This window comes from Drosophila hydei, unplaced genomic scaffold (genome assembly GCF_003285905.1).
Source record: "Drosophila hydei strain 15085-1641.00,03,60 unplaced genomic scaffold, DhydRS2 tig00000384-arrow-arrow-pilon, whole genome shotgun sequence".
Classification (NCBI taxonomy): Eukaryota; Metazoa; Arthropoda; class Insecta; order Diptera; family Drosophilidae; genus Drosophila; species Drosophila hydei.
Window position 1 is genome coordinate 234,049 of NW_022045722.1, and position 144,179 is coordinate 378,227.

Consider the following 144,179-nt stretch of genomic DNA (forward strand, 5'->3'; position numbering starts at 1 on the left):
TTTGTAAAATCTCTTGCCTGTAAATGAAAATCATGTGATAATAAAATAATCTCCACAATTTTTAAATAGTTAAACTATGCAATTCAAAGCAATATTCATAATACCATGCAAGAATTTCAAGCATCAATTGAACAAATATTTATATTTCAAATAAGAAGTTCTTAAAACTAAAAAACTAATACAGTTTTTTCGATCTTAATAAAATATGTAAAGTTTAAAATATTTAAGCTAAGAAAAAGTTATACCTTTATTTTTTCGAATTTAATAACTGCAAAATCTTCTAACAGCTATAATAAAAAATTCAAATCAAACTAGATTCGGTCTTTAAATTTTCTGAATTATATCTCTCGGAATACTTTAAAAATGGACTTTTAGTTACACAAATGTATTCATCAAGGTAAAGTTTCACAGATTTTAAAAATGTTATGCTTTTTTTTCTAGGAAATATTAATGTTAACCACAAACAGTAGTTTGTATTTGTTCCAGTTTTCCAACATATATTTAAGATTTTTATGATCATATTTTAAAAAATTTTCCATATTTTTATGCTCATTTCCAAAGTGAAAAAATATGTACGTTGTGCGCAATGTCCGCCTTGCAACAGTTTTATAGCGCACGGCGGTCCTGCATCGTCATCCTTCTGATGAAAATGCAAAATAATGGCGAAGGTTACGAGATCCTTGTGCCAGACAATATTTTGGCGCACATCGAATGTGACAAACAGCTACCAACTCGAAGAAGATCCAGTCCTCTATCAACCGCGATATCAAGAGAATAGTGGTGGAAAACACATTTTTGGATACAACTGAGCTCTTTGAACAAGACGACATAATAAGTACGATCTGAACTTGTGAACGAAACTATGTACTTAAATGAAAATTAAATATCACTATGCTCAGCTGAAAATAACATCTGATGACTCATTTCCCGTCAACAAATGAGGATTTTAAAGAACTGAATCTGATAGGTAGGAAGTTAGATCTTCTTTTCTAGCAATTAGATCACCAAATAATTCAGGGATTAAATATTGGAACTTGCATTCTCGGTAGTCCAGGACAATTATCTACCTTCTCTTGGATTTTTGGTTGAATTGCAGTAATTGTTTTTTGTTTCTAAAGTGTTGATGGTATTCTGAACGTCAAATTCTACTTTATTTACTTCTTCGTCAAACATTTTGTTTGAAATATATGTGCTTTTTAGCTCCTAAACTATTTTCGAAATTCTGTTCAATAAGAATATTAGTTTATATTTTTGTCGAAAAATTCTAAATTTGCTTTGGCAATGTCCTAATATCCTCTTAGCTGTTTAACCTTGTCTTCGAATTCTGCTTTTTTTTTATTTTTCATAAAACGTTACTGTTCTAATATGCTCTAACTCTTCTATTATTTCTTTTTTTCACCATTTATTTCTTATTCTATATTTTTTATGAGTTTCACCGCTTATCAAATTCTTTATTGTAAAAGTATGTATGGGCTATTAGTCCAACTTTTAACAATAAGGTATGATAACTCTCTAATTACTCTCCTACTTCTAATTCTTTCAATATGGATACTAAGTCTCATTGAACTAGAGAGTTGAAATTTTTGTAAGATTTTTCAAATTTTGTATTTAAATTTATATATATTTTATGCAATAGATACATGTTCCAAATTTCCACAAATTCTTAAGATTTAAGTTCATTTGGAAATAGGGCCACAATGTGGAGGCGTTTGCATCTCAACCAAGCCAATAGAATATGATCATATGCTGAAAATTTTAGTAAAATCTATTAAGTAAAACAGAAGTTATTCAAAAAACGTTTGGCCAATTTGCAAAAGCACATGCCAAGCATGTTTAAAGTTTGAGCCTGGCGGCGAATGAACATTTTTTATTTTTTAATTATTTAGTGGCGGTGTTAGTAGAGCTGATGCGCGTTGCGTAGAAATCGTGGGTTCGAATCTGGATGTTGCAATGTCGATTTTTATTTGATTTATTTTTTTAATACTCGATAAAAACTATGTTCTGTAGTTTGGTAAACTCCCGTTTTAGCGAGCTACAGCATCTATAAGAGCTAGTTTTTTTTGTAGGTCCGTGTGTAGCACGCGAGTTACCTTATCAGTCACACCACCAGCAAAACAACTAAGGCCAAATAAAACATAGACGGGACGACATGTATAAGAATATACCTGCATACGTAGTTACATACATATATACACGTATACACATAAAAAATATACATACATATATGCGTACATACAGTTTGACACGAAAGTGTTTTCACATGGGAAAAAATTATATTTTTGTTCTTTAACATAAAAAAAATATACTAAGTGTGAGATTTCAATATTTTTTTAAATTATATTATGTTTTTTCAAATTATTGTCTTACAAAAATAATTAATAAAAATTAAAAAACTATTAACAAAGGCATAAAAAACAATAACAACTAAAAACATATTCAAATTCAAGTGACACGAAAGTGTTTGCACACATGCACAGCTGTGGCTGATGCTATGTTCTTAAGAATTTCGTCATACTTTTTAAGAATCGATACACATTCATTACGTTCACATTCAATAGCAGAAATGTTTATAATATCGAAGAGGACCGTTTACAATATTTTAAGCCGGGCAGAGAACGATGAAACACTGGAGCCAAAGCGTTCTTCTGGACGACCTCGGGCGTTAACAGATAAAGTTAATGAAACCCCAACAATTTCGACCAGAACGCTTGCCAGGGAGCTGCAGGAAGAGTGTCGTATTGACATATCCCGCGAAAGTGTCCACCGAACCCTAAAAAGGAACGAGTTTGCATCCCGAGTTGCGTGGAAAAAAACCATTATTGTTGTCTAATCATGAAATCACATTCGCCAGGATGCATGTGGGACATGTGGAATCTTATTGGGATGAAACCATATTTTGCGACGAGACTAAGATGATGTTGTACTACAACGATGGACCCAGCCGTGTGTGGCGAAAGCCGTTGAAAGCCTTGAACGGAAAAATATAATTCCTACTGTAAAGTTCGGAAAACTTTCAGTGATGGTCTGGGGGTGTATTTCTAGTAAAGGAGTTGGAGAACTATGTTTTATAGAAAATACAATGGATGCCAAACAGTATTTGGAGATTTTGCGTACGCATCTAGTGTCCAGTGCCCGAAAGTTTGCATTTTTTAGGGATGGTAAACCAACATTCAGATTTTACCAAGACAATGATCCCAAACATAAAGCCAAAACAGTCAGGTGTTGGCTTCTTTACAATTGTGCAAAGGTGTTGGATATTCCTGCACAAAGCCCCGACCATAATCCCATAGAGAATCTGTGGGCTGATCTTAAAAAAAGGACAGCCAAGCGAGGTCCAATAAATAAAAGGGATTTTAAGTCTTATATATTGGAGGAATGGGAGAAGACACCAGTGGAATATGTTCAAAACGTAATATATTCCATGAATAGACGGTTGGAAGCGGTCATTGAAAATACTAATTTGAATAGTTAATTAAGTTAATATTGCCTTTTTTTTGAAAAGTATTTCTGTGAAAGCACTTTCGTGACACTTGAATTTGAATACGTTTTTAGTTGCTGTTGTTTTTTTATGCCTTTGTTAATAGTTTTTTAATTTTTAATAATTATTTTTGTAAGACAATAATTTGAAAAAACATAATATAATTTAAAAAAAATTCGAAATCTCATACTTAGTATATTTTTTTTATGTTAAAGAACAAAAATATAATTTTTTTCCCATGTGAAAACACTTTTGTGTCAAACTGTACATATGGACGTACACATATACGTGCGACACAACTTTGTCGTCGAGCCTAAACGGGACTTTCCCAAATCTACAAACAAAAAACCAGATCGAAGAGGAAAAATAGCGGATAGGATATTTCTCCGTATTGCGAAATATTCAAGCGAGCAGCAAAACACACGGACGTCGCCGTCTACAGTCGCAACTACAAAACGACAAATTACGCACCAGGCAAGATACTAGACCGACTCTCGGTTAATAAACACTTCATATTGAGCTTTGAAACAATGCCGACGTGCCTTTTCATTTTTAAACATTAAAAAATCGTAATTGTCTTCAGCGACATTGGGATGTTTGACTACTTCTAACTGATAACTGGCGCAACCGCATACTTCGAAGGACAAGAAAAATTTCCTTAGAACTAACCTATACCCATATTAGAAATATTTATACTCCTGTAAGTTTTTTTTCTCTTGTGTAAGTCAGTGAGTTGTGGAATAAAGTTATTGTAAAATTATTTGAACACTACAATACAGAAAAATTATTAAATACAAACCGCACTAATTTTCTCCAACTTTGGGATTCTTACGAGACCCTCAAAGTAAAAGGCGCAAGCAAACATTTGGTTTTTACAATTTTTTTACAATTTTTTTACAATTCAACAACACATACGATGTTGTAAACAACACATAAGATGATGTAAGCAATACATAAGATGTTGCTATTGCAAATACTAATCGTGTGAGAAGGCTTCACTGTGACACAGGTTTGTGCATAAGTGTAGCCTGAACCTGCTGTATCGGTCAGAGCGAAAAGTTATGCAAAACAATAAGAATTCTATAAACAATAAAATAGAGAAAATTAACAACACATAAGATGTTGTAAGCAATACATAAGATGTTGCTATTGTAAATACTAATCGTGCAAGAGTGCTTCCCTGTGACACAAGTTTTTTCTTTTTTTGAACAACAAAGAGAAAAACTAATCAAAATACTTATTTTACAGAAAAACCATTTCATCACTGTTGAGCGAAGAATCAATGACAACGTATTAGAAAAATTAAGATAAATATTAAGCAAACATAAAAAAAATGTATATACATATTAAGTTAAAATATAAGATTCGTAAATGTCAACAGCAAAAACAAAAAAAGACAAAAAGCAGTTGTTTTGACAGGTACTAGGATTACAAATAATGTGTCAGACACTAGGGAAATATGCATCAATTTAAGTATGCCATTAGAAGAGGAGACTCCCCCAGCACCCCAGAAGACTCCCCCCCCCCCTTTTTTCAAATGCAGGACTTGGCAGGTACTTTCAAAATTTCAAATATGAAGGTAACAGTGATAGACTAAGAGAGTTCATTACGAACGTAGAGGAAATCTTGTTGCTCATTAAAGGAGCAGACCAAACTCCGACAGGATTAATTTTAAGGGTAATCAGAAACAAAATACAGCACATGCAATTTTATATCAGTCAGGAGTTAAACTAAATTGGGAGGATATAAAAACCACCCTCAACAAATATTTCGCTGACAAGAGAACCAAGTACAACCTTATTGCCGAACTTGGCATTTTGACACTCATCCAGTGGAAGTGCTATATGAAAAGGTCACGAGAATTCGAAGAGTCCTTCCAAACACAATCTATCAAAAGGAAACTAACCCCACAATAATAGAAACTAAAAGAGATTTATTTATCAACCACTGTTTGACCACGTTTCTAAAAGGTCTCCGCGGTCCCTTAGAATCAACTGTTCTGGGCAGAGACCGCACTGACATGGTAACAGCGTTTGAAATAGCTATTGCGGAAAAAGAAATTTACAATAACCAAAGGCACACTAGACGACTTGACCAGAATTTAAAAAGGACAAACAAACGATACGTTAAACAGTCAGAACCAAAAGAATCACGTTACCAACAAAAAAGGGAAAGAAAAACAGAAAAGAATCACAGGAAAAGACTAACAATAATTCTTATGGCTACAGGAAACCTTATAAACAAGAAAATAACTATCAATTTAAACAAAAGAACAAAGGAAGTTATAGCTCCCAAGCTAGAAATACAAATTTTTCTCAGCAGTCATTTAAATCCTCAAATACAAGTGATAGGTCTCAACAACTGCAGAATAAAGAAGAAGCTCACAACATTAATGATGACCAAACTTTTTGGTTTGTGGCCTCAACTTGCAGTCAGGATATATAACTAAAGATAGACATGGAGATGTCTTACCATACATCCAAATTCAGTCACCATATGGACGGCAGTTAAACTTTTTGATAGAGCTACAGTGTCTAATCGACCCAAAATTTGTAATACATGAGCACCACGTTCAATTAATGAAAAAAAATTATAACAACTATAACTAATAAACTTGCATTACATTTATCAACTTCTATGAAAATGTTCAAAGAATTCAAACAAGTTGGCTCAATGAACCTCTTGTTATTCAAATTTCATTCTTATTTTGATGGACTAATAGGAATCGATTTATTAAAACAACTAAAGGCGAAGGTAGACTTAGAAAAATTCGTGTTAAAAACACACAATGCATAAATCTCGATAATAACAAAAAACATATCTGGAGAAAAAATCACCAATGGCCAAGCCTCTAGAAAAATAATTAAAATTCTGGTGAATCAAGAAGAAGGAACATTTTTTTGAGATGAAGTTAAACTAGACGAAGATTTATTTATTTCAAACGGCTTATATTCATCAAAAAATAATTACAGCTTAGTTGAAATAACTAATTATTCAAATGAGAAAAGAAATATTTATTTTGATCAACCACTACAAGTGGAGAGTTATGTGAAAAACCAATACATTGAACTTAATTTTGCATTTCAGAACGACAATAAACCTCTAACAAACTCATGTAGAATTCGCTCAAATATTTTATGACAATAGAACCCAACTATCGTTTACAAACAAGGTAAAGCGCAAAATAAGAACCACTGATGAGGTGCTTTCAGGAAAGAATTTAAATAAAAGAACAACTGAACAAATTGCTTGTTAATGAAATTATTAGACACAGCCATTCTCCTTGGAGTACACGTGTTTGGCTTGTATCAAAAAAATCAGATGCATTCGGAGAAAGGAAATGGAGGTTGGTCGTAGATTTTAGGAAACTAAATGAAAAAAACCATTAAAGACAAATTTCCTATGCCCATTATTTCCGACGTGTTAGATAGAATCGGCAAAGCAAAATATTTTTCTATATTATACTTAGCAAGTGGATATCATCAAGTTGAAATAGAGGAAAATGACATACAAAAAACTGCATTTTCAGCAGGAGGACATTTTGAGTTTGTCAGAATGTTATTTGGAATAACCAACGCACCCGCAACATTCCAAAGAGTTTTGGACTCTTTATTTGGAAGCCTATTTGGAATATGTTGTCTTGCATACATGTACGATGTCATCGTATTCTCAGCATCCTTACAGGATCATATGAAACACCTAAGAAAGGTCTTCGAAATAATAAGAAAAGCTAACCTTAAATTACAAATAGTCAAGTCCGAATTATAAAAAAAAGAAATTGAATATTTTGGCCACATAGTTATGTCCGCGGGAGTAAAACCAAACCCAATAAAATCGAAACCATAAACAAGTTTTCTATACCGAAAACACAAAAACAAATTAAATCATTTTTAGGCCTTTGGGTTATTATAGAAACTTTATTAAATAATAATATAATAACAAACCCTCTGAACAAACAATGAAAAATCAAAACAAAATCAGTCAGTATTAATGACGATTTTAAAAATGCCTTTAAACAATTGAAAACACTTCTCTGCAACGAACCAATATTGATGTATCCGGACTTTAGTAAACCCTTCATTTTAACCACAGACGCGAGTAATGTTGACCAGGGAGCCGTCCTATCCCAAGGAAAACTAGGATCCGACAAACCAGTGTCATTTGCTAGTAGAACACTAACAGACACCGAAGCAAATTATTCTACGGTCGAAAAGGAAATGCTCGCTATAATATGGGCAATAATGTAATGAGCTTCAAAGAACCAAATTCAAAATTGGTTCGGTGGAAACTCAGGCTATTGAAATACGACTACGAAGTAGTCTATAAAAAGGGTTCATAAAATGTCATAGCAGATACATTAAGCAGAACCACTTAAGATGTAAACAAAAACGATAAAGAATCAGTTGAAGGAACACGTGGACACACATCACATTCTGCTCTAAAAAATATGGTACAATTTATCTCAATTTCTGAGAAAGCTCTGGATGATTTTAATATTCCAATTATTTTTGAACAAAACCCAAACGCAAACATAAAAATTGAAATCCCTTTCAAGAACAGAGTAAGGCGCATAGTTACAGAACCCGATGTTAGTGAAAGCTGTGTGACCAAAATTTTGAAAAATATTTTAAAACCAAATAAAACATGTGCGATATTTACAACTGACTCAATTTTTAAGGTAGTGCTCTCCAAATATTTTGCGAACAGCCAACTTTATAAACTTGTTGGATGTATGGAAATTTTAAACAAACAACAAGCTGAACACAAAAACAAAATCAGAAACTACCAGTACAAAAGTAATCACAGAGGAATTGACGAGACTCTTTCACACTTAAAAAGAACAATGTATTTTCCCCAAACGAAACAAAAAATTGCTAAAACTAAAACTATTAACAACTGTGACATTTGTCAAACTCTTAAGTATGATAGACAACCGCAAAAAGTGCCTTATAAAGAAAAGGAGGTTCCAAAGTTACCTTTAGATATTTTGCACATAGACCTGTACACTATTTTAGACCGTACATGTGTATACATGGCATACCAAAGAAAATGGAATGTGAGCAAGGAGTGGAATTCGCAGACAATTTGTTTAGTGATTTTTGCACTCAATATGACATCATTAGACATGTCACTTCATTTCAATAGTCGTCAAGTAATGCCCCAGTAGAAAGACTTGATTCAACCTAAACTGAGATATATAGATTAATTATGGATAAATGAAATAAGTCTAACGCCCCCATGCTCACATGACGATTCTTTAGAGGAAGTTTTAGTTACTTACAATAATTCAATACACTCTGCTACCAACTTTACACCTTTTGAACTATTTTCGGGTAGAACTCATATGTTCCAAAAATCAATCAAATTCTCTAAGGAACACGATTATTTACCAGAACTTAACCTTTATCAGCAAAAATTATACCCTCAAGTTACACAAGAATTAGGTTACCAAATTAAAAAGCGTACATCAAATTTGAATAGAAAAAGAAAGGAACCAGAACTAGAAGTAGACGAATTGATTTTTAGAAAGGAAAAGTCCGAATTATAAAAAAAAGAAATTGAATATTTTGGCCACATAGTTATGTCCGCGGGAGTAAAACCAAACCCAATAAAATCGAAACCATAAACAAGTTTTCTATACCGAAAACACAAAAACAAATTAAATCATTTTTAGGCCTTTTGGGTTATTATAGAAACTTTATTAAATAATAATATAATAACAAACCCTCTGAACAAACAATGAAAAATCAAAACAAAATCAGTCAGTATTAATGACGATTTTAAAAATGCCTTTAAACAATTGAAAACACTTCTCTGCAACGAACCAATATTGATGTATCCGGACTTTAGTAAACCCTTCATTTTAACCACAGACGCGAGTAATGTTGACCAGGGAGCCGTCCTATCCCAAGGAAAACTAGGATCCGACAAACCAGTGTCATTTGCTAGTAGAACACTAACAGACACCGAAGCAAATTATTCTACGGTCGAAAAGGAAATGCTCGCTATAATATGGGCAATAAAGTAATGAGCTTCAAAGAACCAAATTCAAAATTGGTTCGGTGGAAACTCAGGCTATTGAAATACGACTACGAAGTAGTCTATAAAAAGGGTTCATAAAATGTCATAGCAGATACATTAAGCAGAACCACTTAAGATGTAAACAAAAACGATAAAGAATCAGTTGAAGGAACACGTGGAGACACGACACATTCTGCTCTAAAAAATATGGTACAATTTATCTCAATTTCTGAGAAAGCTCTGGATGATTTTAATATTCCAATTATTTTTGAACAAAACCCAAACGCAAACATAAAAATTGAAATCCCTTTCAAGAACAGAGTAAGGCGCATAGTTACAGAACCCGATGTTAGTGAAAGCTGTGTGACCAAAATTTTGAAAAATATTTTAAAACCAAATAAAACATGTGCGATATTTACAACTGACTCAATTTTTAAGGTAGTGCTCTCCAAATATTTTGCGAACAGCCAACTTTATAAACTTGTTGGATGTATGGAAATTTTAAACAAACAACAAGCTGAACACAAAAACAAAATCAGAAACTACCAGTACAAAAGTAATCACAGAGGAATTGACGAGACTCTTTCACACTTAAAAAGAACAATGTATTTTCCCCAAACGAAACAAAAAATTGCTAAAACTAAAACTATTAACAACTGTGACATTTGTCAAACTCTTAAGTATGATAGACAACCGCAAAAAGTGCCTTATAAAGAAAAGGAGGTTCCAAAGTTACCTTTAGATATTTTGCACATAGACCTGTACACTATTTTAGACCGTACATGTGTATACATGGCATACCAAAGAAAATGGAATGTGAGCAAGGAGTGGAATTCGCAGACAATTTGTTTAGTGATTTTTGCACTCAATATGACATCATTAGACATGTCACTTCATTTCAATAGTCGTCAAGTAATGCCCCAGTAGAAAGACTTGATTCAACCTAAACTGAGATATATAGATTAATTATGGATAAAAGAAATAAGTCTAACGCCCCCATGCTCACATGACGATTCTTTAGAGGAAGTTTTAGTTACTTACAATAATTCAATACACTCTGCTACCAACTATACACCTTTTGAACTATTTTCGGGTAGAACTCATATGTTCCAAAAATCAATCAAATTCTCTAAGGAACACGATTATTTACCAGAACTTAACCTTTATCAGCAAAAATTATACCCTCAAGTTACACAGGAATTAGGTTACCAAATTAAAAAGCGTACATCAAATTTGAATAGAAAAAGAAAGGAACCAGAACTAGAAGTAGACGAATTGATTTTTAGAAAGGAAAACAGAAGAAAAAACTGAACGCTCGTTTTTCTAAGCATAGGATTGCTGAGCACAAGGGAGTCTCTTGCATTACGTTAAGAAATCAGAAACTCCATAAATAAAAAAAAAGACGTTCGACAAGAAAGCCAAACGAAAATAACAACTGAAATAAAAACAATAATTAAAAATAACAAGTAAGAAAGCTCTAGTCGGGGTGCCCGACTAGGAGATACCCTGATCCCTGTCCCCTGAGTTTTTTTAATATTTTCCGTAGTTCATATCGGGTATTCAAAAAAAAAGAAAACAAATAAAAAACGACATTGCACGACCTGGCTTCGAACCCGGACTGTTTGCGCAACGTGCACCAACTCTACCAACACCGCCACTTCATAATTAAAATAAAAAAAAAACAATAAAAAAGTTTCGTCGTTGAACTCGAGACTAAACGCTAACGAGCGCCGCCTCTACCAACGCAGCCACTGCACCTCTTGCAAGAAGAGTTGCAAATTTGAAGTTTATTAGCAACCAATTATTCAGCACAATTCAATCGCAATTTCGATTCTTAGAATAGAAAAGAATGCACGCATTTGAATGTATGTGTGCCCACGCATAGGAAAAATGCGTGCGCGTGGCGCTGCTGATATGTGCTTTTGCAAATTGGCCAAAAGTTTTGTTTAATAACTTCTGTTTCACTTAAGGGACTTTAATGAAATTTTCAGCATATGATCTACATATCCTATTAGCTTGGCTGAGATGCAAACGCCTTCACAAAATGGTCCTAGTTCCAACTAAACTTAAATTTTATGAATTTGGGGGAATTCGGAGCCGGTATCCAAAATCCAACAAAAATCAAAATTGCATAAAATATACATAAAACTAATAACAAGGCTCTAGCTCTCAAGACGTTCGAGATATAATTTATTTACTGCATTTCAAAATTGTTTTTATTCGATAACAATTAAAGGCGAATAGTTATCGAATATTTGAAACAAACTTGACCTGTGCGTGCTATACACGGACCTACAAAAAAATTTCTCTAGCTCTTATAGATGCTGAGATCGGACGGACGGATAGACGGACAAACGGACAGGGCTCAATCGACTCGGCTTGTCGTCCTGATCAAGAATATATATATTTTATGGGGTCTGCCACGCCTCCTTCTGCCTGTTACATACATTTGCACAAAACCATTAAACCCTGATTTCCCATTTTCAATGGGTTAAGGGTATAAAAAATTACAAAAACTTAAAGAACATAAAAAAACAAGTATTGCAAGATATTACTAGAATATAAAATCAATGTAAATAATATAATATAATAATATAAAATAATATATTAAAAATTAGTTTAATGACTAAAAATAAACATAAGTCCTAAAATCATACTATCCGCAGACTGCACTGATAATTGACAAATTACTAACAAAGCAAACATCATGGCAACGTCTCAAGAACACTCATAGAGTATATACATATGTACATATTCTAAAATTGCACACGTGCCAATATGTATATCTGTAAGCCGACGACTGTCAAAGCCCGAACGGGAGACACAAATTCTTTAAAATGGAATCTTAGACCGAAAAACAGCAACCTGTAATGTGGTGGTGTGGAACCATAGGAAGGATGACCTGATATTAAATAAAAGCAACATTAAAGTCAATCCCAGAGTCGATATACAGCATTTGAAATACGTAGCTCAACACTAATCACTTAAGGATACGTAAAATGGACACGTTTTATGACAAAGGAGCGACATTACTTGACGACTGTTGAAATGGGGCATTACTTGACGACTGTTGAAATGATGTGACATGTCTAATGATGTCATATTGAGTGCAAAAATCACTAAACAAATTGTCTGCGAATTCCACTTCTTGGTCACATTCCATTTTCTTTAGTATGCCATGTATACACATGTAGGGTCTAAAAGATTTTATAATGCTTAAATAATTTTTAGCTGGTATAGTATATGCTGCTACATATCTTGAAAATTTGTCTAGTATTGTTAATACATTTGGATTGTTAATAGTGTACAGGTCTATGTGCAAAATATCTCAAGGTAACTTGTTGACCTCCTTTTCTTTATAAGGCACTTTTTGCAGTTGTCTATCATACTTAAGAGTTTGACAAATGTCACAGTTGTTAATAGTTTTAGTTTTAGCAATTTTTTGTTTCGTTTGGGAAAAAGTTGGCTGTTCGCAAAATATTTGGAGAGCACTACCTTAAAAATTGAGTCAGTTGTAAATATCGCACATGTTTTATTTGGTTTTAAAATATTTTTCAAAATTTTGGTCACACAGCTTTCACTAACATCGGGTTCTGTAACTATGCGCCTTACTCTGTTCTTGAAAGGGATTTCAATTTTTATGTTTGCGTTTGGGTTTTGTTCAAAAATAATTGGAATATTAAAATCATCCAGAGCTTTCTCAGAAATTGAGATAAATTGTACCATATTTTTTAGAGCAGAATGTGTCGTGTCTCCACGTGTTCCTTCAACTGATTCTTTATCGTTTTTGTTTACATCTTAAGTGGTTCTGCTTAATGTATCTGCTATGACATTTTATGAACCCTTTTTATAGACTACTTCGTAGTCGTATTTCAATAGCCTGAGTTTCCACCGAACCAATTTTGAATTTGGTTCTTTGAAGCTCATTACTTTATTGCCCATATTATAGCGAGCATTTCCTTTTCGACCGTAGAATAATTTGCTTCGGTGTCTGTTAGTGTTCTACTAGCAAATGACACTGGTTTGTCGGATCCTAGTTTTCCTTGGGATAGGACGGCTCCCTGGTCAACATTACTCGCGTCTGTGGTTAAAATGAAGGGTTTACTAAAGTCCGGATACATCAATATTGGTTCGTTGCAGAGAAGTGTTTTCAATTGTTTAAAGGCATTTTTAAAATCGTCATTAATACTGACTGATTTTGTTTTGATTTTTCATTGTTTGTTCAGAGGGTTTGTTATTATATTATTATTTAATAAAGTTTCTATAATAACCCAAAAGGCCTAAAAATGATTTAATTTGTTTTTGTGTTTTCGGTATAGAAAACTTGTTTATGGTTTCGATTTTATTGGGTTTGGTTTTACTCCCGCGGACATAACTATGTGGCCAAAATATTCAATTTCTTTTTTTTATAATTCGGACTTGACTATTTGTAATTTAAGGTTAGCTTTTCTTATTATTTCGAAGACCTTTCTTAGGTGTTTCATATGATCCTGTAAGGATGCTGAGAATACGATGACATCGTCCATGTATGCAAGACAACATATTCCAAATAGGCTTCCAAATAAAGAGTCCATAACTCTTTGGAATGTTGCGGGTGCGTTGGTTATTCCAAATAACATTCTGACAAACTCAAAATGTCCTCCTGCTGAAAATGCAGTTTTTTGTATGTCATTTTCCTCTATTTCAACTTGATGATATCCACTTGCTAAGTATAATATAGAAAAATATTTTGCTTTGCCGATTCTATCTAACACGTCGGAAATAATGGGCATAGGAAATTTGTCTTTAATGGTTTTTTTCATTTAGTCTCCTAAAATCTACGACCAACCTCCATTTCCTTTCTCCGAATGCATCTGATTTTTTTGATACAAGCCAAACACGTGTACTCCAAGGAGAATGGCTGTGTCTAATAATTTCATTAACAAGCAATTTGTTCAGTTGTTCTTTTATTTAAATTCTTTCCTGAAAGCACCTCATCAGTGGTTCTTATTTTGCGCTTTACCTTGTTTGTAAACGATAGTTGGGTTCTATTGTCATAAAATATTTGAGCGAATTCTACATGAGTTTGTTAGAGGTTTATTGTCGTTCTGAAATGCAAAATTAAGTTCAATGTATTGGTTTTTCACATAACTCTCCACTTGTAGTGGTTGATCAAAATAAATATTTCTTTTCTCATTTGAATAATTAGTTATTTCAACTAAGCTGTAATTATTTTTTGATGAATATAAGCCGTTTGAAATAAATAAATCTTCGTCTAGTTTAACTTCATCTCAAAAAAATGTTCCTTCTTCTTGATTCACCAGAATTTTAATTATTTTTCTAGAGGCTTGGCCAATGGTGATTTTTTCTCCAGTTATGTTTTTTTGTTATTATCGAGATTTCTGCATTGTGTGTTTTTAACACGAATTTTTCTAAGTCTACCTTCGCCTTTAGTTGTTTTAATAAATCGATTCCTATTAGTCCATCAAAATAAGAATGAAATTTGAATAACAAGAGGTTCATTGAGCCAACTTGTTTGAATTCTTTGAACATTTTCATAGAAGTTGATAAATGTAATGCAAGTTTATTAGTTATAGTTGTTATAATTTTTTTTCATTAATTGAACGTGGTGCTCATGTATTACAAATTTTGGGTCGATTAGACACTGTAGCTCTATCAAAAAGTTTAACTGCCGTCCATATGGTGACTGAATTTGGATGTATGGTAAGACATCTCCATGTCTATCTTTAGTTATATATCCTGACTGCAAGTTGAGGCTACAAACCAAAAAGTTTGGTCATCATTAATGTTGTGAGCTTCTTCTTTATTCTGCAGTTGTTGAGACCTATCACTTGTATTTGAGGATTTAAATGACTGCTGAGAAAAATTTGTATTTCTAGCTTGGGAGCTATAACTTCCTTTGTTCTTTTGTTTAAATTGATAGTTATTTTCTTGTTTATAAGGTTTCCTGTAGCCATAAGAATTATTGTTAGTCTTTTCCTGTGACTCTTTTCTGTTTTTCTTTCCCTTTTTTGTTGGTAACGTGATTCTTTTGGTTCTGACTGTTTAACGTATCGTTTGTTTGTCCTTTTTAAATTCTGGTCAAGTCGTCTAGTGTGCCTTTGGTTATTGTAAATTTCTTTTTCCGCAATAGCTATTTCAAACGCTGTTACCATGTCAGTGCGGTCTCTGCCCAGAACAGTTGATTCTAAGGGACCGCGGAGACCTTTTAGAAACGTGGTCAAACAGTGGTTGATAAATAAATCTCTTTTAGTTTCTATTATTGTGGGGTTAGTTTCCTTTTGATAGATTGTGTTTGGAAGGACTCTTCGAATTCTCGTGACCTTTTCATATAGCACTTCCACTGGATGAGTGTCAAAATGCCAAGTTCGGCAATAAGGTTGTACTTGGTTCTCTTGTCAGCGAAATATTTGTTGAGGGTGGTTTTTATATCCTCCCAATTTAGTTTAACTCCTGACTGATATAAAATTGCATGTGCTGTATTTTGTTTCTGATTACCCTTAAAATTAATCCTGTCGGAGTTTGGTCTGCTCCTTTAATGAGCAACAAGATTTCCTCTAAGTTCGTAATGAACTCTCTTAGTCTATCACTGTTACCTTCATATTTGAAATTTTGAAAGTACCTGCCAAGTCCTGCATTTGAAAAAGGGGGGGGGGGAGTCTTCTGGGGTGCTGGGGGAGTCTCCTCTTCTAATGGCATACTTAAATTGATGCATATTTCCCTAGTGTCTGACACATTATTTGTAATCCTAGTACCTGTCAAAACAACTGCTTTTTGTCTTTTTTTGTTTTTGCTGTTGACATTTACGAATCTTATATTTTAACTTAATATGTATATACATTTTTTTTATGTTTGCTTAATATTTATCTTAATTTTTCTAATACGTTGTCATTGATTCTTCGCTCAACAGTGATGAAATGGTTTTTCTGTAAAATAAGTATTTTGATTAGTTTTTCTCTTTGTTGTTCAAAAAAAGAAAAAACTTGTGTCACAGGGAAGCACTCTTGCACGATTAGTATTTACAATAGCAACATCTTATGTATTGCTTACAAAATCTTATGTGTTGTTAATTTTCTCTATTTTATTGTTTATAGAATTCTTATTGTTTTGCATAACTTTTCGCTCTGACCGATACAGCAGGTTCAGGCTACACTTATGCACAAACCTGTGTCACAGTGTGTTGTTTACAACATCTTATGTGTTACACATCATCTTATGTGTTACATACATCTTATGTGTTGTTGAATTGTATTGTTTTATATTTGATTTGTAAAAACCAAATGTTTGCTTGCTCCTTTTACTTTGGAGGGTCTCGTGAGAATCACAAAGTTGGAGAAAATTATAGTATTTGCCTGGTACGTAATTTGTCGTTTTGTAGTTGCGACTGTCTAGACATTTTGCTGCTCGCTTGGGTATTTCGCAATACGGAGAAATATCCTATCCGCTTCTTTTGCTGTTCGATCTCGACGACAAAGTTGCACGTATATGTGTACGTCCATATGTATGTATGTATGTATGTACGCACATATGTATGTATATTTTTATGTGCATACATGTCCCGTTTATGTTTTATTTTTCCTATAGTGGTTTTGCTGGTGGGGTGACTGAGAAGGTAACTGATAAGGTAACGATCACTACCGCAAACAGTAGCAGGGACGGCAGCTGCAGTTTTACAGATATGGGCTGCGGAGGCAGAAGCAGATACGCCATGAGGCAAGCCCTGTATGTGAGAGGATAAAATTCATCAAAATATGGAAGGAAAAGAAAACAATGGAAAATCTTCACCTACAGCGCACACAGTTTCCATGAGCAATCACGATCAGCAGGAAACGTAGCGGATACGTTTGCTCTCATGACAAACTGTGCTGCGGCCAATGGGAGGAGGCAAGACATGACAGAGAAGCAATCGCAGGCTCAACTGTTATTTTCAGTTTGACGGCCATAGAAGCAGAATAATAAGAGCACAGTCAGTCATTGATACAACGGTAGTCAGCGAAGAAGAATAGAAAAATTTGTTTTATGCTTGCCATAAGTGGAGGAAGTAAAATAACCCTGGAACAAAATATGTCGAAAAAGGAAAAAATACACATACAAAAAAACTCACCTGATCACTGATAACTAATCACACATCTGTTAAGTGGCTTCTGTGAAGTATTACTGGTTGCATTCAGATAAAAATGCAGAGTCCGCCTAGCGTCCAGAGGCAAGCCGTGCAAGCAATGGATCGGAAAATTGAGAAGCAGTTGAAAGCTAAGTATGATGGTTTCGTGTTATAGCCGATATATTTATGCGATAGCCATATAACAAGAAAACGTAGTTTCGTTAGACTTAGATCTTACGCTTATACCTTAGGGCCCATCAGTAACTGTTAAGAGCCTCTACAGATATTTAAACAAATTATATGTCTAGGCTCATAAGATGGTTTTCTACAGATACAGATATATTTTTAACACTTGTTCAGGCATAAACGCAGTATATTCAAGAATTCTAAGCATACTGTCTCCGCACTCAAGCAATCGAAAATTTATGACAAGATCCGGCAGAGCATAACGATGCGTTATCCGTCATTGATAAATTGGCAGAAGAGTTTACTGCTAATTATCTAACGCTGATCAATTTATATGTCGTCGACCATGAATATTTTAAGGAGAAAATATATGATGGCAGAATGGAAAACATCAGGAACTACGAAGAGTTTCTAATGAAAGTCGAAGTCCAAGGCACATACACAGGCATCAGGAAATAATATTTTCCCAAAGAAGCTCGAGCCCAATGTATGTGATGGTAGATCTTGTGGACAGACGTGCTCTAAGAGTAAGGCAATGCAAATCTATAGCTCAGCATCCATGAAGAAATCCTTGAATATAAAGGCAAGTTGATTTTCTGTGGAACAAAATCCAGTCAACACTCATAGATTTAGACGCAAAATATGAGAAATTGGACATCGATCAGATCGATGTGTTGGAATGCAATGTCAGCATACTTACAGGAAAACTAAGCAGAAGTGTAGTTGACTTGCAAAATATAAAAGAAAACGTTCCAGAGCTACCGACAGTGGATCTTCCTCACTTTAATGGAAGTCCCAAAAGTGACCAACGTTCTTCGAACTATTGTCCGAGGTGATACACAACAGAAAAGATATCAGCGAAACAAGGAAGCTGAACTACATAAAATCCTGCCTCACAGAAGAAGCCAAAATGGTCGTAGGCCATCTATTAATTGGCTCGTCGGCTAGCTACAATTCAGCGTGAAAACTAAAATGCAAGCGCTACGAAAATTAGCGGAAAATAACGCCATCAACCAGCTAGTGGACATGGAACTGCTGAAGAACAATGATGAAAGCAGTATCCGCAAGTTTTTTGACATTATCAAAGAAAAAGGTCAACTTGGTAATGAAACTGACGTTATTTTCGCTCAGATTCTGTTGCGACAATTCTCTCCTACATCGTTACGAGCAACAAGTAAAGAAGGTTAGAGAAATTCAGTCTTTGGACAATGTACTGGAGTTTATTGAGCAACTATATAACTCAATAGACTCAGTACAAAAGAGTGCCTTCCATATGTCAATGGAAGCAAAGACAACGAGCTAAAAAACATATGCCGTTTTTGCCAATTAACTGGCCATAAGATAACCAGGTGTCAGAGACTTAGAACTGAGCGTGTTAAAAAACGCAAGGAGTTTGTGTATAACAACACGCTGTGCTTTAAATCTCTCATCCAGATTAAAAATAAGCCTGGAAAATACGAGCAGCTAAAGGCTCTTATAGATGGAGGCTCGGTAGAAACCTTAATATCTGAAGAAGCCGCACAACCGTGGAAACTGCGTCGAACCAAACGGAACGTGGAAGCTCAGGGAATTTTGCAAAATGTGGAAATTTTTAAAAATAGTGTTTGCTTAAAATTTGTCTTCATAACGTATGCACTTGTATTGACAAAATTTCAGAGAGCTTTACCGAGAAAGACAATTGACAAGGATGTCAATAAGGATTGGAATGGCTGCGAGCTAGCAGACCCAGATTTTAACGAGCCTAGCCAAATTGATGTTGTTATTGTCGTTGGTTTACTTCCCCTAATAATGTTGGGAAAAGGGAAGAATATCAACAAAACACTGGGACAAAACACTAAACTTGGATGGATTGTCACCGGCAATATAGCTGGGCACATTAACAACTATGTGCCTAGACGTCCCAGACAACTCTGGGAAGCATCGAAAAATTGGGATGCTATACAGACGGAGACACAGGCAACGGATTAAGAGAAGAAGCCATGGGTTGCAATATATGACCCCCCGCAGAATGTTCAGGCATACCGTCTTCGCACTCAACCCCTTTCAGTGCATTAAGAATAGATCAAATTCCATGCTTAGATTCTAAAATTACACATACCAACGCTGAGCCTTTATGAGATGAAATAAGCTTGAGTCATGGTATAAGAACTCTAGTTCAGATGAATATAGATCATTACATAACTGAATGCCACCACAGTCAAGTGTATTCACAACACTTTTGGTGGTAGAGATGTGGAACGTAAGTTAACGAATGCCCCTCTCGTGCAGTGTTTTGACACTGTTGCCATGCGCCCATGATTCTAACATAGCGGATTGTTGGTGCCATTAGCGTTCCTACCGCGATCGTCAGTGTTGGTAATCTGAGTCCTTGCCTATGTCACAAGAGCGACATTCCGACTGTTGCAGACCTTTACTGATTATAGAACTATGCAATAAGGGCCAGCAGTTGTAATGTTAGTTCTTGAGGTTAGCTTGAGGTTGAGCTTTGTTCAGGGAAGAATAAAATATACTTACTTCTGCACAAGCCGTAACATAAGTATTTCATTATTGATTTTGCACTGCTGAGCCACACGACCAGTAATTAGAGAGTGAAAGCGAAACCTCCCCAACCTAATCTTTATAAGAAGACAATATTCCTGTTCACCTGTACACCACCTGGACAGCAATATAATTTATATACTCTAGTCAACAATTGAGAATAAAAAAATATTTTATTTATATATTATGCGTCTACAGAGTGCGTGTCAAATCGGGAAAATGTTTTGTTGAGTTATTCACTTTCTCTATTGATGCAATAACAAACCATCTACGCATCTGAATTGTCCACATAGCTGGACCCTTAGCGTCAAAATTGACCAAAAAATATCTTTTTATTAATATATAATATATTTATTGCTAAATATGAATAACGAAAATAATACAAAAATATTTTATATTCATGACTAATATGACTGTAAACTAAAGTACATGTCCCATAAAAAAGACAAAATTGAGGTAGACATCATTTTTTTATTTTGGAGAAAAAATAAAAATATTTTATTGGTGAATGTCCATGCAAACGTTTTACTTTCTTCTATTTATCAAAATAAATTGAACGCAGTAACGTAAAGTAGCTCATTGATGTACTTAGTATCTGAAAATATTCGTATATGATACATAAGCTTTTAAATATTAATAACATATTTACCGCAGTAAAGCTTTGAAGAGATAATGTTGAAAATTTAAAAGCTGTTATCCTCACAGGTCGCTGACTACAAAGTATCATATATTTCAAATTAATTAGAAATTCTTTGTTGTATGAAATTTCCTCCCATTTGCAATTGTATAAATGCCATGCTGTAATTGTAGACTGCGAAAGATAGTATAAAACAAGTTAGAAAGCTCTAGTCGGGGTGCCCGACTAGGAGATACCCTGATCCCAGTCCTCTGAGTTTTTTAATATTTTCCGTAGTTCATATCGAGTATTCAAAAAAAAAGAAAACAAATAAAAAACGACATTGCACGACCATGCTTCGAACCCGGACTGTTTGCGCAACGTGCAACAACTCTACCAACACCGCCACCTCATAATTAAAAAATAAATAAAACAATAAAAAATATCTCGTCGTTGAACCCGAGACTAAACGCTAACGAGCGCCGCCTCTACCAGCACAACCACTGCACTGCTTACTCGAGCAGTTGCAAATTTTAAGTTAAGTAGGAGCTAATAATTCAGCACAATTCAATCGCAATTTCGATTCCTCGAATAGAAAAGAATACACGCATTTGAATGTATGTGTGCACACGTAAGCGTGCACGTGGCGCTGATGACATGTGCTTTTGCAAATTGGCCAAAGGTTTTGTTTAATAACTTCTGTTTTACTTAATGGATTTTAATGAAATTTTCAGCATATGCTCTACATATTCTATTGTCTTGGGAGATATACAAACGCCGTCACATAGCGGCTCTAGTTCCAACTAAACTTAAAATTTAAGAATTTGGGGAAATTTGGAGCCGGTATCCAAAATCCAACAAAAATCAAAATTACATAAAATATACATAAATCTAAATACTAAATAAAAATTGGTGGCTCTAGCTCTTAAGACGTCCGACGAGACGAGATATAATTTATTAACTGCATTTCAATCATGTTTTTATTCGATAACAATTAAATGCGAATAATTATCGAATATTTCAAACAAACTTGACCTGCGCGTGCTATACACGGACCTACAAAAAAATTCAAGTCTCTAGCTCTTATAGATGCTGAGATCGACGTGTTCACACATACGAACAGACGGACAGGACTCGATCGGCTCTGCTTGTCGTCCTGATCAAGAATATATAAATTATGTAATTGTGTCGATATAATAAACTTCGGTTATGAAGATTATGTTGGGGAGTTGACTTCCTCCCTTGACCTACTGGCCTTTGGGTACAGTGGTCTTATAAAAAGATAAAAGCAATTGTCTTAACGGCTTGTGCCGGAGCAAATACGATTTATTCCAATGAGTATCAACGTAAAACTAAAACTTAAACTCAAAGTCAAAGCTAAAGCTAGAAGCAAAAACGACCAGAGTCATAGCCGGCAGTGCCGACTCAGCATAAGACTCAGCACAAAAGCTCAATAGAATTGTTAACATTCAACGCGCGGTTTGCGCAAGTATCATGTTTACCGTTCCTATTCAGCAGCGGGGGCATTGCACTGATTTGTCAGCGGAATGCGAGTGCGAGAGTAGCTTAATATTAAAGGGCCTAGCGTGCGATGGTTACTTGTTAACTATTCCCCCACCAAGTTCGTGAGTGTCCTCGGTCACGTTGTATTTGCTGATGGCTTTTTGTAGCTCCTTCGATGATTGTCTTCGCTTAAAAATATGTTAGATGATGATAAAACAATTGCATGCGATGCTCAAGATGATGCCAATGGTTAGCCAGCTGCATATGTACCGGTCGACTCCAATTCTTCCTTAAAGTTCTGGATGGTTTGTAAGTTCTTGTTATTCATCATGTGGAGTTTGTGGCATGCTTAATATTGTGTCATGGCTGATGATGTTTAGAAGAGGTGACCCAGCAATGCCTGGCGTCTTATTCACCATCTCGCGCCGGTTGACATATTTAGTGCCATTGACGACTGCAGAGAGCTGGAAAATGACGATATGTGTCCCATTTGTTGCGATTTCTGGGCCGTCGTCTGTAATGACTTTAGCTGAGCTCTCGTTGATAATAATGATGCCTTCATCCACTTCTATGATGGGCTTCAAATGGCTTGGCTGTGCGCGGCAAAACGCTTGTGTGGCTAGTTTGCATATCGCAGTGTAGCTGGTTGTGACGCATTCGTTGACTGCTAATACGTCGTCGTTGCATTCGGCAATGGTATCCTCTTCTAGTTGTATTGCGACGTGTTGATGTGGGACAGGGAATATTGTGATCTTCTTGCAGAAGGACTTGATTCTAGGGTGTGCTATTAGTATGTTTTCGGACTGAAGGATTTTAGTTTTTGCCGCTTCGCTTAGGCTGACTATGGGTATTTCTATAGGATGTTCATCTAAAATTGTCTTTAAATCGTTATGATCGAAAATGATAGGATTTATAATATCAGATTTAGCCAGTGTTATTGTAAGTATCAAATTTTGGATTTGGGTTATTAACATTCTGTTTCGTGCTAACAACGCCTCATATAAATGCGGGGTGTCGACAAATTCCTTCTTTTTAGTCTTAATTATTTCGTTTACCGTCGCTGTGATTTTATTAATCTGTTTCTGAGTTTCTGTGTTTATCTCTATCTGTTAGTTATTTGCATTAGCCAGTTGTGCTTCAGACCATTTAATTTTTTCGTAATCGGACGCATCTGGAGTACCAGCTATTACTTTGAGCGCAGTGCCTAAAAAATCTAAGCTTCTCGCCATTCTGTGGTGTATTTTTATTACGGACAACAAATTTTTATATGTTCTATGTCTATGTCTAAAAGCTTTCGCATATGCGATTGGGGAAACAATTTTGACAATTTTGCTGTCTCATCTGCTATATTCGTAAACTCGGTTAAGTTACAGGAGTGCCTGAGGAAATCTCGTTACTCCCATACCAACACCTTTCCATCTTCTATTGGTATGTAGCTAGAATGGGAATAGTCGATGATCCGACTATGTGCTGTCCCTAATAATAAGAGGATCGTAAGGCTAATCCTGTAAGAGGAGCGGAAAGAAAAACGGGAGGTGAAAAAGAATAGTAGAGCATTTTATTTCTATTTTTAGCTTATGTTGAAAAGTGTGGATAATTCTTACTTGAGATTGTCCTTGTGGACCTGCCTCCCCTTAATGAGAACTTAGGTTCCCAAGTCTGCTTCTATTACGTCCTCCGTGAATAATGGGGTCAACTTGTTGCCTAGCCTTCTGTTATTTTTTACGATAACTTTTTCGCCTACCTCAAAGATTCTGTTTTGTCTATCCGGGTTACACCTTGCAAGATTGTCTTGCTGCGCTTTGGTGATTTTGTCTTTGATGGTTTGCCTAAATTCGCTAGGTGCTGCATATATAACCTCTATAGGCTTTTGGTTTGTGACTGAATGTATGGTTCGATTGTATGCTACCGTTGCCCTCATAATAAGTTCTGTCGAGTCGGAGGACATCTTGTCCATTCTAAAAGCCATCGCAATGTCACCTAGAGTGCTGTGGAAACGATCCACTTGCCCATTCGAGCTGCTGTGTAGTGGGGGTGCATTGACAACATCTATGTTATAGCCATTTTTAAGAAGTGATGTGATAGTTTCCGAGTTAAACGAAGCTTCGTTGTCACAATATATTGTTTTCACTTCTGGGAAAAAATTTATCAGTTGGATACAGATACAGAGTGCGTGTCAAATCGGGAAAATGTTTTGTTGAGTTATTCACTTTCTCTATTGATGCAATAACAAACCATCTACGCATCTGAATTGTCCACATAGCTGGACCCTTAGCGTCAAAATTGACCAAAAAATATCTTTTTATTAATATATAATATATTTATTGCTAAATATGAATAACGAAAATAATACAAAAATATTTTATATTCATGACTAATATGACTGTAAACTAAAGTACATGTCCCATAAAAAAGACAAAATTGAGGTAGACATCATTTTTTTATTTTGGAGAAAAAATAAAAATATTTTATTGGTGAATGTCCATGCAAACGTTTTACTTTCTTCTATTTATCAAAATAAATTGAACGCAGTAACGTAAAGTAGCTCATTGATGTACTTAGTATCTGAAAATATTCGTATATGATACATAAGCTTTTAAATATTAATAACATATTTACCGCAGTAAAGCTTTGAAGAGATAATGTTGAAAATTTAAAAGCTGTTATCCTCACAGGTCGCTGACTACAAAGTATCATATATTTCAAATTAATTAGAAATTCTTTGTTGTATGAAATTTCCTCCCATTTGCAATTGTATAAATGCCATGCTGTAATTGTAGACTGCGAAAGATAGTATAAAACAAGTTAGAAAGCTCTAGTCGGGGTGCCCGACTAGGAGATACCCTGATCCCAGTCCTCTGAGTTTTTTAATATTTTCCGTAGTTCATATCGAGTATTCAAAAAAAAAGAAAACAAATAAAAAACGACATTGCACGACCATGCTTCGAACCCGGACTGTTTGCGCAACGTGCAACAACTCTACCAACACCGCCACCTCATAATTAAAAAATAAATAAAACAATAAAAAATATCTCGTCGTTGAACCCGAGACTAAACGCTAACGAGCGCCGCCTCTACCAGCACAACCACTGCACTGCTTACTCGAGCAGTTGCAAATTTTAAGTTAAGTAGGAGCTAATAATTCAGCACAATTCAATCGCAATTTCGATTCCTCGAATAGAAAAGAATACACGCATTTGAATGTATGTGTGCACACGTAAGCGTGCACGTGGCGCTGATGACATGTGCTTTTGCAAATTGGCCAAAGGTTTTGTTTAATAACTTCTGTTTTACTTAATGGATTTTAATGAAATTTTCAGCATATGCTCTACATATTCTATTGTCTTGGGAGATATACAAACGCCGTCACATAGCGGCTCTAGTTCCAACTAAACTTAAAATTTAAGAATTTGGGGAAATTTGGAGCCGGTATCCAAAATCCAACAAAAATCAAAATTACATAAAATATACATAAATCTAAATACTAAATAAAAATTGGTGGCTCTAGCTCTTAAGACGTCCGACGAGACGAGATATAATTTATTAACTGCATTTCAATCATGTTTTTATTCGATAACAATTAAATGCGAATAATTATCGAATATTTCAAACAAACTTGACCTGCGCGTGCTATACACGGACCTACAAAAAAATTCAAGTCTCTAGCTCTTATAGATGCTGAGATCGACGTGTTCACACATACGAACAGACGGACAGGACTCGATCGGCTCTGCTTGTCGTCCTGATCAAGAATATATAAATTATGTAGTTGTGTCGATATAATAAACTTCGGTTATGAAGATTATGTTGGGGAGTTGACTTCCTCCCTTGACCTACTGGCCTTTGGGTACAGTGGTCTTATAAAAAGATAAAAGCAATTGTCTTAACGGCTTGTGCCGGAGCAAATACGATTTATTCCAATGAGTATCAACGTAAAACTAAAACTTAAACTCAAAGTCAAAGCTAAAGCTAGAAGCAAAAACGACCAGAGTCATAGCCGGCAGTGCCGACTCAGCATAAGACTCAGCACAAAAGCTCAATAGAATTGTTAACATTCAACGCGCGGTTTGCGCAAGTATCATGTTTACCGTTCCTATTCAGCAGCGGGGGCATTGCACTGATTTGTCAGCGGAATGCGAGTGCGAGAGTAGCTTAATATTAAAGGGCCTAGCGTGCGATGGTTACTTGTTAACTATTCCCCCACCAAGTTCGTGAGTGTCCTCGGTCACGTTGTATTTGCTGATGGCTTTTTGTAGCTCCTTCGATGATTGTCTTCGCTTAAAAATATGTTAGATGATGATAAAACAATTGCATGCGATGCTCAAGATGATGCCAATGGTTAGCCAGCTGCATATGTACCGGTCGACTCCAATTCTTCCTTAAAGTTCTGGATGGTTTGTAAGTTCTTGTTATTCATCATGTGGAGTTTGTGGCATGCTTAATATTGTGTCATGGCTGATGATGTTTAGAAGAGGTGACCCAGCAATGCCTGGCGTCTTATTCACCATCTCGCGCCGGTTGACATATTTAGTGCCATTGACGACTGCAGAGAGCTGGAAAATGACGATATGTGTCCCATTTGTTGCGATTTCTGGGCCGTCGTCTGTAATGACTTTAGCTGAGCTCTCGTTGATAATAATGATGCCTTCATCCACTTCTATGATGGGCTTCAAATGGCTTGGCTGTGCGCGGCAAAACGCTTGTGTGGCTAGTTTGCATATCGCAGTGTAGCTGGTTGTGACGCATTCGTTGACTGCTAATACGTCGTCGTTGCATTCGGCAATGGTATCCTCTTCTAGTTGTATTGCGACGTGTTGATGTGGGACAGGGAATATTGTGATCTTCTTGCAGAAGGACTTGATTCTAGGGTGTGCTATTAGTATGTTTTCGGACTGAAGGATTTTAGTTTTTGCCGCTTCGCTTAGGCTGACTATGGGTATTTCTATAGGATGTTCATCTAAAATTGTCTTTAAATCGTTATGATCGAAAATGATAGGATTTATAATATCAGATTTAGCCAGTGTTATTGTAAGTATCAAATTTTGGATTTGGGTTATTAACATTCTGTTTCGTGCTAACAACGCCTCATATAAATGCGGGGTGTCGACAAATTCCTTCTTTTTAGTCTTAATTATTTCGTTTACCGTCGCTGTGATTTTATTAATCTGTTTCTGAGTTTCTGTGTTTATCTCTATCTGTTAGTTATTTGCATTAGCCAGTTGTGCTTCAGACCATTTAATTTTTTCGTAATCGGACGCATCTGGAGTACCAGCTATTACTTTGAGCGCAGTGCCTAAAAAATCTAAGCTTCTCGCCATTCTGTGGTGTATTTTTATTACGGACAACAAATTTTTATATGTTCTATGTCTATGTCTAAAAGCTTTCGCATATGCGATTGGGGAAACAATTTTGACAATTTTGCTGTCTCATCTGCTATATTCGTAAACTCGGTTAAGTTACAGGAGTGCCTGAGGAAATCTCGTTACTCCCATACCAACACCTTTCCATCTTCTATTGGTATGTAGCTAGAATGGGAATAGTCGATGATCCGACTATGTGCTGTCCCTAATAATAAGAGGATCGTAAGGCTAATCCTGTAAGAGGAGCGGAAAGAAAAACGGGAGGTGAAAAAGAATAGTAGAGCATTTTATTTCTATTTTTAGCTTATGTTGAAAAGTGTGGATAATTCTTACTTGAGATTGTCCTTGTGGACCTGCCTCCCCTTAATGAGAACTTAGGTTCCCAAGTCTGCTTCTATTACGTCCTCCGTGAATAATGGGGTCAACTTGTTGCCTAGCCTTCTGTTATTTTTTACGATAACTTTTTCGCCTACCTCAAAGATTCTGTTTTGTCTATCCGGGTTACACCTTGCAAGATTGTCTTGCTGCGCTTTGGTGATTTTGTCTTTGATGGTTTGCCTAAATTCGCTAGGTGCTGCATATATAACCTCTATAGGCTTTTGGTTTGTGACTGAATGTATGGTTCGATTGTATGCTACCGTTGCCCTCATAATAAGTTCTGTCGAGTCGGAGGACATCTTGTCCATTCTAAAAGCCATCGCAATGTCACCTAGAGTGCTGTGGAAACGATCCACTTGCCCATTCGAGCTGCTGTGTAGTGGGGGTGCATTGACAACATCTATGTTATAGCCATTTTTAAGAAGTGATGTGATAGTTTCCGAGTTAAACGAAGCTTCGTTGTCACAATATATTGTTTTCACTTCTGGGAAAAAATTTATCAGTTGGATAATGGGTATTTTTATGTCCACTATTGTGCGGGACGACAGTGGTTGTACCACGGCAAATTTTGAAAAATTGTCGACACAGGTAAGGAAAAGTTTCTTGTCTGTGGAGTATATGTCTATATGTAGCATTTCGCCAGCATATGACGGTATTGGGGTCACCCCCATTTCCTGTTTTTGTGGGTGCCTGTTATACTTTGTTCTGGTGCATGCTTTGCAGTTTATGACGGCCTCATTTGTCATTTTAGACATATTCGGAAAGTAATATTCACGGAGAATTTGTTTTACATTTTATTGTGCTGCCCTGTGGGCTCTGTTGTGTTCGACTGCGATTATTTCTAACTGGTCATTTTTGTTAGTAATGTCTTCCACCATGTTCTTACAGTGCCAGAATTTTGTAGCAGGGTAATTTAATACCAAGTCGTGTTGGACACAGGCTAAAGTCGGCAAATCACAATGTATTGCATTTTCAGCGTCTGCGACAATGAGTGGTTTCAAATTTTTTGAAAAGACTATTCTTATCTGTGAAGTGAATAATGTGACGGATCTTTTTACCAAAAAGTAAAATGTCTTGTTTCCATTCGAACCGTGCTTCTTCTAAAACAATTTGGTTTTTGAAGCAGTTAAGTGTTTTTTTCGGTTGTCTCGACCGTGTAGGTCAGTGAAAGTTCGCTATGAACAGTAGCAGCGTTAGAATGGGGTTCATTTTCTAAGGCATTCACGTTTTGCCTTGATAGGGCATCCGCAACTAAATTTTCCTTCCCTGGTTTGTAGAGCACTTTCGCATTGTGTTCGTCAATAAAGGATTTCCATCTTTTGATCTTGGCGTTAGTATTTCTGTCCGAGACAGAGAAGGTAAGGGGTTGGTGATCAGTGAAGATGTTAATCTCCCTTGTGCCATATAGATAGTTATGTAACTTGCCTAATGCCCATACGATGGCCAATAGCTCTCTTTCGTTAGTGGCATAGTGTGCCTCGCTTTGTTTTAAAGCTCGTGAAATCATGGTGATCGGTCTACCCCTTTGGGATAGAACCGCGTCGATGCCATCGATTGAGGCATCAGTGGTCAGGTCAAAAGGCTGTTTGAAATCTGGATACATGAGCATGACATCTTCTGATGAATTCAATTTCGACTTTTTTGGATCTGTGTTTGCTGACAGAGCCATTTTCTCCTTTAAGGATGTTAGTTAAGGGCCTTGCTATTGATGCGAAATTCCTGATAAACCCTCTATAGTAACTAGCGAGGCCGAGAAATGGCCGGAGACTAAACAAATTTTTTGGCTCGGGGTACTCTTTGAAGAATTTCGTTTTTTCCTGAGCTACTCTCATGTTGGCTTCACACAGGCATTTTAATACCGTGTCGATATGGCGAACATGATCGGCTTCATTTTCGGAAAATATTATTACATAGTCTACATATACATAACATATTTTTCTTATTTGTTCCCTCAAAACATCGTCAATGGCTCTGTGAAAGATGCTTCCTGCATTTTTTAAGCCGAAGGGCAATCGGCAGAATTTGTACTTGCCACCATTTATTGAAAATGAGGTTTTTTCGCGGTCTTGCTCCGCTAAGTAGATCTGGTGGTACCCTGTCCTTAAGTCTAGGGTCGTGAAAAATTTTGCCTTACCTAGATTCGCTAGAATCATCGGAATAATCGGCATGGGATATCTGTTGGCAATAGTTCGCTCGTTTAGCTTTCTAAAGTCGATCACCAGTCTCTTTTTCTTGTTCCCATTGGCGTCTGCCCCTTTTTTGTCAACAACCCATACAGGGCTGTTATACGGGGATCTTGATGGTTGTATGATGCCATCTTTGAGTAGTTGCTTGATTTTATCGTTTTCAAAGTCAGCAACTCCCATAGGGTATGGGTACAGTTTGGAATATGTTGGTTCGTTATCTATGGTACGGATGGTAGCCACAATTGAGGTATTAAATGGCAGCGCCTCGTTAGAGGTTGAGAATGCCTTTGTTATTTTTAATATCATATCCTTGAACTCCTTTTTAATGGAGAGGGGTACGATTATGTCGTTGACGTTTGTAAAGTTTACATTGTCACCAATGTGGTATTGAAGTGTCTCAGTTTTATTTTTATAACTGATCGTATTATTTTGCAAATTTAGCGCCAACTCCGCCTGCGTTAGCAGATCGAAGCCTATGATGGCGTCAAATAAGCTAAGTGTGTCTAACACAAAAAAGGAGGACACCTGCCCGAAAATTTTCATAAGGCACTTGTCTTTGATTTTACTGGAGCCGTGCACTGAGCTCAGTGTGAAAGGGGTTTCGACGGGCGTTACATTTGGGAGCTCCTTTACGGGCCTTATGTAATTTTTCGCCGCCCCGGTATCTATAAAAATTTTCAATACTCTCCCAGCCAGCTGTCGTTTGATATACGGCAGCTGGGAGTGTTCCCTAAAAAATTTAATGAGTCACTGTTATCTATTGATTCATTATCATCGTCTATGTCAGCTACAATGGCTGTTGCTGCGTTGTTGTAATTTTGTTCCTGTTCGTTAGCGGCTTCTTGAACGACATTATTCAAGCGTTGACGCCTTTGGTCTGTGGCCCGATCAGAAGTATTAGATCTTTTTGAGGTCTGCTCGTTATTTGTTTGGGGTCTTGCATAAGCAGTGGGCTGTCTATGTCTGGATATGGATGGATCAAACTCCATTGGCTCCGGGGCTTGACCTTGATTATCTCTTTTATTCTTGTCCTGCCTATCGTTGTTGGAGTTTTGCTTTTTAAAAAAATGTGGGTTTTTTTCGTGGCCCCGTTCATCCCTGTTATTGTTATTTTGTCTGGTGTGACGGTTTTTATTAGTCTCACCTGTTTGAGCCCTTTCTTTTAAAGCCTTGGCATAAGAGCCCGAGGAAATACTTCTTGCTTGCCTCCGCCTCCCTGGCCAAAGCCAAGGCGGATGGCAAGTCCCTGGGTTGTGCTGGGAACACAACGGATCGTAACGATTTTTTAAGACCTGATAAGAATGCATGTAGTGCGTCTGATCTAATCTCTTCATTGATTATGGTAGCTTGGTTTGCCTCGTGGGTCATAACCACTTTGTTGGTTACAAGAGTCAGTTTTCGTTCGACCTCGTCGTAGTACTCCATGAGACTTAAGTTACCCTGCCTACACATATCTAACGATTGTCTCAGTATACGAAGCGATGTCTTGTCCGCGTAAGTGCAGTCTAGCCTCGCTACGATTGCATCAAAATTTAGCACTGTGTTATGGGATACTAAGAGTGCTCTAGCTGGACCTCTAATTTTATTTCTAATTATAGTCACGGCTTGGTACTGCCGTTAAACGGCTTGAAGAGTTCATATGCGTCTACAGCTGATTGCCTCCAGGCAACATACTCGTCGGTGCTGCCGTCAAATTCGGGGATTGATTTGATAATATCTAACGGAATGTAGCATCTTATTTCTGAGGTGCCTCGACTCTTAATCTGTTGACTTGTTCCCTTACTTCATTTAACTGAGTATGAAACCTCGCCTCTTGCTGTGCCAATGCTTGGCTAACAGCGCTTTGTATCAAAGCCTGCACCTGATTCGAGTCCATTATATTTTCACTTTGCACTCGACTATTATCAGTGTCTAAATCCCACTCGGTTTTTATATTCCTAACAGCATCAAACCAGCTCAAATTCACTATTATATTAAACTGACACTTGTTTTTGTGAAAATGTAAGTGATAGCTTATTTATCTCGTATAGACCTGAAGCACAGAAACGGAATATGATTTTGTAAATGTTGAGTTACTTTTTATTTAAACTTCCAATAACATCTGCCGCAGTCAGCAGTTTTCTTTGTTTCTGTGTTTTATGAACGATTTAAAAAACAATTTCGTGAACTTAAATGTTATGGGTCACAAAATTCTAAATTGGTTGTGTATGAGGGCGTTAGTCCTATATGTTGTTGGGCGCCAATTATGTAATTGTGTCGATATAATAAACTTCGGTTATGAAGATTATGTTGGGGAGTTGACTTCCTCCCTTGACCTACTGGCCTTTGGGTACAGTGGTCTTATAAAAAGATAAAAGCAATTGTCTTAACGGCTTGTGCCGGAGCAAATACGATTTATTCCAATGAGTATCAACGTAAAACTAAAACTTAAACTCAAAGTCAAAGCTAAAGCTAGAAGCAAAAACGACCAGAGTCATAGCCGGCAGTGCCGACTCAGCATAAGACTCAGCACAAAAGCTCAATAGAATTGTTAACATTCAACGCGCGGTTTGCGCAAGTATCATGTTTACCGTTCCTATTCAGCAGCGGGGGCATTGCACTGATTTGTCAGCGGAATGCGAGTGCGAGAGTAGCTTAATATTAAAGGGCCTAGCGTGCGATGGTTACTTGTTAACTATTCCCCCACCAAGTTCGTGAGTGTCCTCGGTCACGTTGTATTTGCTGATGGCTTTTTGTAGCTCCTTCGATGATTGTCTTCGCTTAAAAATATGTTAGATGATGATAAAACAATTGCATGCGATGCTCAAGATGATGCCAATGGTTAGCCAGCTGCATATGTACCGGTCGACTCCAATTCTTCCTTAAAGTTCTGGATGGTTTGTAAGTTCTTGTTATTCATCATGTGGAGTTTGTGGCATGCTTAATATTGTGTCATGGCTGATGATGTTTAGAAGAGGTGACCCAGCAATGCCTGGCGTCTTATTCACCATCTCGCGCCGGTTGACATATTTAGTGCCATTGACGACTGCAGAGAGCTGGAAAATGACGATATGTGTCCCATTTGTTGCGATTTCTGGGCCGTCGTCTGTAATGACTTTAGCTGAGCTCTCGTTGATAATAATGATGCCTTCATCCACTTCTATGATGGGCTTCAAATGGCTTGGCTGTGCGCGGCAAAACGCTTGTGTGGCTAGTTTGCATATCGCAGTGTAGCTGGTTGTGACGCATTCGTTGACTGCTAATACGTCGTCGTTGCATCTGGAAATGGTATCCTCTTCTAGTTGTATTGCGACGTGTTGATGTGGGACAGGGAATATTGTGATCTTCTTACAGAAGGACTTGATTCTAGGGTGTGCTATTAGTATGTGGACAACGTTTTCGGACTGAAGGATTTTAGTTTTTGCCGCTTCGCTTAGGCTGACTATGGATATTTCTATAGGATGTTCATCTAAAATTGTCTTTAAATCGTTATGATCGAAAATGATAGGATTTATAATATCAGATTTAGCCAGTGTTATTGTAAGTATCAAATTTTGGATTTGGGTTATTAACATTCTGTTTCGTGCTAACAACGCCTCATATAAATGCGGGGTGTCGACAAATTCCTTCTTTTTAGCCTTAATTATTTCGTTTACCGTCGCTGTGATTTTATTAATCTGTTTCTTAGTTTCTGTGTTTATCTCTATCTGTTAGTTATTTGCATTAGCCAGTTGTGCTTCAGACCATTTAATTTTTTCGTAATCGGACGCATCTGGAGTACCAGCTATTACTTTGAGCGCAGTGCCTAAAAAATCTAAGCTTCTCGCCATTCTGTGGTGTATTTTTATTACGGACAACAAATTTTTATATGTTCTATGTCTATGTCTAAAAGCTTTCGCATATGCGATTGGGGAAACAATTCTGACAATTTTGCTGTCTCATCTGCTATATTCGTAAACTCGGTTAAGTTACAGGAGTGCCTGAGGAAATCTCGTTACTCCCATACCAACACCTTTCCATCTTCTATTGGTATGTAGCTAGAATGGGAATAGTCGATGATCCGACTATGTGCTGTCCCTAATAATAAGAGGATCGTAAGGCTAATCCTGTAAGAGGAGCGGAAAGAAAAACGGGAGGTGAAAAAGAATAGTAGAGCATTTTATTTCTATTTTTAGCTTATGTTGAAAAGTGTGGATAATTCTTACTTGAGATTGTCCTTGTGGACCTGCCTCCCCTTAATGAGAACTTAGGTTCCCAAGTCTGCTTCTATTACTTCCTCCGTGAATAATGGGGTCAACTTGTTGCCTAGCCTTCTGTTATTTTTTACGATAACTTTTTCGCCTACCTCAAAGATTCTGTTTTGTCTATCCGGGTTACACCTTGCAAGATTGTCTTGCTGCGCTTTGGTGATTTTGTCTTTGATGGTTTGCCTAAATTCGCTAGGTGCTGCATATATAACCTCTATAGGCTTTTGGTTTGTGACTGAATGTATGGTTCGATTGTATGCTACCGTTGCCCTCATAATAAGTTCTGTCGAGTCGGAGGACATCTTGTCCATTCTAAAAGCCATCGCAATGTCACCTAGAGTGCTGTGGAAACGATCCACTTGCCCATTCGAGCTGCTGTGTAGTGGGGGTGCATTGACAACATCTATGTTATAGCCATTTTTAAGAAGTGATGTGATAGTTTCCGAGTTAAACGAAGCTTCGTTGTCACAATATATTGTTTTCACTTCTGGGAAAAAATTTATCAGTTGGATAATGGGTATTTTTATGTCCACTATTGTGCGGGACGACAGTGGTTGTACCACGGCAAATTTTGAAAATTTGTCGATACAGGTAAGGAAAAGTTTCTTGTCTGTGGAGTATATGTCTATATGTAGCATTTCGCCAGCATATGACGGTATTGGGGTCACCCCCATTTCCTGTTTTTGTGGGTGCCTGTTATACTTTGTTCTGGTGCATGCTTTGCAGTTTATGACGGCCTCATTTGTCATTTTAGACATATTCGGAAAGTAATATTCACGGAGAATTTGTTTTACATTTTATTGTGCTGCCCTGTGGGCTCTGTTGTGTTCGACTGCGATTATTTCTAACTGGTCATTTTTGTTAGTAATGTCTTCCACCATGTTCTTACAGTGCCAGAATTTTGTAGCAGGGTAATTTAATACCAAGTCGTGTTGGACACAGGCTAAAGTCGGCAAATCACAATGTATTGCATTTTCAGCGTCTGCGACAATGAGTGGTTTCAAATTTTTTGAAAAGACTATTCTTATCTGTGAAGTGAATAATGTGACGGATCTTTTTACCAAAAAGTAAAAGGTCTTGTTTCCATTCGAACCGTGCTTCTTCTAAAACAATTTGGTTTTTGAAGCAGTTAAGTGTTTTTTTTGGTTGTCTCGACCGTGTAGGTCAGTGAAAGTTCGCTATGAACAGTAGCAGCGTTAGAATGGGGTTCATTTTCTAAGGCATTCACGTTTTGCCTTGATAGGGCATCCGCAACTAAATTTTCCTTCCCTGGTTTGTAGAGCACTTTCGCATTGTGTTCGTCAATAAAGGATTTCCATCTTTTGATCTTGGCGTTAGTATTTCTGTCCGAGACAGAGAAGGTAAGGGGTTGGTGATCAGTGAAGATGTTAATCTCCCTTGTGCCATATAGATAGTTTTGTAACTTGCCTAATGCCCATACGATGGCCAATAGCTCTCTTTCGTTAGTGGCATAGTGTGCCTCGCTTTGTTTTAAAGCTCGTGAAATCATAGTGATCGGTCTACCCCCTTGGGATAGAACCGCGTCGATGCCATCGATTGGAGCATCAGTGGTCAGGTCAAAAGGCTGTTTGAAATCTGGATACATGAGCATGACATCTTCTGATGAATTCAATTTCGACTTTTTTGGATCTGTGTTTGCTGACAGAGCCATTTTCTCCTTTAAGGATGTTAGTTAAGGGCCTTGCTATTGATGCGAAATTCCTGATAAACCCTCTATAGTAACTAGCGAGGCCGAGAAATGGCCGGAGACTAAACAAATTTTTTGGCTCGGGGTACTCTTTGAAGAATTTCGTTTTTTCCTGAGCTACTCTCATGTTGGCTTCACACAGGCATTTTAATACCGTGTCGATATGGCGAACATGATCGGCTTCATTTTCGGAAAATATTATTACATAGTCTACATATACATAACATATTTTTCTTATTTGTTCCCTCAAAACATCGTCAATGGCTCTGTGAAAGATGCTTCCTGCATTTTTTAAGCCGAAGGGCAATCGGCAGAATTTGTACTTGCCACCATTTATTGAAAATGAGGTTTTTTCGCGGTCTTGCTCCGCTAAGTAGATCTGGTGGTACCCTGTCCTTAAGTCTAGGGTCGTGAAAAATTTTGCCTTACCTAGATTCGCTAGAATCATCGGAATAATCGGCATGGGATATCTGTTGGCAATAGTTCGCTCGTTTAGCTTTCTAAAGTCGATCACCAGTCTCTTTTTCTTGTTCCCATTGGCGTCTGCCCCTTTTTTGTCAACAACCCATACAGGGCTGTTATACGGGGATCTTGATGGTTGTATGATGCCATCTTTGAGTAGTTGCTTGATTTTATCGTTTTCAAAGTCAGCAACTCCCATAGGGTATGGGTACAGTTTGGAATATGTTGGTTCGTTATCTATGGTACGGATGGTAGCCACAATTGAGGTATTAAATGGCAGCGCCTCGTTAGAGGTTGAGAATGCCTTTGTTATTTTTAATATCATATCCTTGAACTCCTTTTTAATGGAGAGGGGTACGATTATGTCGTTGACGTTTGTAAAGTTTACATTGTCACCAATGTGGTATTGAAGTGTCTCAGTTTTATTTTTATAACTGATCGTATTATTTTGCAAATTTAGCGCCAACTCCGCCTGCGTTAGCAGATCGAAGCCTATGATGGCGTCAAATAAGCTAAGTGTGTCTAACACAAAAAAGGAGGACACCTGCCCGAAAATTTTCATAAGGCACTTGTCTTTGATTTTACTGGAGCCGTGCACTGAGCTCAGTGTGAAAGGGGTTTCGACGGGCGTTACATTTGGGAGCTCCTTTACGGGCCTTATGTAATTTTTCGCCGCCCCGGTATCTATAAAAATTTTCAATACTCTCCCAGCCAGCTGTCGTTTGATATACGGCAGCTGGGAGTGTTCCCTAAAAAATTTAATGAGTCACTGTTATCTATTGATTCATTATCATCGTCTATGTCAGCTACAATGGCTGTTGCTGCGTTGTTGTAATTTTGTTCCTGTTCGTTAGCGGCTTCTTGAACGACATTATTCAAGCGTTGACGCCTTTGGTCTGTGGCCCGATCAGAAGTATTAGATCTTTTTGAGGTCTGCTCGTTATTTGTTTGGGGTCTTGCATAAGCAGTGGGCTGTCTATGTCTGGATATGGATGGATCAAACTCCATTGGCTCCGGGGCTTGACCTTGATTATCTCTTTTATTCTTGTCCTGCCTATCGTTGTTGGAGTTTTGCTTTTTAAAAAAATGTGGGTTTTTTTCGTGGCCCCGTTCATCCCTGTTATTGTTATTTTGTCTGGTGTGACGGTTTTTATTAGTCTCACTTGTTTGAGCCCTTTCTTTTAAAGCCTTGGCATAAGAGCCCGAGGAAATACTTCGTTCAATGCTTGCCTCCGCCTCCCTGGCCAAAGCCAAGGCGGATGGCAAGTCCCTGGGTTGTGCTGGGAACACAACGGATCGCAACGATTTTTTAAGACCTGATAAGAATGCATGTAGTGCGTCTGATCTAATCTCTTCATTGATTATGGTAGCTTGGTTTGCCTCGTGGGTCATAACCACTTTGTTGGTTACAAGAGTCAGTTTTCGTTCGACCTCGTCGTAGTACTCCATGAGACTTAAGTTACCCTGCCTACACATATCTAACGATTGTCTCAGTATACGAAGCGATGTCTTGTCCGCGTAAGTGCAGTCTAGCCTCGCTACGATTGCATCAAAATTTAGCACTGTGTTATGGGATACTAAGAGTGCTCTAGCTGGACCTCTAATTTTATTTCTAATTATAGTCACGGCTTGGTACTGCCGTTAAACGGCTTGAAGAGTTCATATGCGTCTACAGCTGATTGCCTCCAGGCAACATACTCGTCGGTGCTGCCGTCAAATTCGGGGATTGATTTGATAATATCTAACGGAATGTAGCATCTTATTTCTGGGTTGACAGTGATTCTTTGGTATACCTCAACCTGAGGTGCCTCGACTCTTAATCTGTTGACTTGTTCCCTTACTTCATTTAACTGAGTATGAAACCTCGCCTCTTGCTGTGCCAATGCTTGGCTAACAGCGCTTTGTATCAAAGCCTGCACCTGATTCGAGTCCATTATATTTTCACTTTGCACTCGACTATTATCAGTGTCTAAATCCCACTCGGTTTTTATATTCCTAACAGCATCAAACCAGCTCAAATTCACTATTATATTAAACTGACACTTGTTTTTGTGAAAATGTAAGTGATAGCTTATTTATCTCGTATAGACCTGAAGCACAGAAACGGAATATGATTTTGTAAATGTTGAGTTACTTTTTATTTAAACTTCCAATAACATCTGCCGCAGTCAGCAGTTTTCTTTGTTTCTGTGTTTTATGAACGATTTAAAAAACAATTTCGTGAACTTAAATGTTATGGGTCACAAAATTCTAAATTGGTTGTGTATGAGGGCGTTAGTCCTATATGTTGTTGGGCGCCAATTATGTAATTGTGTCGATATAATAAACTTCGGTTATGAAGATTATGTTGGGGAGTTGACTTCCTCCCTTGACCTACTGGCCTTTGGGTACAGTGGTCCTATAAGAAGATAAAAGCAATTGTCTTAACGGCTTGTGCCGGAGCAAATACGATTTATTCCAATGAGTATCAACGTAAAACTAAAACTTAAACTCAAAGTCAAAGCTAAAGCTAGAAGCAAAAACGACCAGAGTCATAGCCGGCAGTGCCGACTCAGCATAAGACTCAGCACAAAAGCTCAATAGAATTGTTAACATTCAACGCGGTTTGCGCAAGTATCATGTTTACCGTTCCTATTCAGCAGCGGGGGCATTGCACTGATTTGTCAGCGGAATGCGAGTGCGAGAGTAGCTTAATATTAAAGGGCCTAGCGTGCGATGGTTACTTGTTAACTATTCCCCCACCAAGTTCGTGAGTGTCCTCGGTCACGTTGTATTTGCTGATGGCTTTTTGTAGCTCCTTCGATGATTGTCTTCGCTTAAAAATATGTTAGATGATGATAAAACAATTGCATGCGATGCTCAAGATGATGCCAATGGTTAGCCAGCTGCATATGTACCGGTCGACTCCAATTCTTCCTTAAAGTTCTGGATGGTTTGTAAGTTCTTGTTATTCATCATGTGGAGTTTGTGGCATGCTTAATATTGTGTCATGGCTGATGATGTTTAGAAGAGGTGACCCAGCAATGCCTGGCGTCTTATTCACCATCTCGCGCCGGTTGACATATTTAGTGCCATTGACGACTGCAGAGAGCCGGAAAATGACGATATGTGTCCCATTTATTGCGATTTCTGGGCCGTCGTCTGTAATGACTTTAGCTGAGCTCTCGTTGATAATAATGATGCCTTCATCCACTTCTATGATGGGCTTCAAATGGCTTGGCTGTGCGCGGCAAAACGCTTGTGTGGCTAGTTTGCATATCGCAGTGTAGCTGGTTGTGACGCATTCGTTGACTGCTAATACGTCGTCGTTGCATCTGGAAATGGTATCCTCTTCTAGTTGTATTGCGACGTGTTGATGTGGGACAGGGAATATTGTGATCTTCTTACAGAAGGACTTGATTCTAGGGTGTGCTATTAGTATGTGGACAACGTTTTCGGACTGAAGGATTTTAGTTTTTGCCGCTTCGCTTAGGCTGACTATGGATATTTCTATAGGATGTTCATCTAAAATTGTCTTTAAATCGTTATGATCGAAAATGATAGGATTTATAATATCAGATTTAGCCAGTGTTATTGTAAGTATCAAATTTTGGATTTGGGTTATTAACATTCTGTTTCGTGCTAACAACGCCTCATATAAATGCGGGGTGTCGACAAATTCCTTCTTTTTAGCCTTAATTATTTCGTTTACCGTCGCTGTGATTTTATTAATCTGTTTCTTAGTTTCTGTGTTTATCTCTATCTGTTAGTTATTTGCATTAGCCAGTTGTGCTTCAGACCATTTAATTTTTTCGTAATCGGACGCATCTGGAGTACCAGCTATTACTTTGAGCGCAGTGCCTAAAAAATCTAAGCTTCTCGCCATTCTGTGGTGTATTTTTATTACGGACAACAAATTTTTATATGTTCTATGTCTATGTCTAAAAGCTTTCGCATATGCGATTGGGGAAACAATTCTGACAATTTTGCTGTCTCATCTGCTATATTCGTAAACTCGGTTAAGTTACAGGAGTGCCTGAGGAAATCTCGTTACTCCCATACCAACACCTTTCCATCTTCTATTGGTATGTAGCTAGAATGGGAATAGTCGATGATCCGACTATGTGCTGTCCCTAATAATAAGAGGATCGTAAGGCTAATCCTGTAAGAGGAGCGGAAAGAAAAACGGGAGGTGAAAAAGAATAGTAGAGCATTTTATTTCTATTTTTAGCTTATGTTGAAAAGTGTGGATAATTCTTACTTGAGATTGTCCTTGTGGACCTGCCTCCCCTTAATGAGAACTTAGGTTCCCAAGTCTGCTTCTATTACTTCCTCCGTGAATAATGGGGTCAACTTGTTGCCTAGCCTTCTGTTATTTTTTACGATAACTTTTTCGCCTACCTCAAAGATTCTGTTTTGTCTATCCGGGTTACACCTTGCAAGATTGTCTTGCTGCGCTTTGGTGATTTTGTCTTTGATGGTTTGCCTAAATTCGCTAGGTGCTGCATATATAACCTCTATAGGCTTTTGGTTTGTGACTGAATGTATGGTTCGATTGTATGCTACCGTTGCCCTCATAATAAGTTCTGTCGAGTCGGAGGACATCTTGTCCATTCTAAAAGCCATCGCAATGTCACCTAGAGTGCTGTGGAAACGATCCACTTGCCCATTCGAGCTGCTGTGTAGTGGGGGTGCATTGACAACATCTATGTTATAGCCATTTTTAAGAAGTGATGTGATAGTTTCCGAGTTAAAGGAAGCTTCGTTGTCACAATATATTGTTTTCACTTCTGGGAAAAAATTTATCAGTTGGATAATGGGTATTTTTATGTCCACTATTGTGCGGGACGACAGTGGTTGTACCACGGCAAATTTTGAAAAATTGTCGACACAGGTAAGGAAAAGTTTCTTGTCTGTGGAGTATATGTCTATATGTAGCATTTCGCCAGCATATGACGGTATTGGGGTCACCCCCATTTCCTGTTTTTGTGGGTGCCTGTTATACTTTGTTCTGGTGCATGCTTTGCAGTTTATGACGGCCTCATTTGTCATTTTAGACATATTCGGAAAGTAATATTCACGGAGAATTTGTTTTACATTTTATTGTGCTGCCCTGTGGGCTCTGTTGTGTTCGACTGCGATTATTTCTAACTGGTCATTTTTGTTAGTAATGTCTTCCACCATGTTCTTACAGTGCCAGAATTTTGTAGCAGGGTAATTTAATACCAAGTCGTGTTGGACACAGGCTAAAGTCGGCAAATCACAATGTATTGCATTTTCAGCGTCTGCGACAATGAGTGGTTTCAAATTTTTTGAAAAGACTATTCTTATCTGTGAAGTGAATAATGTGACGGATCTTTTTACCAAAAAGTAAAAGGTCTTGTTTCCATTCGAACCGTGCTTCTTCTAAAACAATTTGGTTTTTGAAGCAGTTAAGTGTTTTTTTTGGTTGTCTCGACCGTGTAGGTCAGTGAAAGTTCGCTATGAACAGTAGCAGCGTTAGAATGGGGTTCATTTTCTAAGGCATTCACGTTTTGCCTTGATAGGGCATCCGCAACTAAATTTTCCTTCCCTGGTTTGTAGAGCACTTTCGCATTGTGTTCGTCAATAAAGGATTTCCATCTTTTGATCTTGGCGTTAGTATTTCTGTCCGAGACAGAGAAGGTAAGGGGTTGGTGATCAGTGAAGATGTTAATCTCCCTTGTGCCATATAGATAGTTTTGTAACTTGCCTAATGCCCATACGATGGCCAATAGCTCTCTTTCGTTAGTGGCATAGTGTGCCTCGCTTTGTTTTAAAGCTCGTGAAATCATGGTGATCGGTCTACCCCCTTGGGATAGAACCGCGTCGATGCCATCGATTGAGGCATCAGTGGTCAGGTCAAAAGGCTGTTTGAAATCTGGATACATGAGCATGACATCTTCTAATGAATTCAATTTCGACTTTTTTGGATCTGTGTTTGCTGACAGAGCCATTTTCTCCTTTAAGGATGTTAGTTAAGGGCCTTGCTATTGATGCGAAATTCCTGATAAACCCTCTATAGTAACTAGCGAGGCCGAGAAATTGCCGGAGACTAAACAAATTTTTTGGCTCGGGGTACTCTTTGAAGAATTTCGTTTTTTCCTGAGCTACTCTCATGTTGGCTTCACACAGGCATTTTAATACCGTGTCGATATGGCGAACATGATCGGCTTCATTTTCGGAAAATATTATTACATAGTCTACATATACATAACACATTTTCCCTATTTGTTCCCTCAAAACATCGTCAATGGCTCTGTGAAAGATGCTTCCTGCATTTTTTAAGCCGAAGGGCAATCGGCAGAATTTGTACTTGCCACCATTTATTGAAAATGAGGTTTTTTCGCGGTCTTGCTCCGCTAAGTAGATCTGGTGGTACCCTGTCCTTAAGTCTAGGGTCGTGAAAAATTTTGCCTTACCTAGATTCGCTAGAATCATCGGAATAATCGGCATGGGATATCTGTTGGCAATAGTTCGCTCGTTTAGCTTTCTAAAGTCGATCACCAGTCTCTTTTTCTTGTTCCCATTGGCGTCTGCCCCTTTTTTGTCAACAACCCATACAGGGCTGTTATACGGGGATCTTGATGGTTGTATGATGCCATCTTTGAGTAGTTGCTTGATTTTATCGTTTTCAAAGTCAGCAACTCCCATAGGGTATGGGTACAGTTTGGAATATGTTGGTTCGTTATCTATGGTACGGATGGTAGCCACAATTGAGGTATTAAATGGCAGCGCCTCGTTAGAGGTTGAGAATGCCTTTGTTATTTTTAATATCATATCCTTGAACTCCTTTTTAATGGAGAGGGGTACGATTATGTCGTTGACGTTTGTAAAGTTTACATTGTCACCAATGTGGTATTGAAGTGTCTCAGTTTTATTTTTATAACTGATCGTATTATTTTGCAAATTTAGCGCCAACTCCGCCTGCGTTAGCAGATCGAAGCCTATGATGGCGTCAAATAAGCTAAGTGTGTCTAACACAAAAAAGGAGGACACCTGCCCGAAAATTTTCATAAGGCACTTGTCTTTGATTTTACTGGAGCCGTGCACTGAGCTCAGTGTGAAAGGGGTTTCGACGGGCGTTACATTTGGGAGCTCCTTTACGGGCCTTATGTAATTTTTCGCCGCCCCGGTATCTATAAAAATTTTCAATACTCTCCCAGCCAGCTGTCGTTTGATATACGGCAGCTGGGAGTGTTCCCTAAAAAATTTAATGAGTCACTGTTATCTATTGATTCATTATCATCGTCTATGTCAGCTACAATGGCTGTTGCTGCGTTGTTGTAATTTTGTTCCTGTTCGTTAGCGGCTTCTTGAACGATATTATTCAAGCGTTGACGCCTTTGGTCTGTAGCCCGATCAGAAGTATTAGATCTTTTTGAGGTCTGCTCGTTATTTGTTTGGGGTCTTGCATAAGCAGTGGGCTGTCTATGTCTGGATATGTATGGATCAAACTCCATTGGCTCCGGGGATTGACCTTGATTATCTCTTTTATTCTTGTCCTGCCTATCGTTGTTGGAGTTTTGCTTTTTAAAAAAATGTGGGTTTTTTTCGTGGCCCCGTTCATCCCTGTTATTGTTATTTTGTCTGGTGTGACGGTTTTTATTAGTCTCACTTGTTTGAGCCCTTTCTTTTAAAGCCTTGGCATAAGAGCCCGAGGAAATACTTCGTTCAATGCTTGCCTCCGCCTCCCTGGCCAAAGCCAAGGCGGATGGCAAGTCCCTGGGTTGTGCTGGGAACACAACGGATCGCAACGATTTTTTAAGACCTGATAAGAATGCATGTAGTGCGTCTGATCTAACCTCTTCATTGATTATGGTAGCTTGGTTTGCCTCGTGGGTCATAACCACTTTGTTGGTTACAAGAGTCAGTTTTCGTTCGACCTCGTCGTAGTACTCCATGAGACTTAAGTTACCCTGCCTACACATATCTAACGATTGTCTCAGTATACGAAGCGATGTCTTGTCCGCGTAAGTGCAGTCTAGCCTCGCTACGATTGCATCAAAATTTAGCACTGTGTTATGGGATACTAAGAGTGCTCTAGCTGGACCTCTAATTTTATTTATAATTATAGTCACGGCTTGGTACTGCCGTTAAACGGCTTGAAGAGTTCATATGCGTCTACAGCTGATTGCCTCCAGGCAACATACTCGTCGGTGCTGCCGTCAAATTCGGGGATTGATTTGATAATATCTAACGGAATGTAGCATCTTATTTCTGAGGTGCCTCGACTCTTAATCTGTTGATTTGTTCCCTTACTTCATTTAACTGAGTATGAAACCTCGCCTCTTGCTGTGCCAATGCTTGGCTAACAGCGCTTTGTATCAAAGCCTGCACCTGATTCGAGTCCATTATATTTTCACTTTGCACTCGACTATTATCAGTGTCTAAATCCCACTCGGTTTTTATATTCCTAACAGCATCAAACCAGCTCAAATTCACTATTATATTAAACTGACACTTGTTTTTGTGAAAATGTAAGTGATAGCTTATTTATCTCGTATAGACCTGAAGCACAGAAACGGAATATGATTTTGTAAATGTTGAGTTACTTTTTATTTAAACTTCCAATAACATCTGCCGCAGTCAGCAGTTTTCTTTGTTTCTGTGTTTTATGAACGATTTAAAAAACAATTTCGTGAACTTAAATGTTATGGGTCACAAAATTCTAAATTGGTTGTGTATGAGGGCGTTAGTCCTATATGTTGTTGGGCGCCAATTATGTAATTGTGTCGATATAATAAACTTCGGTTATGAAGATTATGTTGGGGAGTTGACTTCCTCCCTTGACCTACTGGCCTTTGGGTACAGTGGTCTTATAAAAAGATAAAAGCAATTGTCTTAACGGCTTGTGCCGGAGCAAATACGATTTATTCCAATGAGTATCAACGTAAAACTAAAACTTAAACTCAAAGTCAAAGCTAAAGCTAGAAGCAAAAACGACCAGAGTCATAGCCGGCAGTGCCGACTCAGCATAAGACTCAGCACAAAAGCTCACTTCAACACTTCAACTTTCGGTTTGCGCAAGTATCATGTTTACCGTTCCTATTCAGCAGCGGGGGCATTGCACTGATATGTCAGCGGAATGCGAGTACGAGGGTAGCTTAATATTAAAGGGCCTAGCGTGCGATGGTTACTTGTTAACTTATATACTTTATAGGGTCTGTCACGCCTCCTGATACATACATTTGCACAAAACCATTATACCCTGATTTATCATTTTCATTGGGATCAGGGTATAACAAGTGAGGAAACTCCAGTCGGGGTGCCCGACTAGGAGATACCCTGATCTCAGTCCTATCTGAGTTTTTTAATATTTTCCGTAGTTTGTATCGAGTATTCAAAAAAAAAAAAAAACAAATAAAAAGCGATAGTACGCCACTAGGATGCGAAAAATAAAACTATAAAAAAACGTCTCATCGCCGCGAGTTTCGAACCCAGGGACTAGCCGCTTACAAGCGCCCCCTCTACCAACACAGCCACTACTCCACCTGCAAGCACAGTTGCAAATTTGAAGTTGAGTAGCAGCTGATAATTCAAGCAGTATTCGATCGCAATTTCGATTCTTCGAATAGACAAGAATACACTCATTTGAATGTATGTATTTGTACGTATGTTTTTTTTAATAACTTCTGTTTTACTTAATGGGTTTGAATTAAATTTTCAGCATATGATCTACATATTCTATTGTCTTGGTTGAGATGCAAACGCATTCACATAATGGCCCTATTTCGAACTGAACTTAAATTTTAAGAATTTGGGGAAATTTGGAGCCGGTATCCAAAATCAAACTACCAAAATTGCATAAAATACACATAAAACTAAATACAAAATTTGGAGGCTCAAGCTCTTAAGACAACTGAGATATAATATATTAACTGCATTTCAATCATGTTTATATTTGATAATAATTAAATACGAATCGTTATCGAATATTTGAAATAAACTCGATATTTCAAGTATCTAGCTCTTATAGAAGCTAAGATCGACGCGTTCACACATACGGACGGACGGACAGACGGACAGACAGACAGACGGACAGGGCTCAATCGACGCGGCTTGTCGTCTTGATCAAGAATATATATACTTCATGGGGTGTACACCGCCTCCTTCTGCCTGTTACATACATTTGCACAGAACCATCATACCCTGATTTCCCATTTTTAATGGGATCAGGGAATAAAAACATGAGGAAAGTTCTCCGCAGGTGATTGAGTTTTAAGCTGCCTTTGCCTTGCTATTATGAATGACTACAAAGAAAAGATTCAATCCTTCAAGCAAACTGTCGATTATTGTGGCTTCTGCCCAAAGCCAAAAACACTTTTTGCGATGTTAATCGTAGGCCTGGCTAGTTACTTCAGATTTTTTGTTTAGTACTTTGCTACAATAGTAAGGCCATTAACAAAAGTGGTTAAGTACGATAGCAGCCTTGTAAATAAGTATGGGCTCAGAAAAACTATCATCGGTTTTGATTATGTGCAGAGGGACGTATTCGAGGCTAGGAATTGTTTTTGCTTTAGAAGTTATGCCTGACTTCCCTGTTTTCCGATGCTTTCGTATATGTTATCGGTCCACTACTCTCGCCATGAGGCAGGCAATGATATCGAGAGCCCTAAAAGAGTCAATCCCACTTTGCCACGAATGAAAGGGAACAGTTGCAGCAGAACCTTTATAAGCTATTTTAGTATATATACTGATGTTGGTTGGTAATCCAAAAAATAATAAGATGGAAAGTGTTATGATCGTTGATTAAAAGGCAAAAGTCCATTGTAAACTAGCTAAAGAAAACAATTGTTTATAGTGAGCTATCGTTAATAAATACAATACACCCGACGGAGATTATTAAACTGTTTTAAAAACAAAATAATTTATTTAACAAAATAATTTATAATTTAATTTATTTATTTTTTTGGGACTTATACTGCTAATATTGCGTTGAGTTGATTTTGCCAACAAGTTTTGTTGTGATGTTAATCATTTGATCATAATAATTAGCTTCTTATTTAATTTTTCTGCAGTTCCAGTGATTCATTATAACCATTTCTGATGTCTTGATACAACTTTTGACGATCTTCACAATTTTAATGTTTTTTTACCTAACTTATTTTGTTTTGTGTATAACAATCTTTCGAGCTTCTGCACTTTTTTTGTATTTAATCTCGATTGCTGAAATATGCTGTAAGAAATTAGCTACCTATGTGCAGGTGGTTGATTCTGCACAACCTTAATATTTTAGTTGCTGGCAGTGTTATAACGTAATGCATGCTCATTGTGCAGGGCGTGAATGTGTCCACTGCTAAAATCGGTAGTGGTGTCCTCTTCGCTTGGAAATTTTTCCAAGATGTGTAATTCCATGAGGGTTGAATTTGAAAACTAAAAAATATTTCGAAACAGTTATCTAGTGACTTTAAGGCTATTGACGAAATATAAAATCAATTCAAGTTAAATTTGTTCAAAATCAATATTACAACTAAATGTATTCTAAGCTTTTTGCCGCCTTATATAATTCTATATGAGATGGATGTCTGCTATATAATATTGTATCAAACAATTCAGAAAACTCTAGTCCTTACTAGGAGATAATATTCAAAATGAAATTTCGATCGGAATTTCGATTCTTCGAACAGTTAAACAGTTAAGTACACAATTGAATTTATTGTCAGCAACAGTATACAAAGATGGTTTCAATGTCCGAATGTTTGATACTAGTGAGTAAGCCATTCGAAGATTTAATCAGATCTGATATTGAAATGTATTAATTGGTATAATTATCTACAGAAGAACATGTAGATTGAAAAAAGTAATATCAAAATCACAGCCATCCTACTCTATAAAAGTCCTATTAAAGTAAATATGAGGAACGTAAATTAGAAGAGAACGCCGGTTCAAGTTAACAAAAGACTGAAAAGCTATTTGAAGTAGGGGCAGGGAGACACAATGGAACACATATGAATGTGACTAATGAGTTGCATTAATAAGTTCATTAAGAAAGATAGAAAGGCATCTTTGATAACAGTGATTTTGCTTTAAAGTGTAGAATTGAAAACAGATAGATAACTACTGTGACTCTGATTTGGCCGACTGTCGAAAATCAACTTCTCTAATCTTGTGCGAACGGCATTGAAGTTAAGTCCAGCTTGCTCAAAGATTCCAAGAGTGTCTTTGAAACAAATTTATCTATCTGGCGCACTTTTGTATATGTGCACTCTAGTCTATCGACTAAAGCAGAATATTACATATGTGTATGTAGTGCACCAAGAGGTAATGAACTAATGACAAAATAAAAGGGATGATATGAAGAGACAACATTATTAGAATTTCATTTTTGACATACATACCACGCTGAACACGTATCATATCAGCACAAAACAACACTTTTAACATACAACTAACTTTAATTTAATCGATTTTGTAAAATTTGAATCATAATAATTATTTACTATCGCTTCATAAGAATATCCCGAAGATTAAAAAAGAGGAGGGACCTTCCGTTAATAACTAGAGTGACATTTTATGTCCTGGTTTAACTCATTACAGCCTCTTACATTTGCATTAATCGAAAGTTAAGTAATATTGATAAAACGGGAGCTAACACAACCAACTTTGTAAAGAAAATTGAAATATGGTAAATACCTAGTCATGGCTGAATATATATACGTTTGAAAGTGACTGTATGGAAGAGAACATATAAACAATTCGCAGTGAAAGATGTGTGACATATACTGTGGAGATGACAGGCAAGCCCGTGAACTGCTTAAAATCCCTGGCTATTTTAAAAGAGATACATGTTCCTTTAAGTAGAAACATAAAAAACATAATTTCACACTTTTATAGAAAAATTCTCGAAACTTGAAATAATTCCTTTTTAACTATCAAGGATGTAAAGGCACTATTGCTTTCGTTTATGAATACTATTCGTTGGATAATAGATTTAGATTTACGTTAACTGTAATGAAAGCGTTTCTAGGTTGAAACTTTCTTCTATTTTTATTAGCTAAGAGTGTAAGACAGGAGATGTAATTTTATTTAATGGCGATGTTTTCACAGCTCTATAGAAATACTTAAAAATATATGGTAACGTTAAGCATCAAAACTCTAGTAAGGAATACGGGCTTACACGATACCTGCAACTTCGGCCGATCATCATTATTAAATATATATTTATGGAATATATCTATCTATGCATATATACATATACACAAAATACTGTACTTATACAATCAATTATATATAAATTATATGGTTTCCAGTCCTGTGGTGACTGAAAGTTAGGTTGAGAGGCGACTGTGCCTCTTATTGCTGGCCTCGGGCTCAGACAATGAAATAAGCCATTTAACGACCAAATGCCGGAGTGAATATTTATTTAAGCGGTTTACTGGAAGAACGCTTTTTAACCCTGCTTTGAATTGTTCTTTTTTGAATAATCGAAACAGTTAATTTTATTGGTTTTTCTTATTATATTCACTACTTTTAATTTGACTTATATGACACCAATTTTTAGCATGTCCTATCAGTACGAGTTAAAACACGAGACTGATCTATATTTTTACAAATCATAGCCTCACCGGCGTAAGTAGAGTTGCCCTTGCCAGGGCTGTTCCTTAACTTGTCTAGCACCCGATAATAAGTGTTGAATAATACCTTACATTAAGTGTTATAAGCTAACTAAGTGTTATAAGTTAACTACCCCCCCCCTCAAGTGTAAGGTCGTCCTCGACCGACCCAATTCCAGCGACGACTCCTCGCAAGTGCTTCGCGGACTTCTTTGCGTCGATGATCCACCAAAGAGTGAGGCCAATGCAGATTAAAGCACAGCATATGGCTCCTCTTTCGGAGTGCCGTACAACGACACATCAAAGTGCACCATTTCGGATCCTTGGTCGCATATTAGCAGCGCCTCATCATCGAAAGCGGTGACCAGCGAGTCGGTGCAGGTGTTTTCGAATGAAATCCGCAAGTCGTTCTCATTCACATTCAATACGGAGCAGTATGAGCAGCGTACTGATTCTTCGCTATCGCCGTTCAGCAGGCGCTTACTAAGCTTGCTCTTGCGCCTACGTATGTGGCGTCTGTTGAAGCTGTTGGTGCCCGACGTGGACGTGAGCCTTGGCATCGGATGATGCACACCAAGGTTGTGCAGCTGCAGCGACTTGAGTGTGGCTGGCGCCGTCGATGACTGGCCGTGCACGTGCCCGTGATGGCCGTGATGACTGTGTCCCACCACACCAGTGATGCTATGAGCCGTTACTGGACGAGTGATGTGTGTAGTCTGTCGGCGCGCTCAGCTGGCGATTGAATTCGGCCTTGCGGCGCGTCAAGTCCGTCAGGCAGTATTTGTTCAGATGGCCGTTGCTGGAGACAGGGCTCTTGGGCGATGATGCCAGATGCTGCGTATAGGCCGAAGGAGTTGCTGCTCACGCTTAGCTTATTGCCGGCGTTGTGCAGCAGATTGTTACAGTTCTTGCCGCTGATCTTGGCCGCCAGCGAGTGCGACACCGGCCGACTTTTGCCCGTCGTCGGTATCGTGTTGCTGCTACTGCTAGCCGCCCTGTACTCCTTGTCGTCGCTCTCGCTGCGCACCGATGCTCGATACGCAGGAAATGTCTTCGTCTTGCTCTTCAGCGAGCTGTTCAGCAGTAGCTGCTGTTGCCGTGCGGCAACTGCCGACAATGCCGGCAGCTGCAGTTGACGTCACGCCGCTGCCGCTGCCGATGAGGATGAGGATGAGCCGGCAGCTGTGGAAGGTGCCGACAGAGATGGACAGCGGTTGGAGCAACCTGTGGCTGTGAAACTTCTTGAATTAATGCAGTTGGCGGTGCTTTGGGGATTACTTGACTTGGTCCTAGTATGGATGAAGAGTCGCTTGGCTCTGCCGCCGCGAAGAATTCGTTAGTTGTTGCTGGCTGATGAGCTTCTACTGTTGGTGGTGGTGCTGTGAACAAGGGGGTTTCCTCAACGATTCCGCTTGTAGATTTGCATGCTGTGGTTCTGGCTTAGCATCCAACTGTGGGGCGAATAGAGCTGTTGCTGGTTCTTGTGGACGACAGGATAAATCGTAATTTTTCTGCACGCCTCTTTAATTTTTGGGAAATTGGTTATAAAATGTATAGTGTTGATGGATTGAAGAACTTTTACGGACGGAACGGACATAAGAGTGTTGGTGGGTTCCTCTAGCCAAATTGATTTCAAATCTGAGGAGTCCAAAATGTTTGGGCTAACAATGAGCCTTCGCGAGAGTAATAGAAAGCATTCAATTTTGCAACTCCATCGTCACTTGCAGCTCCCACGCTGCTGTCTTAATTGTTGTTGGTTGTGGAGTCCGCCCCACGTGACTGAAAGTTAGGTTGAGAGGCGACTGTGCCTCTTATTGCTGGCCTCGGGCTCAGACAATGAAATAAGCCATTTAACGACCAAATGCCGGAGTGAATATTTATTTAAGCGGTTTACTGGAAGAACGCTTTTTAACCCTGCTTTGAATTGTTCTTTTTTGAATAATCGAAACAGTTAATTTTATTGGTTTTTCTTATTATATTCACTACTTTTAATTTGACTTATGTGACACCAATTTTTAGCATGTCCTATCAGTACGAGTTAAAACACGAGACTGATCTATATTTTTACAAATCATAGCCTCACCGGCGTAAGTAGAGTTGCCCTTGCCAGGGCTGTTCCTTAACTTGTCTAGCACCCGATAATAAGTGTTGAATAATACCTTACATTAAGTGTTATAAGCTAACTAAGTGTTATAAGTTAACTTATATTATATTATATATATTATACAATTATAAAAATGTTTATTAAAGATGATTCGAAATTACATATACTCCTATCGGCTGCATAAACTCATTGTTTTGGTAAAATTTGGAAGATATGTTTTTTTTATTGTCCCTCAAGTCCTTAATAAATATAAATTTTGATAGATCAATAGAGTAGGTCCACGGTAACTGAATTATTAACCTTTGAGTTTCAAACTTTAAAGCTGTAGAACATAGTTTTTTGCCGATTTGCTGCAATCACGTTAACGTGGGCATGTAACTCATGTGGCTAATCTATAGAAATAGGCTACACTAATTTAATTGTAAAATTTTAATGCTCAATGCCCGAAAATTTGGAAATCTATCGGCTTAGATATAAAATCTGTAATTGTTGTTGATGAGCGTTGTGCCCACGAGTATATGTTTAGAATTTTAATAATAATAATTTTAATAATAATAATTAAAACCCTATAGGTTATATCTTTGAAAGTTAAACGAAACTCGCGAAGGAATCGCATACCTATATGCTTGTATGTATTTAATCAGAAAAATGTTTGAAAAAAAATCACCTAATCCCGCATCATTCAAACTCGCACCGACACAATCTATACCATGTTTATTAAAAAAAAACAGTAGCCACCGCCACGTTTACTCAGCAACGCGTATTACCTCTGACCACACCGCCAACTCACTGCTCTGCGCACTTTATTAAAGCTCCACCTCCCAATCCAACTATAATTCAATCGTATTTGTGATTTATGCTGCTTGCAATGCATGCTGTTCATGTGGCTAAAAGAGCAAAAGTTTTACTCAACTGTTGTCAGTAAAATTATAGTCATATGAACCTAATATCCTATTGAGAAAGTACAAATTTTGTACAAATTGAACTTTAATTGTAATAACGTTTTTATTTTACCGGTATTATGTCTATAAAAAAAAAAAAGGAAATAAAATGTGCATGAAACTAAATTTAAAATTTGGGGGCTTACGGGCATATCTCTTGTGAATAATTCTGACCAAACATTTAAGCAGAAATGTTCAAAATTGATAACGAAGTACTCAAAAATAAATTAATTAAAACTAAACCAAGGGGAAAATCAAAATTTTGTGAAAACGAGCAGAAAAGATATACCTCTAATCATTAAATATTGAAAGAAATTACTTTCTTTATCGAAAGCAACTGTATCTGTATTTTAAATAGGTCTATTTATAACAAGTAAGAAAGCTCTTGTCGTGGTGCCCGACTGGCAGATAATCATATCTGCGTTTTTTTAATATTAGTTTAGTTATATAGTTTGTATAGAGTTTTCAAAAAAAAAAAAAAATAATACATAAAAACTGACATTACGACAGTAAGAGTCAAACCCACATTGAACTCTATCAACACCGCCATTTTATAATAAAAACATAATGGAAAATATCCCTTCACCGCCAGGCTCGAACCAGAGATCACTGCATACATGCGCCCACTCTCCCAACGCCAATACTGCCTTGCTTGTACGTGCAGTTGCATAGTCAGCATAGATAATTCGAATCATAGACGCATTTGAATGTGTGTGTGCACACGTATAGGAAAAATGCATGCGCTTGGCCCTGCTTGACATGTGCTTTTGCAATTTTGCCAAACGTTTTGTTTAATAACTTCTGTTTTACTTATACATACATAAAATATACTAAATACCAGATTTGGAGGTTCTAACTCTTGAGACGTACGAGATATAAGTTTTTAACTGAATTTCGATAATGTTTTATTTGATAACAGTAGAACGGGAAAAGTTATCGAATATTTGAAACAAATTTGACATGCGAGTGCTTTACACGGACCTCTAATTAATGTCCAAAAAATTTCAAGTTTCTAGCTCTTATGCTAAGATGCTAAAATCAAGAATGCCTCCTTTTGCCTATTACATACACTTGCACAAAACCATTATACCCTGTTTTCCTATTCTTAATGGGATCAGTAAATGTCGGTAACGAGTGCCGCTTCTACCAATACCACCACTGCACTGCTGTCGAAACATAAGTAACAGATGACAATTCAAGCACAATTCAATCGCAATTTCAATTCTTCGAATAGAAAAAAATACACGCATTTGAGTGTATGTCAAACCGAACATTTCATTAATGAAGAAAGTGAATTGTTGATAAATTCCTTTTCCTAAATTTCAAATCTTTTCTATGAAGCTCAATATCTTCTAGCATTCACACATTAGTGGCACATAACATAAAAAAACATAACCATAGCAATCAAAGATAAATATCCGATATCCGGTTAAATGCTTCACTGCTTTAAGTCTAGCTAGCGGAAACGTGTAGTGTACTGATGTGTGTTGCTTGAGCTCTTATGGCGGAAGGAATGTATATTACGAATTTGTTAACATACACTTCCGGCAAACCAGGCACGGTTCAATATGTCATGTACAACGCTTTAGTCGATTTTAATGGCAAGTGTTGCGAGGGACGTATTCGAGGCTAGGAATTGTTTTTGCTTTAGAAGTTATGCCTGACTTCCCTGTTTTCCGATGCTTTCGTATATGTTATCGGTCCACTACTCTCGCCATGAGGCAGGCAATGATATCGAGAGCCCTAAAAGAGTCAATCCCACTTTGCCACGAATGAAAGGGAACAGTTGCAGCAGAACCTTTATAAGCTATTTTAGTATATATGCTGATGTTGGTTGGTAATCCAAAAAATAATAAGATGGAAAGTGTTATGATCGTTGATTAAAAGGCAAAAGTCCATTGTAAACTAGCTAAAGAAAACAATTGTTTATAGTGAGCTATCGTTAATAAATACAATACACCCGACGGAGATTATTAAACTGTTTTAAAAACAAAATAATTTTGGAGAAATCCACATCTTCAAAATTTATTTATTTTTTTGGGACTTATACTGCTAATATTGCGTTGAGTTGATTTTGCCAACAAGTTTTGTTGTGATGTTAATCATTTGATCATAATAATTAGCTTCTTATTTAATTTTTCTGCAGTTCCAGTGATTCATTATAACCATTTCTGATGTCTTGATACAACTTTTGACGATCTTCACAATTTTAATGTTTTTTTACCTAACTTATTTTGTTTTGTGTATAACAATCTTTCGAGCTTCTGCTCTTTTTTTGTATTTAATCTCGATTGCTGAAATATGCTGTAAGAAATTAGCTACCTATGTGCAGGTGGTTGATTCTGCACAACCTTAATATTTTAGTTGCTGGCAGTGTTATAACGTAATGCATGCTCATTGTGCAGGGCGTGAATGTGTCCACTGCTAAAATCGGTAGTGGTGTCCTCTTCGCTTGGAAATTTTTCCAAGATGTGTAATTCCATGAGGGTTGAATTTGAAAACTAAAAAATATTTCGAAACAGTTATCTAGTGACAAAATCAATATTACAACTAAATGTATTCTAAGCTTTTTGCCGCCTTATATAATTCTATATGAGATGGATGTCTGCTATATAATATTGTATCAAACAATTCAGAAAACTCTAGTCCTTACTAGGAGATAATATTCAAAATGAAATTTCGATCGGAATTTCGATTCTTCGAACAGTTAAACAGTTAAGTACACAATTGAATTTATTGTCAGCAACAGTATACAAAGATGGTTTCAATGTCCGAATGTTTGATACTAGTGAGTAAGCCATTCGAAGATTTAATCAGATCTGATATTAAAATGTATTAATTGGTATAATTATCTACAGAAGAACATGTAGATTGAAAAAAGTAATATCAAAATCACAGCCATCCTACTCTATAAAAGTCCTATTAAAGTAAATATGAGGAACGTAAATTAGAAGAGAACGCCGGTTCAAGTTTACAAAAGACTAAAAAGCTATTTGAAGTAGGGGCAGGGAGACACAATGGAACACATATGAATGTGACTAATGAGTTGCATTAATAAGTTCATTAAGAAAGATAGAAAGGCATCTTTGATAACAGTGATTTTGCTTTAAAGTGTAGAATTCAAAACAGATAGATAACTACTGTGACTCTGATTTGGCCGACTGTCGAAAATCAACTTCTCTAATCTTGTGCGAACGGCATTGAAGTTAAGTCCAGCTTGCTCAAAGATTCCAAGAGTGTCTTTGAAACAAATTTATCTATCTGGCGCACTTTTGTATATGTGCACTCTAGTCTATCGACTAAAGCAGAATATTACATATGTGTATGTAGTGCACCAAGAGGTAATGAACTAATGACAAAATAAAAGGGATGATATGAAGAGACAACATTATTAGAATTTCATTTTTGACATACATACCACGCTGAACACGTATCATATCAGCACAAAACAACATTTTTAACATACAACTAACTTTAATTTAATCGATTTTGTAAAATTTGAATCATAATAATTATTTACTATCGCTTCATAAGAATATCCCGAAGATTAAAAAAGAGGAGGGACCTTCCGTTAATAACTAGAGTGACATTTTATCCCTGGTTTAACTCATTACAGCCTCTTACATTTGCATTAATCGAAAGTTAAGTAATATTGATAAAACGGGAGCTAACACAACCAACTTTGTAAAGAAAATTGAAATTTGGTAAATACCTAGTCATGGCTGAATATATATACGTTTGAAAGTGACTGTATGGAAGAGAACATATAAACAATTCGCAGTGAAAGATGTGTGACATATGTGGAGATGACAGGCAAGCCCGTGAACTGCTTAAAATCCCTGGCTATTTTAAAAGAGATAAATGTTCCTTTAAGTAGAAACATAAAAAACATAATTTCACACTTTTATAGAAAAATTCTCGAAACTTGAAATAATTCCTTTTTAACTATCAAGGATGTAAAGGCACTATTGCTTTCGTTTATGAATACTATTCGTTGGATAATAGATTTAGATTTACGTTAACTGTAATGAAAGCGTTTCTAGGTTGAAACTTTCTTCTATTTTTATTAGCTAAGAGTGTAAGACAGGAGATGTAATTTTATTTAATGGCGATGTTTTCACAGCTCTATAGAAATACTTAAAAATATATGGTAACGTTAAGCATCAAAACTCTAGTAAGGAATACGGGCTTACACGATACCTGCAACTTCGGCCGATCATCATTATTAAATATATATTTATGGAATATATCTATCTATGCATATATACATATACACAAAATACTGTACTTATACAATCAATTATATATAAATTATATGGTTTCCAGTCCTGTGGTGACTGAAAGTTAGGTTGAGAGGCGACTGTGCCTCTTATTGCTGGCCTCGGGCTCAGACAATGAAATAAGCCATTTAACGACCAAATGCCGGAGTGAATATTTATTTAAGCGGTTTACTGGAAGAACGCTTTTTAACCCTGCTTTGAATTGTTCTTTTTTGAATAATCGAAACAGTTAATTTTATTGGTTTTTCTTATTATATTCACTACTTTTAATTTGACTTATATGACACCAATTTTTAGCATGTCCTATCAGTACGAGTTAAAACACGAGACTGATCTATATTTTTACAAATCATAGCCTCACCGGCGTAAGTAGAGTTGCCCTTGCCAGGGCTGTTCCTTAACTTGTCTAGCACCCGATAATAAGTGTTGAATAATACCTTACATTAAGTGTTATAAGCTAACTAAGTGTTATAAGTTAACTTATATTATATTATATATATTATACAATTGTAAAAATGTTTATTAAAGATGATTCGAAATTACATATACTCCTATCGGCTGCATAAACTCATTGTTTTGGTAAAATTTGGAAGATATGTTTTTTTTATTGTCCCTCAAGTCCTTAATAAATATAAATTTTGATAGATCAATAGAGTAGGTCCACGGTAACTGAATTATTAACCTTTGAGTTTCAAACTTTAAAGCTGTAGAACATAGTTTTTTGCCGATTTGCTGCAATCACGTTAACGTGGGCATGTAACTCATGTGGCTAATCTATAGAAATAGGCTACACTAATTTAATTGTAAAATTTTAATGCTCAATGCCCGAAAATTTGGAAATCTATCGGCTTAGATATAAAATCTGTAATTGTTGTTGATGAGCGTTGTGCCCACGAGTATATGTTTAGAATTTTAATAATAATAATTTTAATAATAATAATTAAAACCCTATAGGTTATATCTTTGAAAGTTAAACGAAACTCGCGAAGGAATCGCATACCTATATGCTTGTATGTATTTAATCAGAAAAATGTTTGAAAAAAAATCACCTAATCCCGCATCATTCAAACTCGCACCGACACAATCTATACCATGTTTATTAAAAAAAACAGTAGCCACCGCCACGTTTACTCAGCAACGCGTATTACTTCTGACCACACCGCCAACTCACTGCTCTGCGCACTTTATTAAAGCTCCACCTCCCAATCCAACTATAATTCAATCGTATTTGTGATTTATGCTGCTTGCAATGCATGCTGTTCATGTGGCTAAAAGAGCAAAAGTTTTACTCAACTGTTGTCAGTAAAATTATAGTCATATGAACCTAATATCCTACTGAGAAAGTACAAATTTTGTACAAATTGAACTTTAATTGTAATAACGTTTTTATTTTACCGGTATTATGTCTATAAAAAAAAAAAGGAAATAAAATGTGCATGAAACTAAATTTAAAATTTGGGGGCTTACGGGCATATCTCTTGTGAATAATTCTGACCAAACATTTAAGCAGAAATGTTCAAAATTGATAACGAAGTACTCAAAAATAAATTAATTAAAACTAAACCAAGGGGAAAATCAAAATTTTGTGAAAACGAGCAGAAAAGATATACCTCTAATCATTAAATATTGAAAGAAATTACTTTCTTTATCGAAAGCAACTGTATCTGTATTTTAAATAGGTCTATTTATAACAAGTAAGAAAGCTCTTGTCGTGGTGCCCGACTGGCAGATAATCATATCTGCGTTTTTTTAATATTAGTTTAGTTATATAGTTTGTATAGAGTTTTCAAAAAAAAAAAAAAATAATACATAAAAACTGACATTACGACAGTAAGAGTCAAACCCACATTGAACTCTATCAACACCGCCATTTTATAATAAAAACATAATGGAAAATATCCCTTCACCGCCAGGCTCGAACCAGAGATCACTGCATACATGCGCCCACTCTCCCAACGCCAATACTGCCTTGCTTGTACGTGCAGTTGCATAGTCAGCATAGATAATTCGAATCATAGACGCATTTGAATGTGTGTGTGCACACGTATAGGAAAAATGCATGCGCTTGGCCCTGCTTGACATGTGCTTTTGCAATTTTGCCAAACGTTTTGTTTAATAACTTCTGTTTTACTTATACATACATAAAATATACTAAATACCAGATTTGGAGGTTCTAACTCTTGAGACGTACGAGATATAAGTTTTTAACTGAATTTCGATCATGTTTTATTTGATAACAGTAGAACGGGAAAAGTTATCGAATATTTGAAACAAATTTGACATGCGAGTGCTTTACACGGACCTCTAATTAATGTCCAAAAAATTTCAAGTTTCTAGCTCTTATGCTAAGATGCTAAAATCAAGAATGCCTCCTTTTGCCTATTACATACACTTGCACAAAACCATTATACCCTGTTTTCCTATTCTTAATGGGATCAGTAAATGTCGGTAACGAGTGCCGCTTCTACCAATACCACCACTGCACTGCTGTCGAAACATAAGTAACAGATGACAATTCAAGCACAATTCAATCGCAATTTCAATTCTTCGAATAGAAAAAAATACACGCATTTGAGTGTATGTCAAACCGAACATTTCATTAATGAAGAAAGTGAATTGTTGATAAATTCCTTTTCCTAAATTTCAAATCTTTTCTATGAAGCTCAATATCTTCTAGCATTCACACATTAGTGGCACATAACATAAAAAAACATAACCATAGCAATCAAAGATAAATATCCGATATCCGGTTAAATGCTTCACTGCTTTAAGTCTAGCTAGCGGAAACGTGTAGTGTACTGATGTGTGTTGCTTGAGCTCTTATGGCGGAAGGAATGTATATTACGAATTTGTTAACATACACTTCCGGCAAACCAGGCACGGTTCAATATGTCATGTACAACGCTTTAGTCGATTTTAATGGCAAGTGTTGCGATATATACATTGATGATATAATCATGTTTTCGGCTTCATTAGAAGAGCATATGAGCATATGAGATTCAAAAAACAAAGTAAATTAAGTGAAGAATACATAGGGACATATTATATTGTTTTTTTAATTCTTTAATTATGAAGTATCGGGGTTGATAGAGTTCATAGGCGTTGCGTAGATAATGTGGGTTCGACTCTTGCTGTTTGTATCGAGTATTAAAAAAAAAACAAATAAAAATCGACATTACCACACCAAGATTCAAACCCACAATTTTTACGCAACGCGCATCCGCCACTTCATAATTAACAAGTAAGAAAGAAAGGACATACCATGATCCCAGTCCTATCTGAGTTTTTTAATATTTTCCGTAGTTTGTATCGAGTATTCAAAAAAAAAAAAAGCAAATAAAAAACGACATTACGAGACCCTATTCGAAACCGGTTTGTTTGGGCAACGTGCACCAACTCTACCAACATCGTCACTTCATAATTAAGAGCTAAAACAATAATAAGTATTCCATCTCCACCGGGCTTAAACCCAGGGACTAACTGCTTACGAGAGCCGCCCGTACCAACACAGCCACTGCACCTCTTGGAAGAAGAGTTGCAAATTTGCAAACGCCTTCACACAATAGCCTTATTTCCAACTAAACTTAAATTTTAAGAATTTGGGGAAATTTGGAGCCGGTATCCAAAATACAACAAAAACCAAAATTGCATAAAATATACATAAAACTCAATACAAAATTTGGAGGCTCTAGCTCCTCAGACGTACGAGATATAATTTATTAACTGCATTTCAAACATGTTTTCATTCGATAACAATTAAATGAGAACAGTTATCGAATATATGAAACAAACTTGAAATGCGCGTGCTATACATGGACCTACAAAAAAATTCTCTAGTCTCTAGCTCTTATAGATGCTGAGATCGACGCGTTCACACATACGGACATACGGACAGACGGGCGGACGGACAGACGGACAGGGCTCAATCGCCTCGGCTTGTCGTCCTGATCAAGAATGTATATACTTTATCAGGGTATCTGCTATTCGGGCACCCCGACTAGAGCTTTCTTACTGGTTATATGTAGTCTTATATAATTTTATTAGTTTTAAAAATTATGTCAAGGTACTGTGATATCCAATTTATCACTCACCTCATGGACGTAGATTTATAAACTATATATTTTAAGTCAACGAACAGACGGACATTCCACAAAATAATATACTCTGTCACTTCGAAACGTACCTTCATGGTAATGGTATTTCTGTTAAGTCAGATGAACTTTTTATACCCTGATCCCATTGAAAATGTGAAATCAGGGTATATAATTACTAAAGTTCAAATTTGCAGCTCATTGCACAAGAAGTGCGTTGGCGTTGTTGGTAGAAGCGGCACTCGTATGCAGTGTTCCCTGGGTTCGAGCGGCAGTAAAAGAAAATGTTGTATTCTTCTTTATTTATTTGAATTATGAAGTGACGGTGTTAGTAGAGTTGATGCGCGTTGCGTAGAATTTGTTGGTTCGAATCTTGGTGTCGTAATGTCGATTTTTATTATTTTAACACAAACCATTCTTGTTAAAACTTACATGTTGGATTAATGTATCTCCATTATCGCAAAGGATATACAACTGTGATATTGCCGACGATATATACACAATAAACTTAATGTAGTCACCAATGAACAAATATTCGCTCTGATGTAGTGACATCAAACACAATAGCGAGAATCATCAACATGTGCAGGTGAATAAAAAAAAGCTTTGTAAAATTATTTTAAATACTTTGCCTTAAAAAACTTACAGTAATTAGTTGAAATCCAACCATACAGATTAGGATAGACGATATCATAAGATTCACTAAAAGTATGGGATTAAAAAAGTCTTCCAATCGCTTAGCAAACCTAAAATAAAAATGTTTTTGAATCCATATTATTAAACATGTTTTGATTAAGGGTAATTTGAAAGCTTTTTTACTTTATATATCTTCTTTGAATCTTGTAAAATGGATATTTTGTTTATCCGTTTGCCCATTTGGAGTTTTTTACAGTTTGTCTAAAACTCTTTAGTCACCGAAAAAAAATTTTTTTTTGGACTTAAATAATAATAGCCTTTAATAATTCAACTCATTGAATTTTTATACCCTGATCCCATTGAAAATGGGAAATGGTTTTGTACAAATGTATGTAACAGGCAGAAGGAGGCGTGGCAGACCCTATAAAGTATATATATTCTTGATCAGAACGACGAGCAGAGTAGATTGAGCCCTGTCCTTTTGTCTGTCCGTCGGTTTGTCCGTTTGTGTGAACGCGTCGATCTCATCATCTATAAAAAGTTTCATATATTCGATAGCTATTCCCATTTATATTTTATTTAATGGATTTTAATGAAATTTTCAGCATATGATATATTATATTGGATGGGTAGAGATGCAAACGCCTTCAAATAATGGTCCTATTTCCTGAACTTATATTTTAAGAATTTGGGGAAATTTGGTGACGATATCCAAAATCCAATAAAAATGAAAATTGATAAGATATACATAAAACAAAATTTGGAGGATCTAGCTCTTAAGAAGTATGAGATATAATTTATTAACTTCTTTTCGATCATGTTTTTATCCGATAACATTTAAATGGGAATAGTAACCGAATATATGAAACAAACTTGATATGCGTGTGCTATACATGGACATACAAAAAATTTCAAGTCTCTAGCTCTTATAGATGCTGAGATCGTCGCGTTCAAATATACGGACAGGCATATGGTCTGTCTATTCGACACACCCGAGTAAGAGATACCCTTAACTCTGCGAAGAGCTGATGAACAAACAACAGATGGAAAAATTGACTCAGCTCGACATCTGATCAAGAATATATATTTATTGTAGAATACAATTTTAATTTATAAACATTTTCATTCTCAATATGTAATTGGCCTATGCAAAATTATTTTTTGTTTATGTATACGGACAAAGACGGCAATCATTATTATTGCGTACATGATTATCTTCATCTAAAGCTAATTGTAAATTTTATTTTGAATATATATAGCTATTAAAGTTTCAAGTTTCATCAATGTTACCAATACTCTGTAAAATTGGTATTTATTTCAATTTCAATAAGATATAAACTCTTACCTGATTATTTTGTTGTGGTGTTGTGAAATGCTTTGAAGTTCGCGTATTATTTTTAGGTTAAGTTCTTCAGTGTTAGTTCCGAAAGACATATTTTTTTTGCACTTATCCACTAAAACGTCGATGCGTTTATGCAATAAACGATATTGTCCACATGTGTATGTTGTAAAAAATCCAAAAACTGAATCCTCAGCAAACAGTGTGGTCACCACACAAATACCAGCATACGCAGTAAATATATATGTTAGTGTATAACGTATCCAACTATTGTATGGATCGTACGGAAAAACCATCTTATAAGGAAATGGCTTTACTGGTACATCAGTCCCCACAATGTAAAATAGTTCCACTAGTGGTAGTACGCAGTACATTAGTATAAGGCAAGACAATAATATCGTCATAACTTGAAAAGTAACCATCCGCTTACGACATTTTTTGGTGATGCTGGCGTTTTTGCTACTGTTAAATACAAAATAAATTAAGTTTAATATTTATTGCAACTGAATTGAATCAATATAAAAATGTTAAATTCATTAGGTGCATATAAAGATAAATTTAATTAATGAGGTAAGCTAATATTAAGTAAAACTCAAAACTAAATTAAATATGAGTATTATGCATGATGGTGCAACGTTTGTATCCTGTGTTACTTCTTGTCCTAACGGATGCGAGCTGGTTGAGCCATGTCCGCCCGTCGGTCCGTCCGTATGTGTGACCGCGTCAATCTAAGCATCTATAAGAGCTAGAGACTTGAATTTTTTTTGTAGGCTCCAAACTTTGAATTTAGTTTTATGTATATTTCGTTCAATTTTGATTTTAATTAGTTGAAAATGGGAAATCAGGGTATAATGGTTTTATGACAAACTATGAAACAGAGCCTATTAAGTATATATATTCTAGATCAGGACCAAAAGCTGAGTGGAATGAGCCCTGTCCGTCCGTCCGTATGAACGCGTCGATCTCAGCATCAATAAGAGCTAGAGGCAACAAATTTTATTGGAGGTACCAAGTACCGCCTGTACCATCACCATCGCTGTATTACTCAGATGGAAATTTGCAAATCTAAAGTAAACTATCAGCTGACAACTCAAAACACATTTTGATCATCATTTGGATAATAATACAATATAAATGAATAACGCATTTGAATGTACATATGAAAAATCAACAAAAATCACATGAAAAATCAACAAAAATAATAATGCTGATTAGAATGGGCGAAGGAAAAATACTGAAGCCAGAAGACTTACGCCACGAGTTTACAAAACTGTAAAAATTGTTTAGATCGCCAACATCGAAAAATTATATATTTCTATATTTCGATTATAATTATCGAGTTGGATCGTCATCTTGATCCTGAATACATTTACTTTATGGGTCAATAATACGCCTCCTCCTGCCTGTTCCTTATATTTTTACAGAACCATTATATACAGATTTCCAATTAATGTGTTCAGGCTGTAAAAAATTTTTACTTTAACGTTTTTGAAGTTTCTGAAAAATCAGCAGTAACGAAAAACGTTGCGAATTTTGATAAAAGATACAAGGACTCACTGTTCATAGGATGTTATGGATAACTCATATTTTGTATTCCCTGATCCCATTGAAAATGGGAAATCATGGTATAATGGCTTTGTGCAAATGTATGTAACAGGCAGAAGGAGGCGTGGCAGACCCTATAAAGTATATATATTCTTGATCAGGACGACAAGCCGAGTCGATTGAGCCCTGTCCGTCAGTCTGTCTGTCCGCCTGTCCATCTGTCTGTCGGTCCGTCTCTTCGTATGTGTGAACGCGTTGATCTCAGCTTCTATAAGAGAGAGACTGAAATTTTTTTTGCATATCGAGTTTGTTTCAAATATTCGATAAATATTCGCATTTAATTGTTATCGAATAAAAACATGTTTGAAATACAGTTAATAAATTATATCTTGGACGTCTTAAGAGCTAGAGCCTCCAAATTTTGATTTTGGTTGGATTTTTGATACCGGCTCTAAATCTCCCAAAATTCGTACAAAAAGTCTCTAGCTCTTATAGATGCTGAGATCGACGCGTTCACACAAACGGACAGACAGGGCTCAATCGACTGGGCTTGTCGTCCTGATCAATAATATATATACTTTATGGAGTCTACCCATTTTTTTTCTCATTTTCCCATTTTCAATGGGATCAGGGTTACTTTTATACAGTTCAAACACAAAACAAAAAAAATGACAAATCAACAAAAAATCTTTGAATTGCAACAATTCATTCAACTGTTAACAAACGTAATTATCGCAAGAGAAGGTGAAGGCAGAAATCCAATTGCAACTCAAAGGAACTGCATGGATTCCTGTCTGCAGTAGACCAGATCGTGGAGGAGTACGATGACAATGACCAGGTCTTCACTGTCATATTCAATACCAAAATTCAAGGTCAGGCTAGAACTATGCTTAACATTAATCCACAAGCACCAGCAAACTGCACGTAGTGCAAAAATCGTTTGAGACATCACTAAAGACCAAGAACGGATGAGATGGGACTAACTAGGAAGATTAATAACTTAAGAGTAACAAGCGTAAGAGATTTTAATAATAAAATAAGAACAATTGTTGAGGAATTGTTGATAGTAAACTAGTTGATATTCTAATTGGATTATTAATTCAAAGAGTTATAGAATTAGCATGTGGTCCGATGGCAATTGCCCTTATGAATAAAACAACTGTAACAGATGTAAGAAATTGACTTTCTAATTTCGTTTTATATTTCATCATCAGCAACCACATCAGAAGCATTGAGTGTAGACAATTTAATGATGAAAAAATAAATAATAATCCAAATTACGAAAATAAACAGGAAGAATTTTTTACCAACTAGCCTCGGACAAAAGAACAGTTTTCATTAAAGGAACTATTGAGGGGGATTCTTTACTAATTTTAGTAGATACTAGATCTACTATAAGTATATTAAATACCGACAATATTCATGAATCAAAGTATAAAATAATTTTAAAATTTTCAAAAACCATTTACACTATTAATGGGGATATAAAAAATGACAGCTATTTAGTTAAAACAGAAGTAGCAAGTGAATTTAAATATGCAGATTGCGCAAGACTACGATGGGTAGGTATATCCATAGAAAGATCATATGATTTTTTATTGGGCATGGATTTTATCCAAGCAAACTTGGAAGATATGGATTTTAAAAACAAAATAATTAAGCTTTGCAATGGAGTCGAAATTCCGTTCGTTTCCAAATTATCAGAAGATGTTACTGTAATGGAAGCAGGCGAAAGTGATGACTTTAAGCTAGAAGAGCTCAATGCTGAAGAAGCGCAGATAGTAAAATCTTACGAAAAAGTATGAAAAGTTATATTTTAAAGATGCTGATCAGTTAACTAACACTAATACAATACTTCACAATATTAAAACCATAAAAGATCATCCTATAAATTCAAAACTCTATAGGGTTCCTCCAAAATATGAAGAAGAAGTAAGAAAGCAAATAATCGAAATATAACAAGTCAGAAAACTCTAGTCAGGGTAGTCATGGTGCCCGATACCCTGATCCAAGTCCTCTTTCAGTTTATTAATATTTTCCGTAGTTTGTATCGAGTATTCAAAAGAATAAAGTAAAAATCGACAGTACGACACCAGGATTCGAACCCACTATTTTTACGCAACGCGCAGCAACTCTACCAACAGCGCCACTTCATAATTTAAGCAAATAAAACAATAAATAATATTCCATCTCCACTGGTCTCGAACCATGGAACTAGCTTCTTACGAGCACCGCCTCTACAAACGCAGCCACTGCACCACTTGTAAGAATAGCTGCAAATTTGAATTTAAGGAGCAACTAATAATTCAGCCCAATTCAATCGCAATTTCGATTCTTCGAATAAAAAAGAATTCACGCATTTGAATGTATGTGTGCACACGCGTAGGAAAAATACGTGCGCGTGGCGCTGCTAACATGTGCTTTTGCAAATTGGCCAAACGTTTTGTTTAATAACTTTTGATCTATTGGATTTTAATGAAATTTTCTGCATATGATCTACATATCTTATTGGCTTGGTTGTTTTGGCTTCACATAATGGCCCTAGTTCCCACTAAACTTAAATTTTAAGAATTTGGGGGAATTTGGAGCCGGTATCCAAAATCCAACAAAAATCAAAATTGCATAAAATATACATAAAACTAAATACAAAATTTGGCTCTAGGTCTTAAGACGTTCGAGATATAATTTATTTACTGCATTTCAATAATGATTTTATTCGATAACAATTAAATGCGAATAGTAATCGAATATTTGAAACAAACTTGACCTGCGCGTGCTATACACGGACTTACAAAAGAAAATTTCAGTCTCTAGCTCTTCTAGATGCTGAGATCCACGCGTTCACACATACGGACAGACGGACAGACGGACGGACAGATGGACGGACAGACGGACGGACAGACAGACGGACAGGGCTCAATCGACTGGGCTTGTCGTCCTGATCCAAAATATATATACTTTATGGGCTCTGCCACGCCTCCTTCTGCATGTTACATACATTTACACAAAACCATTATTCCCTGATTTCCCATTTTCAATGGGATCAGGGTATAAAAACAAAATTATACATTTAGATATATTTCACATAAAACACAAATCTTTTGCTACAATCATAGATAAACTTACAACATTTGCAGTTGCTTATAATATTACTGATAGAAATTGGCGAACAAAGATGCAAATTATGATAGGACATTTTGTAAAATTTAACAAGCAACAGAAAATAACAATGGATTATGAGTTTAAATCAGAACATAATACAGTTTTTAAACAATGAAGATATTGAAATACATTATACAAAGCCCAACTCCCATACAGGAAACGCTGATAGTGAAAGATTACATTCTACATTAATTGAAAAAATAACAGGAATAGATAATAATGAACTATCCATTGAATCTAAAATTCAATTAGCAATAATAGCTTACAATAACCGTTATCATTCAACAATAAAATGTTACCAAATTATGCAAAAAATACAGAAGATATAAATAAATTAAAAATGATTATTGAGGAACGTAAAAAATAACTATAAGCCAGATAAATAATACAAGAGAAGAATACAAAAAACAAAGAAGGTTCACCCACTTCAGGATATTTTAAAACAGATTGAAACAAACATAAGAACAGCCAATATTACAGACAAAGAGTAACTACTAGTAGAAATCAGATTAATAAAGGCAAAGATTAAATCTATTACACCTTTTAGCAGAAATAAAAGTGGCTTACAAATACAAACAGCACACAAATGGCTCTTTGGTCTAATGGACGACGAAGACAGGACTGATATCTTAGAACACTTTGATATAATCGACCAAAATATCATACCATAACATCATAAGCAACATGAACCAACATATAATCATAAATTCACATTTCAACGACACAATACATAGTTTTGCAGAAACGATTAGGCACGACCGAATAATCATTAACGAAACACTGACAAGCCTAAATAACCAAAATAGAAAAATCTTAATGAAAATCTTTTACAATGACCAAATGCCGAAATAAAAAAATTTAGAAAAATATAGCCTCTGCAAAGAATAATATAATTTTACCAGAAATTTTGTCAGAAGAAGAAATAAACAAATTTGATATTGATTTTTATAAATTAAAATTAATTAGTATGGGCATTTTAAAATACAAAATTAATTGCATAATAATAGCAATAAAAATTCCAATAAATTATATAAGTGTAGATGTTAAGTTACTTATCCCAATGCCTAATACAGATTATATCCAAATTGATCAAGAAAACTTATTAATTATATAAGTTAACGATAACACACTGGAATATAAACCAAATACAATTTTAAAGGAACTTAAATTTATTAAAAGTTGCACTCTTGCCAACAATTATAAATTTATATTTAATAATATCACATTGAAATTACCTCATACAATTTGGAAATTGTAAAATAAAAATTTTAAAAGAAACATTTTCCAATGAAAAAATAGAATTTTACTAACAATTTTTATATTCCACAGAACTATTAAATCAACCTACAAAAATACTATTAATTTAGATCATTTAACAATAAAAAGCTTTGAAACTTTAAAAGAAATCACAGAATTGAAATATGATATATATATGTTTTATGATTTATGTATACTTACGATGCAAAGGCAAAATATTATTATTAATTTAAAAAGAATTCAGGAGAATTCATACTCTAAGAGGGGAGGAGTTATGTCATCAGCATCACTTCCCGCAGCGTCAGCTGACATCATAAAATAAGCTTCAGTTGACATTAAGGGTTTGCAATCTTCCTTGATGTAAAAAATCCAATTAACTCAAAGTACATAATCCAAAATTGCAAACCTAAAAAATTATCGCAGAAGATTGTCGCAGCCCAGCTGCATAATATAAACACACTTTAGCAATAAGCAACTGTATAATATAAACACACTTTAGCAATAAGACGCAATCCGCATATTACAAACATAAACAATTATCGCAGCTTCCGCTGTCTAACATAAGCATAGAATCGTATAAAAGGCCCCTTAACATTGAATAAGGGACAGTTGTATTTCTGGCTTCAAATAAAGAACATGTATTAACTCTTATCAAAAGAAGTGCATAATTACGTGCTATATACGGACCTACAAACAAATTTCAAGTGTTTAGCTCTTATAGATGCTGACAACCACGCGTTCACACATACGGACAGACGGACAGTCGGCTTGTCGCCTGATCAAGAATATATATACTTTATGGTGTCTGCCTAGCCTCCTTCTGCCTGTTACATACATTTGCAGAAACCCATTATACCCTGATTTCTCATTTTCAATGGGATCAGGGTATAAAAATTAACGTATTTAAATGTATATGCACATGTATGAAAAATGCATATACATATATGCAAATATATATAAAACTAAATATAAGAATATAGCTCTTTTGTTGTACGAGATATAAATAAAACTATAGTGATATAGTCTGCGAATATTTAAAACAAACTTGATTTGCGCATGCTATAGACCTACATTTATTCAGCTATGTAACTCTAGTTTTATATACTAGTTAACACCCGATTGTAACAATTTTAATTATTAGCATTTTCCGATACGTGTACAAATTAAGTCTTCTGTCGTAACCTCGTTGTCTGGCGACGATGTTTGGTTGATCGGACGGTGGTGACTTAATTCTCTTTGTGAGGTGGTGATGAATCCAACAGGTAACTATTGGAACAAGTGATTAGGTTGTGGGAGCTTTCCCGGTTACCCGTCTTGGACGTGGTCAACTATGATTGATAACGCTGATAAAGTTCATTGACGGCAATGCCGGAGTTTAATCATTCGCTCGTCTTATAATGTTGCGATCTAGAATGAGAGCTGTGTCTGCTGTGTCTGTTGTTAACGGCGTATGCTATGAGACTGCACTTTTGGCATTTTTCAAAACCGTTTCGTATAGCCTGTGTACTCCGCCACCGCCGCTATTCGTCTTCGTTTCTCTTTTGATTTGCCGTTATTTTTTATCTTATTTTATGTACGTTATTCTTATTATTACAGTTGTTTCTAGTACGTCGAGCGTCGTTGTTACTGCTGCTGTTGTTGTTGTATTTGTTGCTGAGGGCAACCAAATACTTATGATCGTGTGTTGCGTACTTAGAAATAACAATGTATGACTGTGAGGGTGTATCTTATATGTTTAGTTGTTAACTACCCCCCCCTCAGGATGATGGCCGTCCTCGGTCATATTAAAGTTCTCCAAAGCCTTCTGTATCCTTAATGTAGCTCGCTTTCTCCTAAGTGCCATAAAAAGGACGAATGAGCCAATTAGTCCGACGTTCAGGACGCACCAACCGCGAACCAAAATTTAGGCGAGTCAGCCGCAATTACCTCCTCCTTGAAATCTCGAATTGATTGCAAGTTGTTGATGTTCATACGATGTAGGAGTGGTATGCTTAAAGCCGGGTCATGTCCGATGATGTTTAGGAGCGGTGACCTCACGGTGCCAGGCTGCTTGCTTGGTGATTTGCGCAAATTTACAAATTCTGTGCCATTGATAGCTGCAGACCGTTCGAAAGTTATCAGGAAGGTTCCTGAGACGGTTACCTCTGCGCCATCATCTGTTCGGACGCGCTTCGTTGATAACCACGACGCCGTCGTCTACAGGCATTATCGCTTTCAGGTGGCTAGGTTGAGTGTGGCAGTTGGCGATGTTTCCCGCGTGAAGGGAGCTAGCACAGGTTTCGCGTCGTGCTCGTTCGCAGAAGGTGTTATGCGTAGTTACGGTGCATCCAGTAACTGCAAAGGTATCCTTTTTGCATTCCGCCAACGTGTCTTCGTCGAGTCGCAGAATGGTTTATTGGTGTGAAACGGGGTAGACGGAGACCCTTTGGCACCCAAGCTCAACTTTAGGGTAGGCTATTAATATGTGGATAATATTCTTGGACTGAAGGACCTTGATCTTAGAAGCTTCTATTAAGCTAACTATTGGGTTATCTTGTTCTATAAGTGATTTCAGATCGGTATGATCAAGGATTGTAGGATTTACTATATTTGCTTTTGCCAACGTTATGGTGAGTATTAAATTTTTAATTTCTGCGTTCAGTATTCTATTTCTTGCCAACAGTGTCTCGAATAAATGAGGAGTGTCGACCAAATCGCCTTTGCGGGAACTGATAATTTTATTGATAGTGTCCGTCAGTCTGTTTATTTGTTTTTGAGTTTCGGAGTTTATTAGTATCTGTTTGGAGTTAGCCTCCACCAACTGCGTCTAATTAACGCGGACCCTTAGGAAATCTGAAGCATCAGGGGTGCCAGCAACAACCTTCAAGGCAGTGCCTAAGAAATCGAGGCTTCGTGAAAATTTTTGATGCACTTGAAGAACGGACAACAATGTTCTAAGGAGATCTGTGTCTACGTCTAGTAGTTTGCGCATATGCGACTGTGGAAAGGAATCGGACAGTTTTTCCGTCTCGTCTACCATACTAACAAATTCAGAAATGTTACTTGAGTGCCTCAAGTAGCTATGTTGATCGAATACCAGTACTTCCCCGTCTAAGACCGGAATGTAGTCGGCATGCGAGAAGTCGGTGATCCGAGCATTTACCGCTGCTAGTGCCACAAGCAAAGTGAGTGCAAACCTGAAATGGACGCACAATATAAGACGGTGTTCTTACTCTAAGTTGGCTTACTAGCTAATTGTAGAGGAAAACTTATTTCAGGTTATGGACCACCCTCCCCTTAATGAGGACAGACGTTCCCAGGTCTGCTTCGACTTTTCGTTCTGAGCATAAGGGAGTTAACTTGTTCCCTAGCCTCTTGTTGTTCTTCTGGAACACCTTTTCTCCTACCTCGAAAACGCGGTTTTGCCTGGATGCATTGCACCTTTTGATATTGTCTTGCTGTGCCTTAATTAGCCTGTCTTTGACGTTCTCGTGACGATCATAAGCTGCTGCATGGACGATCTCAATTGGTTTCTCGCGGGTTACTGAGTGCAAACTTTTGTTGTACTCTATCGTAGCCTTTAAGATTAATTCTGTAGTGTCGCTGATTTTCCTGTCTAATTTGAGGCATCTCGCAATTTCGGTCAGGGTGCTATGAAAGCGCTCTACCTGGCAGTTTGAGGTGCTGTGAATCAGAGCCGCATTCGCAATGCAAATGCCGTAGGCGTTTCGGAGCATCGAAGTGATGGTCTCGGAATTGAAGGCCTCCTCGTTATCGCAATAAATTGTCTTGGTTGCGGGGAAAAGGTTAACAATTTGCATTAGAGGGCTTGTGACATCGATTATCGTTCTGGATAATATCGGTTGGACGACTGCAAATTTGGAGAATTTGTCTATGCAGGTCAAGAACTGTTTCTTGTCTGTCGAGAAAATGTCAATATGCAACATTTCGCCAGTATAATTTGGTATAGGCGTTTCCCCGAGTTCTTGTTTCTTCGGGTGCCTATCATACTTGGCTTTAGTGCAGACCCCGCAGTTTGCAACCACTTTCTTGGCCAAACTGGCCATATTGGGAAAGGAATAGTCACGAAGTACTTGTTTGATGTTTTCTTGAGCTGCTCTGTGCGCTCGATTGTGCTCGGCAGTGATGATTTCTAACTGCTCGTTTTTGTCCGTTATATCTTGCACAAGGTTTTTGCAATGCCAGAATTGGGTGGCAGGGAAATGCAAAATCAGGTCGTATTGGAAACTTGCCAACGTGGGAAGATCGCAATGTATTGCATTAACGACTCCAGAGTTCACAACTTCTTTGAGAGTTTTGAGAATTGTTCTCTTGTAACTGATCAAGTGGCGTGTTTTGCTGCGAAACAGCAACAAATTTCGCTTTAGCGGAAAACGCGATTCCTCTAGGACAATCTGGTTCCTAAAGCAATTCAACGGTTTGTCTGTTGTTTCGACCGTGTAGGTCAGGGGAAGTTCGCTGTGAACGGTTGCAGCGTCTGAACGGGGCCCATCTTGCAGGGCATTAATGTTGTGCCTTGAAAGGGCACCCGCCACCAGATTTTCTTTGCCCGGTTTATAAAACATTTTGTCATTGTGCTGGTCAATGTAAGATTTCCATCTATTAATCTTGGAATTCGTGTTCTTGTCCGAAACAGCGAACGTGAGCGGCTGGTGGTCCGTGAAAATGTTAATTTCCCAAGAACTGTACAAAAAGTTCTACAGTCTGCCCAAAGCCCACACAATGGCCAGCAATTCTCTTTCGTTAGTGGCATAGTTTTGTTCGACCTGTTTTAAGGCGCGAGAAATCTTTGCTATTGGCCTATTTCCTTGGGAAAGAACCGCGCCAATTCCACTGGCCGAAGCATCAGTGGTTAAATCGAACGGTTTCTGGAAGTCTGGATACATTAACATGACATCTTCTGAAGCCAAAATACTCCGTAGACGGTGAAATGCATCGCGTTGAACTTCATTAAATTCAACAGGAATTTTCTTTGATACGTGCCTACTGACTGAACCATTTTCCCCTTTAAGTATGTCCGATATCGGACGCGCTATAGCGGCAAAGTCCTTAATAAAGACCCTATAGTAGCTGGCTAACCCCAAGAAGGTCCTAACGCCGTAGACACTCTTTGGTTCGGGGAATACCTGAATGGCTTTAACTTTTTTGGGATCAGATGTTGCCCCGTCTTTGATTACGATGAAACACAGGAATTCGATACTTTCCTTGAAGAATCGAGTCTTTTCAGGGCCTACACGCATGTTGGCGTCGATTAGACATTTTAACACAATGTTAATGTGTTGAAGGTGCTCCGTTTCGTTTTTAGAAAAAATTATGACGTCGTCTACATAGACAAAGCAAATCTTTCCTATATGTTCCCTCAGGATATCGTCTATTGCCCTTTGGAATATGCTGCTTGCATTGCGCAGGCCGAATGGTAGGCGACAGAACTCGTACTTGCCGCTGCTTACTGAAAACGAAGTCTTTTCGCGGTCATGCTCCGCAAGGTAGATTTGATGGTACCCAGACTTTAAGTCGAGGGGAGTGAAGTACCTTGCCTTTCCTAGATTGGCTAAGATCATGGGGATGCTCGGCATGGGGTAACGGTCCGGTATGGTTTTTTCGATCAGTTTCCTGAAGTCGATTACCAACCTTTTTTTTGGGTTACCGTATGAGTCAGTGCCTTTTTTATCAACCAAGTTTTTGCCAAGTTCAATTTGACTCCGGCTTGTGATAGCAAGTCGAAGCCTATGATGGCGTCGAAAGAACTTAGGGTATCGAGGAGAAAAAACGGGGAAGTATGTTGGAAAATATTCATAAAGCATTTGCGCTTGATTTCGGTAGACCCGTGGATCGAGTTTACCGAGAATGACTTGGCGACCGGCGTTATGGTATTTAGCTCTGTTAAGGGCTTCACATAATTTTTTGCCGCGCCAGTATCAATCAACATCTTCAGAGTTCTCCCAGCCAACCGTCGTTCAATGTACGGAAGCCGGGAGTGTTCCCTAAAAAATGAATCGAGTAGTCACTAGGTGCGTACTCGTTCTCACTCTCTAGTTCTTCAACTGCCTCTTTGGCCGCCTTCTCGAATTCTGTTACGGCTTCTTTGGAATCTGATTGACCTGTTGAACGGTCTGACGAATTCTTGCGGTTTGGTGCGTTGGACTCATTAGCCTGACGCTTGCTGTAGTCGGTTTTTTGTCTAAATCTGGAGGAAGAGTCAACTTCCATGGGCTGTGGATCCCTGGTTTGATTGTCTTTAGGGGCCTGGGGCTGGGGACCGCCCTTTTGGCGTTTCACAAAATGGGGATTTCCCTCCTGATTTTGCTCATCTTTGTTAAATCTGGTTTGTTTGCTTGGGCACGGTTTTTGTTACCTTCAGCAGTTTGCGCTCGGTATTGCAAGGCTTTAGCGTAAGAGTTCGCGAACATGCTTCTCTCAATGCTAGCTTCTGCCTCTCTGGCAAGGGCCAGTGCGGATGGTAGATCTTTTGGTTGTGCAGGGAACACAACCGCTCTCAACGGCTTTCTAAGACCGGAGATAAAGGCGTGCAAGGCGTCGTCTCTGACCTCCCGGTTGAGCAAATCGGCGCCTTCTTGGTCGTGAGACATTACGATTTTGTTAGTTACGAACGTGAGTTTCTTTTCGACGTCTACGTAGTATTGCATCAGGGACATTTCGCCCTGCGTAACTAACTCCAAACATTGCCTCAACATGCGCAAGGATGTTTTGTCCGAGTATGTGCAATCTAGCCTAGCTAGTATTGCATCGAAATTTAGGACAGTGTTGTGAGGCACTAGTAAGGCTCCAGCTGGGCCTTTGATTTTGTTCCTAATGATCGCTACCGCTTGGTAGTGTGCAGTGCTCTTTGGATAATTCTTGAATAGCTCGTATGCGTTGATGGCTGCTTGCCTCCATGCTACATACTCATCCTGTACGCCGGAGAAATCCGGCACAGATTTAATAATGTCTAAGGGAATATCGCATTTGGCGTTAGGATCGACGGATATTTTCTCGTATGTGACGATTTGCGGCGCTTTCACCTGCAAACTCTGTACTTGCGAAGTTAAAGCGGTTATTTGTGCTTGAAACTGATTTTGTTGTTGCGCTAAAGCTTGCCTGATGGCAAGAGAGTCTGAAGTTGACCCGGCTCCATTTCTTCAGTTACAACGGTATCTATAGGAGTAGGATCTACTGAGCAATTGATTTCCCCCTCCCAGCTATCGTCACTATTATATTCGACTTTTACCTTTCTATAATTCCAACTCATTGGCTTATGGTTTGCACTTTTCAAAACTTAGGCCGATCGAGAAAGATCGGCAGGTAAAACTGTTGGCAATAACGGAAACTGGTGTATCTTGGGGTATGCAATATTTATTATAAAAGCATGCAGTGATTTAAAGGAATGAAATGCTGGCTGCCGGAGTTTAATCATTCGCTCGTCTTATAATGTTACGATCTAGAATGAGAGCTGTGTCTGCTGTGTCTGTTGTTAACGGCGTAACGTTTCGCATAGCTTGTGTACTCCGCTACCGCCGCTATTCGTCTTCGTTTCTCTTTTGATTTGCCGTTATTTTTTATCTTATTTTATATACGTTGTTCTTATTATTACAGTTGTTTCTAGTACGTCGAGCGTCGTTGTTACTGCTGCTGTTGTTGTTGTATTTGTTGCTGAGGGCAACCAAAACTTATGATCGTGTGTTGCGTACTTAGAAATAACAATGTATGACTGTGAGAGTGTATCTTATATGTTTAGTTGTTAACTTGCACACATACATTTGAATGCGTGTAATCTTTTCTATTCAAAGAATCGAAATGTAGAATTTTAGTTGTGCTTAATCTGTGTCGGTGTTGGTAGAGGCGGTACTCAAAGATGCCATGTCCTGTGTTCGTGGGAAGAATGGCGAACCAATGTTTTTTTGTCGTTTTTTTATTGTTTAATTATGAAAAGGCGATGTCGGTAGAGTTTATGATAGTTGCTTGGCTTGCTGTCTTAATGTCGGTTTTTTAAATTTTTTGTTATACTTGTCGATACACACGATAGCGATAGCGCGAGTTATCGTCCCGAGCGTATGGGCGATGCTATCGTGGCCGAGGTTATGTGTTACAATCGTTGGTGTAAATAAAACGCTTTAATTTTAATTGTGTTCGTGGTTTTATGTTTAATTTTTTGTTGCTCAATTGTCGTAGTCGTATTGGGATTACCCCGTTCCTAATTCGTATATTCACCGGTTTCTTTTAATCTTTTTACGATTCACTAGACTATGTAACTTGTATTGTTTTTGATTGACTTCCTCTAGTACGGCTGTTTTTTGGTTCGTACAATGGTGTAGGTGTGGGGAGTCTTTTCATGATGTTTCTAAATTCGTTAATGTTTGTGTCATAGTTGGTCAGGTTAACAACGTGTTCCAATGCTCTTAATCCGGCGATATCTTCTGACGTCTCCGAATTTATGTACAAGATTGGTTGTTTACTGTCCCATAGCTAGGAGTCTTAGAGCTATCCATGTAGTGTTGTGCGTCTGTGAATCAGTTTGTAGTGCTAGTTAGTCGTTTAATGGTTTTGCGAATTTTTGATTTATGTATTTTTTGGTTTCTGGCTGTTATAAGGGTCGGGCCGCTATCTTCTTTAACTTTGTTAATTTATTGCGTCTATTTCTTCTCCTGAAGAAAACGTCGTTTTCTTCTAAAGTGGGTGGGTTAGGTATATTGTCGTTGGTTTTTTCTACACGTTTGATTTTAGCTTGAAGCATTTTCTTTTGTATTTCAGAATAGATTTTGGCGCGGAATTCGTTGTTTAGTTAGGTAATCATGTTCGTTATTTATCTTAGTTGCTTGATTAAATATGTGGGTTCGTCCTGTAAATAGTTCAAAGGGTGTGTGATTTGTACTAGTGTACGCCGTTATTGTATGTGATTAGGCATTCTGTCAAGATTTCATCATGTTCTATTTTTGATTTTGTCTGTTAAAATTTGTCTTCGATGAGTCTATAGATTTCTGTCAGAGTCGATGGGCGAGTTGGTTGAGGACTGTTGAAAGGAGGTCGTATGTAGGGCGATATTGTACTGTCCGCAAAAATCCCTGAAAATTCTGTGCCTTAGTCGTAGACAAGTTTTTGTGGTATGCCGAAAAGGCTGAAAAAGGTTTTCAGGTTCTTAACAATGTTGACTGTATTTCTGCTTAGGAGGGGGTAGGCTTGTGTGAATTTAGAAAATGTATCAATTATAGTTAGATTACAATTGTCATTTGTTGTGTAGACGTCTAGATGAACTATCTTTAAAGGCCTGTTAGGTGTTTCGGTTAGTAGTTGGGGAACTGGTTGAGGTTGTCTGTCGTACTTTAGAGTTTAACAAGTGTCGCAGTTTTTTATGAGGTTTGTTAGTTTTGCTTTCATTTGAGGCCCCTATGATTGTTGTCAATGTGATATTTTTCAATAGTTTTAGTTTGGTCTTCTGTGCCTGTGATGGCTTCGAGTAGGGATTCACAATGTACAATTTTGTATAGTTTACTGTCGGAGAAATATTTATTGAAGGATTCTTTAATGAGTTGAAAAATGTCATCTGTTGAGAGTACTGCAACTACTTTGCGTGGTTTTAAAATTAGTTTCAGTATTTTGGTTACTTCTGTCAAGTTGTATGTTTGTCGGGTTATTGTCTGTCTTAGCTTGTTTTTGAAAGTTGCCATTGAAGTGATGTTATGATGTTGTCCAGTCTTTATAATGCATTGAGTACTGAAATCGTTAATGACGTTCTTTGTAGGTATACTACTGTCGAGCTGGTCTTGGCTATTGTCTTTCTGATTTAGGTGTACGTCTATTCTGCTGAGGGCGTCGGCAACGACATTTTGTAACCTTTTTTTGTATATAACGTCAAAATCGAATTCATTAAGGAACCAACGAACCAACTTTGAGCTAGGGTCTTTAAAGTTCATAAGCCACGTTAGTGGTCTATGATCTGTTACGATCGTAAACTTTTTGCCAAAAAGGTATGGCCGGAAATACTTGGTTGCCCATACAATCGCTAGTATTTCTTTTTCAACCGTTGAGTAATTTACTTCAACTTCCGTCAGAGTTCTGCTGGCGAAGCATATTGGTCTGTCATTGTTTAAGGGTCCCTGTGAGAAAACGGCACCTAGAACAAAGTTACTTGAATCTGTCGTTAGGGTGAAGGGCTTTTCGTAGTCGGGATATTTAAGTATGGGGTCGTTGCAAAGGAGGGTTTTTGAGAGCTCGAATGCGTCGAAGAAATCTTGGTCTATAACAATGGGCTTTTTCCCTTTTAATTGGCCTGTTAGTGGTTTGGATATTTTCGCGAAGTCCTTAATGAATTTACGATAGTAACCGAGCAAACCTAGGAAGACTTAATGTCTTTGCGATTTTTGGGTAATGGGAAACTTTTTTCAATTTTTGTAGGGTTTGGTTTTATCCCATCCTGTGTAACAATGTATCCAAGGAACTCGAGTTCTTTTTTTAGGAAGTGCCATTTTGAAGATTTAATTTTTAGGTTTGTCTTCCTAAATTTGGAGAAAATTGTTGAAATATCATTTATGTGTTGTTGTAGTGATTTTGAAAAAATAATATCATCTAAATACACTAGACATATGTTTCCTATACAGTCGCTCAAAACGTTATCCATCACCCTTTGGAATGTGGCTGGAGCGATTTTTAATCCGAAAGGCATATGGATGTACTCTAAATGTCCACTGTCTATATAAAACGCAGTTTTAGGGATGTCTGCGGGACTCAACTGGATTTGGTGGAATCCGCTGGCCCAGTCTAGTGTTGTGAAATAAGATGCCTTACCAACATTATCTACAATTTCACTAATGTTTGGCATTGGGTATCTATCAGAAATTGTTTTTTCGTTAAGCTTTCTGAAATCAATAACGAGTCGCCATTTCTGTTGTATCCCTTTCTCTGTTTTCTTTGGAACAACCCATACGGGTGCTCTCCAAGGCGAAAAACTGTTTCTTATTATTTTTTTATCAAGAAGTTCAGAAATTTGTTTCTTTATTTCTTGTTTATGAATAAATGGCTGACGATAAGACTTAACGTGGATTGGAATATTATCTATAGTTGGGATCGAGTGTGTTATTTCGCTACTGAAGGTTAGTTGGGTGTCTTCTTTATAAAATATGTCTGAAAAGTCTGAGCAAATTTGGATGAGCTGTGATTTCTCCTCTTTATTTAGGTTTTCTGTAATCAGAATGTTGGGTTTAGACTGTGTAAGGCCTTCGAGGGTTGGTGCATTCACAAGGTTGTGGAGTTGGATGTTTTATTGTTTTTGAACTTGATCGTCGGTTGATTCGTTGACCAATTCGAGGCTTGCAACACCTTTGGTAGCAGTGTATAATCCACCAGAAATGGTAAGGTGTTTTGACTGTTTTGGACTGGCAATGGTAATAATGTCTTGCTAGAGCTACAAATTTCGTGGACGTGAATGGTAGTGTCGACTTTCGTGAGGATGGGTAAAGTCACAAGAGGGGTTACTAGCTGTCGTGTTTGTAAGACAATTTTTGCACTTAGTTTTGTTAGTATGTCCATACCTAGAAGGCCGTTAAAGAAGGTGTGGAATTTGAAAATTAATAGTTGTATGTTTGTTGACTCGTTGAATTCTTTGAATAGAGGTATATTTGTAGAGTTTGTAATTTCGTGACTGCTAAGAACGGTATTTATTCTAATGGGTAAGTCTAGTGCTGTCATCTTATCTAGCGTTATTAGATTTGGTTCAATAAAAGAATTTGTTGATCCAGTATCTAACAGGAATTTCAATGGTGTATTATTAAACGAAGTTATTCTTATGTATGGTAGACATGCTTCGTATTTAGGTAGAGTTAAATGTTTGTGGAATTGTTGATGTTGCATGAATTAGGGTCTTGCGTTTCTATATTGTTTAAATGTCTCTGCTCATTGTTTTTTTTTTTTTTTGTTTTATATAGGTTATGCATGCGTGTTTTTTTTTTGTTAAAATGTGATTTTTTGTTGTTTTAAATGTATATACACTTGTGTGTATATTGATAACTACAACAAATTACAAGTATCTAGCTCTTATACGTTCTGATTGACGTGTTCATACATACCAGCAGAGAGACAAAAGGAAAAATTATTAAAGGAAGAGAGTACTGCGGAGAACACGTTGCTTAATTTATTTATTTTATTTATTGAAACTTAAATGTAAAATTTAATGTGGAAATTTATTGAATGTAACGGACGAAAATTGTTGGTTGCTTTGGAAGAGGGAATCCTCAAAAGATTGACAAACACTTATTATACGCACGAACATCACAACACATAGTATTGTATTTAAAAAGTTGTATGTTCGATGATCGAAAATATGGGATCTCAATATCAGCCCGCTTCTAGGGCTTAATCCTTACCAATATACTCAATTTTTAGCTTGAGCAGAGTGCTGAGTCTAAACTGTCAAGAATATGCAGGTTTACGAGTCGTTATTATGGGTCATGGGTTACGGGTTATGATCAAATTTCAAAGGTCAACGATCAAAGGTCAAAGGTCAAAAGTCAAATTTGACGACCATGAAATCAAAACTATCGTTGCAATAGATATGATCCCGTAACTCTTGTTACAAGCTCCATTATCATCATTATAAGTCAGATGTAAATAAATGCTCTCTCTCTTATGTAACCTTACCGAAGGAAGACCTAAATTCTATCATGCTGCAACTAAAATTAAATAATAGTAATAATATAATAATACTAATAATAGGTTTTATTCTAATGTAAAATCATCAGTTCAGTTTAACTCTTCTTATGGACTAAAACATCGAGACAAACATACATGTGTAAGCCCCTGATACTGGTTACATAAATTAAATATATAAGAAAATAACATAAGCAGAGATTTTCTTAGTAGGCTCTTCTGCAGCCAAGTACAGTTTGTATTATATAAATATAAATAAAGGAATATAAGGGTTAATGTTGATTTGTTAGCATGCGCAAGATATCAAGTTACCATAACCGATCATTGCGATCAAGCCGCTGAATTGAGCTGCTACTGTGTTGGCACCATGAGCTCGATCGTTAGCCAATAATATTTACGTTACCAACTATGTGTGAGATGCACTTATAGACTCTGAGAGAATTATGGGCGAGGAGTAGTCGTTAAGATATATGAAGTTTGGGCCTTGACCCACATACATTTTTTACAGCTCACAACCGAATTGATTCGGAAGAATTAAATAAACTTGTTAATTAAGTTAATTTTAATTAATTATATGGCCCAGGCTACAACAGTCAGCAGCGGTAACCGGATATTCTCAATATGTTACAAGAGCAGCGTTATCGCTGATGCTAGGTCGGCTAGCCGACTACGACTCTGTAGCTGCATGCCCTAAAATTGCTTATGCTAAGCTTTGCGCATGTTCCCTAGCTTTAGTTCTAATTTAAAAAAAGACAGACAAAAAGACAAGTCCGTTCAACATTACTGCGGCTTGGCCGTCAACTTATTATTTAATATATTATTACTGAACCACAAGTCCAGTGAATGGACTTAATTTCCCAACATAATCTTCTCTGAAGTCAGTTATCCACTGGAGGAGACACAGGTGGCGCAGGATCTACATCAAGGGATAATTATTACAAATTATTAAACAGGTGAAACAAACTACTAGTCCAAGGCGTATTACAGATTAACTGTAACAGTTGTCTTCTCAGGAAGAGCAAGCAATTTCACTTTCTGGCATTGTGGCTCAGCAATGTAAAATCAATAATGAATCATGTGTGCTATGGCTTGTGCCGGAGCAAGTATGCTTATTCTCTTCTGAATAATGGTCAAATACAAGCTGAACTTCAGAACTGGAAACAGAGTTCTGCAACAACAGTCGGCAAGTCGACATAGCATAAGCGATAACGCTGCGACACGGGCAAAGGCTCTGGTTGCCGACACTCACCATTTCGATCAGAGTGCCCCCAACATTGCGTGCGACAACACTCGTTAACTACTCCCCCTATGAAAACATGAGTGTCCTTGCTCTTGACGTCCTTTCAAATTGTCTTAGAATTCGTCTCCTAATAAGTCGTTGAAAGGGGAAGATAATGGAAAAATTGTATAAAATCTACATAAAACTAATTACAAAATTTGGACACCCTGCCATACAAAGTATAATTTGATAACTGGTTTTCAATCATTTTTGCTATATATTCAGATCTAAAAAATTATGACTCTAGCTCGTATAAATGACGGACTGGGCTGTATATATACTTTATGGAGTCTACCATGCCTCCGTCTACCTTTTGCATAGATGCATATTATACCCTGATTTCCCGTTGAAAACGAGTTCAGGGTAAACAAAGATACATTTAAAAACAAGTAAGAAGCTGTTGTCGGGGTCCTTGACTAGACTGATTTTCAATATTTGCATCAAGTATTAAAAAAAGCAAATGAACCGAGCATATGGCGTTTACGATCGCGGCCTCCATCAAATCCACCATTGCACTGCTTGAGAAATAATTTGTAAGTTTCAAGTTATGTTAACAATTCAAGCATAAAAGAATACAAACATTTAAAATTCCGTGCGCTTGGCGCTGCTTGACATGAGCTTTTGTAAATTGGCCAACGTTTTATTTAATAACTTCTTTTTTACTTAATGGACTTAAATGAAATTTTCATAATTTGAAAGAATTTGGAGCATGTATCCAAAATCCAACAAAAACTTGCATAAAATATATATTAAGCTAAATACAAAGTTTTGAGGCTCTAGCTCTTAAGACGTACTAGATATAATTTGTTGACTTCATTTCGATTATGTTTTTATTAGATAACAATAAAACGGTAATAGTTGTCGAATATTTGAAACAAACAAAAAGTTTCTAGCTCATAGATGTTCACACATACGGACACACAGACAGACGGACAGTGCTCAATCGACTCGGCTTATCGTCCTGATCAAGAATATATATACTTTATGCCTGTTACACATATTTGCACCAAACCATTATATCCTGATTTCCCATTTTCACAAAAACGCAAGTAAGAAAACTCTAGTCGGGGTGCCGGACTTGGGGGTACCCTGATTTCAGTCCTATCTGCGTTGTTTAATATTTTCCTTAGTTTGTATCGAGTATTAAAAAAAATACAAATAAAAACTGACATTACCACACCAAGATTCGAACGCAACGTGCATCAGCTCTACCAACACCGCCACTTCATAATTAAAAAAAAAAATTAATAAAAAATGTCTCGTCGCCGCGACGATTGAACCCGAGATTTAATTGGCCAAACATTTTGTTTAATAACTTCTGTTTTACTTAATCGATTTTAAAGAAATTTTCAGCATATGCTCTACATGTTCTATTGACTTCGTAGAGATGCAAACGCCCTCACATAATGGCCCTAGTTCCAACAGAACTTAAATTTTAAGAATTTGGAGAAATTTGGAGCTGGTATCAAAATCCAATAAAAATCAAAATTGCATAAAATATACATAAAACTAAATACAACATTTGGAGGCTCTAGCCGTACGATATACCATTTAATAAATAAATTTCCCATTTTTAATGGGATCAGGGTATAAAAAAACCCACACACAAAAACATTAATTAATAATTATAAGAACTGAACATTCTCGAAATACCTTCTAATTTTGATTGGACAGAATTAATAAGTTGTAATAATTTTTTAAAATATATTTTCAGTTGGACTAATAGTTTTCATGACATACAATGAAATCAAAATAATTATGTATTAAAATATTCTCTCCTTTCCATATACTATAAACAATCCTCTGTCTATATTAATATCATTGGGACTACAAATATTATAATTTACAAGAACAATGCAAATGCAATATATTAAAATAACTTTACTTACTCTGGTATCCATATATCGACTACAAATTGTTTAATTAATTCACAGAAGCTTCGTTGATTAAGACGTAAGTGAATTAATCGAACAAAGTTAAGGGCACCCATCAAAGTAGAGCAGCAATTTTCCGTTATCATTATTATATCTCCAAAATTGTTTAACAAAAAAGATGTTTGAAAGCAAATGGTAATGCCAACCGATACAATCACATACCACGCCCATATATTGTAAATCAATGCAAAGAGATAATTTCGAGGCTTATGTGTTGATGAAACAGTTTCAAGAGGCCAAGAGCCATTTAATTTTAACCAAATGCACTGAAATGGCATTCGGAAGTTTGGATCTTCATACGGTAGTGGATTGAACATCGTAACTGATTTCAAATTTATTTACAGCAGTGGTGTACCAGCTATAAATGCTCCCATAGACAAAAATTGTGGGAATTATAATATGAATTATAGACGATGTCATTAATAACCTGTTTGATGTTAGGAATTAAAATACGGGTAATATGAATGAATATCTTATTAAAAAGCTGACACATGAAAATAATTTGTACTGAAGTGAAACAATAAACATTAATTTGTGTGAAATTAACATATGTTAAAGTATAGGTTAACACATAGATACAAGGCTATAGGAATTAATAAAGTATCGTATTGCCGGGAAGGAACTTCTGTTCTACCAATATTGCTAAATTATTTCCGAGCTTTTCGGGGAGTACATAAAGATAAAATTTGATGAGATGCTGTAATGTAATTTTGAATTTAATGTGATTAGAATGGCGTTCCATACCCTTAGCTCAAGAGAGGGGAACGGCAGCGTCAGCTTTAAGTCTTTTCAAATTTCCGCACGAAAAGGAACTAGCGAGAGTGGTCAGTCTTCACAGGTTGACGGAGGTGTTTTGCATTTGCTAAAAAAAACTGTGAGGTGCAGTTAAAAAAGTTAAGGAAACTCCCTCAAGAAAGTGATATATAACAAATTACTGGCTCAACGGTCTGCCTCTACAAATCCCAATCAGTCAGACAACGCTTAACGGACGCAACCCGCTGCAAACACGAAGGTGCCACATGGAAGCATGAGTAATAGCGACTCTGCTTGTAAAAAATGAGGTAAAACGGCTAGCTCACATATCATACTCGATGTGCTGGTGGAATACAATATCCTAAAATATATATGACAAACAGTTAAGAGCTTCTTCAAAGGTATAACACAAGGAAGGGCCCTGAAACTCATCAAGTTTCAGTATTAAGGGTCATAATCCATTACAGCAAAGAGATCCGAAAAAAGTATCTTGGCATCATGTTAAATGTTAAGAATGACTTTTGGCTCAGTGCTCTCTATTGATGAGTGTTGTAAGGTCCGCCATCCTTACGCAGCGCCATTTTGGTAGAGAGCAAAGAAAACTCCTAGTTACAGCGGAGGTATTTGCTCCACCTATCGATTGAGCGCAATCCGAAATCTTGAACTACACGTTGAACTGGAACCTTATATTAATCGTAAACATTTTTTTCTATTACAGATTCATTCAGGATATGGATGATTCCGAACATAATTCGAAAGTGGACTTTTTCTAGAGGAGGGGCTATGCCTGGAGGATAAACTAGGCCTATCCTGCAGGGGGCCTAGTGAAAATCATACTGGAGACAGAGGCAGCTTGAAATTCAAGCAGCTCTTTCGATTAGACAGAATCCTAAAATGAATATAACGAAATAAGAAAAACAAATACACAAACAATTGTTAATAAGAACTAAAAATTGTCGGGGTGCTATCAAATTTTAATTGGATATAATTAAATAAGTTGTTATCATTTTTGAAAATATATATTCAGTTGGACTAATAGTTTTCATGACATACAAAATAGTCAACCTATATATATTCTTTTCTTTAAATATAATTTAAAAATAATTGTGTGTATATTATCATCATTAGGACTACAATATTATATTTACAAACACAGTTAAAATGCAGGTTATTGAAAACCCCTTAATTGCCATAGTATCCATATATCGACCACAATTTATTCATTTAATTCACAAAAGCTAATTAAGACGTAAGCGAATTAATCGATCAAAGGTTAGGCATACCCTGATCTTAGTCCTGTTTGCTTTTTTTATACCCTGATCCCATTAAAAATGGGAAATCAGGGTATAATGGTTTTGTGCAAATGTATGTAACAGGCAGAAGGAGGCGTGGCAGACCCCATAAAGTATATATATTATTGATTAGGACGATAAACCGAGTCGATTGAGCCCTGTCCGTCTGTCTGTCCGTCCGTCTGTCCGTCTGTCTGTCCGTATGTGTGAACGCGTGGATCTCAGCATCTATAAGAGCTAGAGACTTGAAATTTGTTTTGTAGGTCCGTGTATAGCACGCGCAGGTCAAGTTTGTTTCATATATTCGATAACTGTTCGCATTTAATTGTTATCGAATAAAAACACTATTGAAATGCAGTAAATAAATTATATCTCGAACGTCTGAGGAGCTAGAGCCTCCAAATTGTATTTAGTTTTATGTATATTTTATGCAATTTTGATTTTTGTTGTATTTTGGATACCGGCTCCAAATTCCCCCAAATTCTTAAAATTTAAGTTTAGTTGGAACTAGGGCCATTATGTGAAATTTTTTTCGTATATGATCTACCTTTTCTATTGGATTGGATTAATTTATGTTACCTAATTCCAACTGAACTTAAATTTAAAAAATTTGCGGTAATTTGGAGCAGGTATCCGAAATCAAACCAAAATCAAAATTGCAAAAAATATACATAAAACTAAATACAACATTGGCAGACTATAGCTCTTAAGACGTAAGAGATATAATTTATAATTTGCACTTCGATTATGTTATTATTCGACAACAATAAAACGGCAATAGTTGTCGAATATTTTAAACAAGTCTATAGCTCTTATAGATGCTGAAATCGTCGCGTTCAAATATACGGCATATTGTCTGTCTATTCGACAAAGACGGCAATCATTATTATTGCGTACATGATTATCTTCATCTAAAGCTAATTGTAAATTTTATTTTGAATATATATAGCTATTAAAGTTTCAAGTTTCATCAATGTTACCAATACTCTGTAAAATTGGTATTTATTTCAATTTCAATAAGATATAAACTCTTACCTGATTATTTTGTTGTGGTGTTGTGAAATGCTTTGAAGTTCGCGTATTATTTTTAGGTTAAGTTCTTCAGTGTTAGTTCCGAAAGACATATTTTTTTTGCACTTATCCACTAAAACGTCGATGCGTTTATGCAATAAACGATATTGTCCACATGTGTATGTTGTAAAAAATCCAAAAACTGAATCCTCAGCAAACAGTGTGGTCACCACACAAATACCAGCATACGCAGTAAATATATATGTTAGTGTATAACGTATCCAACTATTGTATGGATCGTACGGAAAAACCATCTTATAAGGAAATGGCTTTACTGGTACATCAGTCCCCACAATGTAAAATAGTTCCACTAATGGTAGTACGCAGTACATTAGTATAAGGCAAGACAATAATATCGTCATAACTGATGCTGATGCTGATGCTGGCGTTTTTGCTACTGTTAAATACAAAATAAATTAAGTTTAATATTTATTGCAACTGAATTGAATCAATATAAAAATGTTAAATTCATTAGGTGCATATAAAGATAAATTTAATTAATGAGGTAAGCTAATATTAAGTAAAACTCAAAACTAAATTAAATATGAGTATTATGCATGATGGTGCAACGTTTGTATCCTGTGTTACTTCTTGTCCTAACGGATGCGAGCTGGTTGAGCCATGTCCGCCCGTCGGTCCGTCCGTATGTGTGACCGCGTCAATCTAAGCATCTATAAGAGCTAGAGACTTGAATTTTTTTTGTAGGCTCCAAACTTTGAATTTAGTTTTATGTATATTTCGTTCAATTTTGATTTTAATTAGTTGAAAATGGGAAATCAGGGTATAATGGTTTTATGACAAACTATGAAACAGAGCCTATTAAGTATATATATTCTAGATCAGGACCAAAAGCTGAGTGGAATGAGCCCTGTCCGTCCGTCCGTATGAACGCGTCGATCTCAGCATCAATAAGAGCTAGAGGCAACAAATTTTATTGGAGGTACCAAGTACCGCCTGTACCATCACCATCGCTGTATTACTCAGATGGAAATTTGCAAATCTAAAGTAAACTATCAGCTGACAACTCAAAACACATTTTGATCATCATTTGGATAATAATACAATATAAATGAATAACGCATTTGAATGTACATATGAAAAATCAACAAAAATCACATGAAAAATCAACAAAAATAATAATGCTGATTAGAATGCGCGAAGGAAAAATACTGAAGCCAGAAGACTTACGCCACGAGTTTACAAAACTGTAAAAATTGTTTAGATCGCCAACATCGACCATTTTTACAGAACCATTATATACAGATTTCCAATTTTTAATGTGTTCAGGCTGTAAAAAATTTTTACTTTAACGTTTTTGAAGTTTCTGAAAATTCAGCAGTAACGAAAAACGTTGCGAATTTTGATAAAAGATACAAGGACTAACTGTTCATAGGACGTTATGGATAACTCATATTTTGTATTCCCTGATCCCATTGAAAATGGGAAATCATGGTATAATGGTTTTGTGCAAATGTATGTAACAGGCAGAAGGAGGCGTGGCAGACCCTATGAAGTATATATATTCTTGATCAGGACGACAAACCGAGTCGACTGAGCCCTGTCCGTCAGTCTGTCTGTCCGCCTGTCCATCTGTCTACCCGTCTCTTCGTATATGTGAACGCGTTGATCTCAGCTTCTATAAGAGAGAGACTGAAATTTTTTTTTGCAGGTCCGTGTATAGCATGCGCATATCGAGTTTGTTTCAAATATTCGATAACTATTCGCATTTAATTGTTATCGAATAAAAACATGATTGAAATACAGTTAATAAATTATATCTTGGACGTCTTCCAAATTTTGATTTTGGTTGGATTTTGGATACCGTCTCCAAATCTCCCCAAATTCGTACAAAAAGTCTCTAGCTCTTATAGATGCTGAGATCGACGCGTTCACACAAACGGACAGAAAGGGCGCAATCAACTCGGCTTGTCGTCCTGATTAAGATTATGGGATCTGCCACGATTCCTTCCGCGTGTTACATACATTATCATAAAAAAATTACACCCTGATTTCCGATTATTTAATCTGGTATCCATATATCGCCCTCACATTGATGAATGCAGCACATTAATATATCTTCAAAATTGTTTAACAAATAAGATGTCTGAAAGCAAAAAAGCTATAAATGTTCCCATATGAATTATAGATATGAACACGTCGATAATGGTGGTGGTGACGTCAAAGCGCAAAGTTAATGGGTCCAAGGTCATGAGTAAAAGGGGTCAAAAATCAGGGGTTATGAAAGTTCAAAGGTCAAAGGGAAAATTCCAAAGGTCATATGTTCAGGGTCAGGGGTCACAGTCAGGAGGTCACGGTCAAAGGTAAAAGGTGTTGGGGAAAATGTCATGGGTCAAAGGCCATTTGTCAAAGATCATAGTTCATGAAAGCTCAAAGTTCAACGGGCAAATACCAAAGGTTATAGGTTAAACGTCAATGGTCATAAGTCAAAGGCCAAAAATAAAAGGCCAAAGGTCAAAAGTCAAAGGCCACAGGTCAAAAGTTAAAGCGCAAAGCTAAAAAATCACTTGTAATGGGTCGAACCTTATGGGTCATGGGTCACGGCTGATGAGTCGTGGGTCATGGGTCACGGGACATGTGTTATGGCCCATCACTCATGGGTCATAGGCAATATGTCATAGGGGAATTGGTAAAAATTCAAAGTTCAAAGGTCGAAGGTCAAAAGCATAGTTCAGAGGTCAAAGGTTAAAAGTCACGTGTAATAGGTCAAATGTCATGGATCATGGGTTATGGGACATGTGTCATAAGTCATAGGTTATGGGTCATGGGTCATATGTCATATGTCATGGGTCATGTGTCAAGGGTCATTGGTCATAGGTAATATGTCATAGGGGAATGGTCAAAGTTCAAAAGAAAAGCTCAGAAAGGTCAACTGTCATGGTTTATGGGTCATGGGTAATGGATCACGGGCTATATGCCATGGTCATGGTCAAATGTTTAAGGTCATGAGATCAAAGGTTACAGATCAAACATCAAAAGTCGAAGGTCAAATGTCAAAGGTCAAGGTAAAAGGTCTGAGGACAAGGTCAAAGATCAAAAGTCAAAGGTAAAAGGTCAAAATTCACATATCAACGGTCAAGACTCACGTGTAATGGGTCAAATGTCATGGGAAATGGTTCGTGGGTTAGGGGTCATGGGCCAAATGTCATGGGTCATGGTCAAAGGTTAAAGGTCAAGGGGTCAACGGTCACAGGTCAATTGTTAAAAGTCGAAGGTCAAATGTCACAGGTAAACGCTCGAAGGTGAGATATCAAAGGTCACAGGTCACGTGTAATAGGTCAAATGTCATGGGTCATGCGTCATGGGTCATGGGTCCTGAGTCAGATGTTGAAGGTTCACTTGAGCTAGTTTATTTGAGCTGGTAAAAAAGTTCATCTAAATTGGTTCAATTGAACTGGTTTATTTGAGCTGGCTCATTTGAACTCATTCATTTTAACTAGTTCATTTGAACTGGTTTAATTGAGCTGATTCATTTGAATTCGTTCATTTGAACTAGTTTATTTCATCTGGTTCATTTGAAGTGGTTCATTTGAACTCGTTCATTTGAACTCGTTCATTTGAACTGGTTCATTTGTGCTGGTTAATTTCAGCTAGTTTATTTGAGCTCGTTCATTTTATTTGAACTGGTTCATTTGAGCTAGTTTATTTGAATTGGTTCTTTTGAACTAGTTCCTTTAAACAAGATCTTTTCAACTAGTTCATTAGAACTGGTTGATTCGAACTAGTTCATTTGAGGTGGTTTATTTGAGCTCGTTCATTTGAACTAGTTTATTTGAACTGAATCATTTGAGCTAGTTTATTTGAAATGCATCCCTTAAGATGGTTTGTTTCAACTGGTTTACTTCAACTAATTCATTTGAGCTGGTTAAAATAGTAGCTTCACTTGAACTGGTTAATTTGAGCTGATTCACTTAAACTCGTTCATTTTAACTAGTTTATTTGAACTGGTTCAGTTGAACTAGTTCGTTTGAGCTCGTTCATTTGCATTGGTTCTTCTGAACTGGTTCATTTAAACTGGTTCATTTGAGCTCGTTTATTTGAACTCGTTCATTTGAACTGGTTTCTTTGAACTCGGTCATTTGAACTAGTTTATTTGAACTGGTTCATTTGAGCTAGTTTATTTGAACTGGGTCATTTGAGCTGGTTCATTTGAGCTGGTTCATTTCAGCTGGTTCATTTGAGCTCGTTCACTTGAACTAGCTCATTTGAACTGTTTCATTTGAACTGGTTCATTTTAACCGGTTCATTTGAACTGGTTCATTTGAGCTGGTTGAAAAAGTTTATTTGAACTAATTAATTTGAACTAGCTTATTTGAACTGGTTCATTTGAACTCGTTCATTTCAACTAGTTCATTTGAACTGGCTTATTTGAAGTGGTTCATTTAACCTGGTACGTTTGAAGTTCGTTCATTTGAATATCTATGTACATTTACATAGTAATGTAAAATGTTAAATTCATTAGGTGCATATAAAGATAAATTTAATTAATGAGGTAAGCTAATATTAAGTAAAACTCAAAACTAAATTAAATATGAGTATTATGCATACATTTTAAAACAAGTTTTATTTAAATAATTATACTCTTTCACGAAGTGATCAATGCACGTCTGCCTTGTATCTAGTTAAAGTCGATGCGCTGGGCGATGCCAGAAATTGGTGGTATCATTATTGTGTATATATTGTAGTGCTAGTTGGTGGTATCATTATTGTGTATATATTGTAGTGCTAGTTGGTGTCGCATGATGGTGCAACGTTTGTATCCTGTGATACTTCTTGTCCTAACGGATGCGAGCTGGTTGAGCCATGTCCGCCCGTCGGTCCGTCCGTATGTGTGACCGCGTCAATCTCAGCATCTATAAAATCTAGAGACTTGAATTTTTTTTGTATATTTTTTGTATATTTCGTTCAATTTTGATTTTAATTAGTTGAAAATGGGAAATCAGGGTATAATGGTTTTATGACAATCTATGAAACAGAGCCTATTAAGTATATATATTCTAGATCAGGACCAAAAGCTGAGTGGAATAAGCCCTGCCCGTCCGACCGTGTGAGCGCGTCGATCTCAGCATCAATAAGAGATTTTATTGGAGGTACCAAGTACCGCCAGTACCAGCACCATCGCTGTATTACTCAGATGGAAATTTGCAAATCTAAAGTAAACTATCAGCTGACAACTCAAAACACATTTTGATCATCATTTGGATAATAATACAATATAAATGAATAACGCATTTGAATGTACATATAAAAAATCAACAAAAATCACATGAAAAATCAACAAAAATAATAATGCTGATTAGAATGCGCGAAGGAAAAATACTGAAGCCAGAAGACTTACGCCACGAGTTTACAAAACTGTAAAAATTGTTTAGATCGCCAACATCGAAAAATTATATATTTCTATATTTCGATTATAATTATCGAGTTGGCTCGTCGTCTTGATCATGAATACATTTACTTTATGGGTTAATAATACGCCTCCTCCTGCCTGTTCCTTATATTTTTACAGAACCATTATATACAGATTTCCAATTTTTAATGTGTTCAGGCTGTAAAAATTTTTTACTTTAACGTTTTTGAAGTTTCTGAAAAATCAGCAGTAACGAAAAACGTTGCGAATTTTGATAAAAGATACAAGGACTAACAGTTCATAGGACGTTATGAATAACTCATATTTTGTATTCCCTGATCCCATTGAAAATGGGAAATCATGGTATAATGGTTTTGTGCAAATGTATGTAACAGGCAGAAGGAGGCGTGGCAGACCCTATGAAGTATATATATTCTTGATCAGGACGACAAACCGAGTCGACTGAGCCCTGTCCGTCAGTCTGTATGTCCGCCTGTCCATCTGTCTACCCGTCTCTTCGTATATGTGAACGCGTTGATCTCAGCTTCTATAAGAGAGAGACTGAAATTTTTTTGCAGGTCCGTGTATAGCATGCGCATATCGAGTTTGTTTCAAATATTCGATAAATATTCGCATTTAATTGTTATCGAATAAAAATATGATTGAAATACAGTTAATAAATTATATCTTGGACGTCTTCCAAATTTTGATTTTGGTTGGATTTTGGATACCGTCTCCAAATCTCCCCAAATTCGTACAAAAAGTCTCTAGCTCTTATAGATGCTGAGATCGACGCGTTCACACAAACGGACAGACAGAGCGCAATCAACTCGGCTTGTCGTCCTGATTAAGATTATGGGATCTGCCACGATTCCTTCCGCGTGTTACATACATTATCACAAAAAAATTACACCCTGATTTCCGATTATTTAATCTGGTATCCATATATCGCCCTCACATTGATGAATGCAGCACATTAATATATCTTCAAAATTGTTTAACAAATAAGATTTCTGAAAGCAAAAAAGCTATAAATGTTCCCATATGAATTATAGACGATAGGAACACGTCGATAATGGTGGTGGTGACGTCAAAGCGCAAAGTTAATGGATCCAAGGTCATGGGTAAAGGCCATGGGTCAAAAATCAGGGGTTATGAAAGTTCAAAGGTCAAAGGGAAAATTCCAAAGGTCATAGGTTCAGGGTCAGGGGTCACAGTCAGGAGGTCACGGTCAAAGGTCATTTGTCAAAGATCATAGTTCATGAAAGCTCAAAGTTCAACGGGCAAATACCAAAGGTTATAGGTTAAACGTCAAAGGTCAAAAGTCAAAGGCCAAAAGTAAAAGGCCAAAGGTCAAAAGTCAAAGGCCACAGGTCAAAAGTTAAAGCGCAAAGCTAAAAAATCACTTGTAATGGGTCGAACCTTATGGGTCATGGGTCACGGCTGATGAGTCGTGGGTCATGGGTCACGGGACATGCGTCATGGCCCATGGCTCATGGGTCATAGGTAATATGTCATAGGGAAATTGGTAAAAATTCAAAGTTCAAAGGTCGAAGGTCAAAAGCATAGTTCAGAGGTCAAAGGTTAAAAGTCACGTGTAATAGGTCAAATGTCATGGATCATGGGTAATGGGTCATGTGTCATAAGTCATAGGTTATGGGTCATGGGTCATATGTCATATGTCATGGGTCATGTGTCAGGGGTCATTGGTCATAGGTAATATGTCATAGGGGAATGGTCAAAGTTCAAAGCACAAAAGTCAAAAGAAAAGCTCAGAAAGGTCAACTGTCATGGTTTATGGGTCATGGGTAATGGATCACGGACTATATGCCATGGTCATGGTCAAATGTTTAAGGTCATGAGATCAAAGGTTACAGATCAAACATCAAAAGTCGAAGGTCAAATGTCAAAGGTCAAGGTAAAAGGTCTGAGGACAAGGTCAAAGATCAAAAGTCAAAGGTAAAAGGTCAAAATTCACATATCAACGGTCAAAACTCACGTGTAATGGGTCAAATGTCATGGGAAATGGTTCGTGGGTCAGGGGTCATGGGCCAAATGTCATGGGTCATGGTCAAAGGTTAAAGGTCAAGGGGTCAACGGTCACAGGTCAATTGTTAAAAGTCGAAGGTAAATGTCACAGGTAAACGGTCGAAGGTGAAATATTAAAGGTCACAGGTCACGTGTAATAGTTCAAATGTCATGGGTCATGCGTCATGGGTCAGATGTTGAAGGTCAATTAGCAATGGCCAGAAGTGAAACGTCAAAATTTGAACTGGTTCATTTGGACTAGTTCATTTGAACTGGTTCATTGTACTAGTTCATTTGAGCTGGTTAAAAAAGTTCATTTGAACTAGTTTATTTAAACTAGTTTATTTAAACTAGCTTATTTGAACTAGTTCCTTTGAACTAGTTCATTTGAACTGGTTCATTTGATCTGGTTCACTTGAGCTGGTTCATTTGAACTCGTTAATTTGAACTAAACTATTTGAACTGGTTTATTTGAAGTGGTTCATTTTGACTAGTTCATTTGAACTGGTTCACTTGAGCTAGTTTATTTGAGCTGGTAAAAAAGTTCATCTAAATTAGTTCAATTGAACTTTTTTATTTGAGCTGGCTCATTTGAACTCATTCATTTTAACTAGTTCATTTAAACTGGTTTAATTGAGCTGATTCATTTGAATTCGTTCATTTGAACTAGTTTATTTCATCTGGTTCATTTGAAGTGCTTCATTTGAACTCGTTCATTTGAACTGGTTCACTTGAACTGGTTCATTTGTGCTGGTTAATTTCAGCTAGTTCATTTGAGCTCGTTCATTTCAACTAGTTTATTTTAATTTGAGTAGTAAGGAACTGTCTGTTTTGGAGCGGAAGTGACGTCACATCCGGTTTAGATAAGGTTTTTTGGGAGTGGAAGTCTGTTTTGGAGCGGAAGTCTGTTTTGGAGCGGAAGTGACGTCACATCCGGTTTAGATAAGGTTTTTTGGGAGTGGAAGTCTGTTTTGGAGCGGAAGTCTGTTTTGAAGTGGAAGTGACGTCATATCCTGTTTGTATATTTTTTTCAAGGTCACGTGATGACTTAACAACAATAACAACAAACATAACTCCTACATCTCATGGTAATTTTGTTCAAGATCACGTGGTGGCTCAACAACAATAGCTTGAGACAAGAACGTGATGACTCAGCAACAATAGTTTGAGATAAGGGTGGAGGCGACGCGTGGAGCCAAGATCAAGGTCAGCAGCCAAGATCAAGGCCAGCAAAGCCAAGGTGATGACTCAGCAACAATAGCTTGAGATAAGGGTGGAGGCGACGCGTGGAGCCAAGATCAAGGTCAGCAGCCAAGATCAAGGCCAGCAAAGCCAAGTTTGAGATAAGGGGGTGTGAGAGTTTTTTGTGAGTGATATGCATGCGTAAAAACATAAAACAAAAAAAAGTTGTGATAAGGGGTAGTGATGGCGCGTGGGACCAAGATCAAGGCCAGCAAAGCCAAGTTTGAGATAAGTGGGCGTGAGAGTTTTTTTTGTTTGTGATATGCATTTGAATTAGTTGACTAAAAATAGGCTTAGAGTTTAGCGTGTTGAGTTATATCAAAACTAAACGGAAACAAAAATTTGGAGAATATGTATAAATATATAAGTTAACTTATAACACTTAGTTAGCTTATAACACTTAATATAAGGTATTATTCAACACTTATTATCGGGTGCTAGACAAGTTAAGGAACAGCCCTGGCAAGAGCAACTCTACTTACGCCGGTGAGGCTATGATTTGTAAAAATATAGATCAGTCTCGTGTTTTAACTCGTACTGATAGGACATGCTAAAAATTGGTGTCATATAAGTAAAACTAAAAATAGTGAATATAATAAGAAAAACCAATAAAATTAACTGTTTCGATTATTCAAAAAAGAACAATTAAAAGCAGGGTTAAAAAGCGTTCTTCCAGTAAACCGCTTAAATAAATATTCACTCCGTCATTTGCTCGTTAAATGGCTTATTTCATTGTCTGAGCCCGAGGCCAGCAATAAGAGGCACAGTCGCCTCTCAACCTAACTTTCAGTCACCACAGGACTGGAAAACATATAATTGGCGCCCAACTAGTGGTCGGACTCCACAACCAACAACAATTAAGACAGCAGCGCGGGAGCTGCAATTGACAGATCTTATAAAGGGATTTTTTTTTTTTTTGTTTTGTGTTAGTTGAATCTTGTAAGTGGATACTCTAGCCAAAATTTTTCTTCAAACACAAAAAGTGTTAAAATTTATTTTATAAAAAAATACCTAGGACTAGCGAGTATTTTATATTGCAATTGCATGTAAAAAAAAAAAAAAAAATTAATGATCAGAACCAAGTGAGAGTGACTACTTTGGGAATTTTAGTGGCAGCAATTGATCATTCAGATCGTCAATAAAATTACATTGTGTTACTTTCTGTGTGTCTGAAGTTGTGCATGCAGTTCTCGTAGTTCAGAGCTGTGACGTAATTCGACCCATCTTCTGACGGCCCGTTTTATTTTTCGCGACCACTGACCTGCGCATGTCTCGGTTCAACCAATATAGAAACCCTCGCAGGCAGTCTAGCGACTCAGATTCCGACTGTGTAGTTCCCCCACCATCAGGTAGAATGGATGCAGATCAGCTTACGGAAATAATAAGGACGGCTACTAGCAAAGCTTTAGCCGAACAGGCCGCTGTAAACCAGCAGAGGGAACATGTATTAACTCAACGAATTAATGAGTTAGCTGAACAAATAGCGGTAGCAAACGTTGCCGCCCCACAAGTAGTAGCGTATGCTGCTATAGGAATTAGGAACGATATTCACTGTGACGAGCCACTAGATGCCGTCAAATGCTTACCTGAGTTTGCAGGGGTACAGGAATCGTATGTATCTTGGAGGCAGGCAGCATTAGCCACTTACGAGATCTTCAGACCGTATAATGGCAGTTCTCGTCATTATCAGGCCGTCATCATCATAAGAAGCAAGATTAGGGGCCCCGCAGACGCGGTGCTAGCCTCATTTGGTACTGTGCTGAATTTTGATGCGATAATAAATCGCCTAGATTTCACATACAGTGATAAGAGACCAATTCATGTCATTGAACAAGAATTAAGTACCTTGAGGCAAGGTGGCCTGTCCCTGCTTCAATATTATGATGAAGTAGAGAAGAAACTCGCTCTTCTCACAAACAAAGTTAATATGTCATATGAGCCGGCTTTAGCAAAGGGCCTATGTGAAAAATTCCGCGACGATGCGTTGCGTGTGTTCATATCGGGTCTCAAGCGCAGTCTAACAGATGTGCTCTTTGCAGCAAAGCCCAGAGATCTGCCTTCAGCGCTAGCTCTCGCGCAAGAGGTCGAGTCGAATCACGAAAGGTACTCATTCGCGGCTAATTTTGCAAAAAGTCTTGAAGACAAAGAGCGCAAGCCGCATGCAAAAGCGCAGGGTCACCAATATGAGAGGTATTCGCATCAAGCCGAAAGACAAGCTAGCGGTACAAAGAATCCGCACTTTAGCAAGCAAAACAGGGCCCCATTTCGGACTGACCCACGAAGCACCAGGCAGCACAACAATAATGGCGCACCAGTGCCCATGGAGGTCGATCCTTCCTTTTCAAGGGTAATGCAGCCCACTCAGGCCCTTGCTTACGCGAACAAGAAGCACCCCGCATCTGACCGCACAGGCGGTCTGAGAAAGCAGCAAAGGTTGAATCACGTCACGCAAGGCGCGGGACAGGGGGCAGAGGTGTGTGCTGATGCTGCCTCCAGCGCAGCGGCACAAATCAATGACGTTACTAGTTATAACTCTGATGCCCTTAATTTTTTAGGAGTAAATCCCTTCTACCCGTCATCAGACGAAGAGTAGGAGGGACTCACATGCAATTCCTCATAGACACGGGCGCGGCCAAGAATTTCATTCGGCCACATAAAGGGTTGAAAGGCGTCCGCTCGGTAGAGTCCCCCTTCAAAATTCACTCCATTCACGGCGAGACACAAATTACACACAAATGCTTTGTTTCAATGTTTGGGTTAAAAGCAACTTTTTTTATTCTGCCGGACTTATCAACCTTTGATGGGATTATAGGCCTTGACCTGCTAAAGCAGGCATCTGCTTCGCTTTGTTTAGCTTCAGGACAACTTAAGTGGGGCACGGAGGTCGAACCAATCACCTTCCACAAATGCAAAAATGTAAATTTCACAAATGTAGACTGTGCAGACGCATCCCCATTAGTTAGAAGTTCTTTTTTGAAAATGCTGAAGACCAGACAAAAGGCCTTTGCAGACCCAGACGAGGCGTTGCCGTATAACACATCAGTCGTGGCTACCATTAGGACTACAGACGAGCAACCGATCTATGCCAAGCTTTACCCATATCCAATGGGAGCGGCTGATTTCGTTAATAAAGAAATCAAAGATCTACTAAAGAATGATATAATTCAAAAGTCCGTCTCTCCCTACAATAACCCAATATGGGTAGTAGACAAGAAGGGCACTGATGAAGCGGGCAATAGGAAAATGAGGTTGGTAATGGACTTTCGTAAACTTAACGAAAAAACCGTGCCGGACAAATACCCTATGCCAAATATATCAATGATATTGGGGAATTTGGGGAGAGCCAAATTCTTTTCAACATTAGACCTCAAGTCTGGTTATCACCAGATCATACTCGCTGAACGCGACCGTGAAAAAACCTCTTTCTCTGTGAACGGGGGGAGATACGAGTTCAAAAGACTCCCCTTTGGATTAAAGAATGCAGCAAGCATCTTTCAAAGAACCATCGACGACATACTGCGAGAGCAGATTGGCAAATTTTGCTATGTTTATGTCGATGACGTAATCATCTTTTCAGAAGATGAGGAATCCCACATTAAACACGTGGATTGGGTCCTAAAAAGCTTACACGAAGCAAACATGAGGGTCTCCGTCGAAAAGTCACGTTTTTTTAAGAAAAGCGTGAACTTTCTTGGTTTCGTAGTCACCAGCACTGGCACCACGACGGATCCTGAAAAGGTTAGGGCAATACAGGAGTATCCAGAACCAAAAACGCTGTTCGAGGTTAGATCATTTCTAGGCCTCGCAAGTTATTACAGATGTTTCATTAGGGACTTCGCCGCAATAGCAAGACCCATCTCGAATATCCTGAAGGGTGAAAATGGAACAGTCAGTAAGCATAGGTCCAGAAATATAAAGGTTCAATTCTCTGAAGTGCAGCAGAGGGCATTTCAGAAGTTGCGCGATATTTTGTCATCCGAGAATGTAATGCTCAGGTACCCCGATTTTAAGAAGCCATTCGATCTAACGACCGATGCTTCGGCTCACGGCATAGGTGCAGTTTTGTCTCAAGAGGGTCGTCCTATAACAATGATTTCAAGAACATTGAAGGACAGTGAGGTTAACTATGCAACCAATGAGAGAGAGTTATTGGCCATTGTATGGTCACTTGCCAAATTAAGGCACTATTTGTATGGGGTGAAAGACATTAATATCTTCACTGACCATCAACCCTTGACCTTCGCAGTTTCGGAATCTAATCCAAATGCGAAAATCAAAAGGTGGAAAGCGCGCATTGACGAGTCTAATGCACGTATCTTCTATAAACCTGGCAAGGACAATCTGGTTGCGGATGCCTTGTCAAGACAGCAGCTCAACGCTATAAATGAGCAAGAAATTGAGTCCTGCGCTGCAACGATCCACAGTGAGGTATCTCTCACCAACACCATTGAGACGACAGACAAACCCTTGAACTGTTTTCAAAACCAGATAGTGCTAGAAGAGGCGCGTTTCCCCTTAAAACGAAGTTTTATTCTTTTTGGAAATAAGAAACGCTACTTGATCAGCTATACATGCGTCGAATCGCTGCTAGACGAGCTCGAAGATGTAGTCTCACCCAAATGCGTAAATGCTCTCCACTGTAATTTACACACGCTTGCAATGATACAAGATGCATTGGTGCGAAGATACCCAGCCACAAAGTTCTGGCATTGCAAAAATCGCGTAGTGGACATATTTGCGGTTGGAGAAGGAAGGGAAATCCTCACAGTCGAGCATAATAGGGCCCATAGGTCTGCACAGGAAAATGTTAAGCAGGTACTCTCGGAGTACTACTTTCCACGGATGGCAAAAATTGCCAAGGAAATAGTACAAAACTGCAAAACATGTGCTAGGGCTAAGTATGATAGACACCCCAAAAAACAAGAGCTTGGAGAGACACCGATCCCCTCACATGTAGGAGAGATGTTACACATAGACATTTTCTCCACTGACAAGAAATACTTTCTCACTTGCATCGACAAGTTCTCTAAGTTTGCTATCGTCCAACCGGTCGCTTCAAGAACCATTGTGGATCTGAAGCCAGCCGTAATGCAACTTATGAATTTTTTTCCAAAAGCCAGATCCATTTACTGTGACAATGAACCGTCATTGAATTCAGAGACCATCATGACTATGCTCACAAACAACTATGGGGTCAGCATTTCAAATGCACCACCATTGCATAGCATATCGAATGGACAGGTTGAGCGCTTTCACAGCACTCTGTTAGAGCTAGCCAGATGCCTAAAGATCGACAAAGGCATAAATGACACCGTAGAAGTCATTTTACTGGCCACAACCGAATACAATAAGTCGATCCATTCGGTCATCGACCAGAGACCAGTTGATGTGGTTCAGGCGCACTCTGATGAGCCACAAGAGAAGATAGAAGAAAAGATCAGAAACGCTCAGACGACGCTCAGAGCTAGGGAGAACGCAAAGCGGCAGAATAGAGTCTTCGATGTTGGTGACAAGGTTTTGGTCAAGTCCAACCGACGGCTCGGAAACAAACTCACACCTTTATGTGTCGAGAAGGCCGTGGAAGCAGACCTGGGGACCGAGGTCCTCATTAAAGGAAGGGTGGTCCACAAGGACAACCTAAGATGACTCCCTTGTTTTTTTTTATTACACCTTTTTTTTAAGCCGCTAGGCAATTTCGAATAAGTAAGATATAGTTTTCTATTTACCTTTAGCCACTTGGCATAGTTTTTATAAAACATTTTGGTGGCGGGTACACCCGATGCTGGTGATTTAGAGCAGACTAGGTCCACTGAAATGCGACTAATGAATGCCAACAGTAGACGGATAGAAGTAAACACTGAGGTTCAAGACCAACTTAACCAGTTAACATTTGCTGTCAGTGGAGTTCTCGGGATAGCCAAAACTCACAAATTGATTTTATTGATTTATTTATTTGAAACACTGAAACACTGTCCAGAAACAGAATGCGGACGATGGAGTTGCAAAGTTTAATGCTTGCTATTACTCTCGCGAAGGCTCATTGTTAGCCCAAACATTTTGGACTCCTCAGATTTAAAATCAATTTGGCTAGAGGAATCCATCAACACTATACATTTTATAACCAAATTCCCAAAAATTAAAAAAGCCTGCAGAAAAATTACGATTTATCCTGTCGTCCACAAGAACCAGCAACAGCTCTATTCGCCCCATAGTTGGATGCTAAGCCAGAACCACAGCATGCAAATCTACAAGCGGAATCGTTGAGGAAACCCCCTTGTTCACGGCACCACCACCAACAGTAGAAGCTCATCAGCCAGCAACAACTAACGAACTCTTCGCGGCGGCAGAGCCAAGCGACTCTTCATCCATACTAGAACCAAGTCAAGAAATCCCCAAAACACCGCCAACTGCATTAATTCAAGAAGTTTCACAGCCACAGGTTGCTCCAACCGCTGCCCATCTCTGTCGACACCTGCCACGGCTGCCGGCTCATCCTCATCCTCATCGGCAGCGGCATCACGTCAACTGCAGCTGCCGGCATTGTCGGCAGTTGCCGCACGGCAACAGCAGCTACTGCTGAACGGCTCTCTGAAGAGCAAGACGAAGACATTTCCTGCGTATCGAGCATCGGTGCGCAGCGAGAGCGACGACAAGGAGTACAGGGCGGCTAGCAGCAGCAGCAACACGATACCGACGACGGGCAAAAGTCGGCCAAGATCAGCGGCAAGAACTGTAACAATCTGCTGCACAACGCCGGCAATAAGCTAAGCGTGAGCAGCAACTCCTTCGGCCTATACGCAGCATCTGGCATCATCGCCCAAGAGCCCTGTCTCCAGCAACGGCCATCTGAACAAATACTGCCTTCCAGTAAACCGCTTAAATAAATATTCACTCCGTCATTTGCTCGTTAAATGGCTTATTTCATTGTCTGAGCCCGAGGCCAGCAATAAGAGGCACAGTCGCCTCTCAACCTAACTTTCAGTCACCACAGGACTGGAAAACATATAATTGGCGCCCAACTAGTGGTCGGACTCCACAACCAACAACAATTAAGACAGCAGCGCGGGAGCTGCAATTGACAGATCTTATAAAGGGATTTTTTTTTTTTTTGTTTTGTGTTAGTTGAATCTTGTAAGTGGATACTCTAGCCAAAATTTTTCTTCAAACACAAAAAGTGTTAAAATTTATTTTATAAAAAAATACCTAGGACTAGCGAGTATTTTATATTGCAATTGCATGTAAAAAAAAAAAAAAAAATTAATGATCAGAACCAAGTGAGAGTGACTACTTTGGGAATTTTAGTGGCAGCAATTGATCATTCAGATCGTCAATAAAATTACATTGTGTTACTTTCTGTGTGTCTGAAGTTGTGCATGCAGTTCTCGTAGTTCAGAGCTGTGACGTAATTCGACCCATCTTCTGACGGCCCGTTTTATTTTTCGCGACCACTGACCTGCGCATGTCTCGGTTCAACCAATATAGAAACCCTCGCAGGCAGTCTAGCGACTCAGATTCCGACTGTGTAGTTCCCCCACCATCAGGTAGAATGGATGCAGATCAGCTTACGGAAATAATAAGGACGGCTACTAGCAAAGCTTTAGCCGAACAGGCCGCTGTAAACCAGCAGAGGGAACATGTATTAACTCAACGAATTAATGAGTTAGCTGAACAAATAGCGGTAGCAAACGTTGCCGCCCCACAAGTAGTAGCGTATGCTGCTATAGGAATTAGGAACGATATTCACTGTGACGAGCCACTAGATGCCGTCAAATGCTTACCTGAGTTTGCAGGGGTACAGGAATCGTATGTATCTTGGAGGCAGGCAGCATTAGCCACTTACGAGATCTTCAGACCGTATAATGGCAGTTCTCGTCATTATCAGGCCGTCATCATCATAAGAAGCAAGATTAGGGGCCCCGCAGACGCGGTGCTAGCCTCATTTGGTACTGTGCTGAATTTTGATGCGATAATAAATCGCCTAGATTTCACATACAGTGATAAGAGACCAATTCATGTCATTGAACAAGAATTAAGTACCTTGAGGCAAGGTGGCCTGTCCCTGCTTCAATATTATGATGAAGTAGAGAAGAAACTCGCTCTTCTCACAAACAAAGTTAATATGTCATATGAGCCGGCTTTAGCAAAGGGCCTATGTGAAAAATTCCGCGACGATGCGTTGCGTGTGTTCATATCGGGTCTCAAGCGCAGTCTAACAGATGTGCTCTTTGCAGCAAAGCCCAGAGATCTGCCTTCAGCGCTAGCTCTCGCGCAAGAGGTCGAGTCGAATCACGAAAGGTACTCATTCGCGGCTAATTTTGCAAAAAGTCTTGAAGACAAAGAGCGCAAGCCGCATGCAAAAGCGCAGGGTCACCAATATGAGAGGTATTCGCATCAAGCCGAAAGACAAGCTAGCGGTACAAAGAATCCGCACTTTAGCAAGCAAAACAGGGCCCCATTTCGGACTGACCCACGAAGCACCAGGCAGCACAACAATAATGGCGCACCAGTGCCCATGGAGGTCGATCCTTCCTTTTCAAGGGTAATGCAGCCCACTCAGGCCCTTGCTTACGCGAACAAGAAGCACCCCGCATCTGACCGCACAGGCGGTCTGAGAAAGCAGCAAAGGTTGAATCACGTCACGCAAGGCGCGGGACAGGGGGCAGAGGTGTGTGCTGATGCTGCCTCCAGCGCAGCGGCACAAATCAATGACGTTACTAGTTATAACTCTGATGCCCTTAATTTTTTAGGAGTAAATCCCTTCTACCCGTCATCAGACGAAGAGTAGGAGGGACTCACATGCAATTCCTCATAGACACGGGCGCGGCCAAGAATTTCATTCGGCCACATAAAGGGTTGAAAGGCGTCCGCTCGGTAGAGTCCCCCTTCAAAATTCACTCCATTCACGGCGAGACACAAATTACACACAAATGCTTTGTTTCAATGTTTGGGTTAAAAGCAACTTTTTTTATTCTGCCGGACTTATCAACCTTTGATGGGATTATAGGCCTTGACCTGCTAAAGCAGGCATCTGCTTCGCTTTGTTTAGCTTCAGGACAACTTAAGTGGGGCACGGAGGTCGAACCAATCACCTTCCACAAATGCAAAAATGTAAATTTCACAAATGTAGACTGTGCAGACGCATCCCCATTAGTTAGAAGTTCTTTTTTGAAAATGCTGAAGACCAGACAAAAGGCCTTTGCAGACCCAGACGAGGCGTTGCCGTATAACACATCAGTCGTGGCTACCATTAGGACTACAGACGAGCAACCGATCTATGCCAAGCTTTACCCATATCCAATGGGAGCGGCTGATTTCGTTAATAAAGAAATCAAAGATCTACTAAAGAATGATATAATTCAAAAGTCCGTCTCTCCCTACAATAACCCAATATGGGTAGTAGACAAGAAGGGCACTGATGAAGCGGGCAATAGGAAAATGAGGTTGGTAATGGACTTTCGTAAACTTAACGAAAAAACCGTGCCGGACAAATACCCTATGCCAAATATATCAATGATATTGGGGAATTTGGGGAGAGCCAAATTCTTTTCAACATTAGACCTCAAGTCTGGTTATCACCAGATCATACTCGCTGAACGCGACCGTGAAAAAACCTCTTTCTCTGTGAACGGGGGGAGATACGAGTTCAAAAGACTCCCCTTTGGATTAAAGAATGCAGCAAGCATCTTTCAAAGAACCATCGACGACATACTGCGAGAGCAGATTGGCAAATTTTGCTATGTTTATGTCGATGACGTAATCATCTTTTCAGAAGATGAGGAATCCCACATTAAACACGTGGATTGGGTCCTAAAAAGCTTACACGAAGCAAACATGAGGGTCTCCGTCGAAAAGTCACGTTTTTTTAAGAAAAGCGTGAACTTTCTTGGTTTCGTAGTCACCAGCACTGGCACCACGACGGATCCTGAAAAGGTTAGGGCAATACAGGAGTATCCAGAACCAAAAACGCTGTTCGAGGTTAGATCATTTCTAGGCCTCGCAAGTTATTACAGATGTTTCATTAGGGACTTCGCCGCAATAGCAAGACCCATCTCGAATATCCTGAAGGGTGAAAATGGAACAGTCAGTAAGCATAGGTCCAGAAATATAAAGGTTCAATTCTCTGAAGTGCAGCAGAGGGCATTTCAGAAGTTGCGCGATATTTTGTCATCCGAGAATGTAATGCTCAGGTACCCCGATTTTAAGAAGCCATTCGATCTAACGACCGATGCTTCGGCTCACGGCATAGGTGCAGTTTTGTCTCAAGAGGGTCGTCCTATAACAATGATTTCAAGAACATTGAAGGACAGTGAGGTTAACTATGCAACCAATGAGAGAGAGTTATTGGCCATTGTATGGTCACTTGCCAAATTAAGGCACTATTTGTATGGGGTGAAAGACATTAATATCTTCACTGACCATCAACCCTTGACCTTCGCAGTTTCGGAATCTAATCCAAATGCGAAAATCAAAAGGTGGAAAGCGCGCATTGACGAGTCTAATGCACGTATCTTCTATAAACCTGGCAAGGACAATCTGGTTGCGGATGCCTTGTCAAGACAGCAGCTCAACGCTATAAATGAGCAAGAAATTGAGTCCTGCGCTGCAACGATCCACAGTGAGGTATCTCTCACCAACACCATTGAGACGACAGACAAACCCTTGAACTGTTTTCAAAACCAGATAGTGCTAGAAGAGGCGCGTTTCCCCTTAAAACGAAGTTTTATTCTTTTTGGAAATAAGAAACGCTACTTGATCAGCTATACATGCGTCGAATCGCTGCTAGACGAGCTCGAAGATGTAGTCTCACCCAAATGCGTAAATGCTCTCCACTGTAATTTACACACGCTTGCAATGATACAAGATGCATTGGTGCGAAGATACCCAGCCACAAAGTTCTGGCATTGCAAAAATCGCGTAGTGGACATATTTGCGGTTGGAGAAGGAAGGGAAATCCTCACAGTCGAGCATAATAGGGCCCATAGGTCTGCACAGGAAAATGTTAAGCAGGTACTCTCGGAGTACTACTTTCCACGGATGGCAAAAATTGCCAAGGAAATAGTACAAAACTGCAAAACATGTGCTAGGGCTAAGTATGATAGACACCCCAAAAAACAAGAGCTTGGAGAGACACCGATCCCCTCACATGTAGGAGAGATGTTACACATAGACATTTTCTCCACTGACAAGAAATACTTTCTCACTTGCATCGACAAGTTCTCTAAGTTTGCTATCGTCCAACCGGTCGCTTCAAGAACCATTGTGGATCTGAAGCCAGCCGTAATGCAACTTATGAATTTTTTTCCAAAAGCCAGATCCATTTACTGTGACAATGAACCGTCATTGAATTCAGAGACCATCATGACTATGCTCACAAACAACTATGGGGTCAGCATTTCAAATGCACCACCATTGCATAGCATATCGAATGGACAGGTTGAGCGCTTTCACAGCACTCTGTTAGAGCTAGCCAGATGCCTAAAGATCGACAAAGGCATAAATGACACCGTAGAAGTCATTTTACTGGCCACAACCGAATACAATAAGTCGATCCATTCGGTCATCGACCAGAGACCAGTTGATGTGGTTCAGGCGCACTCTGATGAGCCACAAGAGAAGATAGAAGAAAAGATCAGAAACGCTCAGACGACGCTCAGAGCTAGGGAGAACGCAAAGCGGCAGAATAGAGTCTTCGATGTTGGTGACAAGGTTTTGGTCAAGTCCAACCGACGGCTCGGAAACAAACTCACACCTTTATGTGTCGAGAAGGCCGTGGAAGCAGACCTGGGGACCGAGGTCCTCATTAAAGGAAGGGTGGTCCACAAGGACAACCTAAGATGACTCCCTTGTTTTTTTTTATTACACCTTTTTTTTAAGCCGCTAGGCAATTTCGAATAAGTAAGATATAGTTTTCTATTTACCTTTAGCCACTTGGCATAGTTTTTATAAAACATTTTGGTGGCGGGTACACCCGATGCTGGTGATTTAGAGCAGACTAGGTCCACTGAAATGCGACTAATGAATGCCAACAGTAGACGGATAGAAGTAAACACTGAGGTTCAAGACCAACTTAACCAGTTAACATTTGCTGTCAGTGGAGTTCTCGGGATAGCCAAAACTCACAAATTGATTTTATTGATTTATTTATTTGAAACACTGAAACACTGTCCAGAAACAGAATGCGGACGATGGAGTTGCAAAGTTTAATGCTTGCTATTACTCTCGCGAAGGCTCATTGTTAGCCCAAACATTTTGGACTCCTCAGATTTAAAATCAATTTGGCTAGAGGAATCCATCAACACTATACATTTTATAACCAAATTCCCAAAAATTAAAAAAGCCTGCAGAAAAATTACGATTTATCCTGTCGTCCACAAGAACCAGCAACAGCTCTATTCGCCCCATAGTTGGATGCTAAGCCAGAACCACAGCATGCAAATCTACAAGCGGAATCGTTGAGGAAACCCCCTTGTTCACGGCACCACCACCAACAGTAGAAGCTCATCAGCCAGCAACAACTAACGAACTCTTCGCGGCGGCAGAGCCAAGCGACTCTTCATCCATACTAGAACCAAGTCAAGAAATCCCCAAAACACCGCCAACTGCATTAATTCAAGAAGTTTCACAGCCACAGGTTGCTCCAACCGCTGCCCATCTCTGTCGACACCTGCCACGGCTGCCGGCTCATCCTCATCCTCATCGGCAGCGGCATCACGTCAACTGCAGCTGCCGGCATTGTCGGCAGTTGCCGCACGGCAACAGCAGCTACTGCTGAACGGCTCTCTGAAGAGCAAGACGAAGACATTTCCTGCGTATCGAGCATCGGTGCGCAGCGAGAGCGACGACAAGGAGTACAGGGCGGCTAGCAGCAGCAGCAACACGATACCGACGACGGGCAAAAGTCGGCCAAGATCAGCGGCAAGAACTGTAACAATCTGCTGCACAACGCCGGCAATAAGCTAAGCGTGAGCAGCAACTCCTTCGGCCTATACGCAGCATCTGGCATCATCGCCCAAGAGCCCTGTCTCCAGCAACGGCCATCTGAACAAATACTGCCTGACGGACTTGACGCGCCGCAAGGCCGAATTCAATCGCCAGCTGAGCGCGCCGACAGACTACACACATCACTCGTCCAGTAACGGCTCATAGCATCGCTGGAGTGGTGGGACACAGTCATCACGGCCATCACGGGCACGTGCACGGCCAGTCATCGACGGCGCCAGCCACACTCAAGTCGCTGCAGCTGCACAACTTTGGTGTGCATCATCCGATGCCAAGGCTCACGTCCACGTCGGGCACCAACAGCTTCAACAGACGCCACATACGTAGGCGCAAGAGCAAGCTTAGTAAGCGCCTGCTGAACGGCGATAGCGAAGAATCAGTACGCTGCTCATACTGCTCCGTATTGAATGTGAATGAGAACGACTTGCGGATTTCATTCGAGAACACCTGCACCGACTCGCTGGTCACCGCTGCTAATATGCGACCAAGGAACCGAAATGGTGCACTTTGATGATGTGTCGTTGTACGGCACTCCGAAAGAGGAGCCATATGCTGTACTTTAATCTGCATTGGCCTCACTCTTTGGTGGATCATCGACGCAAAGAAGTCCGCGAAGCACTTGCGAGGAGTCGTCGCTGGAATTGGGTCGGTCGAGGACGACCTTACACTTGAGGGGGGGGTAGTTAACTTATAACACTTAGTTAGCTTATAACACTTAATATAAGGTATTATTCAACACTTATTATCGGGTGCTAGACAAGTTAAGGAACAGCCCTGGCAAGAGCAACTCTACTTACGCCGGTGAGGCTATGATTTGTAAAAATATAGATCAGTCTCGTGTTTTAACTCGTACTGATAGGACATGCTAAAAATTGGTGTCATATAAGTAAAACTAAAAATAGTGAATATAATAAGAAAAACCAATAAAATTAACTGTTTCGATTATTCAAAAAAGAACAATTAAAAGCAGGGTTAAAAAGCGTTCTTCCAGTAAACCGCTTAAATAAATATTCACTCCGTCATTTGCTCGTTAAATGGCTTATTTCATTGTCTGAGCCCGAGGCCAGCAATAAGAGGCACAGTCGCCTCTCAACCTAACTTTCAGTCACCACAGGACTGGAAAACATATAATTTATACATACATACTACAAAAATTTGGGTGATATATACAAACATGTTGCCATAAATACAGCGTCCTAATACTAGCACACCCCAGTTTAAAAAACTTACTGAATAAATCCGCAACACACACAACGATGGACGCGAGCACCACCACCCAACGAGAGATTCAGCTTGAGGAGAATTTGGAGGCAGGAGTGCTGGAAAATCTATTTCTACGGAATAGTAGCGTCTGCCCAGCGATGACCCCCGACAACCCAAGACGACAAGTGGTGAGGGGGCTCATCCTGGAATTTAACCTGCAAAGCAGAAAGCCCTCGGTTTTACTGGAGAGCCTGAAGGTTGAAAGGCTCTACAGGGTTCTCGGAGTGAGACGTTTTAGATGGAGTCTGCATCGAGCTGGAATTGGATTTATTCTTCCTCTATTTGCCGCGAAAATACCACGGGCTTAGCAATTCCTTCTTCAAAGGAATTGTTGAAAATAAGCTCTGTATTTATAAACGTCGTGAGGTGGATGAATCCATCAACTTGTACTTGTCAGACGAATTGACAACATACACCAACGATATCTCTAACATATTACCTGGAATACACTCGGAGGAAAACTGGAATGCGGATGAGCAAGATAGGGATTCATTTGCTTTTAGGAGTTTTTTCCTAAAAACAAAAGCTTTTTATAAAAAATTGTAAACACAAACAAAACACAAACAAAAAAAAAAAGAGTTTTTTTTTGTTAAAAACAAAAACAAATCACAAAACATCAAATTTTTTTTCTTTAATAAAAAGCGAAAAATATATATGTGTACTTCTTTTTATTTATCTTTGCAAAAGATTATACATTTTTATTTACAAGCATTCTTAATTCAAGCAATATATATTTTAGCATGATGTCGTTTGTCTTATGTATATGGTGAAATATGAAGTGACAGGCACAAGTATTGGGATATTCAGCAATATCCTTTACTAAACTCCCACAACAGGCTAAATGACTTCCACATGATGATTCCAGAATTTCTTGGTATTTACGCTGCATAAAATAATTTCGGCTTGATATGAGGGCTTCCCTATCCGCTTGAGGAATTATGCAATCAAACCATCCTAAAAACTCGTCGATTCGTTGGATGATATTAGAAATCATTTTTTTTTTTATTAATCCTTGCAGCTACTGAACTCGAAGTACTGAACCATTTAGCGGGTTGTATTCAATTAAATGATCGTGTATCAGAATACAATAGGCTTCGGTATTTGGGTGACTTGTAGTTGATAATAAGTTGATGGAAATGCGCATGTCAATGGGACCACTTTTAACGCTTTCTTGCTGATGCGATAAGTCAATAACAACAATGGGAGCGTTATCAATGAATTCTTTGGGGCTCAAGAGCGGCTGAGACTCTTTCATGTAGTAGCTCTCTTGAAATTTTGCATACATCTCATACAGTATGGCGCAGCGAGCGCGCTCATAATTTAGATTTAAGTCATCATATGGATAAGTCTCAGAGTTTAAATGTACTTTTAAATTTGTTAAATCATTTGATATTATTTTTCCCTCTGAAAAAAAAGCAATTAGTGCGAAGCGTGGGCGTTCTCTATTGGATGCCACCTTCACATTCCAAGTGTGTTGTGCTCCATTAATGAGTGATGGATTCATATAGCAATCCCAGCTGCGGAATGCCATTGGTAGGGAGCTGCCGCTTTTAATAATATTAAATATTTTTAGCTTCACCTGATCACATAATGTTACATGCGGCATTTTCCAAGTTATCTTGAAAATATTCATTTTATAAGTGCTTGCACCGATTTTGTTCTCGAAAGCATTCGTCATATTTTTACTCATAAGCAAAATTAGCTCATGCTTACAATTGAGTATGAGTTTGTTAAAGTCTTCAGCAAACCCTAATAGCAATTTAAGTGGTATGACGAAATTGAAATACCCCTTTTCATTGTGCTGTGATAGTTTGTACTTATCTTGATTAAACCACCCAGCATTTTGAAGCATATTACTCTCATTCTTATTTAAAGAGACGTAGTTTTTTATTGTGGAAGTCACACCAACGAAGCGTGTACGATCAATTTCAACTCCATTGAGCTCATATCTTATTTCATCAAATAAATATGCCATACAATTATTTTTGAGCTCACCCGTATTAACTACCTTATTATCACTCAGACTGATTGAACCCTCAATATTAAGAAAGCTGTCATGAGGTAATACATAAAGATCCTGATTTTGAATTGTAATTCGAACTTCATCATTAGGATTGAAGGATTGATGATAGGGCGCATAAGTGTGATATTGTTTGCTAATTATGCTATCATCAGCATAGGGCTTTTCTCGAACATTTAAGATACTGCTCTCCATTAGTATTTTCGAAGTCTAAGCCCCAATGATTGTAAAAACGCTTTATTAGCAGCTGTAAGTGCCCTCCTAGATGATGACCTGCTCACTGCGACACTTCTAATTGGTTTGCTTTCTAATATTGGTCTCCAGAGGTTTTTGTTGTAAATTATCATTTTCGCACCCGCAGATGCATGCGAAGTGTAACGTTCTCTCCACGCAAGTTAATGGGATCACCCTCCTGATCAATTATATCAACTCTTAATGTGTGTATCTCCCGAGTGTTTACGGGCAAATAAATTAGGTTATGCGGTATTTCATCCATTTTATAGCCTGGTGGCACATTGAGGGCGAACTCATGAAGCGTATGTGAAGAGTTATTGTTTACATATGACCCCCCAATAATGTTGCATTCCAAACGGATAGCATTCACCTTTAAAACGTTCACCGGAAGAATTGATGTATGATTAATTCCTGGAGCTAGTACACGGTTAGTGTAACCAAACATTTGACCAATCGAACGTTCTTTATTAAAGTATATTGGAAGCACACTACTATGAATATCAACTTGCAGTGTATTGTTATTACTTTCAATTATTAGCTTTTCATTGGGTGGTAAATAACCCTTCTCCCGTATTTCATCATATATAAATTCACTAATATCATCGAGTTCGTATGAACCGATTGGAATTTCAATCACATATTCACAAATATGAAATAAATTATTTTTTTCATCAACGTTAGGTATCGAGTTATACATATGAAAGTCCACTAAACAGCATTCATAGTCCTCATTTAATTCTATGGGTGGGAAATAATCAGCCGTTAAAACTGAAGAGTTACCACTTAAACTTAGTGTTGTTGACATTTCGAGTACTTATTGAGTAGTAAATAAAGTATTTGTTTAATATCATTATTTTATACTATGTTCACTAAATGATAATAAATGTATCGAAGCCAACTCTATATCGTCCATTGATTAGATCATCATCCTTGCTTATGGTGAGGAATCCGTACTTTTTCTTCCAACACATTTGACATATTTTTTTGAAAGCATCAAAGCTCATGTCAACACCCACATGGTCTTGGTAAATATGCTTCATATTCAATTCATCTTGTTTAAAGACTAAAATTAGGTTTGCATTATCACGCACTAGATGTTTGGGGATGCGAGTATAGCTTTGACATAAGTAAAATGAATCAATATTATTGTGTCGCCCCATACAAAAGTATGATCGTATATTATTCTGGCTTTCGCACGCAACATCATCGAATATCATTATAGAGTTATCTTTCGCTTGATTGGGTGCTATAACAGCCTCATTTTCCGAAAACGTAAAATACCCCATCCCCTTTATTGGAGTAATCAGAGTTTTTAAATATTCATATTTCGGTTGGTACAACGACTTCGAATATAAATAAATATTTTTAAATTTCAATCCATTGGGACTTTCAATTAAGCTAATCATTAGATTCGTTTTACCACAATTACTCGGCCCCACAACCAATGCTCTAATTGAGTTAGGTAACAGAACACCATGCTTAATAAAATTATTTTTTGGTAACAAATCAACATTTCTAATATCAATAGTTGTATTTTGTTTTTTAAGCTGCATATTTAATGATGTTGATTACAAGACTGCATCCACATTTATCAATAATAGCTCAGAGACTGAACTTCTAATAAAAATGCCTCTGCAGTTTTATAATCATATCAGTCGTAAACTGAAGGCCTATCATTATAGAGGTGGTGGGCTAGTGAATAATCTTATTAATAGTTTACCCCTTGAGTTACATATACCTGGCTCAATTCTGTGGACCAGGCTAAAAAAGCGTTTAGAACGCGGTGATAAGGGCATAAATCCGTTAGATGCTGCCTGCAGAGAGCACGATATAGCTTACTCACAAAACAAAGAGCTTGCTCAACGTCATAAAGCGGACGTGCAATTATCGGAGAGAGCGTGGGAGCGAGCAATAGCTGCAGATAGCAGTGTAGGGGAAAAGACTGCCGCCTGGCTCGTCACAAACATATTGAAGACGAAAAAATCTTTTGGTATGGGGCTAAACACGCGTAAGAACAACAAGAGCAGAAAACGTAAAAAGTCTGGTAAATTGTGAAAGCAGCTTCGAAGGCGTTGAGAATGAAGAGGCCACCCGACATTGATAGTGCAATTCAAATAGCTCGTAAAGCAATAAACAAGTCAATTGCTTCAAATACTAAAAATATAGTAGTTCCTCGAGTTATTAGTGTACCCAAGATCGGAGGCTTTTTACCATTGGTTGGCATTTTATCGGCATTAGGAGCGATTGGTGGGCTTGCATCGGGCGGAGCAAGCATTGCAAAAACAATAACAAACGCCAAAAATGCTGTAGCGCAACTTGAGGAGAACAAACGGCACAATCAAAAGATGGAGGCTATTGCATTAGGAAAGGGACTTTACCTTCGACCACACCGCAGTGGCTATGGCATAACTACTTCATTATCACATCATCAATCAAAAAACTTTTAAAGCAGCTACCCAATAAACCTCTCTCAAATATTGATATTTTGAAATTTGCTCGTAAGCACATACTGAACTTTAGAGGTGTGTTTATGCGGGACTCCCTACCTGAGAGTAAAGATCAATGGAGAAATGAATGTGCAGTTATAAATTTAGATTCATCAAGAGGAGGTGGTACACACTGGGTAGCTTACACTAAAAATGGTGACGAAATTAATTATTTCGACAGTTTTGGAAATTTGCAGCCACCAATAGAAGTCATACATTATTTGGGTAACAATATACGATACAATTATCATAGAGTTCAAAAATTTGATGGGTATAATTGTGGGCACTTGTGCTTAAAGTTTTTACTACTCCATTGATATTCATGAGATCCACTTCACTGAGCACAGAAAACACATGTACGGAGCATGTTTTGGATTCAACGGATTTCACCAACTGACAAGTTCTGTGTTTGTCAAGGTGGTTGGGAAACATTTCAAATTATTCAAGCGCAAGCTATAGCACCCCTGCTTCAGGTGTATACGACACCCCTGGGTGGAGCGAAAACTCTTCTTTTCTCTTTAAGACGTGGGGAAACGCAACCATTTTTATTTCTAGTCACCTTTTCATTCGCTCAATGTCAGCATGTTGTATTTAGTGCTCATGGAGGATGTATTACGTTAGTTGGCACAAGCTATGAAAGCGCTACTCGTAACAGTGACTTAAGGAGATACAGAGGCGATTGTCCATTTTTTGATGAGGGGGAATGGGGCAATGCAGATGCAGAAATAATCCCCAAATTTATGGAGGAATATCGCACAATATATACTTATGATGAAGATACTCCATCTCTACGAGAATACATAAAGGCTAGGGAACGGGAGGAATCAAGTTTTCGAATAGTGGATAGAGTGGTTGCTGCAGCCAGCAGAGGACAGCAAAACGAAAATCGGCTGCTCAATAAAATTATAAACGAAGGTCAAACAGAATAATTTATCAGTTGTTTGCTGGGATTTAAGAACGGCTAATCTGTTGTTTACTAAATATATATATAGTATATATATATATATATATATATATATATATACATATAATAAGTATGTATACATAAAAAATAAAAAAATAAAAAAAAATATAATGCTATAAAAAGGGCTGAGGCTTAGCACAAACTAAATTAGTCTCAATTCAGGCTAGTAAAGCAAGCATCATATACAATGGAAGGCCCATCAACTTCAGCAGCAGCAATCCAGGAACAACGGAAGAGGCAACAGCAAGTGCCGTATAAAATGACGGCTCAGGAACCGCAACGGAAAAGGCTCCGTCAACAGAGCCGGAATCAGGAGCTCTCGCCTCAATCACCATCATCATTGCTAGTTGACAACTATGCACCACAGCAGATGGTGGTTAATGAAGTGCTCCAGGATCAACATCAGCTGTCGATAGCTGAAGGTGGTGAGGAGCAGCCCATTGTGGAGCATGAGAGTCAGCAGGAGCAGTCCTTCATGGTGCATGAGGGTCAGCTGCACCGCCCCATCATGATGCATGAGGATCATCAGCACGTTCAGCCAAACATTTTATTGCTTGACAACTCTACACATCACCACTTGGAGATGTCTGGAGATGGTGGAGAACAGCAGCAGGACATTGGAGGAGTGCAGAGTCCACCACCAAACGTTAAGATAAATCACATTAACGCATTGCAAAATTTTAACTCCCGCTGGGAGAAAGCATTGTTAAATAAAACGAAAATGCCGCTCAATCTAGAGATGAATGTTCTAAAGGCATGGCGAGCAAAAACAACGTATGGTCCATCCCTAGCTTTGGAATTACCTAACTACATTTTATTCCTACCTAAATCATATAGCAATATTAATGATTCCACTATTGAAAGCCTTAACTCTCAACAATTTAATGTTGTAAAACGAGTCGTTCCAGGTTCCAACAACCCCGTTGTGCATATAACATTAAGAAGTAATCCAAATGCTAATACTCAATAAAAATTATGATAATATATTATAAATAAAAAATTTTCTTGTTTTCTCATTTATAAAAAGCATTACATATCTATATCTCTTTCAGTATCAATTGAGTCACGAAGACTATTTAAGTGATTGTGATTACATCATCTAATTCTTTCACATAACAACAGCTCTTTAACTGCTTACAGCTAACAGCTCTATAACTGCCATCAATAAGAGCAAACAGCACAGCTCTTTAGCTGTTATCAGCCTGTTAAGCTAATGTGCGGATGTACTCCACAGAGCTGCTCATACACACATACACACACACACACACACACACACACACACACACACACACACACACACACACACACAAACAATAAAATTTTTGTTTTTAGATGTGATAAAACCGCTCTCTCACACATTATAACTGATAAAACTGCCCCCAAGCTCATAAAACTGATGTGTGAGTGTGCACAGTAGAACTGACCTAGCTTACCAACAACAGAAATGAGTAATGAAAATATATTAAGTAATCTAGCGAAAACTAGAAAAGTTTTGAAGAGAAAATTTAAGAGTATTAAGTTAGGAAAAGCTGAAACAGATCTACAGTTAGAAGAATCTCTAAAACCAATAACAACTCCCCTAGAAAAACTTGTTAATAAAAGCGAAATATTAAATAAGAATTTGTTAGCACCCAAAAAAGAAATAAAAGAAGATATAAAGTGGCGAACACCATCACAATCATTATCAAGTATATCAAAACCTGAAAATAGACGTGAAGCAAAAAATCATTCATCTGAAAAATCTGGTTTTAATGATGATTATGATAATGCAGATGATGCTGATGATGATGATGATAACGATGAATTCGGTGATGCTACTATGGGTAGTATTGGAAAGTCACAACAATGTGAATATGAAAAAATACTCAATTTAAGTGAATTAGCTCGAAGAAAGATGCTTGATAAGGCATATGGACCGTATAAAGATGATAATGGTGATTTGCGGTTAGGGAATTCTAAAGTTAACATTTCAAATGGGAAATTTATATTGGAGGAGACTGGTGAAAATTGGCCGCTAACTGTTGGTTTATATTCTTTAATTTATGAGAATGATCCAAATAATTATAATTTGGAAGAGCTGAAAAATTATAAGCATATTTTAAATGAAACAAATGCTCATAGAAAACAGAATAGGTTTGATGGTCAACTTAAAGGCAATCGCTCTAAAAAATATTTAAATATAATTAAAAAACTTTTCCCGAGAACATCATCTTTATCAGCTAGAGTTCTATTCCCAGATACTGCTTCATCTACACCTTTATCAGCATCGCAATCAGCAAAATCACTTCTTACTGGTAGTGGGCTCATGAAGTTGAATGAAAATAAATCCAATTACATATATTGGGATGACCCAAATGAAATTGTAGATAGATTAAAACTTCTAATCGCATCACAAGGAGCTGGACACAGCAACCATAATAACGAAATAATATCAATAATTGAGGAGCTTAGAGAAGCACATATTATATACTAACTTCATTGTTTAAAAAGAAATAAAATGGGGCTCGATAAATTTGGGCATTACTCTTCGAATGTGAAAAAAGAAGCCGCTGATTATAAGACATTCACCCAAAATGCGATTATTCGAAACAATGGAAACTTAGAGCGCATAATACATAATAAAGTTAGTGAAGTTCAAAAATATATTGCAGATAGTTTAAATAGCATAACTTCTCAAACTAATGCAAATAATAATAAAATGGCTGAAATGCTTGAAGAATCTAATACTCGAAATAATGATTTTACTGGCGAAGTGAAAAACTTTATATTATTGTATATAGAAGATATGAATAAAGAGTTAAGAGAATATTTTGTTAGCGAAAATAAAAAAAGTATTGATGCATTAAGAAGCTCTCTCCTCAGGCACATTGATGAAGAGAGAAAAAAATGATTCGTTGGATTCTTTATTGAAAAGAAAAAGTGGATGATGTGAGGAGTATTTCATATATATGTGCATGCATATTTAAAAATCATTTATTCCCAACATGTCTGTCGACAAGTTTGGGCGTTATTCAAATGAAAAAAATAATTTAGAAAGTTTCAAGCGAAATGGGAGTAAGCGAGTGGGGTTGTTTGTGGACTACGATCAAAACATTGATATTCAGATATTCTTCATTGATATTCTTAAAAATGTTGCCCCGCCTATTGAAGGAAAAGACGCAAACGGAGACAAACGGAGAAATGAAGCAAAGTTTAATGTCTTATATGCATAGAGAAAATTTAACGCTTGAACAGAATTTGTTGACTCACATAAAAAAAGAAAATTCACTACTTGAAGGTAGGGTTGAAAAGAATACTAATCTTCAGATAGCTAGGAATAAGGAAGATATTAGGACTCCGTATGCAGAAAAGCTTGCTGACTTGCAAGAAAAAATATTTAATTTAGAGAATATTATATTCAAATATATTGCTACACCAAAATCTCAGCTAAAGAAAGAAACTTTAGTAATTGAGGGTGAGAGAGCACCAATACACTATTAGATGCATAAAACGCATACACAGACACACACACACATACACACACGCAGAAAATAATATGAGCAAGAGCGCTATTATAAACGAGCTTCATGCTCCATCAAGAAAAAACTTTAGGCGTCGTAGAGTTATCATGAAGCATATTGATAATCATTGGCAAGCAGATTTAGTTGAAATGGGTAATTATGCAAGTAGTAAGGAAATGTCTGTTTTGGAGCGGAAGTCTGTTTTGGAGCGGAAGTGACGTCACATCCGGTTTAGATAAGGTTTTTTGGGAGTGGAAGTCTGTTTTGGAGCGGAAGTCTGTTTTGGAGCGGAAGTGACGTCATATCCGCTTTAGACAAGGTTTTTTTTTTGGAGTGGAAGTCTGTTTTGGAGCGGAAGTCTGTTTTGAAGTGGAAGTGACGTCATATCCTGTTTGTATATTTTTTTCAAGGTCACGTGATGACTTAACAACAATAACAACAAACATAACTCCTACATCTCATGGTAATTTTGTTCAAGATCACGTGGTGGCTCAACAACAATAGCTTGAGACAAGAACGTGATGACTCAGCAACAATAGTTTGAGATAAGGGTGGAGGCGACGCGTGGAGCCAAGATCAAGGTCAGCAGCCAAGATCAAGGCCAGCAAAGCCAAGGTGATGACTCAGCAACAATAGCTTGAGATAAGGGTGGAGGCGACGCGTGGAGCCTAGATCAAGGTTAGCAGCCAAGATCAAGGCCAGCGAAGCCAAGTTTGAGATAAGGGGGCGTGAGAGTTTTTTTTTGTGAGTGATATGCATGCGTAAAAACAAAAAACAAAAAAAAAGTTGTGATAAGGGGTAGTGATGGCGCGTGGGACCAAGATCAAGGCCAGCAAAGCCAAGCTTGAGATAAGGTATGCATACGTAAAAACAAAAAAAAAATGTTGTGATAAGGAGGGTGATGGCGCGTGGAGTGTGAGAAAAAATAAGAAGAAATGCTTACTAAAATAACCAAAAGAGGTTTTAGAATAGCTTTACATTTTCGGGAAATCCCTTCATTGACAAGCGCAAGTGAGTGTAGTGTTTCTGAAAAAATGGTGCGATATTGTGTAACGTGTAATCTGCGTGTAAATAAAACTCGATGGAGCAATCATCTTCGAACAAACGAGCACAAGAATAACGCGTTTAAGTCGTTGGATGGACGTGTAAAGCTGTCTTCGAGCGGCTTTCAAAACCGCATCTGTACATATCGTTTTGAGGCATAGTCTGTGGTACTTGGTCCCTAATACTTCGTACCTAGCAGCTGGTACAGGGGTACCCAAGTCACAATGTACCACACTTCCAAGTACCATTTGTTAAGGTATTACTAATCACGAATCTGGCAAGTGCAGCAAGCTTGCATTTTGATTCATTGGACTGTGGTAATCTATATATATAGATATAGATATACATATATAGCTATATAATTAGATATATGTTATCAGTCGAATAAATGCCGCGACATATGCTAACAGCAACGCTAATGTAAATTAAAAGACGAAGTCAAAGTTAGATTATGACAACTTGCTTTATTGAACAATAGCTTAAGACTAAAGACAATTTTTGTTAAAGGCTCTTTTATAGGCTGCTGAAATTACGCAGCAGACAAAGATCAGTTGGACGCGTCGTTCTAAGAATTTCGGCTCGCAACATTATTCCTATGCAATAGTAAAAAATGCAACGGGATTTTGTCAGGCCGGCGCCACTATTTATGATTTGGTTATTTTCGCTTTATTCTGGATTTTCGTGATATAAGAAAATCCAGTATGAACTAGTTTTCAATATTCTATGTGTTGTGGACATTGTCAGTATGAATATGTCACTTCCCTCTCCTTAAGAGGTAAGCCTGCGACTCAAGAAGATACTTAAGGTAGTTTTGGTGATTTTGATATGATTTGGTTTCTAATACACTTATTAATTGTGGTTGTTTTATATATGAGCTTATTAATATTTTGAATACAACATTATTCAATTTATTCTTAACTATTTATGTGTTTGTAGCCATTATTATCGAGAGTATGACATAGTTTGAATAATATTTGTGGATTAAAATTGGGATATAGGACGTTGATATCATTAGTATTATGTAATTATTTTGACTTGATTTATTTTCTTTCGTTTTTTAAATTGTGTTTTATAGTAACGTGTAATTCTATTTCTGTTAGTAATTTGGTAATGATCTGGATCTAACTTTTCAACATTTTTATTGGCTTTAAAGGGATTTTCTAGTTTGCCCTTTTGTAACGGTCCTTTTCGATATCTGGTATCGATTTCGTATTCTTGTCGGTTATTGTTGATTTTATTTATTACTTTTTCTTTTTTTTCTTGAATGTCTAATTTAGGTTGTCCAGCATATAGAAATATGTGTGCAGGAGTTTGTCCAGTTGTGTCATGTTTTGTTTTGTGATTGTAGATGTAGAGAATAGTTTCTATTTTACTGAGTTTATTTTCTTCGTCATTTAAGGTATTGATTATTCTAATTTTTTCATTTATTGTTTTATGTAGTCGTTCGATGTCTGCTATTCCTGTTTTTGTTGTATTTAATTGTAATTCTATTCCTTCGCTTTCGAGCCATTTTTTTAGTGCTAAACTGGAAAATGCGCCGTCTCGGTCAGCTTTTAATAATATTGGCTTTCCTAACTGATTAATTATACGCATTAATGCATTTTTGCATTCTATCCAATCTTTTGTTTTAATATTTTCAAGAGTAGCGAATTTTGAATAAGTATCTATGCAACTAAGATAGTGCTTGCCTTCAGAGGAATAAATGTCTATTACAAACTTATCGCGACAATGTTCGGGCTTGGGAGTAATTTTCATTGGCATATTTGTGTTTCTGTGTTCGGTTTTTGCTAGGTTGCAAATGTTGCATTCGTTTATTATATTTTGTGTTAGTAATTGGCTGTTAGGGAAATAGTAAGTTTCACAGAAGAGTTTATTTGTTTTTTGGATACCGGGGTGTAAGAGTTTTTCATGTGTTTTCAAAATAAGTTCCTTAAATTCGGCATATGAGTCTATATTTTTTAATTGAATGAGGCTTCGTAGAATTTTGGTGTGGCTAGTGTTGATAATTTCTTTGTGTGCGTTTTGAATGATTTCAAAATCTGCATCGCTGTCTATGAACATTACGCTAGTCTTTGTACAAAAGTGGTCAATCAAATATTTTTCAGCTTTGTCTTTAGTCATGTTATCGTATGTAATGTAAATTATTAATTTTTTGAAGTAATTCTGTTTTTTAATATTTGGAATGCCTTTAGAAAATATAATTTGTCTTTTAAATGTATTTATTGGTTTTTCTGTGAGCCCAATTAAATTACTATTGTCTTCGTCAGCGCTATGTTGTGTTTCTTCTCCGAAATAAGTCTGTTCTATTTTTACTCGCGATAGGGCGTCAGCTATGTGGTTTTCTTTTCCTTTTATGTATTTTATGTCAAAGTCGTATTCTGATAATTTTACTCTCCATCGGGTTAATTTTGAATTTGGTTCTTTCATTTTGTATAACCAACATAATGGTTGATGGTCACTATTGATTTCGAAATGTCGACCTAGAAGGTAGTGTCGAAAGATTTTTGTTGCCCATACAATAGCTAAAAGTTCTTTTTCTATGGCGCTGTAGTTAGTTTCGTGGTCATTGAGGGTTCTGCTGATAAAACTAATGGGATGTCCGTCTTGAGAAAGTACAGCTCCAAGAGCTACATTACTTGCGTCAGTTGTTAAAATGAATTTATTTTTGAAGTCTGGAATTTTTAAAATCAGGTCATTGGAAATAAGTTGTTTTAATTTTTCGAAAGCTCTAATATATTCTGGATTTTTAATATCTATTTTTGAGTCTTTTCTTAGTACTGTTGTCATGGGTTTGGCTATGTCTGCAAAATTTGGAATAAACTTTCTATAATAACCGGTTAGTCCAAGAAAACCTTTTATTTTTTTAGTTTTTGTGGGAATAGGATATTTCAGAATTGCTTTGATTTTATCAGGATTGGGTTTTATTCCATCCTTAGTTATGACATGTCCTAGGAAGGTAGTTTCTTGTTTTAGAAACTCACATTTGTCAGGTTGTAATTTGAGATTTGCTTTAGCAAGCTTCTCGAAAACTAGTTGCAATGAGTGTAGGTGTTCTTTTAAAGATGTTGAATATACAATTATATCGTCTAGATATACTAAACAGTGTTTATTTAGTAATGGTCGCAGAATATTGTTCATACAACGTTGAAAGGTTGCAGGTGCATTCTTTAATCCAAATGGCATACGAAGATATCATAGTGGCCATGTTTAGTGGAAAAAGCGGTTTTTTGAATGGAATCTGGATGCATTTCAAGTTGATGAAATCATTTTGCAAGGTCGATTGTTGTGAAATACTTGCATCTACCTAGTTTTCCTAAGATCTCATCCATATTTGGTATTGGGTGTCTGTCATTTATAGTTATGTCATTTAATTTTCTATAGTCAATTACGATTCTAAACTTTTGTTTGCCTGACGCGTCTTGTTTTTTTGGTACAATCCATATAGGACTACAATAAGGGGAATTGCTGGGGCGTATAATGCCTTGATCTAGCATATTCTGAATTTGTTGTTCAACTTCTTGTTCGTATGCTTGTGGATAACTGTATGGTTTTGTGTACAAAGGTGAATTGTGAGTAGTGTTAATAACATGCTTTTCTTGAATACTGAAACTAAGTTTGTCGCCTTCTCTGAACTGAATGTGTTGATATTGTTTTAACAAGCTTATTAAATTAAATTTTTCTTCTTCATTTAAGTGTTCTAGTCGGTAAAGGCTTGAGTTCATAAATTCTTCATTTTTTGAATTATCTCTGATTGGATTTTTGAAGTGTTGATTAGATTCAGGATTTGATTGAACAGCGAAATGGTTTAAGTTAGTGGTCGGAATATCGTTAATTAATTTATACTTTCGATTGTATAAATTTACAATTTGGAATTTATAATCTATGACGGCTTGCGCTTCTGAGAGAAGTTTTCTACCAATTAATAGATCATAATCTGGTGAAAATGGATGTAGAAGAAATTCATTATTACTTTTGAATAAGTTGTTGGAAAGGACATTCACTTTTTTTGTGATAGTTAAAGGACCATTGCTGGTTTGGATAAGACAATCGGTATCATGAATTGGTAAATTAAAAATATTGGATGTCATCATATTTACAGTAGATCCTGTATCTATTAAACATTTTAAATTTTTGCCCTTATAAGTGATAACTATGTATTGTTGGTTTCCGAGGCTGGCAGCTGAAAATTTTCGGCTTTCTCGATTTCTATTTCATTTGGTTGTTCTGTCTCATGTTCGGCTGTGGCTGTTTGTGTGTATGTGTAGTCTGAGATTTGTGGGTAAATTTGTTCTTGGTAATATTGAGGATAGTGTTCGGGAAAAGAAGCTAATTGATTATAATATTCTTGCTGCATGTAATCGTGATAATTTAATTCTTCTTGGTTTCTAGTCTCTTTGTCTATGCTCATTTTGCTTTGTCGGCTTTCTGCAGGTCTAATACGCTTTGTTAGTTGGTTAGGTATGCCAGGGATTTGTTGTGGAGCTACTTGCCCGAAGCGATTAATGTCAAATTGGTTTTGTCTAAGAACTGGTCTGACTGGATTAGGGGTTGGTTGTATTGGTCGAGGTGAATAATGATTAGGTGAAATATTGTTATGGTTAGTATAATTAGGTGTTGGTGGAAGATATGGTTGTTGAAAATAGGGTCGATATGGGACATAGGAATGGTTTGGTTGGAGAAATGTAGGAAACTTTTGAATATTGGGATTGGAATTTGATGGCTTGAAGTTTTTATCTTGTTTTACTTTGTTTTGATTTGGAATTAGACAGGGTTCATCATAAAGGTTTTTTTCTTGTAATATGTTTATTAAAGATCTTAAATCGGAAATTTCGCAATTTATTATCCGAATGCAAATGTGTGTGGGTAGTTTTTGGATTAAGTTTTCAATACTGGTTTTAATTAACCGCGCATACAATGTTTTTTCGTCTAAATTATTTTCTAGTTCTAGCTTACTCGCCAATGTCTGCCTACGGTGTTCTGCTTCTTCCAGAAAAGCTTTCACGTTGCCTTTGAATGGGGTGTTTCTGAATTCCTCCAATAAGACGTGGTTCTGGGTTTGCGTCTTGTAGTTCAAAATTAGTTGTTTTCGAAGATCCGTCCATGTTGTCAAATTGTTTATGCCAAGAGATAGCATAACTTCACTGCTGATGCAGCTTTCCACAAGTCCAAAAAGTATTGACCTCTGCCTCGCATCATTGGTGGTGTAGAGTGCCAATATGTAGTCGATCCGGCTAACGAACGTGTACAGACTGTTCTTATCTCCAGTAAACTTCTCAATATTTTTAAGCTGGTTGATCACTTGTGTCATGTTGGCATCGGAGAGGGGTGATGTTGCGTCTCCTTCCATTTTGATTATTTAATTTGTTACAATTTAAAGTATATATTTTTTATTTTATTTTTTATTTCAGTTTGCTTTTTATTGTAAATTTCTTTTTGTTTAATTATATTCACTTAATTTATTGATTGTTCAAATAGTTTTTTGTTTAAGTATATTCACTTAATTTGTATTCACTTAATTTATTAATTGTTCAGTTTGTTGCACAGATAGCACTTTCGAATGTTTTTGAGATAACCAGAATCGTCTGGAATTATGTTCTCTTCGAATTCTATCGCGTCTTCTTGAATTATTTTCAAGTTGTTATTTTATTATTTTTATTTACACAATCACAATCTGCGGCTTTGGCAATTTGCGAATTTCAGTTTTCACGTCACTGTCGAGGTTTTATGTTTTTTTTTTTTTTTTTAAAACTTGACGCGATATTGACCGTCGCGTGGGTTGCCTTTGCGTTAGTTGTTTAGCGGATGGCAGTAAACGGAACAAAAAGAATTAATAACTTAGTTATTGCATCAGATGGTCCACAATTTATTGTCATCCTACCGGCTGCGCCAATTAGATATATGTTATCAGTCGAATAAATGCCGCGACATATGCTAACAGCAACGCTAATGTAAATTAAAAGACGAAGTCAAAGTTAGATTATGACAACTTGCTTTATTGAACAATAGCTTAAGACTAAAGACAATTTTTGTTAAAGGCTCTTTTATAGGCTGCTGAAATTACGCAGCAGACAAAGATCAGTTGGACGCGTCGTTCTAAGAATTTCGGCTCGCAACATTATTCCTATGCAATAGTAAAAAATGCAACGGGATTTTGTCAGGCCGGCGCCACTATTTATGATTTGGTTATTTTCGCTTTATTCTAGATTTTCGTGATATAAGAAAATCCAGTATGAACTAGTTTTCAATATTCTATGTGTTGTGGACATTGTCAGTATGAATATGTCACTATATATATATATATATATATGTATATATTTATATATATAGATAAGTAAGAGAGTTGTATGCAGCACTTCTTTATATGGAAGTCTTATATGGAACGTCTTTTGTTTATGTTTTTTTGTTGTTGTTTATGTTTATGTATGTGCAGTCAAACTTTGGATCTACTCGTAGCATTATCATAGATTATAGTATTAGTTAACTGTGCTTGCAGAACCAAAATCAGCTTCATTTTACATTTTGTTTGAAATGCGAAACTTAAATAGTCAGAACTCGGGCTACAAAACAATTTCAAGTTACGTGTAAATGTGTCTTCTGTGTGTGTGTGTGTGTGTGTGTGTTGGGCATGATATATGTCTCTAGTTAACTGTTATTGGTGTTTGTGTATTGTTCTTTTAAACGCTTCTGGGAAAACTAACTAACTGATCTGATCTGATCTAATCTGGTCGAACCGGATCGAATCGGATCTGATCTGATCTGATCTGGTTTGCTGATCTAGCTGTGCACAAACTGTTGGAGCAGTATTAGCCATGGCATTGTGATGATTAGTATGATTTGTTGATAACCGTTAGCGAATGAGTATAAACTTTTACTAGAATTGCACATATCTTCCTCACAAAAGCACATATGTCCATTGCCTGAACTTTCCATCATGCACACGTGATCGACCATGAATAAATTGATTTGTAATTGTGACGTACACATGCGTCGCACCACCTCGTAGGCTGCAAGAACAAGGACAAGCATAAAATCACATATCGGGACGTGTGTGACTCGTGACACGTGACTCGTGGCTCGTGGCTCGTGACCCATGACGCGTTACTTACGTGATCGCTGATGTCGCACCATCTTCACATAGCAGCCATTGCAGGTCATCAAAGGCGGCTGATCATGCGGCAGCGCCGTATAGTTGAACGGATCCTTGCAACGTGCATCCGTCCACGAATCGCACTCGTAACAGTAAATCGAACGCGCTGCAGTATAAAGCACAACATATATATTAACGAACAGCATTAATCACGCCTGAAAACAGAATTCGGCTGCTCATCTGGAATACAGCAAGCGTATTACTATATATATACATATATCAACTCTAACTATGTCATTCCTACAAAATTGCATGCAATTACAGTGTTAAATTGGAACAAGTATGCGACAACGTGAAACAGAAAAAAGTGAATTTGTTGGCAAAATTTATAGCAACTTTTATAGCAATGTTTATAGCAACTTTATATCAAATTTTATAGCGATATTTATAGCAACTTTTATGACAACTTTTATAGCAATGTTTATAGCAACTTTTATAACAAAGTCTATAGCGACTAGTATGTCAATTTTTATAGCAACTTTTACATCAACTTTTCTAGCAATTTTTATAAAAAATTTTTTAGCATCCTTTTTACAATTATAGATAATTTTATAGCAGATTTTGTATAGCATTATTGTAGCATTGCGTTAGGTGCATTATCGAAAACCTTTTCATTGTGTTTTGCCTTGGCTGTAAGCGTAAATAATGTTCTAAATATATACAAGATGTTCGACTAACAAATACCCTGCCTTCTTCAATTTATGTACATAAAGTTTTTGCAAGTATTTGCCTATATTGATACTCGTTCAAGGAGTAAGAAGAGTATATTAGCTTTGGAGCAATTTATGTTTATCTTTGTTTAAATGTTGCATGTCATGTCTCAAAAAGTGTAAAGAGAATTGGAAAATTACTTATATAAATTGGATTTTACTTTATCATGTTTAGCATAAAAATTATAATTTTATTGACGAACATCAAATCTGAAATATATCCTTGTGTATAGAGCTTCCCTTTAGAAATTCTTGAAGACCAATTCTTCTTCTTCAACAATTTTGCTCGACAGGAGCTGCTGAGCTTAATTGTTAAGTCACTCTTTATATTTATTTAAAATAATATATGCAACACTATTGGAGGGCGTGGCAAATATATAAGAAATATTTTAAATAAATTTGTATTTATACATTTTGTTTAATGATTTGGGGTAGGTTATTCGCTTTGTCTTGGATCTTGAATTGTGAAAGCTTTCTAAGATTACATAGAAACTGCATCTAAGAATAATTTTCAAAATCAAGACCAAAGGCTAGGGAGTCATAATTACATCAGCTTTAGCTGTCAAGAAATCTTCAGATAAGGTCTTCAGATTAGACTTAAAGTTAAAATTTGAGCATAAGCCTTCAACTTAGATATATTGAGGTATATTTCAGCTATACTTGTGTCATCTTTTCAGACTAGCCTTTAAATAGGATGCTATAAATATTTATGTATATATATCTGCTCTTTTATGGATCTTCTATTGTGTAACTTAAGTTAAAAGTTTCAGCATTAAATATTTTATAGACACTAATTTTTCGACTACATCTGATTGTTTAACTAATACAGATTATCTACAAGATGCTATTTGATAGGCCAGAAAAAATTGTTTTTTATTTCAATATATTTTTCAATAACTAAATATTAATCATTCATATGAAATGTGAAGAGATAAAAGAAGAAAGAAGTGTTCATTGCACATTCAGTGATAAGGAAATGTGAATTAGTTAGTCAAAGCAACTGCAACATGTGTTAACCAGTTAAACTACCAAATTCACATTTCCTTATCACTGAATGTGCAATGAACACTTCATAAAAGATCCATAAAAGAGCAGATATATATACATAAATATTTATAGCATCCTATTTAAAGGCTAGTCTGAAAAGATGACACAAGTATAGCTGAAATATACCTCAATATATCTAAGTTGAAGGCTTATGCTCAAATTTTAACTTTAAGTCTAATCTGAAGACCTTATCTGAAGATTTCTTGACAGCTAAAGCTGATGTAATTATGACTCCCTAGCCTTTGGTCTTGATTTTGAAAATTATTCTTAGATGCAGTTTCTATGTAATCTTAGAAAGCTTTCACAATTCAAGATCCAAGACAAAGCGAATAACCTACCCCAAATCATTAAACAAAATGTATAAATATGTCGGAGCGTACTGTATGTACGCACTGTATTTGATTGTTCCTGCGTGTTGCACGTACGTGCTGTGTGTGTATTGCTTTGTATGAGAATTCTGGTTATTACCAGAATTCCTGTGTGTGTATTGCTTTGTATGAGAATTCTGGTTATTACCAGAATTCCTAATTTCATCATACTAAAAAATATTGCATCAGCCGCTAATTGCGCCCTGATTGGTCCTTTGCATTTTGTCGCTTTAAGAAGTTCCGTTATAGCGCGACGACAGCGCTACAACGCTGTCGTCGAGTGTTCAACTTTGAATCGAGAAGCCTGCGCATCGAAACTCGCTGCGCTATTAGAGCCATGGAAAATACTAACGACGCTCCAACATCAGAAGTGGGATCAGCACCACCTCCTGCATTCTCAGAGGATCAGTGGCGCATAATTTTACAAATGCAGAACCAGAATCTGCTGGAGCTTGCAAGAACCATGCAAGCGTCAACACGGGAGCAACAGCAGACTCGTGGCGTCACTTTGCCAAAATTTTTCTCTGACACTGCAGGTGCAGATGCCTCAAAGTGGTCCATCACAGCTGACATTATATTAACGGAACAGCCCCTAGAAGGAAGCAGACTCATCATGGCACTAAGCGAAGCTATGGTGGGCAGTGCCTCACAGTGGCTAACTCAAACTGCATATCCCGGCATTAAGTGGATTGAATTTAAGGAATTATTCCTCCGCCGCTACGAAAATAGTGAAACGTCGTCGGCAATGTTTCTAAATCTACTAAACAGTCGCCCAACTAACGGCGAATGTCTTGCGGTTTATGCTAGCCGTTTGGTGACCACTTTAACTTCCAATTGGAAAAACAAAAACATCGAAGAAATTGCTGTTTCAATTGTGCTCGCGCATTTAGCCAATGTGGATAACCGCTTGGAACGGATTGTGTTCACGTCAAAAGTTCAAACTAGAAATGACTTGCAATCCGAACTAGGCGCATTCTCCTTTAAAAAACATCGTAATGCTGACCGTGATGACGACTCCGGACCTGGACCTGACGCCAAGAAGAGGAGAATATTGACAATAGTGTGCCATTTCTGTGGCAAACCAGGACATAAAATTGCTGAGTGCAGAGCCAAAATGCGACAAAAGGGGGACGCGACATCTCAGCGAGACAAGCCAACTGTTACTTGCTTCAAGTGCGGCCAGCCTGGACACTTCGCAAATCAATGTCCGAAAAAGGAATCAACAAGTACACAGGGAGCATTCCAACGGAAAACTGTGAACCAGTGCTTTGTACCAGAGCCAACTGGAGTGATGATGCAGCTCGGTGAGACTTACCCAATTTCTTTTGATTCTGGCGCAGAGTGTTCACTCATTAAAGAGAAAATATGTAGTAAGCTAGATGGTAAGCGTTTTAACAGCATTATCATGCTAAAAGGTATAGGCGATGCTGGCATATATAGCACCTTACAAATATTAAGCCGTCACCATAAATGAGAACGCACTTCAAATATTGTTCCATGTAGTGCAAGATAATCATTTGAAAAGCGACATTGTTATTGGCCGCGAAATTCTTAAACAAGGATTTAATGTCACTATATCACAAAACAAGTTTAACGTAGTAAAAGCCAAAGCCGTAAATATTTGCTCAATAGATAGGGAACCAGTTGACCTTACAAATCTCGATACCGAATTGCGCGAGGCTGATAAAGACAAACTAATAAAAATGCTTGAGAGTTACTCCACTGCACTTGTAAAAGGGGCACCATCTACACGAGTCACGACAGGGGAAATGAAAATTCGCTTGATTGATCCAACCAAAACTGTACAACGCCAGCCCTATAGACTTAGCCCTGAAGAAAGAGACATTGTCCGAGAAAAGTTAAGTGAGTTACTTAAATGCAACATTATTCGACCCAGCTGCTCCCCTTTTGCCAGTCCTATGCTGCTTGTCAAGAAGAAAAATGGTACAGACCGACTTTGTGTCGACTACAGAGAGTTAAACTCTAACACAATCGCAGACAGGTACCCTTTGCCGCTCATTAGCGACCAGATCGCTAGGCTGCGTGGCGCAAATTACTTCACGTGTCTTGATATGGCGAGTGGTTTCCACCAAATTCCTATCCACCCTGATTCCATAGAATACACTGCATTTGTGACCCCGGACGGTCAATATGAGTTCCTGACCATGCCGTTCGGACTCAAAAATGCGCCATCCGTTTTCCAACGGGCAGTCATGCGTGCCTTGGGTGACTTGGCCTATTCATACGTGATTGTTTACATGGATGATATCATGATCGTGTCACCCACAGTCGAATTAGGATTGGAAAGGTTGAAAATAGTACTAGACATTCTCACAGATGCTGGATTCATTTTTAATGTTAACAAATGTAGTTTCTTAAAAACAGTCGTTCAATATCTGGGATATGAGGTAAGAGCAGGGGAAATTCGACCAAACTCGCGAAAGATTGTTGCGTTAACATCGTTGCCACCGCCACAGACGGTTTTTGGTGTACGGCAGTTTATTGGTCTTGCATCCTATTTTCGCAAATTCGTACCCGGATTCTCTCAAGTCATAAAGCCGTTGTATTCCCTAACATCAGGAAGGGAAAGTTTTGCGTGGACTACTGAGTTGGAAAGCATTCGCAAGAAAATTGTGACTATTCTTACAAACGAACCAGTTCTGGTAATATTCGACCCGCAATACCCTATAGAACTACACACCGACGCTAGCTCAATCGGATTTGGTGCCATGCTTTTACATCGAATTAACAATAAGCTTCACGTTGTAGAATATTTTAGTAAAACAACTTCGCCAGCCGAGTCTAGGTACCACTCGTATGAGCTTGAAACTCTGGCAGTATTTGCATCCGTTAAACATTTCCGTCACTACTTGCTTGGCAGAGAATTTGTGGTTTATACAGATTGTAACTCGTTAAAGGCATCGCGAACCAAAATAGACTTAACTCCTAGAGTTCATCGCTGGTGGTCTTATTTACAATCTTTCAAGTTTGACATACAGTACAGAGAAGGAAAACGTATGGCACATGTCGACTTCTTATCTAGAAACCCAGTCACTCAGAAACAATTAATTTTGGAAAAAATTCCCGAGAGCGGTTGTTTGCCGAACAGCAATTGGACCCGGATATTGCTGCCCTTGTCAGTAAACTGAATTCAAATGACCTACTAGACGAAGTAACTAAAACATATGATTTGAGAAAAGGGATGTTGTTTCGTAAAATCCAAAAAAATGGTAAGACACGATTCTTGCCAGTTGTGCCCCGAAATTTCAGATGGTCAGTAGTTAACCAGGTACATGAGTCAATCATGCACCTTGGTTGGCAAAAAACACTTGACAAAGTTTACCAATTTTACTGGTTTGAGAAAATGTACAAATATGTCCGTAAATTTGTTGACAATTGTATAACCTGCAGGACAGCAAAGTCACATTCCGGCAAAGTTCAAGCAGAATTACATCCTATACCAAAGGTTAGCATCCCTTGGCACACCGTCCATATGGACATTACTGGCAAATTAAGTGGTAAAAGTGATTTAAAGGAATATATCATTGTTCAAATTGACAGCTTCACAAAATTCGTACACCTGTACCACACTCTCAAAATAGATACGGAGAGTTGTATCAGAGCCATAAAGTCTTCAACTTCCTTGTTTGGTGCACCAACACGCATTATAGCTGATCAGGGTAGATGTTTTTCTAGCGGGCAGTTTGCAGAATTTTGCTGTTCAAAAACCATAAAACTTCATTTAATCGCGACTGGGGCAAGTCGTTCTAATGGACAAGTTGAGCGCGTTATGAGCACGCTCAAGAACCTATTAACTGCAGTCGAATTAAGCCAAAGGCCCTGGCAAGATGCTCTCGGCGAGGTGCAGCTAGCTTTAAACTGCACAACAAATCGGGCAACTGAGGCTAGTCCCTTAGAAATGTTAATAGGGAAAGAAGGTCGACCTCTTGGATTAGTTCCTCCATTGGACACAGAATTGGAAGTAGACTTAGACTCCACACGGGCTCGAGCAAGTAGCAGTATGAAATCTTTAGCCTTTTACAACAAAAATCGATTTGATAAGTCCAAGGCCGCCGTTGTAAGACACAGTGTTGGTGACTATGTCCTTCTCAAGAACGAGGAGAGACACCAGACAAAACTAGACCCAAAATTCAAGGGTCCATTATTGGTAGTTAAAGTCCTAGACGGTGACAGATACATGTTAAAGTCGTTATCGAGTAAACGATTATATAAATACTGTCACGAGGACACAAGAAAATTTCCAGAGGGAAATGTGCCCCATGAGCTGGACATTGAGGATGAAGATCCAGGCTCGTCAAATGGTCTGATAGCAGCAGAGGGTGAACCGTCCAAGTGAGACGAAGGTTATCCGTCCAAGTGTGACGATGGTGAGCCGTCCAAGTGAGACGAAGGTTATCCGTCCAAGTGAGACGATGGTGAGCCGTCCAAGTGAGACGAAGGTTATCCATCCAAGTGAGACGATGGTGAGCCGTCCAAGTGAGACGAAGGTTATCCGTCCAAGTGAGACGATGATTGTTTCTTTTTGAATGAAATTTGGAAGTTTAGTTAAAGAAAATGTAAAATCGACAATTTGGCAAAATATTATGTAATAAAACAAGCATCATGTTTTATTTTTGTAACTTGCATAGGTGAAGTTATTGAATTGAATTGAAAGAAATATGCTTTCAAATGTTTTAATTAAGAATAAATGTTAAAAGTTTGTATGAAGAAATGTTGAACTGAATATTTTATCAGTTGGATATCCGTCTAAGAGAGACGATTGTTAATGGTTATCCGTTTAAGAGAAACGATGATTATTGGTTGGATATCCGTCTAAAAGAGACGATGAATTAAGTTTGAAATCTATTACAAAGACATTTTTAAAGTTAATGTTTGGCATATTACACGAGGACGTGTCAAGGTCAGGATGGCCGTGTCGGAGCGTACTGTATGTACGCACTGTATTTGATTGTTCCTGCGTGTTGCACGTACGCGCTGTGTGTGTATTGCTTTGTATGAGAATTCTGGTTATTACCAGAATTCCTGTGTGTGTATTGCTTTGTATGAGAATTCTGGTTATTACCAGAATTCCTAATTTCATCATACTAAAAAATATTGCATCAGCCGCTAATTGCGCCCTGATTGGTCCTTTGCATTTTGTCGCTTTAAGAAGTTCCGTTATAGCGCGACGACAGCGCTACAACGCTGTCGTCGAGTGTGGTTCGGTGCGAGGCAGAGAAACGAAAAGGCGGTGAATTCAACTTTGAATCGAGAAGCCTGCGCATCGAAACTCGCTGCGCTATTAGAGCCATGGAAAATACTAACGACGCTCCAACAAATACAAATTTATTTAAAATATTTCTTATATATTTGCCACGCCCTCCAATAGTGTTGCATATATTATTTTAAATAAATATAAAGAGTGACTTAACAATTAAGCTCAGCAGCTCCTGTCGAGCAAAATTGTTGAAGAAGAAGAATTGGTCTTCAAGAATTTCTAAAGGGAAGCTCTATACACAAGGATATATTTCAGATTTGATGTTCGTCAATAAAATTATAATTTTTATGCTAAGCATGATAAAGTAAAATCCAATTTATATAAGTAATTTTCCAATTCTCTTTACACTTTTTGAGACATGACATGCAACATTTAAACAAAGATAAACATAAATTGCTCCAAAGCTAATATACTCTTCTTACTCCTTGAACGAGTATCAATATAGGCAAATACTTGCAAAAACTTTATGTACATAAATTGAAGAAGGCAGGGTATTTGTTAGTCGAACATCTTGTATATATTTAGAACATTATTTACGCTTACAGCCAAGGCAAAACACAATGAAAAGGTTTTCGATAATGCACCTAACGCAATGCTACAATAATGCTATACAAAATCTGCTATAAAATTATCTATAATTGTAAAAAGGATGCTAAAAAATTTTTTATAAAAATTGCTAGAAAAGTTGATGTAAAAGTTGCTATAAAAATTGACATACTAGTCGCTATAGACTTTGTTATAAAAGTTGCTATAAACATTGCTATAAAAGTTGTCATAAAAGTTGCTATAAATATCGCTATAAAATTTGATATAAAGTTGCTATAAACATTGCTATAAAAGTTGCTATAAAAGTTGCTATAAATTTTGCCAACAAATTCACTTTTTTCTGTTTCACGTTGTCGCATACTTGTTCCAATTTAACACTGTAATTGCATCCAATTTTGTAGGAATGACATAGTTAGAGTTGATATATGTATATATATAGTAATACGCTTGCTGTATTCCAGATGAGCAGCCGAATTCAGTTTTCAGGCGTGATTAATGCTGTTCGTTAATATATATGTTGTGCTTTATACTGCAGCGCGTTCGATTTACTGTTACGAGTGCGATTCGTGGACGGATGCACGTTGCAAGGATCCGTTCAACTATACGGCGCTGCCGCATGATCAGCCGCCTTTGATGACCTGCAATGGCTGCTATGTGAAGATGGTGCGACATCAGCGATCACGTAAGTAACGCGTCATGGGTCACGAGCCACGAGCCACGAGTCACGTGTCACGAGTCACACACGTCCCGATATGTGATTTTATGCTTGTCCTTGTTCTTGCAGCCTACGAGGTGGTGCGACGCATGTGTACGTCACAATTACAAATCAATTTATTCATGGTCGATCACGTGTGCATGATGGAAAGTTCAGGCAATGGACATATGTGCTTTTGTGAGGAAGATATGTGCAATTCTAGTAAAAGTTTATACTCATTCGCTAACGGTTATCAACAAATCATACTAATCATCACAATGCCATGGCTAATACCGCTCCAACAGTTTGTGCACAGCTAGATCAGCAAACCAGATCAGATCAGATCAGATCCGATTCGATCCGGTTCGACCAGATTAGATCAGATCAGATCAGTTAGTTAGTTTTCCCAGAAGCGTTTAAAAGAACAATACACAAACACCAATAACAGTTAACTAGAGACATATATCATGCCCAACACACACACACACACACACACACAGAAGACACATTTACACGTAACTTGAAATTGTTTTGTAGCCCGAGTTCTGACTATTTAAGTTTCGCATTTTAAACAAAATGTAAAATGAAGCTAATTTTGGTTCTGCAAGCACAGTTAACTAATACTATAATCTATGATAATGCTACGAGTAGATCCAAAGTTTGACTGCACATACATAAACATAAACAACAACAAAAAAACATAAACAAAAGACGTTCCATATAAGACTTCCATATAAAGAAGTGCTGCATACAACTCTCTTACTTATCTATATATATAAATATATACATATATATATATATATATAGCTATATATGTATATCTATATCTATATATATAGATTACCACAGTCCAATGAATCAAAATGCAAGCTTGCTGCACTTGCCAGATTCGTGATTAGTAATACCTTAACAAATGGTACTTGGAAGTGTGGTACATTGTGACTTGGGTACCCCTGTACCAGCTGCTAGGTACGAAGTATTAGGGACCAAGTACCACAGACTATGCCTCAAAACGATATGTACAGATGCGGTTTTGAAAGCCGCTCGAAGACAGCTTTACACGTCCATCCAACGACTTAAACGCGTTATTCTTGTGCTCGTTTGTTCGAAGATGATTGCTCCATCGAGTTTTATTTACACGCAGATTACACGTTACACAATATCGCACCATTTTTTCAGAAACACTACACTCACTTGCGCTTGTCAATGAAGGGATTTCCCGAATATGTAAAGCTATTCTAAAACCTCTTTTGGTTATTTTAGTAAGCATTTCTTCTTATTTTTTCTCACACTCCACGCGCCATCACCCTCCTTATCACAACATTTTTTTTTGTTTTTACGTATGCATACCTTATCTCAAGCTTGGCTTTGCTGGCCTTGATCTTGGTCCCACGCGCCATCACTACCCCTTATCACAACTTTTTTTTTGTTTTTTGTTTTTACGCATGCATATCACTCACAAAAAAAAACTCTCACGCCCCCTTATCTCAAACTTGGCTTTGCTGGCCTTGATCTTGGCTGCTAACCTTGATCTTGGCTCCACGCGTCGCCTCCACCCTTATCTCAAGCTATTGTTGCTGAGTCATCACCTTGGCTTTGCTGGCCTTGATCTTGGCTGCTGACCTTGATCTTGGCTCCACGCGTCGCCTCCACCCTTATCTCAAACTATTGTTGCTGAGCCATCACGTTCTTATCTCAAGCTATTGTTGTTGAGCCACCACGTGATCTTGAACAAAATTACCATGAGATGTAGGAGTTATGTTTGTTGTTATTGTTGTTAAGTCATCACGTGACCTTAAAAAAAAAATATACAAACAGGATATGACGTCACTTCCACTTCAAAACAGACTTCCGCTCCAAAACAGACTTCCACTCCAAAAAAAAAAACCTTGTCTAAAGCGGATATGACGTCACTTCCGCTCCAAAACAGACTTCCGCTCCAAAACAGACTTCCACTGACAAAAAACCTTATCTAAACCGGATGTGACGTCACTTCCGCTCCAAAACAGACTTCCGCTCCAAAACAGACTTCCACTCCCTAAAAACCTTATCTAAACCGGATGTGACGTCACTTCCGCTCCAAAACAGACTTCCGCTCCAAAACAGACATTTCCTTACTACTGCAGCTCAAATGAACTAGATCAAATGAATTAGTTCAAATGAACCAGTTCAAATGAACCAGTTCAAATGAATCAGTTCAAATAAAGCAGCTCAAATGAAATAGATCAAATGAACTACTTCAAATGAATCAGTTAAAATGAACCAGTTCTAATGAACCAGTTCAAATTAACCAACTTAAATGAACTACTTAAAATGTGCCAGTGCACAGGAACTAGTTCAAATGAACTAGTTTTGATGAACAAGTTCAAATAAACTAGTTCAAATAAGCCACTTTAAGCGAATCTGTTCAATTGAAGCAGTTCAAGTGTACTAGTTAAAACGAACCATTACAAATGAACCAGTTCACATAAACTTTTTTAAATTAACTAAATGGAGCAGTTCAAATGAGCTAACTTAAATGAAATTATGCAAAGTATCTAGTTCAAATGAACTAGTTAAAATGAACCAGCTCAAATAAACTGGTTCAAATGAACCAATTTAAATGAACGAGCTCAACTAAACTGGTTCAAGTGAACTAGTTCAAATGCGCCAGTTCAAATGAACTAGTTCAAATAAACCAGTTATAATGAACTAGTTCAAATGAAAAAGTTTAAATGAATCAGTCCAAATGAACCAGTTCATCTGAACCAGTTCAACCAGTTCATCTGAACCAGTTCAACCAATTCAAATGAACCAGTTAAAATGAACTTGTTCAAATGAACCAATTCAAATGAACTAGTTCAAATGAACCAGTTCAGATGAACCAGTTAAAATAAAGCAGCTCAAATGAACTAGATCAAGTAGTTCAAATGAACTAGTTCAAATGAACCAGTTCAAATGAACTAGTTCAAATGAACCAGTTAAAATGAACAAGTTCAAATGACCTCGTTCAAATAAACCAGCTCAATGAACGAGCTCAACTAAACTGGTTCAAATGAACTAGTTCAAACGAATCAGTTCAAATGAAGCAGTTCAAATGAATCAGTCCAAATGAACTAGTTCATCTGAACCAGTTCAACCATTTCAAATGAACCAGTTCAAATGAACTAGTTCAAATGAACCAGTTCAAATGAACTTGTTCAATTGAACCAGTTAAAATGAACTAGTTCAAATGAACCAGTTCAAATGAACCAGTTCAAATAAACCAGCTCAATGAACGATCTCAACTAATCTGGTTCAAATGAACTAGTTCAAATGAACTAGTTCAAATGAACTAGATCAAATGAAATTATACAAAGTATCTAGTTAAAATGAACTAGTTAAAATGAATTAGTTCAAATGAACTAGTTCAAATGAACCAGTTTAAATAAACTAGTTAAAATGAATTAGTTCAAATGAACTAGTTCAAATGAACCAGTTAAAATGAAAAAGTTCAAATGACCCAGTTAAAATGAACCAGCTCAAATAAACTGGTTCAAATGAACCAGTTTAAATGAACGAGCTCAACTAAACTGGTTCAAATGAACTAGTTCAAATGCACCAGTTCAAATGAATCAGTCCAAATGAACTAGTTCATCTGAACCAGTTCAACCATTTCAAATGAACCAGTTCAAATGAACTAGTTCAAATGAACCAATTCAAATGAACCTGTTCAAATAAAGCAGCTCAAATGAACTAGATCAAATGAACTAGTTCAAATGAATCAGTTCAAATGAACCAGTTCTAATGAACCAGTTCAAATAAACCAACTTAAATGAACTAGTTAAATGAGCCAGTGCACAGGAACTAGTTCAAATGAACTAGTTTTGATGAACTAGTTCAAATAAACTAGTTCAAATAAGCCACTTTAAGCGGATCTGTTCTAATGAAGCAGGTCAAGTCAACTAGTTAAAACGAACCAATACAAATGAACCAGTTCAAAGAAACTTTTTTAAATTAACTAAATGAAGCAGTTCAAATGAACTAGCTTAAATGAAATTCTTCAAAGTATCTAGTTCAAATGAACTAGTTAAAATGAATTAGTTCAAACGAACTAGTTCAAATGAACCAGTTAAAATGAACAAGTTCAAATGACCCAGTTCAAATAAACCAGCTCAATGAACGAGCTCAACTAACCTGGTTCAAATGAACTAGTTCAAATGAACTAGTTCAATCGAACCAGTTCAAATGAACCAGTTCAATGGAACCAGTTCAAATGAATCAGTCCAAATAGTTCATCTGAACCAGTTCAACCATTTCAAATGAAGCAGTTCAAATGAACTTGTTCAAATGAACCAGTTAAAATGAACTAGTTCAAATGAACCAGTTCAAATAAACCAGCTCAATGAACGATCTCAACTAAACTGGTTCAAATGAACCAATTCAAATGAACTAGTTCAAATGAAGCAGTACAGATGAACCAGTTCAAATAAAGCAGCTCAAATGAACTAGATCAAATGAACTAGATCAAATGATCTAGTTCAAATGAATCAGTTCAAATGAACCAGTTCTAATGAACCAGTTCAAATAAACCAACTTAATTGAACTAGTTAAAATGAGCCAGTGCACAGGAACTAGTTCAAATGAACTAGTTGCGATGAACTAGTTCAAATAAACTAGTTCAAATAAGCCACTTTAAGCGAATCTGTTCTAATGAAGCAGGTCAAGTGAACTAGTTAAAACGAACCAATACAAACGAACCAGTTCGAAGAAACTTTTTTAAATTAACTAAATGAAGCAGATCAAATGAACTAGCTTAAATGAAATTATTCAAAGTATCTAGTTTAAATGAATTAGTTCAAATGAACTAGTTCAAATGAACCAGTTCAAATGAACTAGTTCAAATGAACCAGTTAAAATGAACAAGTTCAAATAAACCAGCTCAATGAACGAGCTCAACTAAACTGGTTCAAATGAACTAGTTCAAACGAACCAGTTCAAATGAACCAGTTCAAATGAATCAGTCCAAATGAACTTGTTCATCTGAACCAGTTCAACCATTTCAAATGAACCAGTTCAAATGAACCAGTTCAAATGAACCAGTTCAAATGAACTTGTTCAATTGAACCAGTTAAAATGAACTAGTTCAAATGAACCAGTTCAAATAAACCAGCTCAATGAAAGATCTCAAATAAACTGGTTCAAATGAACTAGTTCAAATGAACTAGTTCAAATGAACTAGTTCAAATGAACTAGTTCAAATGAATTAGTTCAAATGAACCAGTTCAAATGAAAAAGTTCAAATGAATCAGTCCAAATGAACCAGTTCATCTGAACCAGTTCAACCATTCCAAATGATTCAGTTCAAATGAACTAGTTCAAATGAACCAGTTCAAATGAACCAGTTCAAATGAACCAGTTTAAATAAAGCAGCTCAAATGAACTAGATCAAATGAACTAGATCAAATGAACTAGTTCAAATGAATCAGTTCAAATGAACCAGTTCTAATGAACCAGTTCAAATAAACCAACTTAATTGAACTAGTTAAAATTAACACAGGAACTAGTTCAAATAAACTAGTTCAAATAAGCCACTTTAAGCGAATCTGTTCTAATGAAGCAGGTCAAGTGAACTAGTTAAAACGAACCAATACAAATGAACCAGTTCAAAGAAACTTTTTTATATTAACTAAATGAAGCAGTTCAAATGAACTAGCTTAAATGAAATAATTCAAAGTATCTAGTTCAAATGAATTAGTTCAAATGAACTAGTTCAAATGAACTAGTTCAAATGAACCAGTTCAAATGAACTAGTTCAAATGAACCAGTTAAAATGAACAAATTCAAATGACCCAGTTCAAATAAACCAGCTCAATGAACGAGCTCAACTAAACTGGTTCAAATGAACTAGTTCAAATGAACTAGTTCAAACGAACCAGTTCAAAGGAATCAGTCCAAATGAACTAGTTCATCTGAACCAGTTCAACCATTTCAAATGAACCAGTTCAAATGAACCAGTTCAATTGAACTTGTTCAATTGAACCAGTTAAAATGAACTAGTTCAAATGAACCAGTTCAAATAAACCAGTTCAATTAAACCAGCTCAATGAACGATCTCAACTAAACTGGTTCAAATGAACTAGTTCAAATGAACTAGTTCAAATGAACTAGTTCAAATGAACTAGTTCAAATGAACTAGTTAAAATGAACCAGTTCAAATGAACCAGTTCAAATGCACCAATTCAAAAGAACCAGTTCAAATAAACTGGTTCAAATGAATCAGATGAATCAGTCCAAATGAACCAGTTCATCTGAACCAGTTCAACCATTTCAAATGAACTAGTTCAAATGAAAAAGTTCAAATGAACCAGTTCTAATGAACCAGTTCAAATTAACCAACTTAAATGAACTACTTAACATGTGCCAGTGCACAGGAACTAGTTCAAATGAACTAGTTTTGATGAACAAGTTCAAATAAACTAGTTCAAATAAGCCACTTTAAGCGAATGTGTTCAATTGAAGCAGTTAAAGTGAACTAGTTAAAACGAACCATTACAAATGAACCAGTTCACATAAACTTTTTTAAATTAACTAAATGGAGCAGTTCAAATGAACTAACCTTAATGAACTAGTTCATTTGAACCAGT

The 144,179-nt window shown here is 37.4% G+C and overlaps 3 protein-coding genes across 3 annotated transcripts; 1 reads left to right on the forward strand and 2 right to left on the reverse strand.

Annotated features, from left to right (window-relative positions):
* Window positions 1-24,948: 24,948 nt before the first annotated feature.
* On the reverse strand, window positions 24,949-85,837 carry LOC111598063 (odorant receptor 13a). The gene is made up of 6 exons (XM_030224198.1): window positions 85,476-85,837; window positions 63,714-64,169; window positions 62,379-62,478; window positions 62,165-62,272; window positions 25,063-25,224; window positions 24,949-25,008 (listed from the first exon to the last, which is right to left on the reverse strand). The coding sequence occupies exons 1-6, from the start codon at window positions 85,835-85,837 to the stop codon at window positions 24,949-24,951; spliced, it is 1,248 nt and encodes a 415-aa protein (XP_030080058.1).
* Window positions 85,838-128,320: 42,483 nt separating this feature from the next.
* Window positions 128,321-129,121, reverse strand: LOC115483094 (protein quiver-like). Its single transcript, XM_030224202.1, has 2 exons — window positions 128,891-129,121; window positions 128,321-128,788 (listed from the first exon to the last, which is right to left on the reverse strand). The coding sequence occupies exons 1-2, from the start codon at window positions 129,075-129,077 to the stop codon at window positions 128,559-128,561; spliced, it is 417 nt and encodes a 138-aa protein (XP_030080062.1). The 5' UTR covers window positions 129,078-129,121; the 3' UTR covers window positions 128,321-128,558.
* An 8,254-nt stretch (window positions 129,122-137,375) lies between these two features.
* On the forward strand, window positions 137,376-137,894 carry LOC115483093 (protein quiver-like). Its single transcript, XM_030224200.1, has 2 exons — window positions 137,376-137,562; window positions 137,665-137,894. Exons 1-2 carry the CDS (start codon window positions 137,376-137,378, stop codon window positions 137,892-137,894), a joined length of 417 nt encoding a protein of 138 aa, XP_030080060.1.
* Window positions 137,895-144,179: the final 6,285 nt, after the last annotated feature.

Excerpts from the sequence above, each read along its gene's own strand:
- LOC111598063 (XM_030224198.1), bottom strand. The coding sequence starts at position 85,837 with ATGTTCAATCCACTACCGTATGAAGATCCAAACTTCCGAATGCCATTT. Across the intron at positions 62,479-63,713 it reads CACCACAACAAAATAATCAG|GTTTGCTAAGCGATTGGAAG; the intron begins GTAAGAGTTTAT and ends TTTTTATTTTAG. Across the intron at positions 25,225-62,164 it reads GAGATACATTAATCCAACAT|TCTACAATTACAGCATGGCA; the intron begins GTAAGTTTTAAC and ends TATCTTTCGCAG.
- LOC115483094 (XM_030224202.1), bottom strand. The coding sequence starts at position 129,077 with ATGCTGTTCGTTAATATATATGTTGTGCTTTATACTGCAGCGCGTTCG. Across the intron at positions 128,789-128,890 it reads GGTGCGACATCAGCGATCAC|CCTACGAGGTGGTGCGACGC; the intron begins GTAAGTAACGCG and ends TTGTTCTTGCAG.
- LOC115483093 (XM_030224200.1), top strand. The coding sequence starts at position 137,376 with ATGCTGTTCGTTAATATATATGTTGTGCTTTATACTGCAGCGCGTTCG. Across the intron at positions 137,563-137,664 it reads GGTGCGACATCAGCGATCAC|CCTACGAGGTGGTGCGACGC; the intron begins GTAAGTAACGCG and ends TTGTTCTTGCAG.